Source organism: Salmo trutta, chromosome 12 (assembly GCF_901001165.1).
Source record: "Salmo trutta chromosome 12, fSalTru1.1, whole genome shotgun sequence".
Taxonomy (NCBI): Eukaryota; Metazoa; Chordata; class Actinopteri; order Salmoniformes; family Salmonidae; genus Salmo; species Salmo trutta.
In genome coordinates this window covers 20,519,108-20,663,286 of record NC_042968.1, presented here as the reverse complement: position 1 = coordinate 20,663,286, position 144,179 = coordinate 20,519,108, and the positions used below count along the sequence as shown (strand labels likewise).

The window sequence follows — 144,179 nt, the reverse complement described above, 5'->3', positions numbered from 1 at the left end:
AAACAATGTAAATATAGGACAAAACGCATCACAAGAGAGACAACACTACATAAAGAGAAATGAGACAACATAGCAAGGCAGCAACATATGACAACACAGCATGGTAGCAACACAAAACATGGTACAAACATTACTGGGCACAGACAAAAGCACAAAGGGCAAGAAGGTAGAGACAACAATACATCACACAAAGCACCCACCACTGTCATCTGATAACAACATCTTCAGTCTGAGTGTTATTTTTGGCTGTAAATTACTTTTGTTTAGTGACTGGCATCAATATACCACTGCTGTAACTCACCAAAGTAAAGATGTTGCCAGAGTGATGGATAACGTTTTCTTATGCGCGCACAGGGTGGCATACCTTTAAACACTTTGGTCCACGCTCATACGACGGATCACCACTAGTGCAAGCGCACCCGACGCCAGTGGTCGAAAGTATTTTATTTAGGATACATTGTACCCTGCACACGCAGAGAAGGGTCAGAGAGGAAGATGCGAAGCGTTAGTATGTATGGGCTAATTTTTTACATAAACGCCTTCCCACCTTTGGGACAATGACTCCCTTATTAGGGCGGAGACATTAACATCTCGTCATTGTATACAGATCTCTGACTCTGGCAACATTTATACTTTTGGGTCTACTCTACAAATCATTGATTGGAATGGACACGCACTGGACCAGAGCTATGCAATCATGTGTATAGCTAAGCTAAAGCTAGCTAGCAGGCTGTGCGAGTTCCAAATCAAAGTTTTTGTTTACTTGGCGGTCAGACATCTTTTCCATGCTAATTAAAGTAATTAATGTATAAAAATCCCCAAAACAAATTCAGACTGGACGTGCTGTTTAGCAGATGACTAGCCAGTTACAGAAATCCACATATTGTTTTGCTAGATGCTTATTTTATTATGACCAGATAACAATGCCATCTATTAAGTTCCCATCATAGCATGGACTCATTGGCATTGTCTATATAACTAGATAGAGCTAGGCCTATATTTAAGCAATAAGGCCCGAGGTGGTCTGGTATATGGCCAATATACCACAGCAAAGGGCTGTTCTTTAAGCACGCCGCAACACAGAGTGCCTGGATACAGCCCCTAGCCGTGGTGTATTGGCCATATACCACAATCCCCAGAGGTGCCTTACTGCTATTATAAACTGGTTACCAACGTAATTAGAGCAGTAAAAAATAAACGTTTTGTCATACCCGTGGTATACGGTCTGATATACCACAGCTTTCAGCCAATCAGCCTTCAGGGCTCGAACCACCCAGTTTATAATATATTATTTACACAATATATTTGTTTAGCCTCTTTCTACTGGCATTTTCTTTCTTTGATACATTTTATTGCTTATTTCTATTGAATGTTACATTTTTCCGGTATGAGGATTACTAATGAGGTTTTTCTGTATGGGTGTATGAGTTGATTGTGGTTATTTTGGCCAGTGTAGGATGTCCTGTCTAAGATGATTGAACTCACAAACCAGAGACCCTGAAGGGAGTCCTGGACCCCTGACTACTAGCCCAGCCTGCCAGCGATGTCTCCCAAAGTGCCTGGCCATGGCAGGGCGGAGGACACGGCGGTACAGGTTGCTGTTCGAGTGCGCCCCCTGCTGCCCAAGGAGCTGCTGCACAGCCACGAGAGCTGCATGACGGCTGACCCTGAGCAGCGCAGGGTCACTCTGGGTCATGACCGACACTTCCACTGTGACTTCCTGTTTGAGGAGACCAGCTGCCAGGAGGAGGTGTACGCTGTGTGTGTCCAGCCCCTCATAGAGGCCTTCTTTCAGGGCTTCAACGCCACTGTCTTTGCCTATGGGCAGACAGGCTCTGGCAAGACATACACTATCGGAGAAGCCAACCTTTGTGAGTTTATGGTTTTTTTCCCCGCTACCTGCAATGTTTGGTCATTTAATAATTTTTGTTCTATGCCTTTTGAGTTCCATCAGAGGAGATGTACTAGCCTGTAGTGTAGAGGAGCGGAGAAAGATGCACATCTTCTGGTGTGTGATATAGAAATGCTGATATGCAGAGAGTTCACACCCATCCTGGAAGCCAACTGCACTTCCTACAATTCAGCTGCCACAACCTGCGGGAACAGTCCATACCAGACAGGCTTGCCATCTGAGCTACTGGTGTGTGAGATGGCAAATCTGTGTGGGTGGGTTATGGTTATAACACAGAGCGTGTGTGTTTGTGTGTGATGAAGTATGTGTTATATTAGATCAGTTCTATGGTGCATGTGTGTGTCAGAGGTACGTGTTCCTTCAATGAAAACAGTGCAAAGCTGCAGGCAATGGTTTTATATACGTACATACTTAATTATCCTCAGAGAGGTTACTAGGCTATACCATACAGGGTATATGAACCCAGTGTCTGTGTGTAGCTTCCTTTAGGGATGAGGAGCAGGGCATCATCCCCAGGGCTGTGGCTGAGGTCTTCAAGCTGCTGGATGAGAATGACCTCAGTGACTTCTCTGTCCGAGTGTCTTACCTGGAGGTGTACAAGGAGGACTTCAGGGACCTGCTGGAGGTGGAGACAGCCAGCAAGGACATCCACATCAGAGAGGATGACAAGGGCAACATTGGTATGGATGTTTTTTGGTTTGTTTTTCCAACAAATATTTATCGCAAACAAGCATATCTTTGTGTTGTCAGGGATCTTAAAGTTCAACATGAGTGTAGGGGGTAGCCAAAGTCATGTGTGTTAGTTATTCATGTCTCTGTCTGTGCTCGTGTGTGCGCTTCCCTGCAGTGCTGTGCGGGGTGAAGGAGTGTGAGGTGGAGGGGCTGGACGAGGTGCTGAGCCTGCTGGAGTCTGGCAACACGGCCAGACACACAGGCGCCACCCAGATGAACCCCCACTCTAGCCGCTCACACACCATCTTCAGCGTGCACATGGACCAGCGCCGCGGCGGCTCCCGGGCCCATGGTAACCCCACCACAGGCACCGGGCCTCACGTCCTCTCCTCTAAGTTTCACTTTGTGGACCTAGCGGGGTCGGAGAGGATCCTCCGCACAGGGAACACAGGGGAGAGGCTGAAGGAGAGCATCCAGATCAACAGTGGCCTGCTGGCCCTGGGGAATGTCATAGGAGCCCTGGGAGACCCCAAGAGGAGAGGCACCCATATACCATACAGGGACTCCAAAATCACCAGGTATGCAGTCATCTGACATTTGGGGACTCATAAAATGGTGTGCAGGATATATTGTTTTCCTCCTTTTTTTGTTGCTAGTAATTTAAGTCTGACATTTAAATTCTGTATTCAGGATCTTGAAAGATTCTCTGGGAGGAAACGCCAAGACGCTGATGATTGCATGCATCAGCCCCTCCTCTGCGGACTTTGACGAGAGCCTGAACACACTGAACTACGCCAAGCGAGCCCGCAACATCCAGAACCGGGCCACGGTGAACTGCCGAGGAGAGCCGGACCGTGTGGAGGGGCTGGAGCAGCAGATCCGGGCGCTTCGCAGGGCCCTTGAGAACCGTCAACGCTCAGAGACCCGTATCATTGCCCGCTCGGACCCAGACAGGCGGTTGCGCCCCGGAGAGGGAGAGATCATCAGACTGCAAACCCAGAGTGCCCACTACAGGACCTGCACTGACACTGCATACAGGTGAGGTGAAACGCACACAAACTGCTTTAATTTTCTTAATAATCACTGGCAATAAGTTCAGTAGTTGACTAGAAGTAATATTATCAGTTTCATAAACAGTTTCATAAAATAGCACTTTATTGTGAGGATAGATGTGTGTGGGTGTTGTGTTTGGCTAATGAGCTCAGGAGTAGTTGTCTGAATATGTAAGTCTGTGTACCCATCCCCAGGTTGCTGTGTGAGCTGCAGGGTGAGGGGGCGCTGACTGCGGAGCAAGGCCTGAGGGTGAAGGACTGGCTGTGTTCTGTGGAGGAAGAACGCAGCGGCCTGACCACTGCCTCAGGACCTGACAGCGGCATCGAGAGCAGCTCCACCGAGGACACCGCCGCTCTGAGGAAGGGAAGGGTTGCCGTCAAGAACCAGGTCATGCACACATTAACAATCACTACATCGCTCACTACATATTCATAAAGCTCCAATTTATTCAAAGAAAAGGCTTAGCAAAATATTTTATCTTATCAACAAGAGGTTCATCCTAGGGCTGGGTAATATATTGTATTTTAAGGTATACCGGTATGGACCCACATACTGCTATGGGTTTTTACAATGCTGTTTATAGCGATATGTTGATAAAGTGCTAAGTAAGTTAACAGTTCCAAAACGTGGACTAATTCACGGTCAGTTTTTTCCTAGTTTGATTTGAGTTTAAAGCAGTCAGAATGGCGGACGTCCAATAAAACCACTTAAAATTAATTTGTTGTTGTAACTCACCAAAGTAGAGTTGTTGCCAGAGTGATGGATAATGTTTTCATATGTATGCACATGGTGGCATACTTTTAAGCACTTTGGTCCATGCTCATTTGTCCGATCTCTAGTGCATGCGCACCCAACGCTAGTGGTTGAAAGTATTTTCTTGTGGATAAATGATACCCGGCACACATAGAGAAAGAGGTGAAGAGAGAGGTTTCACTGCTCATAAAACATATTTAGAATGTTTATTTTTCAGAAACATAAAATACTGTCAAATACCGCCATACTGTAAAAAATTGGAAAAAGATGTGATATTTTGGCCATATCGCCCAGCCCTAGTTCATCCTATCCTAAAAGCATTCAAACAACCTGATGGAGTTATGGTGGTAAGGCATCAATCATCTCACCGAACAATCCAAGAAGTGTTGTTATGCTCTGTGACTCATAAAGTATCTGTCATTGAACCCCACAGGAGGCAGAGAGTGGTGGGGAGGAGTTGGGCCGTCAGAAGGAGGAGAGTGTGGCTCAGCTCCAGGGCCAAGTCCAGCAGCTGGAGAGAGAGAACACAGACTTCCTGGCTGCTCTGGAGGACGCCATGGAGCAGTACAAACAGCAGGTCAGAACTACACAGCATTTTGACTTCTTACTGGCATTTTGGTGTTCAACATGACAGCACTGTAATCATCAAAGAATAAAAGCAAATACATTTTGTCTCATTTCTTAGTCTGTCCTCACTTGCCTCCTATATTTCAGTACTAGTCTCCGTAGATAATAATTTCCGTCTTGAGAGATGATCAACATTGTTCATTGTTTCAATGTTTCAATTATTCTCTCCCCATCCCCTAGAGTGATAAGCTGCAGGAGCAGCAGGACGTGATAGTGGAGCTGCAGTGTCTGCTCTCGGGGCTAGGTGTACCGGGGCTGGGATTACACCTGACACCACGCCCCCACACCGCCCCCCAGGGCTCCACGCGCCACTCCCACAACGGACTCACCAACAGACAGGTAACTGACTGATCAGCACCTCTTAGTAGTGGAATGAAAACTGGCATGTAGTTCCACAGTCTCAACGTTAATCAGTAGTGTGCTCCACCGTGTATGTCGCTATGAGTGTGACTGTGTTGGCTGTAGGTTAGTCCAGTGGACTGTGTGGAGAGCAGCTCATTTGTTGACCAGATCCAGTGTGGTTATGGTCAATCTTCTCATGACCACGAGGACCTGGGAGAGGGAGAGGTGAAGGACTCTGAGGAGGAGGACACTTACGTCAACATGAGCCACGACAGACGGAAGTATGGAGAGAATATCACATCTTTATTTTAAACTGAGTGAGATCAGGCAGATTATAGAATGCCCAAGCATCATTGACTGTCTGGGTTATTGATGGCTACTGTATGTATCTCTTAGACACGTGAATCTGACTTGGACTAAGAGAGATATTATGGGTGGATCAGCAGTTGGAGGGAGAGGTCTCCTGTCTCAGCTGCCTGGGCTGCCTGCCTCTGAACAATTCTCCACCAGGCGAGCATGTGAGTCCCACAGCAGGACGGGGCCTAATGAAAATCTAAATGAACTAATTCAAAGTTAAGTTGACTGTGGAAGCACTAACATGTGTTTGCGTCCCCTTCTCTCTGTGCAGCCAACTCCAGTGTAGGGGAGAGCTCAGTGGGTCTGGGGTCAGAGTGGGGCCTGCTACAAGCCCAGCAGAAGATCAGAGAGCTGTCTGTCACCATCCGCATGAAGGAGGAGCTCATCAGAGAACTGGTCAAGACAGGTACATACCTAAGACCATTCCTTCCTGGCTTTCTATATGATGGCAATCACATGCCTGTTTTCTCCCTATAAACAATACGTAATGTACCATGGAGTGGTGGGACAGATGTTATTGTGTATTACTGTAGGTAAGGACGCCCAGGCTCTGAACAGGCAGTACACCCGTAAGATCTCTGCCCTGGAGGGGGAAGCTGAGCAGGCCAGGCAGGAGGTCCAGGAGGCCCAGAGACAGCTTCAGGACCTGGAGAAACAGGAGAAGGAGACCAGCGATGTCACTGACAGGACCAGGGCCCAGGAGTGTCGCAGGAAGATAGCTGCAGCACAGAGCAAAGTACAGGTCTGTCTGTCTGAGTCGGACTCCTACACTAATGCATACTGTACACTCGTAACATCAGTTAGTGTTTCTGCTCATAGTGGATGTTTGTACTCGAGGTCGGCATGGCCGATTTAATTAGGGCCAATTTTAAGTTTTCATAGCAATCGGTAATCAGCCTTTTTGGACGCTGATTATGGCCGATGACATTGTAATCCACGAGGAGACTGTGTGGCAGGCTGACCACCTGTTACGCAGCAACGAAAGGACCTTGTGGTTGCAAGGAGCCAAGGTAAGGTGCTAGCTAGCATTAAACTTATCTTATAAAAAAACAATCAATCTTCACATAATCACTAGTTAACTACACATGGTTGATGATATTACCAGGTTAACTAGCTTGCGTTGCATATAATCAAAGCGGTGCCTGTTAATTTCTCATCGAATCACAGCCTACTTCAACTTCGCCAAACGGGGGATGATTTAACAAAAGCACATTTGCTAAAAAAAAGCACAATTGTTGCACAAATGTACCTAACCATAATCATCAATGACTTCCTTAAAATCAATACACAGATGTATATTTGTTTTAACCTGCATATTAAGTTAAAATAAATGCATGTTAGTAGGCAATATTAACTAGAGAAATTGTGTCACTTCTCTTGCGTTCAGTGCAAGCAGAGTCAGGGTATATGCAGCAGTTTGGGCCGCCTGGCTTGTTGCGAACTGTGTAAAGACCATTTCTTCCTAACAAAGACCGTAATTAATTTGCCAGAATTTTACATAATTATGACATAACATTGAAGGTTGTGCAATGTAACAGCAATATTTAGACTTATGGATGCCACCCGTTAGATAAAATACGGAACGGTTCCGTATTTCACTGACAGAATAAACTTTTTGTTTTCAAAATGATAGTTTCCGGATTTGACCATATTAATGACCAAAGGCTCGTATTTCTGTGTGTTTATTATAATTAAGTCTATGATTTGATATTCCATAGAGCAGTCTGACTGACCGGTAGTAGGCAGCAGCAGGCTCGTAAGCATTCATTCAAACAGCAATTTACTGCGTTAGCCAGCAGCTCTTAGCAGTGCTTGATGCACAGCTTTGTTTATGACTTCAAGTCTATCACTTCCTGAGATTAGGCTGGCAATACTATAGTGCGTATAAGAACATCCAATAGTCAAAGGTATATGAAATACAAACGGTTTAGAAATAGTCGACGCTCCATAATTCCTATAATAACTACAACCTAAAACTTCTTACCTGGGAATATTGAAGACTCATGTTAAAAGGAACCACCAGCTTTCATATGTTCTCATGTTCTGAGCAAGGAACTTAAACATTAGCTTTTTTACATGGCACATATTCCACTTTTACTTTCTTCTCCAACACTGTGTTTTTGCATTATTTAAACCAAATTGAACATGTTTCATCATTTATTTGAGACTAAATTGATTTTATTTATGTATTATATTAAGTTAAAATAAAAGTGTTCATTGTTCATTCAGTTTTGTTGTAATTGTCTTTATTATATATATATATATATATATATATATATATATATATAAAAACGTCCAATTAATCGGTATTGGCTTTTTTTGGTCCTCCAATAATCGGTATCAATAATCGGTATCGGCGTTGAAAAATCACAATCGGTCGACCTCTAGTTTGTACTTGCCTGTGTCGGTTTATTCATATTTGTGTGTGTGGGCGTGTGTGCGCGTTAGGTCCTGAGCCAGCGTCAGAGGGACACGGCGCAGCTGGCCTCACTGTCTGCACAGAGCGAGCGGCGTGTTTCGGAGCTGGAGCGCAGCGTGCAGGGCATGAGGCAGCAGCAGGAGCAGCTGCAGAGACGTCTGCGACACGAGAGCCAACAGAAACGACGGCTGGAGACAGAGATGCAGCGACGCACGCACAGAGTCAAGGTGCAGCCCTGGAGAATGTAGAATACCTGCTAAGAAACAGAGTGGAGCAGGACAATGCTGTGGTTTTTACAGATAACTTTTGATGTGACAAATGCCATTCAGTGATCACATGACATCAACACATTACTAATTTGCATTCATAGCGTATTACAAACACTCCACTGTGGCCTAAATTCTGTGGACATAATTCCAACATGTAACTAACACCTGAATTATGCATAGCAGCTATTTCTAAGCAGCTATTTCCCCACATCAGTTTTCTCAAATGAGAGAAGGACTAAGCAGTTGGATGGCAATTATATTGTTGCTATTAGAATATGATGCCTGCCTACCTTGGTATCCCTCTGTTTTTACTGAATACTCCTTCTTTCCCTCCATCCCTCTTTCCCTCCCTTTTTCCATCCCTCCCTCCCCCCCAGGAGCTGGAGATAAAGAATGAACAGCAGCAGAAGATCCTGAGGATAAAGACGGAGGAGATTGCTGCCTTCCAGAGACAGAGACGCAGCGGCAGCAACGGCTCTGTCATATCACTGGAGGAGCAGCTGGTGGGACATGGGGCTTCTACAATGCTTATGAAGCATTTATACAGCACATATAAACAGTTGATTAAGTATTTATACACCAGTTATAGAATCTCAAAAGCATTTATACAGATGTTACATACAAGCCATGTTCATTCACCTCTATGCAGTAGTTCTACACCATTTATAAAGTAATTTACGGCCTTTTAAAGTATTTTATGTGGTTTAACTCATAGTTTCCTCTATATATGAGCCAAGGACATAAAACAACAAAACACTAGCCTGGCCAGGAGATCAGCTGGCTACATATCTATCCAAAAGGCATGTTTCAACATCCAAAGGCTTTATTTCCATTGTTAAAAGTGAAAGATGAAAAATGCCTCATATCCCCCAGCAACTAAATGCAGCTTAGTTTACCCTGTGTGTTTCCTTATATCTCACACTCATAGTACACATGTGAGTGGAGAGAGTCTCAAGTCATTAACTTATGTGCCTGGACAGGCCCAGAGCTCACACTCACACTGGACCAGCGTGATACACAGCCACCATACTGAACTCTGTGAGAAAGCCTGTTTTAGTTGGTCTCTTAGCATGATCTTTTTAACGAAGAGAGTAAGAGACCTGGCAGTCTGTGTGATGGAGATGGGTGTGATATAGATCAATACACTGAATGATGGGCAATCAACAAAAAAAACTCTCAGCTGCCTGTCAGTTATAAATTTGCAATGTTGTGAGGCACAAGTGTTTAATTATTTCTTGTCTGGGCTTCCAATGAGCAAAATGGCTCGTTTTGTTATTGAACGTTCTTCAGATGTGGGATGTGTCTGCATTTGCTGTGTGTGCCCCTTTGTGTGCAATGTGAGTTACGTCTGAAATATTGAGTTCCTTTGTACGGTACTACCGTGTTTCATTGTGGATCCAAATGAAGTGTGTCTGCATGTGTTCCCGTGCGAGCAGAAGATTGAGGAGCAGAAGCGCTGGCTGGATGAGGAGATGGAAAGTGTTCTGGAGCAGAGGAAAGGACTGGAGGACCTGGAGGGAGAGCTGACCAAGAGGGAACAGATCCTAGCCAAGAAGGAGGCCCTGCTGCAGGAGCGCAGTGGCCTGGAGACCAAGAGACTCCGCTCCAGTCAGGTACACACCCATTAAACAGGCCCCACACACTCAGTGGCCCCACAGATATAGTGGTTTGCCAAGCTAATTTCACTGTCAATTTAATGATTTACTGTACTCATTGATAAATCATTCATAAATCTAGTACGGCCGAGTAGTGTCTCCTTCAACTGTAGTATATCTCTTCTCTCCCCGTAGGCCCTCAGTGAGGACCTGGTGACGCTGTCTGGCCGTATCGAGTCTCTGGAGCGGGAGCTGAGTGACAGGAACGGCCTGCTCCGCAGCAGCAGTGCCCAGGACTCCCAGCAGATCCGCCAGGAGATCAACAACCTGCGCCAGGAGAAGGACACACTGCTCAAACAGAGAGTTGAGCTGGACGACAAACTACGGCAGGGTAGTCTGCTCTCACCAGAGGTCAGAGACCCTACAGGCTTATAGAAGCTTCTAACATCGCCCCAACACTTCTCTGTGGATTATTTCCATACGTAGTATTTGTATAGTTTCTGTAGTTTGCTGTGTTAGGCTCTGAGTGTCAATGCTGGCGGTGCCCCTGTAGTTTGCTATATTGTGTGTGTGCCTGTATTTCCTCCCTTATTTCAACCCCTGTGGCTCTCTTTGTTCTGTCCCCAGGAGGAAAGGTCTGTGTTCCAGCTGGACGAGGCCATCGAGGCTCTGGACGCGGCTATAGAGTATAAGAACGAGGCCATCACCCAGAGACAGAGGCAGCTGAGGGCCTCTGCCAGCATGCTCTCCCAGTGGGAGATGAACCTCATGGCCAAACTCAGCTACCTGTCTGCCTCAGAGACCCGTGCGCTGCTCTGCAAGTACTTTGACAAGGTCTGTCTGTGTGGCCCTCTTCCCTGCTGTTGTGGTTTTCACTGTCGTCTCAAATACATGGCCGCATAGCCAATGTGTACACAGCAAGTCTCCATTCTGATTCAAAGCCACATGGAAAGGGAGTGAGAGAGAAAGATAGGGGATGTAAGTTGTTTGTGTGTGTAGGTGGTGTCGCTGCGGGAGGAGGAGCGTAAGCTGCAGCTGGCCCTGGCAGATCTGGAGATGCGTGGTGAGGAGCAGCTGCAGCTGGTGCAGTGGCTGGAGAACGCTCTGGACCGCACGCAGCTCGACACGGACCGCAGGCTCACACAGCAGCAGAAGGAGCACGAGAGGAGTGTACAGCTACTGCTGCAGCAGTGCCGAGGTGAGCCTCATACAAATAAATACACACACCTGTAGGATTTAGGCAGAACATGTCAGAATATAACCAACATGTTTTGTTTTCAACAAAGATCTAGGCACATTTGCCTTTGTTGCTCCAACTCAAGACAACAAAATGAGACACGGGCACAACTACCCCTTTCTTTTTTAAAGATATATATTGTTGATATTTTATCTCCATTCAGTTTGCCATGTCTATACCTCCCATTCAATCCTCCCACACCCAGTGTGATAACAGGACCTGGTCCATTATCTGCAGTGCAGTGTTCCTCAGGTATTGTTGTGGTCCCCCTGATGTTTACTTCCCTACAGAGCAAATGGACGAGGGCCTGGCGGGAAGGCAGAGGCAGTACGAAGGCTGGATCCATAACCTCAGTAAAGAGCTCAACCACTACAAGGCTGCCAACCTGGAACTGAGCAACAGGTTCAGGGAGCTGTGTGGCAACGCCAGCCAACCCATGGAGCAGGGAAAGGGTAATGTATGGCTCATTTTGGATAGGGACATACTATTGTCATTTTTTTACAAAGCGCCCTAGTCAGTAGGTAAAGTACATTAATGTAACATAATGTAGGTAAGATAAGATAACAGAAGGCATCGGCATAAAAAACATAATCCAATCTCTGATTTCTGTTAAAATAATCCTCATCTGCTCAAATACTCAGACATCTGCTCTCTCAGATAAAAAAAAAGTACATATGTAAAATGCACATCTGTCAGGGAATAATAAGTATTCAACATTCAGTGTTTGTGAGTATTCTGTCCTAGTCTGTCCTGTTCAGTGCTGGGCTGTGAGGCATGTGAATATTCATTATTTTATATGTTGCATTGCAGTTCCGGTCTTTGAGGGCAGAACAGCAGGCAGTGGCAGTGTGGAGAGGCTGAGCCGAAGCCCAGACGACAGCCGTAGGGGAGGGCCAGGGGAGCCAGAGAGACCAACCAGGTCCCGGGAGGAAATAAGGGAGCTGGTCAACACCCCTCTCCCTGCCACATGGAGGCGCTCCTCCCTCCCCACCGAGGACCCCTGCGGCATGGAGGAGCTACAGCAGCGGGTGGCCGTGGAGACGCCTGTAAACCGGGTGGTTCAGACAGGCACTGGGCCTTGGAGTGGGACGACATCTCTGCCATTTGCCAAATCACGCAGAGAGTCCCGCCGATCCAGCCTCAACACCGGACCACTGATCTCAAACAATTCCATAATTGATGTGAGGAAAAATCCTGTTTAAAAGCACAAGGACCTCATGGTAGAATCAAGTTGAAATGCAAAAGGACCTTATGGCAGAATTCAGTTTAAATGCCAAAGGACTTAATGGCAGGATCCTGTTTAAAATGCAACAGAATCAAGTTCAATTCAACATGTCAAAATTGACTCTTTTTTTTTCTCCTGTTTTCGTACTGTTAAAATGATGCATTTGTTTTATAACCTGTATGTATCATTTGTATTCATCCGTTCTCATTTTTCTATATTTGTGGTTTTATAAATAAATGTTGAATGCTCTTCGTTTTCTATATCAAGCACTTTTCTTTTCCTCCATGTAATTCATCCGCTTGTACAATAATAGACATTGTCATCATAAACAGGTAATACTGTTCACTGTTGCTATATTGTCATCACTACCCATTTCTCTATGTGAAATAAAATATGTGAAATAATATATGATTCGTGCTTCTGTAATCTCTGACTGACTAATATATTGTAAAGGCGTAATATAAAAAATATTGAAAGTCGTGGTTTGGTGACAAAATAATTATAAAAATTGCTATCTTAAATGCATAAAGCTATACATTTGGACATCAATCAAATGTATTTTATGAAGCCCTTTTAACATCAGCAGTAGTCACAAAGTGCTATACAGATACCCAGCCTAAAACCCCAAACAGCAAGCAATGCAGATGTAGAAGCACGGTGGCTAGGAAAAACTCCCTAGAAGGGCGGAACCAGGCTCAGAGGGGTGGCCAGTCAGAATTAGAATACTAGAATGGGAATGAAATGTAAGTATGATGGGATAAAGATCAACCATTTTGGTTAGGGAGTTGGTCAACCATGGTACGACAGTGCTGTGATAAAATATTGTGTAAAATAATGAATTTGAAGAATGTAACTGCACTGTATGATTGTAAGTGAGCTAGCCAGACAGTTTTAGAGGAATGATTCCATAAATGTTTATATTAACTGCCAATATGACATTACATTCAAACAATGCAGTCACTCCACAGCCATACACTGACTGAAATCAGTTGATAACAAGTACTGATATCACTCACAGCTTTAAAATAAAATGAAAATGTAGACATTTATGGTCTGTTTACATATACATATTCAATCAATCAAATGTATTTATAATGCCCTTTTTACATCAGCCAATGACACAAAGTGCTGTACAGAAACCCAGCCTAAAACCCCAAACAGCAAGCAATGCAGATGAAGAAGCACATTACATGACCAAAAGTATATGGACACCTGCTCGCCGAACATCTCATTCTAAAACCATGGGCATTAGTACGGAGTTGCTCCCCCCTTTGCTGCTATAACAGCCTCCACCTCTTCTGGGAAGGCTTTCCACTAGGGGACTTGCTTACATTCAGGCACAAGAGCATTAATGAGGTTGAGCACTGATGTTGGACGATTAGGCCTGGCTTACAGTCAGCGCTACAATTCATCCCAAAGGTGTTCGATGGGGTTGAGGTCAGGGCTCTGTGCAGGCCAGTCAAGTTCTTCCACTCCAATCTCGACAAACCATTTGTGTATGGACCTTGCTTTGTACACGGGGGCATTGTCATGCTGAAACAGGAAAGGGCCTTCCCCAAACTGTTGCCACAAAGTTGGATGCACAGAATCGTCTAGAATGTCATTATATGCTGTAGCGTTAAGATTTCCTTTCACTGGAACTAAGGGGCCTAGCCCGAAAAATGAAAAACAGCCCCAGACCATTATTTCTCCTCCACTAAACTTCTCAGCTGGCACTATGCATTGGGGCAGGTAGCGTTCTCCTGGCATCCGCCAAATCCAGATTCGTCTGTCGGATTGCCAGACGGTGAAGCATGATTCATCACTCCAGAGAACGAGTCCAATGGCGACGAGCTTTACACCACTCCAACTGATGCTTGGCATTGCGCACGGTGATCTTAGGCTTGTGTGTGTCTGCTCGGCCATGGAAACCCATGTCATGAAGCTCCCGACAAACAGTTCTTGTGCTGGCGTTGCTTCCAGAGGCAGTTTGGAACTCGGCAGTGAGTTGCAACAGAGGACAGATGATTTTTACACACAATGCGCTTCAGCACTCGGCAGTCCCGTTCTGAGCTTGTATGGCCTACCACTTCGCGGCTGAGCTGTTGTTGCTCTTAGACGTTTCCACTTCACAATAACAGCACTTATAGTTGACCAGGGCAGCTCGAGCAGGGCAGAAATTTGACGAACTGACTTGTTGGAAAGGTGGCATCCTATGACGGTGCCACGTTGAAAGTCACTGAGCTCTTCAGTAAGGCCATTCTACTGCCAATGTTTGTCTATGGAGATTGCATGACTGTGTGCTCGATTATATACACCTGTCAGCAACGAGTGAGGCTGAAATATCCGAATCCACAAATTTGAAGGGGTGTCCACATACTTTTGTAGATATAGTGTATTTTAGAGACTATTTATACAGAAGATTGGTATATAAACTGTATTTCTAATTATGACTATCTTAGGTTGACAATAATTATATTATTTCTGATGTATCATATGCTTTTTATTTTCCTGCATAAGTACAATCAGGATTATGCCTCTACTGCCATTCATTCCAATTAGACTGGTTTCACCACATTCTGGAACTAGTAATTAAATCGTATCTCTATGTGGTCAGTTCTCTTATGGCTGTGACGGGTGTAGATTATAAGAAGAATACATGGCCATTAAGGCCAGCTCATTCCCATAGGGCGGCGCACAATTGGCCCAGCGTCTTCCGGGTTAGGGGAGGGTTTGGCCGAGGTTGGCCGTCATTGTAAAATAAGAATTTGTTCTTAACTCACTTACCTAGTTAAATAAAGGTTAAATAAATTCTTCCAAGACGTTCAAATGTTCATAGATGACCAGCAGGGTCAAATAATAACAACAGTGGTTATAAAGGGTGCACCTTAGAAATAAATGTTAGTCAGCTTTTCATAGTAAAGGATTCAAAGGTAGAGAGAGAGGGTTGAATCAGCAGGTCCAGGACAGGGTAGTACATCTGGTGAAAATGGTCAGGGTTCCATAGTCGCAGGCAGGTCAGCAGAACTAGATTACCAGCAAGACCGGGAGACTGTGGTATGGTTTTAGGGTGCAGGTCCTCTGGAAGAGGAGACAGAGAGATAAGAGGAGAATTTCAGGCAACATGCATATGAGCACACAGTACACCAGATAGGACAAGAGAATTTGACATCACAGTACACAAATAGGATAGACTGACCCTTTGCCCCCGCACATAGTCTGTAAATTAGGTCTGCTGCTACAGATGGCAAATATTGCACACAATGATTTATAATACCGAAGGGGCAAAAAATGTACGAGCATGCCAGGAGTCGAACCTAGAATCTTCTGATCCGTAGTCAGACGCGTTATCCATTGCGCCACAAGCCCACAACTATTCAATATTACCAAAATATCTCTTTTGAAATTCTTCAATTCCTGGTAAATTTTGGTGGTGAAACTGTACAATGTTTCGAATATGCAAAACGTATGATATGTTACAAATTCTAGCTAGGTGGCTAACGTTAGCTAGCTGGCTAACGTTAGCTAGGCTAGGGGTTAGAGTTAAGGTTATAGAGTCAAGTTCAGGAGTTAGGTTAAAGGGTTAGGTTATGGTCTGTGCCGATAACCGGACACCCCCATAACAATTCACCCCCCTCCTAATGAAATATGGGCAATGTTCTGAACGTTTAATCTCACTCAGTACAGCAGCCCAGGCCCCGATTTTGGGTTGGCAACTGTGTTATGAATAGACCGCGTGATGATAACAAAGACTGTCGAATTATGCTAACGTTAGCTACTTAGCATTACATATGCCTCTCTTGGTGATAATGCATAGTTTCCGCAGAGCCTTTTTATTTGGATGAACTGAAAAGACATCACGTGAGAATCTCGTTTTGTGATTTGGATGGATGGAGCAAAAAAAAACTAACGAGCTTGCCAGGAGTCGAACCTAGAATCTTCTGATCCGTAGTCAGACGCGTTATCCATTGCGCCACAAGCCCGCTGATGATTGAAAGTGCAGTAACAGCAATTTTTTAATTGGTAAACATCAGGTAAAGTATTTGTAGTGAAATTGTATGTGATTGGTTAGCATAAAGCTAGCGGATTGGTCAAGCCAGCGTCTACAATAGCCATACAGTGTTTACTGAGATGCAGCCTCTGCAGAAATCAGGGAATTCACAAGACCCACTGGTTGATGCTTATTTATAAAACCCTCTTAGGCTTCACTCCCCCCTATCTGAGATACCTACTGCAGCCCTCATCCTCCACGTACAACACCCGTTCTGCATGTCAAATTCTATTAAAGGTCCCCAAAGCACACACATCCCTGGGTCGCTCGTCTTTTCAGTTCGCTGCAGCTAGCAACTGGAACGAGCTGCAACAAACACTCAAACTGGACCGTTTTATCTCAATCTCTTCATTCAAAGACTCAGTCATGGACACTCTTACTGACAGTTGTGGCTGCTTTGTGTGATGTATTGTTGTCTCTACCTTCTTGCCCTTTGTGCTTTTGTCTGTGCCCAATAATGTTTGTACCATGTTTTGTGCTGCTCCCATGTTGTGTTGCTACCATGCTGTGTTGTCATGTGTTGCTGGCTTGCTATGTTGTTGTCTTAGGTCTCTCTTTATGTAGTTTTGTGTTGTCTCTCTTGTCGTGATGTGTGTTTTGTCCTATAATTTATATTTTGTTTTTAATTCCAGCCCCCATCCCCGCAGGAGGCCTTTTGCCTTTTGGTAGGCCATCATTGTAAATAAGAATTTGTTCTTAACTGACTTGCCTAGTTAATTAAATAAAGGTTAAATAAAATAAAAATAAGTCAGGGCATTCCTACTTCTTGTGCTTCATGGAGCAGAGCTGTTAGGAAGAATTTGTCAAAGTGAGTTTGTATTTCAACAGGACCTCCCGTCTCCACCTACTGTCAACCAATCATGTAAATATAGAGCAATATGGAGCCCTCCATTTGGGGAGGGTCGGTATCTGTGTTATGTAGTTAAATGTTGTGAATATCCTGCGTAAATGATAACAAAGAGCTAACGTTACTTAGCTTTACATATGCCTCTCTGGCGATAACAACGGATCTTTTCTGCAGATACTTTTTATTTGAATGCAATGAATAGACATAACATCATGTGAGAATCTCGTTTTGTGATTTGGATGGATGGTGCAAAAAGGGAGTAACCGAGCTTGCCAGGAGTCGAACCTAGAATCTTCTGATCCGTAGTCAGACGCGTTATCCATTGCGCCACAAGCCCGCTTCAGAAAATTTGCCCGCCATTGCTTGTTTATCATTGGTTAATGCCTGGTAACGTCGTGCAATGAAATCGTCTGTGATTGGTTTGTGCGTAATTTCTTCGGAGGCGGACAACTATATGATTAGGTCTCACCCTGCTGTTAATATTCGGGGTCGTCAAAGATTTTCCTAGTTGCAGTTTTTTTAGTGGTTTTTCTTATTTAATCACACGTCGAGCATTTTGTCCAGTAGACCTATTGTTGACACTGTATGTATTCATTATAACATACATATAGTTATATTCTTGTGTATTGTATTTTATTACTCTTGTGTTACTATATTATTTTCAAACTGCATTGTTGAGGGCTAGTAAGCAAACATTTCACGGTAAAGTCTAAACCAGTTGTATTCGTCGAATGTGACAAATACAATTTGATTTGCATGTATTTTTTACCCGTAAAAATAATAGAAATATAACTAAATGCCTCGTGAGCTTAACTGTCGATACTCCAATGTTGGTCAACACTGTAAATGTAAGTACATGTACACACTATAGCTTCAAAACAAGATTAAAACTATAATGTTGATATCATGGATGGTCAGTCCTCTGTCTATGAATTTGAGAGCGGTTACATTTCTCCGGCCCGATCCCTCAGCTTTTTTACCAAAACAGTGGTTATTGCAACTGTGGCCGGCAGTCATTTTAGGCCTAGGTTTCAATGGCATAAACGTAGGCTATGACTATTGGATCCAAACAGTACAACTACACATAACTCGACCATGCTATGCAACATGGTAAAGTATATTTCTACAACAGATGATCTAACTAAATTACACCAAATAACAGTTGAATAGTTAGTAAGCAGGTAATAAGTGTTTGTTACATAGAATACAACAGGTGCATAAACTAATACACAGACACTCTGGCTCCACTAAGTCTACTTACTTTGGGCAGTGAAGCACACACACTAAAGGAGTCCAGATGAAAGGAGTCAGGAGGGGGTAATAGTTTAATGGACAAGTCTAAAGGTGAAATGAACAGCCCAGAGATACAGGAGCATCCACTCTCTCAGTGCAGTTGGAGACTGACATTAGAATCAGCCTAAACTGTTCAAAACCAGGTAACTGCCTGCAGCTGATTGGCTAGATAAGTCTGGCACTCAGAATTACAGTTGCCGTGCTACATGGCAACCAATCAGAGGTCAGGTGGCCAAGGTCAGGGAGGTGAGAGAGCTCAACAGCCAGATGCATCTGCATCTGTCATCATAATCATGAGCAGTGTCAGAGGGAAAAGTCTATTGCTATGGGTTAGGGTTAGGGTTTAGGGTATGGACTTCACAAGGATTCCATATAGCACTAACCAAAAGGCTATACGGACACTGCTGACCTGCAAATTAGGTTCAAATTAGGTTATGGTTGGGGTTAAGGGTTTAGGATAGGAGGATAGGGTGAACTTTAATGTCTCAAGGGGAAAATTGTCTTAGACACTGTACATTACACACTCAACATAATACATACATTGAACATTAACCTTATCATCATACACTTCTCATATAGCCACATACATAATACTTTGAATATTCCCTTTTTCTGTCAGCAGCGTACTAACACAGTTCAGCCATACTTATTGTTGTTTAGGTATTAGATGGATATGGGAATGAAGCAGTGCTTATACCTGTTCAGCTTACATGTGGGTACCCTACAGCAGGGGTACTGAAGTACTATTTGAGAAGCTCCGGTCACACAAATGTCCTAGGTGGCAAATGTCCGGATGGATAATGTAATTTATCGGCGTAGTAACAAACCCCTACCTCGCAACCCATGCGACCACAAACTGTTCACACCCTTCTTGATGGCGAAGAGAAAATGTTGCTGTTTTAAAGCTAATTTTCTGCAAATCTATGCACTATTCAATGTCTTATGTGTGTTTTTATGATACCAGGGGTCAAAGACCGACCAAGGAAGCCTGGTTTGTATTGATCCAAATTCTTGGTCCGGATCCGGTCCGCGGTTCGGATCTGGGTATGTGTAACTGGTGTGAAATGGCTAGCTAGTTAGCGGGGTGCACCCTAATCACATTTCAATCGGTAATGTCACTCGCTCTGAGACCTTGAAGTAGTTGTTTCCCTTGCTCTGCAAGGGCCGTGACTTTTGTGGAGCGATAGGTAACGATGCTTCGAGGGTGACTGTTGTCGAAGTGTGCAGAGGGTCCCTGGTTCGAGCCCAGGTAGGGGCGAGGAGAGGGACGGAAGCAACACTGTTACATATGGATGCCCTAGTGTCTGCCTGAGGGGAACTACTGATACTCAGAGTAAAGTACATGGCAGGGATCTGAAACACCTTTCGGTGCTAGTCTGATGAAGGTCTGTTTAAATATAATCTGCAGGGAGGGATGTTGCCTCACACCCATGACCATGGCAATTTGTATCAGGCAGGCAATTTGGGATTTCAGTTGGACTGAAAAATTGCCAAACCAGACTGTGATGCCATATGTCAGGATACTCTCAATGACCACATTGTAGAACAACGTCGACTGAAGGTGGCGCCTCTCCTCGTTCGGTCGGCACTCGGAGGTCGTCGTCGCCGGCCTACTAGCTGCCACCGATCCTCTTTTCATTTTCTTTTGGTGAGGTCTGGTTTATGTGTTATTTAGTCTCTCTGTTTTGATTTGGGGATTGTGCGGGATTGTTTTTGTCTGGTTTGGTTAGGTTGGGGTTTTAGGCATTCCCTCTGCATTTTGTGTATTAAGGCTACGAGTTTTTCTGGGCTGCGCCCCTACTCGGTTTTCAGGCTCTTACTGTATTGGTATTTTTGCCCTGCCTTACATGTTGTTGGCATTTTGGACTGTTGCCTATTAAAAAACGTGTGTTCACGGACCTTGGTCTCCTGCGCCTGACTTCACCCCTCCTGCTGCTTTGAGTTCCCTGACAACAGGAGCATTATTTTCCGGTCAACTCCAAAAACCCTGAGTCTACTTAGGAAATAGAGGTGTTGTTGGACTCTGCAGCAGACTCTACTTGGACCTCCCAGCTCAGCACATTGCCCATGTGTACACCCAGGTACTTATACGAACTAACCTGTGCTATGTTGACATTGTGGACAACCACAGGCACGTGATCGTAATATCCACCCGGCACAGCCAGAAGAGGACTGGCCACCCCTCATAGCCTGGTTCCTCTCTAGGTTTCTTCCTAGGTTTTTGGCCTTTCTAGGGAGTTTTTCCTAGGGAGTTTTTCCTAGCCACCGTGCTTCTTTCACATGCATTGCTTGCTGTTTGGGGTTTTAGGCTGGGTTTCTGTACAGCACTTTGAGATATCAGCTGATGTACGAAGGGCTATATAAATACATTTGATTTGATTTGATGATCGTCGACAGATTTGGGGTCAAACACCATCTCCTCCGTTTTCTTTACATTAAAGATGAGATGGTGCTCATCACACTACTTGACAAACCTTTGAATCTCAGACCTGTACACAGTAGTATCAGCATCTTTATACATCAGACCAAGAATAGCGGTATCATTAGAAAACTTGACAACAGTTATCAGGATTACTGATAGTCCTTTCATTTGTGTACAGTGTGAATAAGATGAGTGAACTCACCTTTGGTTAAGGTAAGGGTCGGTTCTATATTTTGATTAGTCGTATTACAGGTCAAGAGTGTCCTTTAAGCCTCTTCTATGTCAGACTGGGCTGCAGAAACTTCTACGTTTTAGGGGGGCCACAGGGGGTTTTCCACAAGTGGCCTTGTCAGTGACCCAGGGTTTATACTTTTGTATAATATTGGGTAAACAAGTAGGCTTTTACTGGTGTAGTCATCTTTGAATGGCTGCAATTAATAGGCTCACCAGTCTTCCTGCTGCTCCAGAGCCTCCCGTACACAGCGCAGAGTTTGGACAAGCCTTTGGTTCTGCAGGAGCAGAACCTGGTGCTCTGTATCTACACCTTGAGGTCCCGCTGTCTCTTCATCAACATCAGCTCACACCCCAGAGCCTGCGGTCTGAACCCAGAACCACCAATAGAGAAAAATACCCAGAGCAAGGGGTTATTGAAGTCTTCATTAAAAATGTGTTTTCTGTCTCTCAGGACTTTATGCCTGGTTGTACACAGAATGTACAAAACTTTAGGAACACATTCCTAATATTGAGTTGCACCCCCTTTTGCCATCAGAAAAGCCTCAATTTGTCAGGGCATTGAAGGGTTCCATAGTGATGCTGGCCCATGTTGACTCCAATGCTTCCCACAATTGTGTCAAGTTGGCTGGATGTCCTTTGGGTGGTGGACCATTCTTGATACACATGGGAAACTGTTGAGCGTGAAAAACCCAGCAGTGTTGCAGTTCTTGACACACAAACCGGTGCGCCTGGCACCTACTACTGTACCATACCCTATTCAAAGACACTTCACCCTCTGAATGGCACACACACACAATCCATGTCTCAATTGTCTCAAGACTTAAAAATCATTCTATAACCTGTCTCTTCCCCTTCATCTACACTGATTGAAGTGGACTTTACAAGTGACATCAATAAGGGATCATAGCTTTTCCTACTAGCACTGACTTTGCTGATAAATACTTTGCTGAGGGAAAATGTACTTGATACAATTGTGATGTGTTGTTGTCTCACCTACAGTAGCTATCTTAAGATGAATGCACTAATTGTAAGTCACTCTGGATAAGAGTGTCTGATAAATTACTAAAATGTAAATGGAAAATGGATTCACCCGGTCAGTCTATTTCAAGGAAAGAGAAATGTTTCCTAATGTTTTGTACACTCAGTGTAGATTAAACTAAGCTTCATAAACTAGGTTTTTACACATTTGTGCACCTGTAAAATTCATATTGTTGTCTTGTAGGCTTACCGACTGACATGCTATCTTTTAGCATTCTCCAGACAGGCCTGAAGAGCACCTCTTCCTGGTAGCTGAGCTGTAATTACAGGTTGACAGACGAGTCACCTCCATGGCCCTCTGCTATGTCCTGAGACAGGAGTGAACAGGTGGATTCTAAGCTTTTCAGTAGATCTGAGTTTTAATAATATCCATCACACTACTTTGAAATATCTGTAAGAAAATAATTTGATATAAAAACTGATCAGTGCAGACGGCCGTCGTGCAATCTGATGTAAGACAATGGTGCTCGCCCCACATTGTTGCATGTAGCAGAGCAGTTCTCTGAGAGTCGCAGTGTGGAAAGTGTTGTAACTCAGACGAAGCGACAAAAGGACATGGATTTGTTAACCATGTCTGCTATAGGAGCCATGTTGACCTACTTATATAGTTGTTGTGTTGTGCTGTCTGTAGTTTGTCTGTCTTTGTATATTCCAATTCATTTCTAGGCTAGGCCTACAGTAGAGGGCACTATGTTGGGTCATGGTCACATGTAGGCCTACATAGACACACAGGTGACCAGTAATTAGGGATGCATAGGTAAGGAGAGCATACTATTCTTGCTCACTGTTAACCCTTTGGAACTATGATATGGCAGATGGTAATTACATCTGCCAGTATCTAATTCTTGTTATTTTAATATTTGCTGCTAATAAATGGACAAAAGACCCAACTAAAAGGTTCAGGTCTGGAAAGCAGATATGTTTTGCAAGCTCAGTTGGTAGAGCATGGTGTTTGCAACGCCAGGGTTGTGGGTTCGATTCCCACGGGGGGGCAGTACAAAAAAAAAAAAAAAAAAAAACATGAAATGAAAATGAAATGTATGTATTCACTACTGTAAGTCGCTCTGGATAAGAGCGTCTGCTAAATGACTAAAATGTAAAAATGTAAATGTAAATTTGCAATCCAGCCTGTGCTGGCTAGGCTGCATCTGCCCTTTTCCTAATTTGATGATGGTCATTAAATGTTGTATGCATATTATGGAACATACGTTTGTAGAAACCATTTGTTGATAAATTGTTTTTTCCCCCCATTTGTTTAATCGAAGTGTGTTTGTTATTCATTGTTGACTGTTAGTGTCAAATAGCCTACCATTTTAAATGTTTGACTTTATGGATTCATACACTAGATGGCGGCAAATGACTGGAACATTTTTACTCATATCCTTCCTGGAGGAAGGAGCGACTTCACCTAAATTCCAAACGGAAAAGTTTGTAGCCTTTCTTTCCCTGCCCTTGATGACGAGTCCTAGCGGAACTAAAGGACTCGAGGACTCGAGGGGGGTAAGTAAATGGTGATCGTTTCGTTTAACTTTCTAATGGGATTTCCGTCGTATTTCCATCATAAACCCACCCACTGCAGTCATTTCAGATGTGCAATGAACGGCCCATAGCCTCCTCCCAACATTATTCCATACGGAGGGTCAACTAATTAAATATGTGTTCTTTTTTACACATAATAATGGTGTATGCATTTTGTACTCTACTTATGGAAATTAAGCTTGATCGGTCATATACTGTGTCATATAGGCCTAATCAATACTGATTTTAAAGAACAACTTTGCTCTATACACTTCAAATGGGGATCTGCCCGCAGGCGGCCAGTTGCCCATCCTTTGCTTAGGCTATGTGTTTGACACCCGTCCAATATACCTTATTTCGGACATTTGGGGCGCGCGTCAACTTACTGAAAATTGCAACGAAATCAATTGTAAGATAATATTTTATTTTTGCTTTAAACTGATGAGCCATTTTTTTCCTAAAGAAATCTCTCTCACACACAACCACACAGACATGCACACACACACACACACACACACACACACACACACACACACACACACACACACACACACACACGCACATATTGCCAGGTTACCTTGTTGTTGTTAGCCCAACTTACCTAACTGACTCACACACATGCATCGAAATGGCGTGTCTCAATGATATGTCAACATGTTATTGTTTATTATAAGGAGGAGTGTAATAATGCAAACAAATTAAAACACATGAAACATGTTATTATCATTTAATAATCATTAAAAAAAACTCTATAATTCTAGATCTCTGAAACTGTGCACTGCCATTTGTTAGAACACAACTTTAGTTCTAAAGTTACATATTGAACACTTTCATTCATTTGTTAACCAACTGCAATAACAAAGCTAATTTAGGACTATACAACTCATTTTACAGTCTTGTCTGCACCAAACATGGAAAAGATTGCATTTGACTTCTTCAAACAAAACAAGGACTCTTTGTGCAGTGAATCTAATTCCTAGGTTTAGTGTGTATTATATTTGTGTATTAGAAAAAATATCTTATAGAATATTGATTGTAGTTTGTAAACTTTTTTAGAAAATGAGAATATGCATTGGGGGAGAAATATAAAATATAAACTATCTATCTGTAGGATGTTTGTGTCTCGACTATAACTTTGGTGATTTACTACCATCATTTCTGATATATTACAAAACATCTGACACAAACAATTAGCAATCCTATATTACAATGTTGAAACAAATTGAAATAGACCTAATATTTACGAAATTCTCCTTAATTGCCCAATTAAGATTATATATTGCATTTTCGATTACAAGCGTTATAGAGGTTATGACTAGAGAACATTCCATTGACTTTACAGTATGATAACACGAGGAATGAAAAAACGTTAATCGAGCGCTAGATGTCGGTATAACCCAAGTCAGTGCACCATTATTCAAGCCTGTTCATGGATTTCTTATAGGCCCTATCCTCTCTTTTCAGATGACGGTCAATCCACGGGTCAGTGACATACAATAAGATTAAAAAGTCTATACGCACTTCAGCATTATTCGATGTAATAGATTTTCGGATTGAAAAACCTACTATTTGGGATATATTTCAACAATTTGATCTGGAGATTCAGCAGGTTAATATGTGTGAATATAGGCTATGGAAAGAGATCATTTTTAGGCTGACCTGGGTAACATCACTGCATGCTTTTTATTTTGATAAACGATTTTACAATGCATTATCTGACAATGGCTCGCACAATTGGTTAACAAGATAGTAATCCGTCCGTCTATAGAGACACAAGCACTTAATCTAACCTTAAATGACCCTCTCTACATGGAGAGACCGGACTCAGTGAAAGCACCACTTTGTTATAACAAAACCCGGGGTTTAGAGGTCAAGAACTGACCCGCTCTCTTCGTGACGTGTCCTGTCACTGCCTGAGCTATCAACCCCACAAAGTCCCTCGTGACATTAGTCCATGACATGAGTCTATGATCGATTCATGAATATGATACACATCCATGCATTTTTATCCATTCGAAATTCCATATGTGTGTGAGATAAAGATTGTGTGTGTATTTCAAGTTTATTTTTCACATGTACAAGTACAGTGAAATGCTTCACTTGAAAACCCTACACAACAGTGCAGTATTCAATATAAACAAGTATAACTAATGAGAAAACTTAAAAAGAATAAAAACACGAGAAATAAGAAATAATAGAGGAAGATATATAGTGTGTGTGCGTGCGTCTGTGCGTGCGTGCGTGTGTGATCTAATTGAGTAAATAGTCAAGTAAAGACAATCTGCTTCACACAAGTATAACCATATGATTTTACCAAAAATAAAAACTAGAATGCCTTCAGTAACATGTTTTGTTGTTGTTGTTGCATTAGACAAAATGCACAGTCAAGCCTGTCCAGTTATTATACCTACTCCAAAAAGCCTTTCAAAAATAACCTACCATTGTCTGTTTATGCCTTTTTGCCGTTGTCTCGCAAATAAATGTATTTCTATTCAAAACATATTAAGATCAATTTTATTACAAGGTGCTCCATCACTGAGAGCTCGTATAATCATGCATTACCTTTGCTTGGTCCACCATCCAAAATGGTACCTAAATGGTACATAAATGGTACATAAAAAAAGTACACTTTTTACAGTATCTCTGCATATTATTTTCTCTACTTCCCTGTATGACTGGGGCCAAACGGAGAAAGGAGATCAGAGAAAAGTTCAAGAATTTCGTCTTCCAAGCCTGGGGAAAATTGTATACCCACAAAACATAGTCCAAATAGCTTTTTGAGTTAATTTAAAATTGATTTGTTGGTTGTGATATTGCAAACTTAATTGAAACTTCAATCGGTTTGATAGTTTAGAGAAATTAGATCACGACATTTTATGAACCATAAAAATCGTTTACCCTCCATAAAGTATTTGCACATTCTCTATTCTCATTGCCTATTGGATTAAAGTAGCCTACATACACTACTGGACCGGAACGTTTTGGTGTAGAATATCTGCTTTCAAACACGAAACATGGAGAGTGCCAAGCATTGAAGGTTAAAAGGGGGATTAGCGAGAAGAAAATGCTCATGCTAAAAGTGTAGACATCAGGCCTAAATAGCTCAGCTGTTAAATGAAAATATAGCAAGCTGCATTGATTACGTCTCATCACATAGCACGCACTAACCCATAGCCCACCTGGACAGTTTGCCAAAACGGTTGGAGAAAAAAAATGTCATACTAAAAAACTAGGATAATATTGCCTAATAAATATGATAAAGACATAGAAATGACATTAACAGATGTATATTTAATTTATTATGAATAGCTACACAGCATCTTTACTAAGCACATCTACCACAGAGCACATCTTAGACTGAGCACGTCAAAGCACAGAACTACAAGGCAAAATCCAGTTTCAATAGATTCCCTCTCTCTCCTTCGATGATAGGCCTATTCTAGCACCCTATTTCATCCGAATTAGCTTCATTTAAATCTGCCACACCAAAACCCGAAGGTGGATTGTGCAATACTAGGCCTAGCTCAGTATGTCGTCATCCAATAACATTCATACAGAGTTAATGGGGGGGGGGGGGACTACTGTAGTAATAACACTGTCATAATGCTTGCCTCTATAAGGTGCTTTTAAGGGCTACATTTTTAGGGTATTAAAGAGGTGTTTAGCTATTTCTGTTACCTAATTTTGCATAAAGCACACACACTCACACACACAGGTATAAACCTGCGTAAAAGTCACCAAACGTGCGTAAAACCCGTGCAATCAAATTGTAAACAGGCGGTAATATTATCTCAAGTAGCCTATAGCCTAAAAATTAATAGAAAAAGCGCTCTCTCATAAAATGGCATACGCGCAAAGCATGATTAACTCACACGTGTATGCTCACTCTTGTACCTGACACACACACACACACACACACACACACACACACACACACACACACACACACACACACACACACACACACACACACACACACACACACACACACACACACACACACACACTTTCGCTCTATGTAGCCTGTCTGTGATTGGTCACTCGGCCGTTTGCTGCTGGAGTGACGTCACTGCAGGAGAGAACTGTCAGAGGAAGAAGCATTTAGAGAAAAAACTCTATGCTCTCAGGGTAGTGAGAGCAACGGAGGCACGGAGGAGAGCCACAATGGATAAACTAACGGGCTACGGTAGGACCGCGCTTTGATTTATAATCCGTAGAGAGATACCATCTCGTTTGCCATCCACGAGAGACAAGTGAAATAACGGTTAAGGGATCTCACAACCTCGGAAATAGACCACCAATTCGACATGGATCCGTTGAGCATCGACAGCGCCTTTTAGAAACCGGCTGCCTCCGCCTGCTTCAAAGGCGGATTTGGGATGAGAAGCGTTTATCGTTTTCTGTACTGTCCTCTCTTCATAGGCACATAATCTGATTTCATTTCCTCGGTAAAAAGCTATTCTATAGGCTAGCCATATGCTTCTCATCCTATACCGGACCCCTTACTGCTGCCTTCCACGCGGGTGCGCAGCCCTCCATTGGATGGCAAAAGAACCAGGACAAATTTCCTCGCATTGAAAAGTAAGCACTCCTTATTCAATAGACGTCGATATGAGTTTATTTTAGGCTATATAGCCTACCGCTAGCTGCAGACACTCATCTTTGTTTACCATATCGCAGCCATCAATTCTGACCATCAATTATATATTTATATACAGTGTTAAAGAGTCTAAATTGATCTAGTCTACATAAAGTTGTCTAATTATGGGACGAATGAACCTGTGTCTGATCTGATCAACTGTAGCCTAGGTTTATATATTCGAAAGAGCGGATAGGTCTACATCGCCCTGTGTAGCCTCTATGACATGTATAGGCCTATTTGTGAAATAAACGCAGTCCTTTTGGTCATGTAGATACTGCTAAGGGTTTTATCTCTATGGTCTATTGGTTATATTATTTTCTACATTCATTTAGTAAGATATCGGTGTGATGAAATTGAGCAGTTTCAAATGTAGCCTATAGCCTGGTAACCTAACTGCTTTGTAGGAATATCCTCATCCATAGATTAGGATGTGTAATGTCACCCTCATACAAAGACATGTACATAAAATATGCAATTATTTAGGCTATTCTGTAACATAGCAATAAAGTTGTGTCCATTTCTGCAAATCTTTTAATTCTTGTATTATATTAATAACAAACAACATTGCGTTGTGTTAAATTATTGATGTGTTAAATCGAAATTATTTGGAAATTGCTTACAAGATCACTATTTTTGGTGACTTTTTCAATTAAAAGCTATGACGTAAGACGCACTGATAAAGGGAAACGTGGGTTCATCACAAGGTTAGTCTTTATTAAAACATGTGCAGGAGGCTCATTATAGATAGACTAGCCACAATACTAAACCCGGTAAAATAATGATGGTCTAAAGGCCTACACGCGTTCTATATGATGACATGATTTAGCTTGGTTTTTTTACACTCTCTTGTGAGAAATGAATGAATTAGTGAATGAATAGCCCAATTGTGTGTTAGTGTTGGTGTCCTCTATGATCTTTTGAAATAGATACATTTTTCCAGGAGGGGTAAGAAACTAAATGATATCCAGATATATAAATAGCCTATAGACTAAGGATTCCAATAATAATATGACAGTAATAATAATAATAATAATAATCATCATATAATTTCATTATAATGATCATAGGTGACGTATGCAGTCCTTACCATAATAGACACAGGCTATTTTTCTGGAAAAGTCACTAGGCCTATAATAACGTACCTACTGCGTGCAAATACGATGCCAGTCGATGCAATTAAATCGCCTGTGATATGTTTTTACATGAATTTACCCTCATTATTGTCATAAGATATGTAGTGGGATTGGAATGTTAAGTGGTGAAGATGGTGATGGTGTATGGGAGCAGAGCTATAGGCCTATAAATAGAACATTTCAATGTTAGCCAAGTCTATTGATCGATTTACTCTAAAGTGACTCAGGATTTAATATGGCGATGATTTAAGTTCTGCAGAATTTATGGATCTTTCACAAAAGGCGGGAAGCTGGTTGCACGTCCAGGCCAGGCTTGTAGGCCTATAGGCTAACATGCTAGTGATGTCACCATGCATGGGTCTATATCGGTGACAATAGTTAGAGATGGAGACAGATTAAAACCTTTCCCAGGGTCTTATTCATCGACCCCATGGCCTGCACATCAACTAATAATCAGAGATATTTCTATTGATGTCTATTGATGTAGGCCTATTTATTATTATTATCTTTTTGGGGGGAAGGGGGCACATTTATGGATACCAATTGGTGGTAGCAATACCATTATTAGGCTAATTATTGCATTAACAAAATGTTTATTTTCCATGTTAGGTGGAACCCATACGATACTCTGGCAGTATGTACGAGAAGGAGTCGGTTGCTATCTTTGGTTATCTAGCTGTATGAGTGTTACTCGGCCGTCATAAAGCTAGCTAACCGAAAGTAGGAATGTCCTCCAAACCTGCGACTCGGACAGGAATAAATGGTGTCTGGGAGTAAAGACACATAACATAATTGATATGCAATTACAGGCCAATACCTCAGTGCCTTTCCGGTAAGTTATAACAATTTCCCCTAATCACTTATTATAAACATCTGTTGAAACACTTCTGAATTCCTCAAAACCTGCTACAACCCGAAATTATTTTTAATACGTTTTCATATTTAATTTAGAGAAGATATTCTCAAAATATAAGTAGGATAATCTTTATAGCATGCCCTTAAATGAAAAGTCAACATTTTCTACAATCATGCTGTGAATTGAAGTGTATATTTCTCCCACTTTTGTTTAGTATGCTTGGAGCTTGAATGATCTTTATATATTTATTTATTCCATCACACTAAGCATCTGGAGTGTTTTTGCCTAAAACATCTTCTAAAACGAAAAATACTTCATAAAAAGGCTTTTTTCCAGTCAGAGGAATACATAACTTTATCCAGTCACATGAGTGAACTGTAACAATTGGTATTCAGGCCTGAATATGAATAAAGCTTTGTTGCATCAAAGTATCCATAGTTGAGCCTGTATTCCTTATAGTTCTCACTGCATAAATCAGGTTTACGTACACGCAAACACATATGGAATTATGGTTTAATGAAATGGATTAAGATGTGTAGCTCATATTGATTTCATTCTTAAAAATGTGGAAACGTTTTAATTTTCCAGAAAATGGCCGATATTAGCCTTTATGACGTATTTAGGCCTACTGTAGACCAACGCCTATGAAAAAGACGGTCCTGATTAAGATGAGCTATGTAGGCTTTACCTACCCCTTGCACTGAAATTCTGAAAAAGCGTAGGCTAATGATATATTTCAGTCGATATTAAGTCAAGCGATCCATGTCATTACATAAACGCATAATTTCAAAAATAAAAACATGTAGTTGTGTTCTCACATTGAGTTGTGTTACCTAGAAAGGAAGAACACTTAAGATATTCATGGTTTTTGTAGATTTGAAATGCGTTATACCTCCCATGTGAGTCACACAATACTTTGACGCATTGTGTGCACACCTAATCGGCCCAAATTATTCAAGTGTCTCAATTTGGACGTTCTGCCTGGCCCTTCACGGTGCTATAGCTGTCCCTCAAAAGGCAACTTCTATAGCTTCTCTTGGAGAACCAAATCCGGGGATGGATTTTCATTCAACCAACAACTCCTCTCAGAGCCTGCAGTGGCGCTCAATGGCTGGAGCGCGCTCCTGGCTAATTGGTTTGATTCAGTAAAGGAGGCTATACGCTGGATTTGTGAAACGTCCAAGCGAGCTTTTCCCACGACCGGACGGATCTCTCCATTCTAGTGTGTCACCAGACAATTTAGAATTTCCACTGGTCAACACAGTGACGTAGGGCCTACAAGTCGCTACTCTGATAATCTCGTCCTTAACCAAAACCGCATCCTCTTGACGTCTATTGTGAGCTTTACATTACCCAAGTGTAGAACTTTACATTACCCAAGTGTAGGCCTTTACATTACCCAAGTGTAGGCCTTTACATTACCCAAGTGTAGCCGATATCTACATTCCTCCTCAGGTCTTTTAATACTGAGAGTAGGCTAGTTGTTGATGATGGAAATGAACAACTACTATTAACTCACTTGATTTGAACACTTCATATTCTAATCAATCTCAATATATGTTTAAAATATCCATCTATTATTATTTATTGTACCTTCACCTTTCTTCACTAACTGTATTCTGATTGTACCTCTACTATACTCAAAACAAAAGCCTTGTGTCCACCACCTCCAGCCTGCCTATCTGAATCTCCTCATCATTAACTGTAATGCAGGCTCTGGTCTATACAAGTCCCAACAAAGAAGAATGGAGACATTATCTAATTCAACCACCATCTATCTCACCACTCTATTCTTCTCTAGGCCTAATCCATATAAACGTGTCCTTTGAATGTTGTAGAAGAACCCTTGGCATGACTATTCTATAACCCGACAATGATCAAATTAATTGTCGCTGAATGTTAGTGATGAGAATTCAAGCGTATTGTTTTAATGGATGTGTTTTTGCTTTTTTTTCACTATTGCATTGTATTGTATTTGGAAATGTCTTTGTTATTGTCAAAGGTTGATCCAGTGCCCTTGTCACTGCAGTGGCTGCCTGAGATACACACAGAAACTCTGCAGTGTGAACAGCACACGCTGTCTACTATATGGTAAGTAAGGTATACAGTACATGTGCATATTATATGGTAGAGTAACACCCAATGGCAGATAAAGAGAGGCATGATGAGAGGAGAGAATATGAGAGAGAGGTTGAAAACAGAACATGATCATGAACCAATGGGGGTGTGAATGACAGGTGCTCGGATGCAGCTCTGTGCCTCTTGGCTTCAGGTTTCTCTATGCCTCCATGGGAGCCTTGGTGGAGATGAAGATGTGTAAAAGCTCCAGTATGTTCCTGGTTTGTGCTGGTGGCAGTGTGACCCAGATCTGAGCCTGCTCCCTGTAGTCGTCAGGTTCTGACGCTGCTGCCTTCAGCTTTGTATTACAGAAAGAAGGAAAGCGCAGAGGAGTAAAGGAGGGAAAACGCTGAAACTTCAGCATATGCTTCATCCGCTTCTTTCCTCTGAATCCATTCTGTTTACAAAGAGGCTGTCTGTCTATTTCATCTCATCTGGGTTTTGTTTTCCCGACCCGGCACCCACCCACCACCCACGTTCCTCACTGATCTTCAAAAATGCATTCTCCCTGAAGATGGAGTTACTGTAGTCTCCATCTCCCACTCCCTCTCTCATTCTCTGCTTGTATAGGCTAATCATAGAATAACCTCCTTTATGGACGCTAAATTCATTTGACTTGCCACAGTACCAAGCAGATTGCTCTTCTGAGTACATCTTACAGCCTGAAACTTTATTTCCTCCTTTTATTCATGAAGGCATAGATTAGAACGCTAAAATATAAATTAGTATTACGAGTGTCTTTTACATCAATTTACTCATGAATCTTTTTGTGAAATAAATAACTAGTGATGAACAAGTGCGCTCTTTGCATCAGACCATCTGCTAAACGGGACAACGCACCACAACAAAGCATTTTTTGCTGGCAAGATGTAGGGTGGCTGGCGGGTAATGTTTTTTTCTCCCCGGCATCTAACCACTCTCTGACGAGCTGGCAACCCCTTTAATTAATTAACGATGTTGAGAGCGGCTCGTTCTCTATTGTCTCTAATACACTGACCCTCTCCCACGGTCTGAAACGACAGCCGGCTCACATACACACTAAAGCAACATTGCAGCCACTATGGGTAGCACAAAGCCAGTGCAATATATGCCACACAGCCTACTGTACACCATTGCTTGAGTCAAATAACCAGACTGTACTCTATTAAGATTACTATCAAAAGCTTCACCCAGAGTCTAGTACCTTGTAGTGGTGTGACTGTGTCGGATACAAAGGAATTACAGTTATTCTGTCCTTTTATTTCCCTAAAGACAGATTATGTGGTAGTTGCCATGGCAGTGATAAAAGGGGGTCTGTTTTGTGCTTTATTTCCTCCACAGTGACTGCCAGCCATTCACACCAGGTCTGGATTGAGCGAGGGAAAAGTGGCAAAGTCGTCACAAAAAAGGAAAAAGCAGGAGGGGAAGAAAAAGGCCAACCCCCTTGTCCCTCTTCCCTTAAATCTCCATCACCGGAAGCCTTTGGTGCCATCTGTGCCCCCGTAGAAAAGGACGGGCGAGATGCCTCCACCCTGTGCCAACGGGGACAAAGGAACTGCCAGTTAGAGCGGCCCCCCTCGCAGGCAGCCAGAGGACTCTGTGTGACTGACTGGGGCTGAGCTACGGAAGCCATCTTGATGGAGAGTCTTGCTGCTGCTCCTAAAATGGCTGTGTTGGCATGAGGTAGGGCTGGCTGCACCATTGGTTCTATCAGGCTTTTATCCATCAGTCCCCTCATCAGTAGGCTAGCCTCTGTCAGCCCTCATCTTACCCTCTCCAGTCTGAACTGGCTAACGAGTGTGGCAGGGCTTAGGAGATATTAAATAAATGAACGCTTGTAGGCTAGAGAAAAAGCAGCCCCATCCATTACTGTTTAGATGTTAACGAGGCATTGCATTAACGAACTGACAATAGCCTTGTATGAATTGTTGATTGTAATGTGCGTTCAGCACACATGGCAACAAACAAGCAGTTATCATTTGTTTTTTACAATACACCACATTAAATAGACGTATTTCCATATGAATAAATATTTATCTCTTAAATAATCCTAATTTTGAACATATATCTTTCTCTCTCTCTCACACACACACACACACACACACACACACACACACACACACACACACACACACACACACACACACACACACACACACACACACACACACAATCCTTGCACTCTCAGGTTACATAAATCTGGTCATGTGAGATGATGATGACGTCCTCGTGGCCTTCAGCCACAGAGCAGAGCTAGCGTGGCCTTCAGCCACAGAGCAGAGCTAGCTCACTCTTTCTTTAGTCGTTACACCTTCAATCTGTCTCAAACCTACAATCAACCCTCACATCTCAAACCGCTGTTTGTCTCATACAAACATCTTACATATGTGTCTCACATCTAAACCACTGCTTTCTCATACTTAGCCTACAACTTCTGTCTCACTCGCGATACGTCTATGGTGGATGCATTCATACCTCACTATAATGTGTCTAATACCTACGTACATCTTCTGTGTTTCACGACTATTGTACATCATTTGCACATTCATATGCACCCTACCAGATGTCTTCGAGCTACAATTGTTCCTGTATATACTGTCATTTCAAAGATCTGGATATTGCTTACGTTGCACATGGAATTACATAATACAAAGTGATAGGCCTTTTAATTTTCCATCATTGCACCTCATTGTTTACTTCCACTCTTAGTCACTTTGTCTACTTGATATTAAGCTAAAAACTATTCAAAAAAGAACAAATGTGCACAGGGGGTGACTCATTTAGCCCAAATTAGTTTCAGTCATTTCAGATGTTGTCTTTATGTATAACAGAGATTAACTACAGTTTATATATCCTTATTATCAGCACTTTTTTATTTATTTACATCTGTCATGAAAAATGTGCATATTCACAAAATAAGACAACAGCAACTATGATTGTGTCTGTGTGTTTATCATAGAGAGGGAAACACGATTGACAGTACAGTAGGCTAGGTCTACCAGTCATGTTGGATGGTGACTGTACGACATGTTCTGTTTATATTATCATCTGGGTTATGGTGAAGACTATAATTGCAGTATGATTTTTCATAGCTTTAAATTATCAGTCAATATAACAGGGCAAATGTATTTCTATACAATATATTTCTATACACTATAGATGTTTCTATAGTAGTTTGAGAGGACATAGGTATTGAAGTTTACCGTATAGGCACCTCACCTTGAACTGAAAATATGTCTCTTGGTCACAGAACAGGATGAAATGATTCAATGAACAGAGCAGGTCATTGCTTTCATTGCACAGACTGCTGTTGCTATGCAACTTAGAAATTACACGTTGAGACAATTAGCTGGACAATTATGTTAACAAGCTAGGAATATGAATAAGGCATGATAAATGAAAAAAGGGTAGGCTACCTAATGTAGGTTATGTGGTTGATATAACGTTAAACTGAATTTCACAAAGTCTAATATTACACAGACTGCAAGGCAATATTAAATGTATGTAATCTCACAATGTACTGAAAATATTTGATATCGAAAATAAATAATCATATTCTTCTGAACAAGAAATTATTCGCATACTCACTGAAGGTAGGACCTTGTCTGCCTATTTAGAAACCGATGTCCAACACAAACCCGATGCAAAGCACGACCTTGAGATAGGATAATTTGCAATAGAAAACCACAAATAAACGCTAATATTTATAAAAAATACTTTACATACGGCCTACTTCATCCATCACTATTAAAGACCACATATTTGTAAGGAAGAAAACACCAAAATATAGCCTGTTACTGAATCATTGGCTTTACAGAGATAACAAATAAAGGAAACAATGATGCAACTGCAGCCGTTAATGAAGAGCACCAGACAAGCTCTGTATATTAACATAATTGCATAGAAACGAGGAGAGAGCCCTCTTTAAAGGCACAGCAGCACATTAGAGGCGCGGGCTGCAGCCTTGTATGCGCGTGGGGTTTAGCTGCACGAGACACGCGACAGCAAAGTGGAAGATGTGGGATACATTTTTGCCAAATGTAAAAATATCCACTTTAACCGAATATCCCTTAAATCCTGAAGTCCCTTTACTGTAACTAATGAAATGTAAAAGCCAGTGTAGATCATCCCTTACAGTGGGGTATCTTTTTATGAAGCCTTTATGGCAGCCATACAAAACCACACCAGATACAAAGAGAGAGTGACTTATAATACATATAGCCTAATGCCTCATATATGTTAAATATAATGTCAATTGTTAAACTATGATTTCATTTAATTACAAAAAAAATAGGTCTATAGACACGTAGCACCTAATATGTTATATTATGTTTCTATGAGATTTTGATTTAGGGATAATACCCCACTAAATCATGTAGGGAAATAGCATTCATTTGGAGCAACATTAATTCATATCCCCAAAAATGTATGCTTAATTGTTTATACACAAAGAATAAGATCACAATGCTTGTTGAGTGATTATACATCTTACATGCATTGGATGAAAGATCTACAGTAGCCTAGCCTACCCATACTCGCATGTATTCATCATCATGTATAGTACATGGGATGATAAATGATTAACCACTATGTATTTTACTACAATCAAAGATTACTGTAGCTTTAACATAACAAAGAAAAAATGTGCCTTTATTATGATGAAGGAAATCCACTATGCCTTTAATACAACAAAGGACAACTGTGCCTTTAATGCCCAAGCAAGCTTTAATTAGACTAGCAGTCTCTCCACGGGGGGGAGGGGCCTCCTCATACCTGATTTGCATATTCTCAAGGCCTCCATCGCAGATGTGTCACTGCATAGAATACAGGGATGGGCAGATATAAAGAAGCTTACTGGAAGAAGCAAAGGACTAGCTCTACACACAATGTGTAAATTAAACCTACGATCAGTTGTAGGGAATCTCATAATGAATAGCATTTGATGTAAATATGATGATAAGTGTGTGTGTGTGTGTGTGTGTGTGTGTGTGTGTGTGTGTGTGTGTGTGTGTGTGTGTGTGTGTGTGTGTGTGTGTGTGTGTGCCTATGATATTGAATGTAATTTGTTAAGTCTATTCCTGTGTTCGAATACTATCACATCTGGCTTGTATCAATTCATTAATAATTTCCACTATGTGGATTAGGTGCCATAGCAACTATTCTCACAGAGCAAGGATGTGAGTCATTTTGCATTCATGTGAGAGAAAGTTCTTACAGTGATCATTTTCCACCATATATCTGTCATAGAATTCTCATATACTGAATATTCTACTTTCAACACATGAATGCATATAAAAAGACTGTTCCGTTTCAGACTGACTGTGGGACGAAAATAGACCTATTTTGATCCTGATGCTTCATGTCCCATTTACTCAGAGACAGTGGACTTGTATTTGGATGATTCTTACTACTAATTGGGGGGTGATAAAGAGAATGCTCTGTCTATAATCCTCCTGGTTGACAGGTTTAAAGGTTATGAAATCTGTAAACATGACTGATCTCTTTGTTTTCATTGGGTGGATTGATTTTATATGGCCTAGTTCCCAGTTAATGAAGAAGACTATTGCTGTTACAGTAGTCTACATGCGTATCTCTCGATTGTCTTCAACCCTGATTGTTAACGCTGGACACAGTGAATTATTTGGTGGTGATGTGGTGGGAGCCAGTGGTACAGTATGTAATCAGTGGTTTGTCAGTGAATGCAGTAGCATTGGAATCTAATTCAGCACCTAGGACAGCACCAGGTTAAGGCAGATGTTTTTACTGTAATGCCTGGTGATGTTGCATTCTGCATGCACGTGCCGAATAGATGCACGTTTTAATTAGACATTGGCTGTACGAACCAAAATACGTTGATTTGAACAACAAGCTCTCACAGTCTCACGTCAGAATTAGACGGTCATCCATGTTTCTCAAATGTCACATTTCAAAGTTATTCCAAACGTCAAATTTCAAAGTGTTTAAGGTTAAGTTTAGGCATTAGCTCCACACTTTTAAGGTTAGGGTTAAGTTTAGGCACTACTGTAACTCCAAAATCTTAAGGTTAGGCGTTAACTCCGAATTATTAAGGTAAGGTTTAAGGTTTGGGATAGATTTAAAACAAAAATCTCAAAAACATCTTTCTATCGCTGAATTAGAACATGCAACGTTAAGCCCATCCTCCATCCTGTCCACAACACCCTAGCAAAACCCAAACCTATTTGACTGTGAAAGCACTCACTGTTGCCTCTGGTGGCCGGTTTCCACATCATCTCCCGATGTCCTCAGGCATGGATGGATGTCTAATATTAACTTGTATCACGAGTGACCTGGCTGGATTTAAATGTGTTCTATAAGAGCATGGGACAATGCTATCTTTCCGCAATGTGACTAATTCCACATTGTAGGGTGCCCATAGACATGGAAGTCTGAAATGCACACTTGAACAGAAAGACACACATGCACACACACACACACACACACACACACACACACACGCACGCACGCACGCACGCACGCACGCACGCACACACACACGTACAAAACAAGCATACAGATTCCTGTTAAATGTTTCTTTTAGCCCCTGGCACTGGGGAACAGAGCAGAGAGAAACAGAGAGCTGTGATCTTTGAGCCTGGGCTGCAGGGCTGCAGGGCTGCAGGTCGGTGTAGTGCACTGTGTACTGCAGCTGTCTGTCTGTAGCTAGTCTGCCTGTTGGTAAACAGTAGATGGAGTCCACATTATCATTCTGCTCCTGGCTCCCCTCCACAATGACTGCTTTGTGAGGGGAGCTCTTGACGGAGGTCCACCACCCCTCTTTCCCACCATTGTGTGGGTGGGTGCTGCAGGAGACACAGGGGGTAATGGGGTGGGAAAGACGCTCCAGACCAGACACTGCCAGATGCCTGCATTAGCGCCATAACCATGAGAGTGCCCCATGGAAAAGCAGCCCATCTCCCCCTTCCATTTTTCTATGTATTTATGTCTGTGTGTGTTAGTAAATGTGTCTCAGTGTGTCTCAATGTGTCTCAGTGTGTCTCAGTGTGTGTGTGTGTGTGTGTGTGTGTGTGTGTGTGTGTGTGTGTGTGTGTGTGTGTGTGTGTGTGTGTGTGTGTGTGTGTGTGTGTTTGCACAAATTATCAAATTAGTTTAAAGCCCTAAATTAGCTATTTTTTAAATGATGTTGCATTGTTAAAATAATAACTTAAAGGATAATCAGAGGCATGTGTTTAAAATATAATTCATAGTTACAATGTTGGAAAACCTAAACGTATCTCAACTCACTGAGTACGCTGGGGGTTACTGCCCCTCATAAAAGCTTCAACTACCTTCTGTCTATAACAGCCAGCATATTAATGGTTGTTTATGGGAGAACAATTCTCAATAATTCACAGATGTAAAATCTTTACAGAATCTTAGGATTTAAAAAAGCATAATTTGTTAGTATGGATTAACAAATTGGCATTGAGAATGTCCTGTTACATTTGAGCTGGGTGGAAGACTGTGTTCCCGATTCCCCTTCTGCCACAGACAGGCTATTAATTAAACGGCAATCACAATATATTACCCTGTAAAAGGAGGCAGCCAGAGGGAAAATGAGAGAGAAAGGAGGGAGAGAAGTTTGTTTTTTACCAAGGGGCAGACAACAATATTTCACAGCACGGCATTCAGACAATGATAATAGGTGATAATGTATGCAGGAACAAAGGAATGAGAGGTAAACAAAAGTAATGACAGAGAATGTGAGAGGGATAGCACAGAAGAGCTCACTTAAATATCACGTTTGAAACAGTTGTAATGTGAGAGAAATTATGTTTGAGCGTTAACAGGCTTATCCATTCAGAATGTAACGTGGTGGGGAGGATGTGTGTGTGTGTGTGTGTGTGTGTGTGTGTGTGTGTGTGTGTGTGTGTGTGTGTGTGTGTGTGTGTGTGTGTGTGTGTGTGTGTGTGTGTGTGTGTGTGTGTGAGTGTGTGTGTGTGTGTGTGTGTGTGTGTGTGTGTGTGTGTATAGTATCTGTGTGTTTTTATGCACTTATTAACACTTCTGTGTGTTTATATGTGTGTGTGGACAGTCAGTGTGTGTGTGTTGGGGGAGGGACTGTACTGTCTGCCTCTGTGTGTCTGTCTGTGTTTCCATGTGGCAGAGGCTGCAGCTGGCATATTAATAGACAGGGTGAACAGGGGTCTGAGAGCTGTCTGGAACCACCTTGTATTATCCCACTAAGGAGCTCAATCTGAATCAAATGCAAGATACCGATCATACTTGGGTTATGACTATAAAATGAGTTCTTTCTTTCCAGAGTGTTACCGTAGCTCTATTCTCCCATTTCTCATGAGGTCAAGTGGGCTGTTAGAGGATGGGTTAACAATAAGAATAGAATGATGGCTGTGAAAGCTTCTGTAACACTTCCACTGAACACCGAAAGCTGTGGTTCCCACATCCCACATTGTACTGTGACTGACTGTAGCTGAAGCCTTGTGGATTTTATCAAGACCCCCCTGCTAAACACAACCAATGAATCTAGACAGTTTTTTTCACCATGATTCAGGCAGAATTAGCAACTGACTGGTGGGTTCAGACCCATGTAGACAAACATATTTAAGTAATCTTCCATCACATTCAATGTTAGAACCTGTCCATAAAAGGGACTAAATCACACACACTGCTCTGAGCTTTGTCTAAAGATTGTATGTTTTACACTCCCTCTCCTCTCCCCTGTGAGGATACCTCAGCTGCGATCTCGTCTTAATCTGGGGATAAATGCGATTATCCCACCAAGGGTTGTTCTCAGCTTTGTAACGGCAACAGGGGACCTTTCACATCTCTTTTCTTCCCACGGCCCAGTGGCCATAAACAGCCTGGACCCCAGACATGGGCCTGCCTCAGCTTACAGGCATTAGTATGGAGACAGCGGCCATAACAGCCCTAGCTAAAGGCTATGGTGTATTCACCAAATGCGGGCAACCAATTGGTCAACCAAACAAGTTTTAATGACCACTTCATCCTAAATGTTAGCAAGGCATTTTGTATCCATTTATTGTGGGATCATTTAGAAAAAGGTTAAGGAAATGTATCACTAGATAGTCTGCACCTCCATTGTACTGCTTGTATCTCTCTATCTGCCCATCACTCACACGGCCTGTGAACATTTCAGGCTGTCTGTCAAGTTCAAGTTCACAGCGGTGGGAATGTCTAGACTCTGATTCACATTCAGTACTTCTTCATCTACTTTTGTCAACCCCCCCTCCCATCCTCTCCCCTGATGGTCGTGTCCAAGGCAGACTGGAGGAGCCCAGTGTTCCGTGGTGTTTCCGTGGCGTTGCTATGACAGAGGGGCTGCAGCGTTGTTATGGTAGCAGGCCTGGCGGGCCCAGCTATGTGCTGGTGAAAGGGACAGCCTGTCAGAAAGTGTGTGAGTAGTCCCTTAGGTCCCCCTTACAGCTGGGCAAAGGCACCCTGTCCCCCCACTCTGGTCCCCTCTTGTCCCCCTCCTGTCCCCTAGCACACAGCCCAGAGCCTGGGAACACAGCAACACAGAGAACATTTTATATTCATCAGTCTCCCCTCTCTCCCTCCCTCCATCACTCACTCCTTACCTCCCTGTCTCTTTCACTCTCCCTCCATCTTTCTCCCATCCCATCTTTCTCTCCTATGCATCCCTCCCTCCCTCTCTGGGACAGTAGAAGCAGGACCCTGTCATCTGTCTGCCTCTGCCTACCCTACTAACTGGGAGCTCATCCAGTCAGGTTGGGGCTTTCAAATACAAATGGACTGGAATGGTGCTAAAGACTTTGAGTGAGAACACTGGGGGCTATGTGTGTTTGGACATTTTAAATGAACCTGAGTGTGTGTGTGTGTGTTTTGTTGAGGTCTCATTCAGGACTGAGGACGAGTATTGAGCATAAAAGGCTGATGATTTGCATAAGCTGCATGCTGTCTGAGGGTTTGGCGGGGGGAGAGCCGCAGAGAAAAAAATATATGAGAGAACATAAAAAAGAAAGAGGGAGAGATCCTGCATTGTGGAGGAAGAGAAAAAGAGGGGGCTTGAATAAGGGAGAGGGTGGAAAATTGACAGAGAAAGGGTCTGGCCAAGTCCCCCGGTGGGATTAAATTGTCCAGAAACCTCTCTATATATAATTTGGTGAAATTGGTAATGGTGCGGGTAGACTGCCCCTGTGTATATTCAAAACTTGATGAGAGGCTGCTAGATTTGTCTTAGTTGTTAAGTTGATGACAGTTAAGGATGACGCAATAAACACAGTTATCAGAAAACTTCAATATCCGACATGAATTCACAATGATTCTTTGTATTGGTAAAATCTGTCCTTTTCTGTTTCTGTCCACTCTGGAATTGCTTTGCACATACTGTAACACAATTGTCCTTATTTCATAACATTTCTATTGGCGTACTCCAAGTACCGAAACTGGTGGTAATGTGTTTTGAATAATCCAATGTAGAAATAGATGGAAGACTGTACATCCACATTTATTTTTTAACCAATCAGTCACTGACTGACACATTCCCTGCTCCCAAACTAGATTCCATCAAGCATCAAGGCCAAGATCATTGTCATCCCTCCATCTTACTGTGACCTAAAACAATACTGGTCACTGTTTACAGTTAGCCAATGCGCTGTGTTCTGGGTTCCTGTGTTAAGCAATGTGACATGGGTGACTTACATGTTGTTTTTGATCTCTGTGCCTCCAGGTCCTGCTGGTGTTGACAACCTCCAGAGGAAGCCTCTTCCACCAGCCCTGAGCCCTGGGCCCTGAGCCCTTGGCCCTGAGTCCTGGGCCCTGAGTCCTGGGCCCTGAGCCCTGGCAGTCGGTCTAGAAGCACCAATGGGAATAGCATATCAGATCCCAGGATGTCACGCAAGGCCTTCCTCATTGGCATCCTCTCCAGTCAAACACTGAGAAATGAGGGCACTGAAGAATCCCCCCTAAAGTTAACAGACAATGTTTGGAGATATTTACTGTAAGGACAATGTTTGGAGTTATTTGAAGACATTGTTTGCAGGAGTTGCACACGGATTATCTGCAGATATATTGCACTTGGGTAATCAATGTTCCCCGGCTGAGAGTGTATAGTTTCAACATCATTTTTAACATTACAGCAAAATGTAAAACAATGTGTGTATGATGTTAAATCAAAAGGGATGTGATCAACTTGTGTTCATTCCTTAATTTAAGGACGTGTGTGTGTGTGTGTGTGTGTGTGTGTGTGTGTGTGTGTGTGTGTGTGTGTGTGTGTGTGTGTGTGTGTGTGTGTGTGTGTGTGTGTGTGTGTGTGTGTGTGTGTGTGTGTGGTTTGGTCCCTATTGTACTCTGTAGAGTACTCTGGAGTGTACTGGGCTTCAGAGAAGCACTACAGTGCCCTAATGTGTGGGCTGTTTACAAGAGAAGCTCTCTGGATGTCTATCCTCTGTCATGTGCAATTAGTTACTTTATGAATAGAACTGACTACTCTATGCAAATAAATGTGAATGACTCACCCTCTGGCTATATTGCAAATGTTGTTTAATGTTTGACTGTCACAGTGAAAAGAAAGACATTGTTTGGTGAAGATTCTATCCATTTACTGTATATCCATCAAATGCTGCATTTTTCCTATTACAAATATTATCTGCATGTGTTCATAGTGATCAGGGAATGTTCAACATGAAATGTGTTGGATACATTATTGAAGCAGTCAGATTAATAGCCGTCTCATTGCCTGATTATTACTATTATCCTTATTCAGAGAGATAGACAGTTTTGAACATACCTGCAGTAAAGAAAGGGACACATACTTGTACACTAACATCATGCAAAGCATGTTTTTGTAATTGAGTTCTGACTTGTCATGACTTCTGTGCTGTTTGAATTGAATGTGTATACAGAATAAATAATTCAACAGATGTCTAAAAGATTCAAGTGTTTTTTATTGGAAATACAGAAATGATTGATATTGAAGTTTATAACCAATCACATCGGATCTTTTCACATCAGATCTTTTTCAGAGATTATCTGATTGGTCAAAAGACTAATAGGTGAAAAACAGATCAGAATTGGGCTGCCTGTCTAAACGCAGTCTAGAGACATAGACTGAGAACGACAGTATGTTGCTGTTAAAGACAGTATGTGTATCAGCACCTTGGAAAGCACACAACAATAGAAAGCTGATGGTAGATTGGTCTGGATCTTCTATTTACCAGATGAGTGTGAATATTATGCAACCAATCACCTTATTTTGAAATGTAAATACAGGCCTACAACCGTTTGGACACAAACAGATCATCCTCATGAAGTCTTCTGAAGTAGCCTAAAATAAATGAAGAGTAGCCTACCAAGTAGCTTTCTAAGCTCTCAGGTTTGTTGGTCTTTGATCGGTAACTGCTTCATATACATTTTTTGCATATGCATTATGAGTGACAGATGACACGTAATTGTTGAGAAACATTGAACATATCCTAAAATGATTCTGCAGAAACCTAATAAGGCACGCGCTGAGAGAAATGAAGTCATGCTAATGGATTGGACGAAATCTAAAGTGCAAAGGCATAATAACATGCAAAGAAAATAGACGTGAATCAAAAAAGAGAAACAGTGAGTTTAGAAGTTGAGAGAGCCGATTGAGACACAGTGCTGCAGAAGTAGCGATACAGACATGCCCCTGCAGAAGTTTCTCTCCTTGAGCTAACTCCCTCTCCCTCAGAAGGCGTTGTTGTTTTGAACATTTAATTGCTCTTTAAATTCGATAGAGTATCGCCAATCACTCGCCATTTGACTTCAGACTGGATAGCACAGACTCGTCGACTCAAAACCAGCAACTCGTCTTTCCCCTCAAAGATGCTTCATCGTGGATTCACCGCAGAAAAAAAGAATCCGAAAATCAAATACATTTTACCCGAATTAATAGGCTAGGCCTACATCTGAATTTTAGATTTTAAAAACATCACGAATTATTGTTTTCATAATGCCTGTGATTAAGGTAAGCAGATAATTATTTAATTTTGTGTACTGCTTAACCAGTCTGTAAAGCAGATAATGTATCTGACAACTACTTTACGGCTATGTCTTCTCTGCATTATTAGTCGGGTCCACGTTGGGAATCATTTGCATAGGTCACTGACATTTGGAAATAGATTGACCAGAAACACACTCCAATCGAACGTTTAGTTGATGCCTAAATACCTCAAGGGATTTCGGATTGAAAATAGGTCCAATACGGTTATCAAAAGTTCGATTTTCTTTCCGACCGTTCCAACTGAAGTCGTTTTAGTTTGCCCATAGATAGGCTGGCAACTAAGCTTGATGTCATAGGCCACCTATCTCTGACACCTTTTTAAGGAAATATTCAAATCTAGCCTATACAAATTAACGGTATAAGAATAGAATGTCGATACATCTTTATTAATCGTTTATTAGCTTAGATTTCTAGAGTGCCTACAGTAGAACATCTCAAAAGAATACGTACTTGTAACATTTTGCCTCCATGTATTAGTGCTTCAGATACCCTATACGTGAACACTATACTAGCTTTACATTCTAGTCAGCTGAGTTAACTTCTTTAATTGCAGATACAATAGCACAATAAAAAGCTTATGTATTGCTTTACATACGGTCAAACAAAGGTTATGGTTCAAATAGAATATTGTTTATTGCACGTTCTTTTGCCGGTAAATCTGTATTACTTTCTGCCAAAATGCAAACATTTTGCTATCCCAAATAGCCACAGCATTCAGAAGACACTTTGAATGTAATTTGGTGAAATTTAAACACAATGACAGAAATGATCATAAAAGTGCACTTTATTGTGTTTTAGTATCAGGAGGGGATCAAGCAGTAAGCTGAGTGTGAGTCTATATTGCTGACAATCCCATCTCCAAGTCGCCAGCCAGAGAGGGTTATGACCTATCCTTTTAAAGGGACAGCTTGACCGGCAAAGACCAATAAAGTGACAACGTGCTTATCAACATGTCCTGTTCACAACACACCTGGGGTGTTTTAAGACATTGTAATTCCCTAAACTTGGAATAGATAATAGGCAAGTAAGAAAACAAAGAACTGTTTTAAAAGGTTTATAAATACTTTTATATTTATGAAGTGTTTACGTAGTTTAGACAATTAACTAGTTTGCAGATAGTTTATCAAATTAACATTGTTATTCCTTGTACTTCTCTATTTCTTCCCATACAATTTATCCAGTGAATCTATAACTACCCATCTATTATAAATCAATTTAACCTTTCATAATATGTCTTTTTATGTAAAGACTTTTATCCTAAATTCTACATTTCCTTCTATGATACCGGACAGTTCATGGGGCACTAATGGGCAATGCTATGTTGAAATGCAGGTACTTAAAAAAATGGTTGCACTTCATATTCAGGAATGATGTCAAATGTAGCTTTCATCAATGCAATATAACAATACAGTGCATAGAAAATAGGAGTTTGACGATGGGATGATGGGATGATGGGGTTTGGATGCTTGGAATGTGATTCAGAGAGGGACCTGTTAGAATCCTAGATGTCAGTGCTATTAAATGTCTCCCCAGGGCCCTCTAGAGCAGGCAGGGGTCAGAGGGCATGACCGCAGTTTAAGTGGCTTGTCCGTCTATTCCCCAATGGCCAATGGAATGAACTCCATTGACAGGAGCTGACATGAATTTCTTTCACAGTGACACTGAAAGTGTGATCGTTTGATTACAGACACTGAAATATGCTTATAACCATATCCCCTATTAGGTAATAAAGGATTACATATACGTTTTTTTATTACAGTATATTCAAAACCATACTCAGTAACCTTGACCTTGCAGTTTTTCAATGCACAATAGACTTAGAATTCCTATAATATACACCATTTTCCTTGCATTTTAAGGGTTTTTAACTATCAAAAGAAACCATTTATCCCTGACTAAAAGTACAATTCATTTCACAGGACTTTAGATATCCCATCTCTGACAGAATCATCACTACTCTTGCTTGGGGTGAAACGTGTATGATTATGTAAATCCATTCTGTATGTGTACAGTGTAAACTGAAGCCACTCCCATGATGCTCCCAGCCCAGCCTAAACTAGACTAGTTGTGCGAATGTGAAAAATGCTTGTGAAACAGCCCAGGCTCCCAGACGAGCCGACTAGACTCTGTCTCAGCCACAGGAACTTGACTGCAGGTGTTCTGTCACATGGCACTCCACGATCATTTGTATTCATTAATTTATTCTTCTCAGATTTTCTGCTTGTCATAAGGAGATAGATAGGGCCTATTGTAGCGGGAGGCATTGAGGGTCCTCATACTTACCATCACTGAGAAATGAATCTTCAGGGTTTCCGTAGGAGAACAAAACAACCTTTTATGTTCCGTGTAACGATATGTAAATAAACAAAATACTCTTCATCATCATTTCATCTATTTACATTGCTACACTCTAAGAGGCGTTCTTGGATGGAGGAACAACTAAACCGTCCTGGGGAGTAGGGAGGTGACTAAACTAGGCAAAAATGTATTATCCTTAAAATGCTTTATGGGACTGTAAAATAGACACATTTTCTGTGGCTATCATTATGAGATGTGGAGGGAAAAACATCTAGCCAACTTCAGAATGGACTGTAAGCAGTCATTGTCAACAGAACACAGCATCTCACTGTATGCAGCCATAAACTCAATTCAACCAAAAGCCTCCTGTACAAGACTAGCACTCAGAAACGCCTGAGCCCCCGTGCACTGATATCAAAACACAATCGTGTACCTCTCTAACTGTAAGTGGGAAAAGAGGAGAGCAGAGAAAACGGCCAGTCTTTCAGAGACATCATTATGGCCGTCTCCTGAATGGAGAGCAGGCAGAGCGCAATTAGCTATAGACCAGCTCCCCCTGCAACGGAGGGCCGTGGATTATTGCCCAATCATTTATATCTTCCAAGCTAGTGAGCATTAGGGCCTGTATTCTGTGTTAGCATAAGAATAGAAACAGGTCCTGTGAACTTCACCGACCTATTGACCCTGCTCCCCAGACATGAATAGCACCACTTTCAGGCTCCCCAGCCTCTCAAACAGGCTTGAACCATGCCTAAAGTCCTAATCATGGTAATTTAATATATCTTAAGCCCCTGGCTGCTTTAGTGGAGCTCCTCTATAGTTTGTTTTAGGCATTCACTCCTTCTCACCTCATCATTACCGCTCCTTATTTGGCAAATTTAAGGGGCTGCTATGACACTACAAGTCCCTTTTCATCACCTAAATAAGCTGTGCTTCCATATAATTAGAACGGTATCTGAACTATTCAGTCTTTTCAGATCAAGACAACAAAAAGAGGAAACCTCACTGAGGCAAGATACTGTACTCTGGCATGAAGAACCATGCCAGAGAATGACCTTGTCTTGGATATAAATCTACACTATTTACATATGTTGCAAATGATGGCCCACCGTAACCACTGGCACACACACACACACTCATGCCTATCTCTCTCCGAAAGTACACACACGTACACACACACACACCTCATTGAGTTGTGCACTGAGGATACATGATAATACGATGTGAGAGGAAGAGGAAGAGGAGGAAGGGCAGGGTCATTTAATGCTGGAGATAGGCCTAATAGACAGTAGATGAAGAGGCATTTCAATCTTTCTCAATGATGATCCTCCTCGTTGTCAGTATTATTGGTTACTAAACCTGCTGAACAGTCCCAAACTCTACAAATGTAATTGAATAACTGAGAGATTGTATAACTAGACTTTTACACATAGGATTGTTTTATATCAGTGTTCATGTTAATGCAAATGAAAAGATGACAAAATGCCTGTAAATCTCAAGCATAATGAACAACTGGGGAGTGACTGAGCAATACACGTCTCTCCCTCTCTCCCGCCCTCCCTCCTTCCTCCGTTTGTGTGTGTGTGTGTGTGTGTGTGTGTGTGTGTGTGTGTGTGTGTGTGTGTGTGTGTGTGTGTGTGTGTGTGTGTGTGCGTGTGTGTGCGCGCGCGTGCGGGAGTGAGAGAGAGACATTTTTGACAATTTCATCTATATTTTTATTCACTCTTTGAAAACAGTATTACAATCCCATTCAGTAGGAACAATATCTCTGTCTCAACATGAAAGTACAAACAGCATCTTTATGACAGAAGTAACGACGCAAGCATCCTAAACCCACATGAGCATTTCAGTGGAGAGGAGCAAAAGCGACCTCCTCAGGAGAGAGGATGCATTTCTACAGTCTGCAGCAGTTTCGCATCTCAGCAATGACTTTTGATGCATGTAGCTCTGTGTAGTATAGAGCTGAAAGGAGAGCGCCTTGTTTGAAGTTGCTGAAGGACTGGCCCTATTTGAACTTTGGCAATGACCTTTGGCAAAGTAGCACATGATGCACGTGTAGCCTATAAAATACGTTTAAAAGATGACCTTTTCATTTTCTATTAAATCTTATTCTCGAGAAATATCTCAAAAAATCATTATTGATAGGGTGCTCGTGTGTATTATAGCCAATAGTGTCAGCCAGTCATATATCAGTCACGAATATGAAGTGCTCATGTGAAGCATAGCAAAAATGTGCCCCATATCAGAATGTCTTAAAACAATAAACTAAATCAGCCTAAATAGAGTTGGACATGTGTTCATACTTCATTGGGAATTGAGTTCAACTTTGGCCACATCCTGTAGGTTAATGTTATGACAGAGTATGTGTCGCTGAGATGGAATAGGCCTACATTAGATATGAAACATGATTTCATCCGGATATGACACTGCCCCTGTTTCCGCCCAACATCAATTCGTCTTTAAATAGCTTTATTAAAATACAAGTTATTTTATGTAATTTCATTTTATAAATGCTCTCACTGCCGCTGCTACAGCGTTAACTACATAGTGTTAAACATAATTAAACATAATTACTCCTTCACCACTGCCAGCTATACTGTTAATGCACCCTGGGCAGGCGGGAAGGTGTGACGTTTGGCAAGTGTCCAGGTTTAAAAGCCTTCTCTTTGTCAAGAGGGATAGACACATGGCCATTATGCTCCCAACTAGCATTTTGATCAGAACAACAGCATAAAGTCATTTATAAAATAGCTGCCATTAACACCTCCACAAAGTATTTTATTCTGTTGTTTTATGACGCATGCTCGTCCTTTCAGTTTTCCATTGTTATTACTAGTATAGGCCACTGTTTCTGTTCTCAAGATGCTGAGAAAAATACAACTGCATTTCTATCAGCAATAACATCTCACTTGTCTAACTAGATCATTTGCTACATATTGTACTTGCATGATATATGTGTGATAAGCTATATAAAATAACGTTCAGTATAACTTTGAACAGAGAGAGAGAGAGAGAGCGAGAGAGAGACCTGCTATGCAGAGCAAATCTAGTTGGGCGCTGTCCAGGGTTCAAGGTGCTGAACACAAGGTGCTGAACAATGTGACTACACGCATGTATGAGCATGTCGTGGCGTGTCGTGGCTAAGTAATTACCACTGTTTTCTAACAACCACCATTTCTCTAACTATAGACCTAGTTACAGCGAAAGCAGAAACATATTTAACTCCTTAAAGCACGATGTTGGCCCGATTAGACTCAAGACATGAAACACTTTTCAACAAAAACGGAAAAGTTAAAAGACCAAGGAGAGCGACCCATATATTGCACGCGAGAAACAACGACGAATTCGATCACTCCATAGATGATACATAGCTTGTAAGTGTTTTCTGAATGTGCCCTTCGTCGTGGCGGTAGTAACATGCAATCGGCCTCATACATGGTGCCAAGCAGTCCTACTCTGACAAACGAGCGCAGAGTGGCACTAATGTACAGTGTAGACCTAAAGTAGAAGAGCAGTACTAGTGCTCTCTAATTTCATGATGTTTGAATGATGTTTGAATTCTTCGTGGGCACAGCCCTGTTAACAATAGATGTTATCGTGTTGTAAAATATGTGCTTCTCATCAATGTAGTTAAATAGATTTGTTGAGTCCAAGTATGGGATGATTAAACTCCCATACCCTTAACGTATTCCCAGGTGCTCCAGGTGCTTCCTACTGAAGGCTACATTCGATAAGATATCTAATGTATTTGGAACTTTTTTGTTGGGCAAAATAACCAGCACATTAATGCACACTGCTGTATTAGGTCTATAGCTTTATGCATGCATTAGAAAACCTTGGTATGCTCGATAATAAATAGTCTACAGATCAGGTGAAAATATATCCGCGTATAGAGGCCACATATTGTAGGCTTAATGAATAGTGTTTAGAAAACAGAGCAAATCGGTAGGCTAAGCAGGGCATGCTGAGTGGACTAACTCACAGAGCCCGTGGCGGACAGAGAAATACTCTAATCTCCAAATTAAATTAACTCAACTGTGTCAATATGATAAACTCAACTGTTTCCATTACAATGCTATGAAGACCAACGATATCTGATAAAGAGCTTTAAAGTTTGAGCTATTATAGAAAATCATGATTTAAACGGCGTCGAAATTGTGTCTCTATTCTTGGCTCGTTTTAATTAGGCTCCGGTCCAGAGAGGGCTGCTTATTGTTTCAGCATTGACACATTTCGATACGTTTCAGAGCTTCATAGTTGGTGTTTCTAGTTGTGGGATCAGAAATGTCATGGTATAAACTCTATCTTATTGATCATTTTATGCATGTGTTATTGTAGCAGTTGTAGTTGCAGAACTTCTTAAAACACTAAAATAAAGTTACTAATTTGAAATACCTTTTGAATACGTTTCCAATATAATGTGCTGCCCATACTTCAGGGGTGTGGTTGCCAGCTACAGTAGTCTGTAGCCTACCTGATCTGGTCCATGGAAAAATGAAGCCATTATTTTAACTGTGTGATGCATTTGATTTGCGACTACGATGCTTATAGCTTTTCAATGGTATAGTTTTAAGTCCTCTTGTACAAAGTCCTCGGCAAACGAACGGGCAATAAAACATTTTGATCAAGCACATTTCTTGCAAATTATGCTGCGGATAAAAGTGACTTCAACTGTTCATGTCAGCCCCTTGGAAACAAAAGGGATTGACATAGCATCATAGCAGGAAATATGGTTTTATAGGTCAATCATTATGTATTTCTCTGTTATATCTCAGTTACAGTTTTGATCTCATCAGAACGTAATTTATAATATTTTATAGGCCAATTTTCTATTTGAGATTTATAGGGATAGTTCTTCAAAAATATTTAAAATTATATTTTAGACGAGTGTAAATGATATTAACTTTCCTCTTCATAGTTGTAAAATTATTTTTAATCGTCTAATTGTCATCCAGGCGTGCCTCTTAGGAGAGACAGGGTTATAAACCACACTATCATAATATCATAATTACTGTAACAATTGTTTCTCTATTTTTCAAAATGTTCTATGAATGGATTTTTTTCTAGGCATATTTGCATGCCACTGTAGCCTAATAGGCTATATTACAACTTATATGGTGTTTGTAAGCATTTATAAATGTGTGCTGATTGCCTTTGTATTAATAGTAGCCTATACGTTTTAAAGGCTATATTGTACTTATGGTAAATCATATTTGACTTCTCCTCGTGATTTTTTATTGTAAGCATCCTTTCAGATGTTTTCAATAAATAGTCTATTGAGATTATTTTCATAATGTGTTTGTATTAAATATACCTAGTTCAACTAAATCTCCACTATTATTTCGATCTATTAAGTGGCATATATCCATTTCTAGAAAACGTGTGGTCCTTATAAATGCAACATTTTATGTATTTTATTTATATAATCTTTTTTAAGACACTGAAATACATCCAAATAAATGTAGCTTTTCTTCTATACCATTTTCTAAAACAACAGGGACTATGTTTTAGGCTATTTTATCATGACTGTCCTAAGTGGAATTACTGTATTACATCCCATAAGGGAAAAGGAGCTGCTAAGAGTGCGGCATCTAGTGGCATCCTGTAATCAATGCTCATTAGTAAGTAGGCCCGGAAGCGGATGGAAATTCCGTTTGAACTTCAGTTGAGGTTTTGTCCTGCGTTTTGATTTCTCCATGAAAGTGTATTTAGATGATCGACTTATGTGTATTATGTCATCTGAACGCGAGACTCTGCTCTAGAATGGACATTGAACACATCACATTCATTAAGCCCAATAAATGATCAAAAATAACACAGAGGCCTATATTTAATCATGGCCACTCATTGTAGGGTTAGTTAACAGTGGGGTCCATTCATGGCAGTGGTGCAGTGTGTATATTTGTAGGGGGGAGTTTGAATATATAGAAAGTAGGAAGTCACACAGTAGAGTTATTGTCCTAGCTGTCTCCTAGTCAGAGAGAGAGAGAGAGAGTCTAAGCGCTCTCTTTCAGAGCCTGGTGCTCCGAGTGGCACAGCCTCAGAATGTTAATGGAGACAGAACAGACCATGGGGGATGTAGCCAAGACCAACACCACCATTACTGTCGGCCCTACTAGAGACCTGGATCTGTGCACTGGTTCTGGTTCTATCCCCCTTTTGTTTATTGTGAAAAGCAGAAAAGAAAGAGGGAGAAATGTGCTAAGCTCTTCCGTTTGGGTGAGTGATTGATACAGTTCCTGTGTAGTGGGAAGGACTCAATAATGTTGCCCACTCACTGCCATCTTGGTGACTGGCCAGTTAAGCCTATGTGTGGGTTATGTCCAAGTGAAGTGATGCGTTTTTTTTATTCATCACATCTCAGTCAAACATACATGATTCCACATGTCAACCACAACTCAAACAAGACATTGCCATTTCTCCTGAGAAAACAAATATTCTGTATGTTACCTATTTATGTCATGTCTTTCACTCTATTGTAATGGCATTGTTATGTTGAAATCTCTCTGGAGCTCCAATGTGGTATCAATTTTCTGTAAACTCTTGACCTTTTCAAATGATTGCAACAATATACAAACATATTCATTATAGCAGCTTGTAATGCCTCAGCATCAACTTGTGCAAAGTGCCATTCCAAATCCATTTCATGTCTGCTGCTCAAAACAACTTACAAATATTGTGATCATTTCCAAATGAACATGAATTCAATTATGTATGTACAATCTATATGTGCCTGCACACTGTTAACTATATGGGCCATTAAACACTAGAGCACATTACCAACCTGATTTTTCCAGGCCTACCCCCCACATACTCACCCGTGCCTACAGAAAGTCAATGTAAGTGTAATGTATGTGTAATGTAAGTGTAATGTAAGTGTAATATAGATGACTATATAAGGTATTGTGTTTCACACAGAGAACAGAGGCTGCATGGTAAACCCAGTGGGTGAAGATCAGATGCCCCTATCGCCGCCAGGCTTCACTGTGCCAGTCTATGCCACGTTGGCACCATCTGCTGGTAATGCGGGCCTCTGTCTCAGCCTTGCACTGTGGAACTAAGCATGTCAACTGTACTGTAACTATACCTCTTGTATGGAGAACTATCACATATCCAGTCTATTCTAGATATAAAAAAAGGCTCCTTAACAACCCCACACACACCTCATTATTGTTATTTTTTAAATTTTATTCAGTAAATACTTTCTTAACTCTATTTTCTTAAAACTGCATTGTTGGTGAAGGGCTTGTAAGTAAGCATTTCACGGTAAGTATTTGTATTTGGCGCATGTGACAAATAAAATTTGATTTGATTTGATATTAAATCTATTCATATATCTCAATTGGACTATGAGGTAGCAACATGCTATGTTTCCCTTTGAACTGTACAACACCACCATGTCATTATTGTAAATAATAATTTTACTGTCAGTGACCTACAGTACCTTGCTAAATGAAGGATGAATAAATACCACACACTATCCATATTTTCCCAACAAATTCTGTTCCTCATTTGTTTTAACCAAATCAAATCTCTCACAGTGAAATCACTAGTGTGCTAGAGAAAAGTTGCTTTGCTGACAAAACACATTTTTGAATGGTACTATATATATATATATATATATATATATATATATATATAGTACCATTCAAACATTTGGACACACCTACTCATTCAAGGGTTTTTCTTTATTTTTACTATTTTCTACATTGCAGAATAATAGTGAAGACACCAAAACTATGAAATAACACATATGGAATCATGTAGTAACCAAAAAAGTGTTAAACAAATAAAAATACATGTTTCTTCTTCTAAGTAGCCACCCTTTGCCTTGATGACAGCTTTTGCACACTCTTGGCATTCTCTCAACCAGCTTCATGAGGTAGTCACCTGGAATGCATTTCAATTAACAGGTGTGCCTTGTTAAATTTCCTTTCCTTCTTAAAGCGTTTGAGCCAATCAGTTTTCACAAGGTAGGGGTGGTATACAGAAAATAGCCCTATTTGGTGAAAGACCAAGTCAATATTATGGCAAGAACAGCTCAAATAAGCAAAGAGAAATGACAGTCGATCATTACTTTAAGACATGAAGGTCTATCAATCTAGAACATTTCAAGAACTGAAAGTTTCTTTAAGTGCAGTCGCAAAAACCATCAAGCGCTATGATGAAACTGGCTCTCATGAGGACCGCCACAGGAAAGGAATAAGAGGATAAGGTCATTAGAGTTACCAGCCTCAGAAATTGCAACCCAAATAAATGCTTCACAGCTCAAGTAACAGACACATTTCAGCATCAACTGATCAGAGATGTCTGTGTGATTCAGGCTTTCATGGTCGAATTGCTGCAAAAAAACACTACTAAAGGATACCAATAAGAAGAAGAGACTTGCTTGGGCCAAGAAAGATGAGCAATAGATATTTGACCAGCGGAAATCTTTCCTTTGGTCTGATGAGTCCAAATTAGAAAGGTTTGGTGCCAACCGCTATGTCTTATTGAGACGCAGGATAGGTGAACGGATGATCTCTGCATGTGTAGTTCCCACTGTGAAGCATGGAGGAGGTGTGATGGTGTGGGGGTGCTTTGCTAGTGACACTGTCAGTGATTTATTTAGAATTCAAGCCACACTTAACCAGCATGGCTACCACAGCATTCTGCAACGATAAGCCATCCCATCTGGTTTGCGCTTAGTGGGACTATCATTTGTTTTTCAACAGGACAATGACCTAACACACCTCCAGGCTGTGTAAGGGTAGTTTGACCAAGGAGAGTGGTGGAGTGCTGCATCAGATGACCTGGCCTCCACAATCACCCAATCTCAACACAATTGAGATGGTTTGGGATGAGTTGGACTGCAGAGTGACGGAAAAGCAGCCAACACGTGCTCAGCATATGTGGGAACTCCTTCAAGTTGGAATAGCATTCCAGGTAAAGCTGGTTGAGAGAATGCCAAGAGTATGCAAATCTGTCATCATGGCAAATGGTGGCTACTTTGAAGATTCTAAAACATAAACTATATTTTGATTCGTTTAACACTTTTTTGGTTACTACAGTACATGACTCCATATGTGGTATTTCATAGTTTTGATGTCTTCACTATTATTCTACAATGTAGAAAATAGTAAAAATAAAGAAAAACCCTGAAATAAGTAGGTGTGTCCAAACTTTTGACTGGTACAGTATATAACTGTAATCGCAAGAGGTTTAACATTAGTTGAAACAGTGCCTTGAGATTTATTTTCACACTATGAGAAGTAAGATCTTGGTCCATATCTACAAAGCGTCTCAGAGTATAAGTGCTGATCTAGGATCTGTCCATATAATATTATTCATTTTGATCTAAAAAGCAAAACCGACTCCAGATCAGCACTCCTACTCTGAGATGCTTTGTGGATACGGGCCCTGGTGTAGGAAAGAGAATTCAACTCAGCATTCTGATCTCCATGAAATGTTCTGATTAATTGGCAAACCTCGATTTTGTAAGTGGTAAAATTTTCCACAAATTGGATGCTTTTCCATTGACTCAGTCCCATGCCAATACATTACGTATGTACTGTATCTTGAACTTAAAAGTGATATTAAAGTGATATTAATGTTCGATTTTTTGGTGTGTTGATTATTACACATACTTTAATGCAAGTCGGCATGCACATACACATGCTAATTTATGCTCCTTATCTTTGGTGCACACACACACACACAAACACACACACACACACACACACACACACACACACACGTACACACAAGCAGACACGCACAAACACACATACGTGCACATACACACACACACACACACAAAAGCATATAAAACCCAATTAAAATATCCGGATTCCCATCCAAAGGATCCAAAAGTAGCATGCCTGGCTGCCATGATGAGTTTAACAACAAGGGGTCTGTGAAGATGTTTCCTGTGGCCCCAACACTAGCAATCAGAGGAAAGGGCCTTCATTTGTCCATCTCTTCCCCTCAATGCAGCTTATTGTTTCAGCTCATTGGGATGCCTTGATGAGCTTGGAGGATGAGAGGCAGATGAGCAGCATTCTCCCAGAAACAGAGATGGGCCTGGTCCTGGAAACAAGGAGCCACTCAGGGTCTAGGACCTCTGTCCACCTCAGCCCAGCAGAGCAGGGTAAACCCAGAGAAGAGAGCTTTGTGCTGGACAACAAAGCACAAACATTCCCCTCATTTCTCGCCTCATTCTTCCCCAATCAGAGCTCCTAATTAACACTGAAAGTCTTTAGAGAGAGTGGAGATCAAATGGTAGCAATTATCTGTGCGGACTTTGATGAGGTGGACTCCCATGCGTTCATGTGGCTGCAAATTTGATCAACAATAATCTGGTTCCCCTGCTCATGGCACAAAGAGGGAGGGCAGCCTGTTTTAGTCTGGCCTCCTCGGCTAAACAACACAATGTGATTAAAAGAACTCGCAAAGGTTTGGGTTACGTGACGTCGCACACATTCTAGACACTGCCGCATTTAAGCCACCAGAGATGTCCAATATAGGTTAGGTTTTTTCTGAAGGAAGGGAAACAGGACATATACTCCATCCATTTTCACAAAGCATTTCTCTCCTACTTTGTATACTGTATATATGGTAATGAGTAGAGATCATAGCACAGAGAAAGAGGCTAATGGCAAGGCAGCTGTGTTATTACTGTATGTTCAGACCGTGTTCATACACCTGCCAATATACACATTATGCGTACAAGCACACACACAAATACAGTGTCTCTGTCACACACACACACACACACTCACACGCACAAACACACACACACACGGCCGTTCATAAAAAAATAAGATCACTCCCTCTCTTTCGAGACATTGGAGGGAAAACTCTGAGTTACATCAGGAGTACACACAGTCTCCCACAGTCACGGGGCACAGTGTCTCTCAGTGGTCAGGCAGGGCAGTGTGTGAAGATCAGGTTTTGTGAGGCTCTGACATGATGTGACAGGCCAGCTCTCACTCACAGAACTCTATATTTTGGTCCATTTTTCTGCCTTGCTTGTTAACAATGGTTCAGTGGAGATTTCTTTATTTGAGCAGACAATGGTCTATTTTTTCTCATCCCCCCCCCCCCCACACACACACACACACACACACACAGGCAGTGGGATGCACACTCGCTTGCTGTCACACTCATTTTGATGGTAATTAATGACATCACCTCGGAGTGCGAGGGTTGGACAGTGGGAAGATGGGGAGGGGGGTGGGATGCGTTTGTTTGCCGAGCGGACCGTGGGAACAGGGGGCTCTCCAGGGTGGCGAGTCAGGGGCTCCAACAATACACACGCTGTCGCCTTTCACCCAAACACACAGCCGTCCCCAGAGAATACACCCCTCCCTCCCTGTCCCATGCTCTCACTCCCTCCCTCCCTCTCTGTGAGTCTGTCCTTCCTTCCCTCTCTATCTCTTCCTTCACTGCACTTGTCCTGTGCTGTATGAGTCGGCTGCCCCCTGTCTGCCTGTCTGTGCATCAGCAGCCTCCTCTCACCACAGCCACACAGTACAGTGTGACGCATCAAAATGCATCAAAGTAGTAAGGGTAAAGTGTGCCCAGCATTGGCTTCATGTTATAAAAGTCATGTGATGGACCTGACTCCCAATGGGCAAGATTTACTATAGGTTTTCTCCTGAAGTTTGTTTCTATTATTTTCTACTTTGAAAACATATACAGTACAAGTCAAAAGTTTGGACACACTAACTCATTCAAGGGTTTTTCTTTATTTTGTCTATTTTCTACATTGTAGAATAATAGTGAAGACATCAAAACGATGAAAAAACACATATGGAATCATGTAGTAACCAAAAAAGTGTTAAACAAATATTATATTTGAGATCTTTTTGCCTTGATGACAGCACACTCTTGGAATTCTCTCAGCCAGCTTCATGAGGTAGTTACATGGAATAAATTTCAATTAACAGGTGTGCCTTCATAAAAGTTTATTTGTGGAATTTCTTTCCTTCTTAATGCATTTCAGCCAATCAATTGTGCTGTGATAAGGTAGGATTGGTATACAGAACATAGCCCTATTTGGTAAAAGACCAAGTCCATATGATGGCAAGAACAGATCAAATAAACAAAGAGAAATGACGGTCCATCATTTCTTTAAGACATGAAGGTCAGTCAATACGGAACATTTCTCAAACTTTTAAAGTTTCTTCAAGTGCAGGCGCATAAACCATCAAGCGCTATAATGAAACTGGCTCTCATGAGGACTGCCACAGGAAAGGAAGACCCAGAGTTACCTCTGCTGCAGAGGATAAGTTCATTAGAGTTACCAGCCTCAGAAATTGCAGCCCAAATAAATGCTTCACAGAGTTCAAGTAACAGATACATCTCAACATCAACTGTTTAGAGGAGACTGTGTGAATCAGGCCTTCATGGTCGAATTGTTGCAAGGAAACCACTACTAAAGGACACCAGTAAGATGAAGAGGCTTGATTGGGCCAAGAAACATGAGCAGTGGACTTTAGACTGGTGTAAATCTTTCCTTTGGTCTGATGAGATTTTTGGTTCCAACCACCGTGTCTTTGTGAGACGCAGAGGAGGTGAACGGATGATCTCCGCATGTGTGGTTTCCACCGTGAAGGCTGGAGGAGGAGGTGTGATGTGTGGGGGATGGCTACCACAGCATTCTGCAGCGATACGCCATCCCATCTGTATTGCACTTAGTGGGGCTATCATTTGTTTTTCAACAGGACAATGACCCAACACACCTCCAGGCTGTGTCAGGGTTATTTGACCAAGAAGGAGAGTGATGGAGTGCTGCATCAGATGACCTGGCCTCCACAATCAACCAACCTCAATCCAATTCAGATGGTTTGGGATGAGTTGGACAGCAGAGTGAAGGAAAAGCAGCCAACAAGTGCTCAGCATATGTTGGAACTCTTTCAAGACATGTTGAAAAAGCATTCCAGGTGTAGCTGGTTGAGAGAATGCCAAGAGTGTGCAAAGCTGTCATCAAGGCAAAGGGTGGCTACTTTGAAGAATCTCAAATATAAAATAGATTTTTATTTGTTTAACACTTTTTTGGTTACTACATGATTCGATATGTGTTAGTTAATAGTTTTGATGTCTTCACTATTATTACATTTACATTACATTTAAGTCATTTAGCAGACGCTCTTATCCAGAGCGACTTACAAATTGGTGCATTCACCTTATGATATCCAGTGGAACAACCACTTTACAATAGTGCATCTAAATCTTTTAAGGGGGGGGGGGGGGGTAGAAGGATTACTTTATCCTATCCCAGGTATTCCTTAAAGAGGTGGGGTTTCAGGTGTCTCCGGAAGGTGGTGATTGACTATTATTCTACAATGTAAAATGTAAAAAATAGTAAAAATAAGGAAAAACCCTGAATGAGTAGGTGTGTCCAAACCTTTGACTGGTACTGTAAGTACAACAGGAATGTAAAATATTAATACAATTTCAGTTGGTTTACAGCATTTCCATCACCAGTCTGACAGAATGCATGGTGACACCTTCGAAGAAGCTCTGTCATTCACCTAAGATCAAAACAACACTGCAAGAGGCCATAGCGGAAGGGCTTAGTTAAGGACAATTCACACAGAAGGTCCTAAACCAATCAGAATTGGACAATAAAACAACAACTCAGGATTTCCCAAAACAAGAGGAAAAAAGCTCATGTGACATAACTTGGAGGTGTTGATTTGTACATTTCCCCATGTTTAACACCAAGACCAACAGCCAAACAGGAGCTATGTTTACGTTCCATTTGTGTCTTTTCTCATGTGATGTGATGTGCTGTGCTCTGTAGCTGGGGCTGGGGCTTAGGCTGGGGCAATGCCTGGGGTGGTCTCACCCAGACAGGGCTAGAGAGAGGGGTAGTCAGCCCCTCAGTTGAAGCCCTGTGACAGCAAGGTCAGTCCCCTGCTTTCTCCCTTGTCTCTCTCACTGCAGAGCCAGACACAGACACATCTACAGCCTCCCACAGCCCTCAATCTGCATACATCTGCATGTGGGCATAAATATGCATGTGTGGCAAATGGGGCCACTTGGGGCCACTTCTGGGCTGCCAAACCCTACAGGGACACAATGGGCAGCCACTCGGCCTCTCTGTTTCATCTCCCCACCAGTCACCATGGGACAGTCTGATCACACATAGACATGTCACTCTCAGCTCCTTGATTTACTTGCATGGGAATGTCTGTGTGAAGGCATACCAGCGCTGTATTGGACAAAGTGTGTTCTGAGAACCAGTATAATAGTTTTGGAAATAGGATTGGAAATAGCACTGACTGCAATCAGTTAACTTCAATTTAGATTTATCACACATCCTTCATAGAAAACCAAACACACTTGCAAAAAGATGACTCAAATTCAACTGCAGTAACAAAACATAGTTTAGTAGTGGCTGAGTCCAGAGCCTGAATGGATGACCATCGGGGCCAGCGACAATTACTGTGTCCCTCCACTGGCTGTGGAGGAATGTGTGCAGTGCTTTCACTGCCGTGAGGAGTCAGACCTGCCTTCAATCAGACCGACTCATTCACAAGACTGTGTGAGTGTGTGTGTGATTATGTGTGTGTGTGTGCGCTTGTGCCACCCAGCAGGCTCAGGGTCCATCAGAGGGACAAGGCCAACGTGAGGCAGGCAGGGACGTGTCAATCACGGCTTCCGTTGGACAGAGATGTCTCGCCAGGCAGAACAATACCGCCAGACTGGGCCGCGTGCACTCTCCAGCTCTCTGCCTTGCCTAGCAACCAGCCTCAAGTGAGAGAGAGGCGCCATCCCTAGCAACAGGAGCTGAGCAATGAAAAGGCTTTGCACCTTAGCAACGGGGCCCTGCAGTAGAGAGAGGGAATTCTCTGTGACCGACTGAAAACGCCTCTTTATTTATCCAGTGTGAAGTTCATCTGATGGTTCAGAGAGCAGACCCCTCCCTCTCTCTGTCACTTGCCACACAGAGAATGGAGAGAGGTAGAAACTTGGAAAGGAAGAAAAGAAAGGGGCAGATACTTGGAGGATAAGATCATGACTAATGGTTGTTCTTCGCGGTGGAGGTCTGACAGAGACTCTAAAACAACTGCAGTGAGCGGCAGGCCACTGGTACAGAAGGATGATGACGGGCTGGGGTGTTGGAGCACAGGCTCTCCTTTGCATATGAAGGAAAAGAGCGGGAATGTAGAACGAGGAAGGAACAGGAATAAGGGAAAAGTTACTCGAGAGCCACTTGCTCGAATGCTAAAGGCACAGATTTGTGCTACCGGAGAGAGATTCATTTGAGAGCTCGCCGATGTGACTGGCGTTTAGGCAAATAAACCAAAAAGTCAATCCCTTCTCAAAGGTGTAGATGGTGGAACAGAAGGTCCGTGGAGAGGTGTAGATGGTGGAACAGAAGGGCAGTGGAGAACTGTAGATGGTGGAACAGAAGGCCTGTGGAGAGGTGTAGATGGTGGAACAGAAGGCCTGTGGAGAGGTGTAGATGGTGGAACAGAAGGTCCGTGGAGAGGTGTAGATGGTGGAACAGAAGGCCTGTGGAGAGGTGTAGATGGTGGAACAGAAGGCCTGTGGAGAGGTGTAGATGGTGGAACAGAAGGTCCGTGGAGAGGTGTAGATGGTGGAACAGAAGGTCCGTGGAGAGGTGTAAATGGTGGAACAGAAGGTCCGTGGAGAGGTGTAGATGGTGGAACAGAAGGTCCGTGGAGAGGTGTAGATGGTGGAACAGAAGGTCCGTGGAGAGGTGTAGATGGTGGAACAGAAGGCCTGTGGAGAGGTGTAGATGGTGGAACAGAAGGCCTGTGGAGAGGTGTAGATGGTGGAACAGAAGGCCTGTGGAGAGGTGTAGATGGTGGAACAGAAGGCCTGTGGAGAGGTGTAGATGGTGGAACAGAAGGTCCGTGGAGAGGTGTAGATGGTGGAACAGAAGGTCCGTGGAGAGGTGTAGATGGTGGAACAGAAGGGCTGTGTAGAGGAGTAGATGGTGGAACAGAAGGGCAGTGGAGAAGTGTAGATGGTGGAACAGAAGGGCTGTGGAGAGGTGTAGATGGTGGAACAGAAGGGCTGTGGAGAGGTGTAGATGGTGGAACAGAAGGCCTGTGGAGAGGTGTAGATGGTGGAACAGAAGGGCTGTGGAGAGGTGTAGATGGTGGAACAGAAGGGCCGTGGAGAGGTATAGATGGTGGAACAGAAGGGCCGTGGAGAGGTATAGATGGTGGAACAGAAGGGCTGTGGAGAGGTGTAGATGGAACAGAAGGGCCGTGGAGAGGTGTAGATGGTGGAACAGAAGGGCTGTGGAGAGGTGTAGATGGAACAGAAGGGCTGTGGAGAGGTGTAGATGGTGGAACAGAAGGGCTGTGGAGAGGTGTAGATGGAACAGAAGGGCTGTGGAGAGGTGTAGATGGTGGAACAGAAGGGCTGTGGAGAGGTGTAGATGGTGGAACAGAAGGGCTGTGGAGAGGTGTAGATGGTGGAACAGAAGGCCTGTGGAGAGTTGTAGATGGTGGAACAGAAGGCCTGTGGAGAGTTGTAGATGGTGGAACAGAAGGGCTGTGGAGAGGTGTAGATGGAACAGAAGGGCCGTGGAGCGGTGTAGATGGTGGAACAGAAGGGCTGTGGAGAACTGTAGATGGTGGAACAGAAGGGCTGTGGAGAGGTGTAGATGGTGGAACAGAAGGGCTGTGGAGAGGTGTAGATGGAACAGAAGGGCTGTGGAGAGGTGTAGATGGAACAGAAGGGCTGTGGAGAGGTGTAGATGGAACAGAAGGGCTGTGGAGAGGTGTAGATGGAACAGAAGGGCTGTGGAGAGGTGTAGATGGAACAGAAGGGCTGTGGAGAGGTGTAGATGGAACAGAAGGGCTGTGGAGAGGTGTAGATGGTGGAACAGAAGGGCTGTGGAGAGGTGTAGATGGAACAGAAGGGCTGTGGAGAGGTGTAGATGGTGGAACAGAAGGGCTGTGGAGAGGTGTAGATGGAACAACAGAAGGGCTGTGGAGAGGTGTAGATGGAACAGAAGGGCTGTGGAGAGGTGTAGATGGAACAGAAGGGCTGTGGAGAGGTGTAGATGGTGGAACAGAAGGGCTGTGGAGAGGTGTAGATGGAACAGAAGGGCTGTGGAGAGGTGTAGATGGTGGAACAGAAGGGCAGTGGAGAACTGTAGATGGAACAGAAGGGCTGTGGAGAGGTGTAGATGGAACAGAAGGGCTGTGGAGAGGTGTAGATGGAACAGAAGGGCTGTGGAGAGGTGTAGATGGTGGAACAGAAGGGCTGTGGAGAGGTGTAGATGGAACAGAAGGGCTGTGGAGAGGTGTAGATGGTGGAACAGAAGGGCTGTGGAGAGGTGTAGATGGAACAGAAGGGCTGTGGAGAGGTGTAGATGGAACAGAAGGGCTGTGGAGAGGTGTAGATGGAACAGAAGGGCTGTGGAGAGGTGTAGATGGAACAGAAGGGCTGTGGAGAGGTGTAGATGGAACAGAAGGGCTGTGGAGAGGTGTAGATGGAACAGAAGGGCTGTGGAGAGGTGTAGATGGTGGAACAGAAGGGCTGTGGAGAGGTGTAGATGGAACAGAAGGGCTGTGGAGAGGTGTAGATGGAACAGAAGGGCTGTGGAGAGGTGTAGATGGAACAGAAGGGCTGTGGAGAGGTGTAGATGGTGGAACAGAAGGGCTGTGGAGAGGTGTAGATGGAACAGAAGGGCTGTGGAGAGGTGTAGATGGTGGAACAGAAGGGCTGTGGAGAGGTGTAGATGGAACAGAAGGGCTGTGGAGAGGTGTAGATGGTGGAACAGAAGGCTGTGGAGAGGTGTAGATGGAACAGAAGGGCTGTGGAGAGGTGTAGATGGAACAGAAGGGCTGTGGAGAGGTGTAGATGGTGGAACAGAAGGGCTGTGGAGAGTTGTAGATGGTGGAACAGAAGGCCTGTGGAGAGTTGTAGATGGTGGAACAGAAGGGCCGTGGAGAGGTGTAGATGGTGGAACAGAAGGGCTGTGGAGAGGTGTAGATGGTGGAACAGAAGGGCTGTGGAGAGGTGTAGATGGTGGAACAGAAGGGCTGTGGAGAGGTGTAGATGGTGGAACAGAAGGGCTGTGGAGAGGTGTAGATGGTGGAACAGAAGGGCTGTGGAGAGGTGTAGTTGTCCTATGTACTTCCTTTGTGCTTCCTTTTTTATGATGTTGGGTTAAATTCAGGTGCCTGTTGTATTTCCCTCTTTCTTTCTCTCTCTTTCTCTTTTCCTTCACTCTGTCAGGTAGCCATCCTTTTTTCCCGGGTCAGCGAAGGAGGATCCTGTTCTCCTGTCTGTTAACAGGGGGATTGATTAAAGGTCCAATGTAGCCGTTTTAAACTCAATATCAAATCATTTATGGGTAGCAATTAAGTACTTTACTGTGATTGTTTTCAATTAAAATTGTCAAAAAGAAACAAAAATAGCTTCTTGGCAAAGAGCAATTTCTCAAGCAAGAATTTTGCTAGGACTGTCTGGGAGAGGTTTGAGTGAGGGGCTTAATTGGATGAGCCTAATGGGAGGGATATTTAACCTGAAAACTTGCTGTTATTGGCAGAGAGGTTTGAAACTCTCTTTGTTTTTGGTCTATTAACTTATACCGCCTGGTGATGTTGCCTGGCAGGCCAAAACTCCATCCCACCAAAACAGGTTGAAATGTCATGTGGTCTTTTCAAACAGCGCTTACACTAAAAGGGCATTATAATAATTTTTGCAATTTCAAAGTATAATTCCAACCTCATAGTGTGTAAATATATACTGCTCAAAAAAATAAAGGGAACACTAAAATAACACATCCCAGATCTGAATGAATGAAATAATCTTATTAAATACTTTTTTCTTTACATAGTTGAATGTGCTGACAACAAAAATCACACAAAAATAATCAATGGAAATCCAATTTATCAACCCATGGAGGTCTGGATTTGGAGTCACACTCAAAATTAAAGTGCAAAACCACACTACAGGCTGATCCAACTTTGATGTAATGTCCTTAAAACAAGTCAAAATGAGGCTCAGTAGTGTGTGTGGCCTCCACGTGCCTGTATGACCTCCCTACAATGCCTGGGCATGCTCCTGATGAGGTGGCGGATGGTCTCCTGAGGGATCTCCTCCCAGACCTGGACTAAAGTATCCGCCAACTCCTGGACAGTCTGTGGTGCAACGTGGCGTTGGTGGATGGAGCGAGACATTGTCACGTCCTGGCCAGTATATAAGGTTAATTGTTTTGTAGTTTGGTCAGGGCGTGACAGAGGGTATTTGTTTTATGTGGTTCAGGGTGGTGTGTTTGGTTAAAGGGTGTTGGATTTAGTATTTCTGGGGTTTTGGTTTATAGTCTATGTTTATGTATTTCTATGTCTAGTCTGGTGAGTGTGTTTCTATGTTGTGTTGATTGGGGTTGGGACAATCAGTTGAAGGCAGGTGTTGTCTATCTGCCTTTGATTGAGAGTCCCATATATTAGGGTGTGTTTGTGGTTGTTATTTGTGGGTGATTGTGCTGTGTTGAGCCTAGGCTTTGCCAGACTGTTTGTTGTTGTTGTTGTTGTTGTTGTTGTTGTTGTTGTTGTTGTTGTTGTTGTTGTTGTTGTTGTTGTTGTTGTTGTTGTTGTTGTCGTCGTCGTCGTCGTCGTCGTCGTCGTTCGTTCTCGTGTTTTTGTTCTTTTTGTACGTTCATTTTTTGAAGAAATAAATTAACAAGATGAGCATACACATACCTGCTGCGTATTGGTCCTCATTTTCAGACGACGATTTCGCATTATCGTCGGAAGACGAAGACAACCGTGACAGACATGATGTCCCAGATGTGCTCAATTGGATTCAGGTCTGGGGAACGGGCGGGCCAGTCCAGAGCATCAATGCCTTCCTCTTGCAGGAACTGCTGACACACTCCAGCCACATGAGGTCTAGCATTGTCTTGCATTAGGAGGAACCCAGGGCCAACCGCACCAGCATATGGTCTCACAAGGGGTCTGAGGATCTCATCTCGGTACCTAATGGCAGTCAGGCTACCTCTGGCAAGCACATGGAGGGCTGTGCGGCCCCCCAAAGAAATGCCACCCCACACCATGACTGACCCACCGCCAAACCGGTCATGCTGGAGGATGTTGCAGGCAGCAGAACGTTCTCCACAGCGTCTCCAGACTCTGTCACTTCTGTCACATGTGCTCAGTGTGAACCTGCTTTCATCTGTAAAGAGCACAGGGCGCCAGTGGGGAATTTGCCAATCTTGGTGTTCTCTGGCAAATGCCAAACGTCCTGCACGGTGTTGGGCTGTAAGCACAACCCCCACCTGTGGACGTCGGGCCCTCATACCACCCTCATGGAGTCTGTTTCTGACCGTTTGAGCAGACACATGCACATTTGTGGCCTGCTGGAGGTCATTTTGCAGGGCTCTGGCAGTGCTCCTCCTGCTCCTCCTTGCACAAAGGCGGAGGTAGCGGTCCTGCTGCTGGGTTGTTGCCCTCCTACGGCCTCCTCCACGTCTCCTGATGTACTGGCTTGTCTCCTGGTAGCGCCTCCATGCTCTGGACACTACGCTGACAGACACAGCAAACCTTCTTGCCACAGCTCGCATTGATGTGCCATCCTGGATGAGCTGCACTACCTGAGCCACTTGTGTGGGTTGTAGACTCCATCTCATGCTACCACTAGAGTGAAAGCACCGCCATCATTCAAAAGTGACCAAAACATCAGCCAGGAAGGATAGGAACTGAGAAGTGGTCTGTGGTCCCCACCTGCAGAACCACTCCTTTATTGGGGGCGTCTTGCTAATTGCCTATAATTTCCACCTGTTGTCTATTCCATTTGCACAACAGCATGTGAAATGTATTGTCAATCAGTGTTGCTTCCTAAGTGGACAGTTTGATTTCACAGAAGTGTGATTGACTTGGAGTTACATTGTGTTGTTTAAGTGTTCCCTTTAATTTTTTGAGCAGTGTATATAAAACACAGGAAAATCACATATTTGACTGCACTGGGCCTTTATAGAAGGCTGTCAATCAGTTTATTCTGATCCATTAGACCCTCTCAGGGCTGGGGCAGGTCAGTGGGCCTGTATTAAGGGCCTAAACCCTGTCATTATCAGTAACTCTATTCTTCCAGCAGCACCCAAGAAGACCGCTCTGGGCGTGGGGATGAGCACCCAGGCTGCTCTAACAACTGCTTTAAGGAAGTTTTATTTTCATCTCTGTTTTAGAATACCATCTTGCAATCACTATCACATCTTAACTTATTCTCAGGACCAGAAATATAATAGCTTTATTTTACAGTCAATGGTCTGCCACTGATAAAGTATCAGTATACTGTCTAACAATATTTAAAAGAAAATTGTCTGTCTGTTTTACCCTTTGACTTAATGTCCTCTAGCTATTTCTCCACCTCCAATTCCAGAAAATGATTAGCAACTAAGAAAACGAAATAAACAAAGGAATGTCTGTAATGTTCTACTTGCATTTTGAATGAACCTTTAATTCCTGAATGGCCACATATCTAGTTTATGCTCCGAGGGCATTGGTGTGCAACAAAACAACTGAGTGACAGTAAGAAAATACAGCCTAGCGGGGTGAGTCATCCTACCGATGTGAGAACATACCAACTAACGAGTGAACCCAGCTACAAAACTTGGTTTACACTGTCTAGACCAGGGGTGTTCCTGGAGAGACAGGTACTGCAGGATTCTGTTCCAACTAGGCACCACACCAGACCAACTGAGCTAATTGATCAGTTCAGTGATTGACTAAATTCAACACACCTGGTCTTCCAGGTTGGTTAAATCAAAAACAGGACCAGGGTTGCCTACCCCTGGTCGAGACTTACAGTCCTGACTTGTAGTTAATTATCCAGCAGCATCGACAAGGGAGGGATTTCAGATACCAGAGATGCTGCCAGCAATAATCACAACATATTATATGCATTTCAACTTACTGTTGGGTTCATGATGAGCACCACAATGAGCATTGTAGCAGCTACACAGAACTTCCACTCACATTATACCCTTTCCATCTCTTATTCGCTCCCTGATTCTACCTGCCAATCAAACCAAGCTATTGATTTATAAAAGGCTAATGATCACCTCTTGATTAGACGGCACTATGAGACGTTTCCCCACCAGCCTACTCCCACTCTAATTGGTGGCCTGATGCAGGTGGAGCAACTAATTGGATCCTTTTAATCCAGCCCCGCTCGCCACCCCTTTCACACCATCACTGATCCTGCTGCTTTTGTGTCCTAATCAAAGCCCAGTCCATCTATGAATTGATGTTTCTCTGGTTCTCCCTCCTCAGTGACTCCTCTACAGAGTCATCCCCTCCCAAGAACATCCCCTTTGACCCCAACAGATGGACTAATGTCAGATGGCAAAACAAATGTTTTACAAAGAACAGTGTTCTATCTGTGAGGAGGTGACGATTGGTGATGGAAACGTGGAGGTATTGTAGGGCACTTCTCCATCGACATAAGCATCCACCTCTGTCAAAAAAAAACATGGTCTCTAGAATCTACCTCTCTCACAGAGTGGGAAAGAACCAGTCTTCGACTACAACAGCCTCAGGTAGCAGTATCCTTTTCTCAGTGACCTGAAAGAACTTGATAGATAAAATCAACACCCATCCAGTTATGTCACCTGACATGAATGAATGTGGATCAGGAAAGAAAAGTGATATATGACTATATTACCTGACACTCCCTCTCCCTCTGCAAGGCACTCCCTCACCAGGTTCTCCTTCTCATCTTTCTCTGTCTCAGAGGTAATTACAGCCCTGAAAGCAATTGATGCCAAAAAATCCCCTGGCCTTGATGATCTAGACCCCCACCTACTACAATTAGCTGCAGACATAAGTGCTCCTCTTTTAACATACATCTTTAGTCTCACCCTAGAATGTAATGAAATCCGCAAGTTGTGGAAATCAGCATTTGTCCCACCTCTTTAGAAAGGAGGTGATCCCACTCTACTGAATAAGTATCAGCTCATATCTAAATTGTCTGTTCTGGCAAATGTATTGGAATCCCTAGTCATTAAGCAGTTTAAGGCCTACCTCGGGGAAAACACTGTTTTCAGTGATATGCAATCAGGTTTCAGGTCTAGCCACAGCACTGTCACAGCAACTTTGAAGGTTCTGAATGATGTTCACTGTGCCCTGGATAAGAAGCTGCATTGTGTATCTGCATTCATAGACTTGTCAAAGGCATTTGACACTGTGGACCATACTGTCTTGGTGCAGAGCTTAACGTGTATTGGGATTACTCATGCTCTGGAGTAATTTGTGAATTACCTGTCAAATAGAACCCAGTGTGTTAAGGCAGATGGTTGTAAGTCGGACACCGTAGAGCTGTGCTCAAGTATGCCTCAAGGATCAATTTTAGGTCCCCTGTTGTTTATTATCTAGATCAACAACATTTGGAGACATATTGAGACAGCTGATGTACATTTTTATGCAGATGACACTGTTCTCTATTCAAATGGCAGCCGTTTGACTTTGGCTTTTGAAAAAGCTCAAACAGCTTTTAACACCATTCAAATCAAATCAAATCAAATAGTATTTGCCACATACACATGGTTAGCAGATGTTAATGCGAGTGTAGTGAAATGCTTGCGCTTCTAGTTCCGACCATGCAGTATTATCTAACAAGTAATCTAACCTAACAATTTCACAACAACTACCTTATACACACAAGTGTAAAGGAATGAATAAGAATATGTACATAAAAATATATGAATGAGCGATGGCCGAACAGCATAGGCAAGATGCAGTAGATGGTATAGAGTACAGTATATACATATTGTCACGCCCTGACCGTAGAGATCCTTATTATTCTCTATGATTGGTTAGGTCAGGGTGTGACTCGGGTGGGGATATCTGTTTTGTGTTTCTTTGTTTTTGGGCCAAGTGTGGTTCCCAATCAGAGGCAGCTGTCTATCGTTGTCTCTGATTGGGAATCATACTTAGGCAGCCTGTTTTCCACCTGTGTTTGTGGGAGGTTGTTTTCTGTTTAGCATTCTGAGCCTAACAGAACTGTGCGCTTTTGTTTTTTCGGCGTTTGTAATTTTGTTTGAGTTTGTCTTGAAATAAATTATCATGAACACTTACCACGCTGCGCTTTGGTCCACTTCTCCTTCTTACGACGAGCGTTACACATATAGGATGAGTAATGTAGGGTATGTAAACATTATATAAAGTGGCATTGTTTAAAGTGGCTAGTGATACATTTATTACATCAATTTTTTCATTATTAAAGTGGCTAGAGATGAGTCAGTATGTTGGCAGCAGCCACTCAATGTTAGTGATGGCTGTTTAACAGTCTGATGGCCTTGAGATAGAAGCTGTTTTTCAGTCTCTCGGTCCCCGCATTGATGCACCTGTACTGACCTCGCCTTCTGGATGGTAGTGGGGTGAACAGGCAGTGGCTCGGGTGGTTGTTGTCCTTGATCTTTTTGGCCTTCCTGTGGTGTAGGTGTCCTGGAGGGCAGGTAGTTTGCCCCCGGTGATGCGTTGTGCAGACCTCACTACCCTCTGGAGAGCCTTACGGTTGTGGGCGGAGCAGTTACCATACCAGGCAGTGATACAGCCCGACAGGATGCTCTCGATTGTGCATCTGTAAAAGTTTGTGAGTGTTTTTGGTGACAAGCTGATATTTATTAAAGTCCAAGGGGCAGGCAAGAGAATGGTCATGGACAGGCAAAAGATCATAAACAAGGTCAGAGTCCAGGAGGTACAGAGTGGCAGGCAGGCTCGAGGTCAGGGCAGGCAGTATGGTCAGGCAGGTGGGTTCAGAGTCATGGCAGGCAAGTGTCAAAACTGTGAGGACTAGCAATAGAGAGATAAAAGGCAGGAGCACGGAGAAACACGCTGGTTGACTTGACAAAACAAGACAAACTGGCAACAGACCAACAGAGAACACCGGAATAAGTACCCAGGGACTAATGGGGAAAACGGGTGACACTTGGAGGTGGGTGGAGACAATCACAAAGACAGGTGAAACAGATCAGGGCGTGACAACTATGGTATGAATACTATAGTATTCACTGAGTGTTTTTGCAGACTTTATTGAAATATTTGCTGTAGTGTTGCGGACATGACTGTAGTATATTGTACTATTCACAGTTTACTATAGTATAAATACTGTAGCAAAAAAAACTGTAATATACTATAGTAATTACTGTAGTGTTTTGCGGACTGTAGTATTTACTATATATTTTTTATCTTTGTGATAGAAGTGGGGGCTTTGTCCTTGAGTAAATCTGTGGGACAAAATTCTCAAAGAGCAAATTTTCCATGACCTGTAGTGTTGGTTGGTTGGTTGGTCAGAGGTCTGAGGTCTGAGCAGATAATTCAGCGCTTCTGCTCTTTTCTTTAATCAAAACCTCTTAAGGATCCGCTCCTTTTTTTCAATTTTCGCCTAAAATGACATACCCAAATCTAACTGCCTGTAGCTCAGGACCTGAAGCAAGGATATGCATAATCTTGATACCATTTGAAAGGAAACACTTTGAAGCTTGTGGAAATGTGATATTAATGTAGGAGAATATAACACATTAGATCTGGTAAAAGTTAATACAAAGATAATTTTTTTGTGCCGTCATCTTTGAAACAAAAGAGAAAGGCCATAATGAATTATTTTAGCCTAGGCGCAATTTAAACTTTAGCCACTAGATGGCAGCAGAGTATGTGAAAACTTTTAGACTGATCCAACGAACTATTGCATATCTATTCAAAATGATGTATCAAGACTGCCCAATGTGCCTAATTGGTTAATTCACACATTTTTCATGTTCATAACTGTGCACTCTCCTCAAACAATGGCATGGTATTCTTTCACTGTAATAGGTACTGTAAATTGGAAGTGCAGTTAGATGAACAAGAATTTAAGCTTTCTGCCCATGTCAGATAAATCTATGTCCTGGGATTTTTTGGTTTGTTTCTTACAACCTCATGCTAATCACATTAGCCTACTTTAGCTCAACCGTCCCGAGGTCAGGACATCAATCCTGTAGAGGATAACCTCTAAGGAACACAATATATGGTCAATACTTGGCATGTAGTTTTCTCACTTATGGGTGGCACAAATTGGGATATGGGGAGGGGAATGGGCAGGGTATATGCAAATAATAAATACTGCAGTATATAAACTCAGCAAAAAAATAAAAGTCCCTTTTTCAGGACCCTGTCTTTCAAAGATAATTCGTAAAAATCCAAATAACTTCACAGATCTTCATTGTAAAGGGTTTTAACACTGTTTCCCATGCTTGTTCAATGAACGGGGCGGCAGGGTAGCCTAGTGGTTAGAGCGTCAGACTAGTTGCAAGTTCAAATCCCCGAGCTAACAAGGTACAAATCTGTCATTCTGCCCCTGAACAGGCAGTTGACCCACTGTTCCTAGGCTAGTCAATAAATATCTTGGTCACAATTTGTTTTGCGCAATATTAATGTTTATGCAAGGAGTTGTTTGATACTCTTAAGGTCATTCCTTTAGATAATTAATGAAAACTTAGTACAAATGAGATTGAATCCTCGAGCTGACAAGGTAAAAATCTGTCATTCTGCTGCTGAACATGGCAGTTAACCCACTGTTCCTAGGCCGTCATTGAAAATAAGAATTTGTTCTTAACTGACTTGCCTAGTTAAATAAAGGTAAAAAACCCATAAACAATTCATGAACATGCACCTGTGGAATGGTCATTAAGACACTAACAGCTTACAGACAGTAGGCAATTAAGGTCACAGTTATGAAAACTTAGGACACTAAAGAGGCCTTTCTACTGACCCTGAAAAACACCAAAAGAAAGATGCACATAGTCCCTGCTCATCTGTGTGAGCGTGCCTTAGGCATGCTGCAAGGAGGCATGAGGACTGCAGATGTGGCTAGGACAATACATTGCAATGTCCGTACTGTGAGACGCGCCTAAGACAGAGCTACAGGGAGACAAAACAGACAGCTGATCGTCCTCGCAGTGGCAGACCACGTGAAACAACACCTGCACAAGTTCGGTACATCCGAACATCACACCTGCGGGACAGATACAGGATGGCAACAACAACTGCCCGAGTTACACCACAATCCCTCCATCAGTGCTCAGACTGTCCGCAATAGGGAGAGAGAGGCTGGACTGAGGGCTTGTAGGCCTGTTGTAAGGCAGGTCCTCACCAGACATCACCGCAACAACGTCGCCTATGGGCACAAACCCACCGTCACTGGACCAGACAGCACTGGCAAAAAGTGCTCTTCACTGACGAGTCACGGTTTTGTCTCACCAGGGGTGATGGTCGGATTCGCGTTTATCGTCAAAGGAATAAGCGTTACACCAAGGCCTGTACTCTGGAGCGGGATCGATTTGGAGGTGGAGGGTCCGTCATGGTCTGGGGTGGTGTGTCACAGCATCATCAGACTGAGCTTGTTGTCATTGCAGGCAATCTCAACACTGTGTGTTACAGGGAAGACATCCTCCTCCCTCATGTGGTAGCCTTCCTGCAGGCTTATCCTGACATGACCCTCCAGCATGACAATGCCACCAGCCGTACTGCTCGTTTTGTGCGTGATTTCCTGCAAGACAGGAATGTCAGTGTTCTGCCATGGCCAGCGAAGAGCCCGGATCTCAATCCCATTGAGCACGTCTGGGCCCTGTTGGATCAGAGGGTGAGAGCTAGGGCCATTCCTCCCAGAAATGTCCGGGAATTTGCAGGTGCCTTGGTGGAAGAGTGGGGTAATATCTCCCAGTAAGAACTGGCAAATCTGGTGCAGTCCACGAGGAGGAGATGCGCTGCAGTACTTAATGCAGCTGGTGGCCACACCAGATACTGGGTGTTACTTTTGATTGACCCCCCCCCCCCCCCCCCTTTGTTCAGGGATACATTATTCAATTTCTGTTAGTCACATGTCTGTGGAACTTGTTCAGTTTATGTCTCAGTTGTTGAATCTTGTTATGTTCATACAAATATTTACACATGTTAAGATTGCTGAAAGTAAACACATTTGACAGTGAGAGGACGTTTATTTTTTTGCTGAGTTTACTATAGTAATTACTGTTGTGTTTTTGCAGACATTACTGTATAATTTAATGTAGTGTTTTTGTGGTCTGTTGTATAATGCAGTATTTACTATTATACTATGTATTCTATAGTATACTCCAACATTCTATAGTAAGTATACACATGATGTTACGCTCGTCGTTGTAAGAATGGTCGGACCAAGGTGCAGCGTGGTAGGCGTACATCTTACTTTATTAAATGAACACCGGAAAAAAAATACAAACGAAACGTAACGTTTAGTAGGGCTAAACAGCACAGTACCAAAACAAGATCTGCCTAAGCTGCCTAAGTATGATCCCCAATCAGAGACAACAATAGACAGCTGCCTCTGATTGGGAACCATACCTGGCAAACAAAGAAATAGAAAACATAGATTGCCCACCCTAGTCACACCCTAACCTAACCAATTAGAGAATTAAAAGGATCTCTAAGGTCAGGGCGTGACAGTACCCCCCCGCAAAGGTACGGACTCCGGCCGCAAACCTGAACCTATAGGGGAGGGTCCGGGTGGGCATCTACCCTCGGTGGTGGCTCCGGTGCGGGACGCAGACCCCGCTCCGCTCGTGGCTCCGCCAACTTCAGTGGTGCCTCTGGTGCGGGGATCGTCGCCGGAAGCTCCGGACCGTGAATCATCGCTGGAGGAATCGAACCGTGGATCATCGCTGGGGACTCCGGACCGTAGATCGCTGCAGAAGGCTCCAGACTGGGAACCGTCGCTGGAGGCTCCAGACTGCCGACCGTTGCTGGATGCTCCGGACTGCCGACTGTCGCTGGATGCTCCGGACTGCCGACCGTCGGTGGAGGCTCCGGACAGCAGACCGTCACTGGAGGCTCCGGGCCACGGATCGTCACTGGAGGCTCCGGGCCATGGATCGTCACAGGAGGCTCCAGACCATGGATCGTCACTGGAGGCTCCGGGCCATGGATCGTCACTGGAGGCTCCGGGCCATGGATCGTCACTGGAGGCTCCGGGCCATGGATCGTCACAGGAGGCTCCGGGCCATGGATCGTCACAGGAGGCTCCAGACCATGGATCGTCACTGGAGGCTACGGGCCATGGATCATCAATGGAGGCTACGGGCCATGGATCATCACTGGAGGCTTCGGGCCATGGATCGTCACTGGAGGCTCCGGGCCATGGATCGTCACTGGAGACTCCGGGCCATGGATCATCACTGGAGGCTCCGGGCCATGGATCATCACTAGAGGCCTGGAGCGTAGAGCTGGCACAACGCGTCCTGGACAAAGGACCACCTTTGTCCAGGAGTGCGAGGTGCGAGGTGCTGGCACAGGACGCACTGGGCTGTGAAGGCGCACCGGAGATACAGCGCGTAGAGCCGGTGCAGGATGTACTGGACCGAGGAGGCGCACTGGAGACCAGGCGCGCTGAGCTGGCACCACCCGTCCTGGACAGATGCCCACTTTCGCACGGCAAGTGAGGGGAGCTGGAACAGAACGCACCGGGCTGTGGATGCGCACTGGAGACACATATCACGGGAGTTGGCTCTGGTTCAAACCCTGGCTCTGCCAACCACCCCGTGTGCAAAAAATATTTTTGGGGTGGACTGCCTCTCGGGCTTCCCTCGTGGTTGCGAACCCCGGTGTTGTCGTTGTTCCTCCCTCGCTGCGTCCGTCTGCTCCCATGGAAGGCGATCCTTTCCGGCATGGATCTCCTCCCACGTCCAGGATCCCTTACCGTCCAAGATATCCTCCCATTTCCAGGATGTCTGCTCCTCCTGGCCACGCTGCTTGGTCCGTTTGTGGTGGGATCTTCTGTTACGCTCGTTGTTTGAGAATGGTCGGACCAAGGTGCAGCGTGGTAGGCGTACATCTTACTTTATTAAATGAACACCGGAAAAAATCTAACGAAACGTAACGTTTAGTAGGGCTAAACAGCACAGTACCAAAACAAGATCTGCCTAAGCTGCCTAAGTATGATCCCCAATCAGAGACAACGATAGACAGCTGCCTCTGATTGGGAACCATACCCGGCCAACAAAGAAATAGAAAACATAGATTGCCCACCCTTGTCACACCCTGACCTAACCAAATAGAGAATTAAAAGGATCTCTAAGTTCAGGGAGTGACACATGATTGAGGTATACTACATTGCGTAGTATAGTATTCTACAGATTACTACAGTTTACTACAGAATTCTATAGTAAGTACTGTAGTATTCTATAGTAAACTGTATTCTTTCATGTGGTGCCCTTCGTTTGTCACCAATGATGTGATCTCTATTGTGTTGTGGGGTGGACATCACTAGCAACACTCAGGTTCAAACACTGGTACATTCTTATTTAGAAGGCCATTTTAGGAAAAGTTCTATTTTATCTATCCTCTCTCCTAGCTTGAAAGGAAAAGAAGCTCAAATCATGTTGTTTTATGCTAACAGTCCTGAAAATTAGAACCGAGCATGGAAAAAGTCCTTTAAATTACTCCCCTGGTCTTGGAATTCTCTCCAAGCCAACCTAAAGCTCCAGGATCTGGTAGCAGTTGTTTCTAATTGTCACCTGATGTCATTAGTTTGCGTTTCATTATGTAAGGAAGCATGTTGTTTTACTTAACAAACACCACACACACATCCACTGTTTGTTTGCTGGTGTATTTGTGCAGTTGCCAGTGTCTTCTGTCTGTGTTGTCCATTTTGTCCTACTTCATTTTTTTATCCCCTGTCCCCACAGGAGGCCTTTGCCTCTTGCCAGGCCATCATTGTAAACAAGAATTTGTTCTTAATTGACTTACCTGGTTAAATAAAGGTTAAATAAAAAAAATATGGCAATAGGCGTAGTTCTGTGTGTGAAAATGAGAATGAGATGAGAAGTTTCCTTTATGTAATATTCCATCCCTGATGCTTCTCACTTTCCCGAATGTTTCAAGAGGGTGTCCTTCCCAACCAGAAACCTCTTTCACATTCATTCCTTCCACATCACATCCATTCAAGCACCTAAGCACAAAAGACCATCCACAGCCTCAGTGTTCAAATGAAATGGTGCGACTAGTTGAAGTTCTTTCTTCATTAATGCTCCACCTGGGACCTGGAGGGAAGCAGAGAGGAGCCTATTGTCTGTCATTAGTGAGCTGTGGTGTTGTGTGATGGCTGACTGACAGGGACAGACCTCTCAGGAAGCCTGATGATGATGAGTCCTGTTAAGAGCAGAGGAGCCCCTGATAGTTCATTGAGTGGTGGGTTGGTGAGACCAGTGTGAGTCTGAGAATAGAGATCTATCAGCCCAGATGGACCCTGCAGCCTGCTCCAATCAGCTCACAAAGTGATATAATTACCAGGGCGGGAGGGGAGAGGGCCGCCACCTTTTGAGTTCTCCCGGTCCCCCCTTTCCCACCCACCCATTCTACCACACTCCAAGCTTACTGATTGTGCCACTCCTCCCAGCCCAGCCGTTATCCCCCCTCCAACAACAGGCCAATTTGTCCCCGCGGCCCAGTACCCCACGCCCACCCGCTGCGTTATTTAGCCCCTCTCCTGCACTTCAATGGCAGGTATTGATTAGAGCGCGACCACCCCCTTCACGTTCCACGAAAATCTGGCCCCCCTCTTCCTAGCAACCTTTAATCTGATTACAGGCTTTCTGCAGCCTTTCACATGGGGCTGGCCCCAGGGGGGACAATGGTGGGTAGAGTGGTTTCACACACACTCCCAGGGTCATGTGATCCAGGAGAGGAGCTCCCTCCACTCTCCTCCAGCACCCCGGGTCCTTTCAGGGGGCACTATAGGAGGGTCTGCCCACCTGCTTGTCCGCCTGCACTCTTCAAACACAGGATTAACAGGGACATCTCTGTTACAGTCCCACTGCCTCCTCCTCCTCCTGCCTTCTGCATCCCGCCTCCATCCCCCTCTGTCGGCCCCTCAAACTCCCACAGCCTTGTTTGATTAGCCAGAAGAAGATATTTGAAGCCATTTCCCTCTCACTTTCTCCCCCTCATTCTCATTCTTTACCTCTTCTGTCTAGCGTTCTCTCTCACTCAGTTTGAAGCTCCAATCCCTTCTCCCTCCTCCCTCTTCCCTCCTCCCGCCTCCTCATGGGAAAGCTATGTGAATCAGGGAAATCGCTGCTCCACCCTCCCTGCTCTCCCCTGCTGTCCATCTAATTTATCCCATGTAATCCCCTAAACCTGGGCTGGAGTTGCTGCACACTGCCTTAGTGTCAGGGTTCCCCTGGTTAACTTTCCTCCCATCAGGATTAGAAGTGAGGAATTCCTCATAGAGCCACTTCAGGAATCAGGGGCCAAACCTAGGGACATGCGCTCACTGAACTTACTCCAGAGTAGATTCATTATGAGGAAACTGTCCAATTCTTTCCAAATGCAGATATATACAGTATATTTTGCCACTCATTCCTGTAGAAGACCATTTCTATTGTGAATAAAGTGTCCCTTGTAAAATATTCAGAAAACTATTGTGTTCAAACTGATACTTCTCTTAACTAACCTCATAATTAAGCTTAAATATATAAATCATAATTTATTGTGACCTCTTCACTCATGAAACCAGCTGGTTTGTCAGGCAGGCACAAAGCTAGGGTCCACACTGAGTGTTTAGAGTTCATTAAACGCCATGGTGATGGATCAGGAAATAACCCTATTGACTGGTCTGTCCAGCGACCGGGATCTCTGTTAGGCCTCATTACCATGAGAATACTGGGATTGGAAAGGTTGGCCTTGAGGGTGACCAGTCTGGTACGACCAAAATGGACAGGCAACAGACCTCTATCAGGCCAGCTCACCCCCTCTCCTTAACCCACCACGCCCTCACATATGCTCAGCGAGCAATAACATGGTTTGCTTTTTGTCTGTGTTTATGGTCATACTAATAACCCCCCTCTTTGACCTGATGCAGATACTCTTGAAGTAGAAATGGGTATGGGAGAGTGAAAGTAAGAGTTATTCAGGGGTACTTGGTACAATGATGGTGATAATCAAGTCTGTCAGACCTGTAATGAACATACCATAGAGAGTCTCAGACAGAAGACACAGGACATATTCCACATCAGTGGCGTATTTAACCTTTATTTTGACAGGGAGTCAATGCTGAGACCAAGGTCTCTTTTCCAGATGTGCCCTGTTTAGCACAACAATACACATCAAAATACAATATACACATTAAACTACACATCCATATACACATTAAAATATACAACAATACATTAAAATAATACCTGTTCACAGAAAACACAGGGTGAGAGATGAGGGGAGGGACTTGGCTGAGAGTAACAGATGGTGGGGCCAACACCAGGCCCCTGACAGTTAGTCTTCACTTCAGAGTGTGACAGAGATTGATCTAACCTTTAACCTCTAACATGTTGCCCTATAAGGCTAAACAAGTGTCTCTGGGTATGTGGGCCCCTGGATTGATCTCTCTAAGCCCTCCAACTCCCAACTTTGACCGGAGGAAGTGGCCAGGCTAGGTCACAATGACATCGGGTTGTGCTTCGTGAGACAGGACAGAGAACCCTGCTACATACCTCTGATTGGCTGTGGCTCAAGGCACAAGAGCAGGTTCTTTTTTTTACTAGCTCAGATTTGAACACATGGTGAGGTCAAAGGTGCTGGTCTAAGATCTCACTTACTGTAGACAGGATAGAGGACCCTACATACATTGCAAAAGCTTTATGATAACTATGGGAGCAATAGCATCACACAATAAAGGTCCAAAGCTGTTTCCTGGTAGGTATGCTCTGTCACACCAGCCTTCGCTTTGGCTTCCCCTCCTGTCCAGCTCTGGCGATCGGCGTTGCCAGTCTTCTAGCTGCTGCTGAACCCGCTGATGGCAAACGCCCTTCACTCATCAACCTGTCTCGTCATCATCAACTTGTCTCGTCATCATTACACACACCTGGGTCCAATGCCCACTCTGTCACTGTATATATACTCCCTCTGTTATTTGTCTTTGTTGGTCATTGTAAATGTTGCTTGTTTTCCTGAGAGGAATCTCTCCTACTATTTCCTGAGTACTTTATTATTATTTTGCATTTTGGGTTTCGTCCCGCTTTTATTTATATGTATGTGTGTATAAATAAACTCAGCAAAAAAAGAAACGTCCTCTCACTGTCAACTGCGTTTATGTGTAAATATTTGTATGAACATGACAAGATTCAACAACTGAGACATAAACTGAACAAGTTCCACAGACATGTGACTAACAGAAATGGAATAATGTGTCCCTGAAAAAAGGGGGGTCAAAATCAAAAGTAACAATCAGTATCTGGTGTGGCCACCAGCTGCATAAAGTACTGCAGTGCATCTCCTCCTCAAAAACATCAGGGACAGACTGATATTCTGCAAAAGGTACAGGGATTGGACTTCTGAGGACTGGGGTAAAGTCATTTTCTCTGATGAATCCCCTTTCCAACTGTTTGGGAAAAAAGCTTGTCCAGAGAAGACAAGGTGAGCGCTACCATCAGTCCTGTGTCATGCCAACAGTAAAGCATCCTGAGACCATTCATGTGTGGGGTTGCTTCTCAGCGAAGGGAGTGGGCTCACTCACAATTTTGCCTAAGAACACAGCCATGAATAAAGAATGGTACCAACACATCCTCCGAGAGCAACTTCTCCCAACCATCCAGGAACAGTTTGGTGATGAACAATGCCTTTTCCAGCATGATGGAGCACCTTGCCATAAGGCAAAAGTGATAACTAAGTGGCTCGGGGAACAAAACATCGATATTTTGGGTCCAGGGCCAGGAAACTCCCCAGACCTTAATCCCATTGAGAACTTGTGGTTAACCCCCAAGAGGCGGGTGGACAAACAGAAACCCACAAATTATGACAAACTCTAAACATTGATTATGCAAGAATGGGCTGCCATCAGTCAGGATGTGGCCCAGAAGTTAATTGACAGCAAGCCAGGGCGGATTGCAGAGGTCTTGAAAAAGAAGGGTCAACACTGCAAATATAGACTCTTCGCATCAACTTCATGTAATTGTCAATAAAAGCCTTTGACACTTTTGAAATGCTTGTAATTATACTTCAGTATTCCATTGTAACATATGACAAAAATATCTAAAGACACTGAAGCAGCAAACTTTGTGGAAATTAATATTTGTGTCATTCTCAAAACTTTTGGACACGACTGTACACTGTATTTCTGATCAATTCAGTGTTATTTTAATGGACAAAAAAAATTGCTTTTCTTTCAAAAACAAGGAAATTTCCAAGTGACCTCAAACATTTGAACGGCAGTATATATATATATATATCTGTGCTTTAATAAACTCAGTAGTTCTAAACCTGAGACTGCCTCCTGCCTACCCCTCTCTACACTTGTGACATGCTCAGAGTAATTGGACTAGAAAATAGTGATTCACAGCACTTCTATGAGGAAAACACTTGAGCACAACGCACTTTTCAAACACACCTTTAAGTTATCACTGAAGCACTAGCCTAACCAATAATATAGTGATAGCCCAAGAAAAACATCCCAAAAATGACCAATTCCTGTTAAACAAGTTGGAGCACTCAAAAAACAGGCAGAGATAGGCCTACCTGAACTCTAACCAAGAATGTACTCAATACAATTAAATAGTAAAACTTTTGGGTTAGTGGCTTTAGACTAAAAAACTGTTTTATCAAGGTTAAAATACAGCTGCTGTATTAAGCCTGTAGAAGATACATGAAAATGCCAGTTAGTCACATTTAAACTTGCAAATATACAGACATTAGATCAATTTCAGAGGCAACTTACATAAAACTCCTTTCAAACTCTCCTTAGCTGTAGTCTGTCCCAAAGCATCGTGTTACACCTAGTCAATATTTACAGGATTCATAATATCAATTTCAATGATATTACTGATTTGAAGTAGACTTACCATGACTTTCAAACAATCAAACAAGTCATCATCATCAAACAGACATGGTCACATGGTGTCGGCCCCATAGCAGTAGTCTCTCCAAAAGGGGGACACTTTTCACGGCCCTTCCATAGAAAGTGATTTTTGTAGCAGGTTTGTTTTTGCTAACTCTGACCCCAATCCTTTTTCTTAACCTTAGTCTCCTAACGTGCTACGCAAATTTTCCTAACCTGCTGCGAAAAAGTAACAGTGAAAAGCGTTTCCCCTCTCCAAAATTGCTGACTGCAGTTGCCTTTTAAAAGGATAGCAGGTCATTGATTTTAGCCCTTCATTACCTCGCCATAGTGGTGGACATTCAAAAGGTCCCAGCTGTTACAGTACATGTTGATCATGCTGGTCTGTATGTACATCTTACGTACAGTATCTTCTCCTTCACACTGAGCATGACATCAGATATACACATCCTTTCATCCATCTTACATGACTGTGGAGCTATCAAGGAGAAGAGGCAAACACAGTATATCTAACATCACATTTTATTTGTTAAGTTACATGAGTAGCAACATTTAAATAAACATGATTTTGAGTATAGAATAAGATTTACATAAAACATCTAAACTTCTGTCACTCAGACAACAGTACAGTAAAAACATAACAGGTGGAAGACAGAGAGCATCTCAGAAGGCAGGGGATACATTCAATCAATAGAGATGAAAATGTGTTTGCATAAACGTAGCTTTAAAAGCTGTTTAAATGCATTATGTTACCAAAAACGTTCAAGTAAAGTTTAAATGTACTTCTACAACTCATCACTGACTCTTTGTTTGGGATAACGATTTAAAGTATTTAACCAAAGAAAATGATTAAATTGGGGACTCAAAGGGTACTCCTGCATTGTGAAAATAGAGCAAAACCATTTTGGGGTTTTTCAGAGAACAATAGACAAAATATTCACTTTTAACTAAAAGTAAACTACCGTCCTCTTCACATATACACCGGCTGTATTAAAATAAAAAATTCTCTGAAAAGAAAATGTACAACATACGAGGCCACAGAATGAGGATTGGCCAAAGTGATTTCATAAAAGATAATTTCCTCAACCTCATTCAATTCAGTGGTTGTGATCAAAGATTTCACAGTGTGTGATTGTTTTATATATATATATAAAACACAGTATACCAATGCTCAGGAAAAGCTCTATTGGCCATTTTGTGTAGTAGGTTATAGTTGGACATAATGTGGATTAAGTGCAGATCTTTGAGGTCCTTTTAATAGATTCGTATTTGACCAGAATTCAGGACAGAGTGTTCCGTGCCAGTGCATAACCATCTAGGAAGTGTATGTGATCTAATGGTGTGGGTGGTGGGGGGAGGCACCTACAGTATCTAATGGCTTCAAATGTATGTAATGACCTTAACATAAGACGCAAGAAAGCATGTTTTAAATGTGCCTTGTATTGGTGTCTTCATTTAGGGGGAGTGCGGTTGTCTGTTGGATTTCCGTGGTAATTCCGTGGTCCGTCAGCACGTGCTTGGGTAGTGGTGTCCTCACACCTCTGTATTTAGCTTTCACAGTGTTCCACAGAGAAGTTGGACTCAGATCTATTAGGATAAGAGCAAAACATCACAGACTTAGAAAGAAAAACACACATTTTTCCCTACACTGCTCTCTCTTGTGGAATGATTAGTCATTACAATAAACAGAGAACATAATGGTTTGAGAAAAGATTGGATTATCTATAAACAAGTACTGTATTTAAAACTAATCCTTGATTATAACTTCAACAAATCACTAACGATTTTTGTGATATGGTCAAACAGAGCATGCTGAATGGACTTACAGGTCTTGATGCTTGTGGATCATGTGGTTGTTGTACTCCAGAATGGGAGGGATGCTCTCCTGATGCTCCTCCTCTTCATCAGGGAGCTGTGAAGAATCATAGGTGATTTAGGTTTTATTGTCCTACTTGTGTGAAATGTCTTCAGTGTGGTCAGTGTAATGCAATAGTTGTATTGACTACTATAGTTGATCTTTTTTTTCTCCATTTAGTCATAAAAATTCTGATGTAGATCTCAAAGGTGGTCTGTAGGTCGTCACGTGACACTAAATCAAAGACAATGGCACCACCCAGTGGTTGTATTGTGAACAGCAGGGGATGAGTGGCTGGTTCCCTTACCTCCCAGTACACCTCATCATCGAAGCAGTTCTCATCAGCAGGATCACCCCAAATGGGTAACTTCAGGATGGAACCTGTGAACAGAGGAGATAGCGTTTAACTTCAGTCCCTTTCCTTCAAGTACGTCACCCCCTACACCGCCCATGTCACCTCTAGGTCACCCTTTATATGCCCATGGCTCCTCCCTATCTCTGATGCTAGGCTGTCGCGGCCAAACTCACCGACTATAGCTCCGCCTACAACCCCGAAGACGATGGACACACACATGCCAGCGGCCTGGTATCCACCCTGAGTTAACACGGTTCTGTCCTTAAAGTCTCCAGTGAAGTCAAACGTGTTGATCAACCTGGACAGAAAAGAACAATGTACAGAATCAGATTGTGTCCCATATTTAGGCTTTATGTTGAGTCTTCTAATGACTCTGTATATTTCCAACTAACTGTCAGACTACAGCCTAAACTGTAACTGACATAAATTGTTTGGTGTAAAATAATATTAATCGTTTAAGATATGTCCTGTGACATACAGTAACTGTGTTATATGATTGGTTGATGAGAGGTTGTGGGGGAATATGTGTTCTGATTGTCTGGTAACAAGGATACATGTTCAGGTTCATGTGGTTTGGCTGTGTAGCCTTAGGCCCTCGGGTCTCCTGGCTCACCCCTGCTTTCCGTAGACTGACTCGCTGGCAGCTGCAGCAGTGATGGCTCCAACTATCCCGCCAATCACCCCAGGCATGGCGTGCAGGTTGTGTATTCCACACGTGTCCTGAATCTTCAGTGTCTTCTCCAAGAAGGGCTGGGAGGAGACAGGGAAAGGTTTAACAACACACCCAAATAGTGTACTACCGTTTATGGCAAAGGAATCTGCCCAATACAGATTCGGCAGCCATTTAGAGTGCTATACCTTTTTTTGTGTGGCTCAACATCATTCACAAGAAGTAAATAAGAGTTGTAAGAGTTGTCATGACTTTCTTTGGACAGAACCTACTAAGCCTACAAAACAAGACATTGTAGCTTCAAGCTGTGAGAGGCCAGGGGTGAGACTCACAGAAATGAAGATGTAGCCCATGGTAGAGATGATGCCGCAGAAGAAGCCCACGATCAGAGCGCCGTAGGGAGAGATCATAAACTCAGCCGCTGTCCCCAAGGCAACACCCCCAGCCAGGGTGGAATTCTGGATATGCACCTGTTAAGCAAGAGAGAGCACCAGTCATGACACGCAAACTTGTCAGTCAACAAGATGAGCGCAGAGGAGGATTATGCAGACTGAGAGGTCATCAGTTAGTGTCACAAATACACAGTTACAGAGAATGTCACACATTCAAACACATACACATAGCGATGGTTCCTTACCATGTCGAGCTTGCCAGTCTTCTGAGAGAGGCTGGAGATGGCCACTGTGGTGAGGACAGTGGAGGCCAGGCCCAGGTATGTGTTGATGACTGCCCTGTGCTGACCGTCTCCATGGTCAGTAATGGCCGAGTTGAAACTGGGCCAGAACATCCACAGGAACAGTGTGCCTGAGGAGAGAGAAGGGACAACACAGTTAAAACACACCGATCATCACACACACACTTCAGAACAGGAACAGTTCCATGACAGAAAACTTCTACAAACTAAAGATAGGTCACCATCACCAGAGGGTTTGAAACCCACACAGAGCAAATCAGAAGCAATCGTATGTTTATGCAATGGACAACTATCCCACCGATCATGGCGAAGGTATCGGAGTGGTACACAGAGCCCTGCATACGCTTGCTCTGGTGTAAATTAGGTCGGTAAAGGACCCAAGAGATGGCCAGACCATAATAACCTCCAAAGGTGTGAATAACCATGGAGCCACCGGCATCCCTAGCCTGTGGAGACAGAAACAGTCATTTGTTACCAGGTGTACCAAACCATGTGATTACGTGGCTGCAGGCCATTGAGGTTAGATAAATAAGTTACTATATCAGGGTTATAGGGTGAATTAAATGAATCCAGCCATGGCTAATGCAGGGTGTTTAATTTAATAGTTGTACGCCCAGAGAGTGCTTGATGGGACTCACATGAAGTAAGTTCAGAATGATGTACTCTTCCACAGCGAACAGAGTGACACCAAACAGGGTCATAACCAACAGCTGGACCGGGCTGACTTTACCCAGCACTGCCCCGTAGGCTATGAGACAGCCCGCCACACAGAAGTCAGCATTGATCAGACTGCAGATAGAAGACACAGGTGGGTGGGGTGGAGACAGATTATTACTGGAGAGTCGTGTGAGAGAGTCAGTCATGTATACAGTAGTAAAACCTGAATGACTAGATCAGTAAGTAATCCTCCTTCAGGTCTTTCTCTCAGCTATAGTCTGCCCTACAAGATGAATACCACGGGAGATAAGTCTCAAACATAATGATATTTGTGATGAAGTCAACCTAAATGGTTACAACCTCCCCACCTCTTGTTATTGAGATTCTTAGAACAAGAACCCATCCATCAGTTGAACCCAGGGAGGGGCAACTTTGATGGGGGTGACCCCCCCCCCCCATGACAGCGAAGAGAAAACATTTACATTTTAAAGTAAATTTCCTGCAATACAGCACATTTTGGCATGGGACATAGAGAAAATGTTGCAGTTCTTAAGCAAGTTTGCAGCAATTCTACACATTTTGCCATGGGGTGGAGGCAAATATTTGCATCGATGGGCCCCACACCGGTCGGTAATACGATCATGCTAGATAGCTGGCCGCTAGACTGACTCACCAATCTAAAATATGTAGCTGACATGGGCTAATCGAGTGACTGCTGATGCACAACCACATTTTGAAATTGCACTAGTTTATTCTATTATTCTAACTCTCAATAGTAAGTTGAGACCCCGACTGAGTCCCCCCCAGTTTAAAAAATAATAATAATATGATGGCCATGGGCCGCCAGTTGCCCGTACCTGGTTTAACCCATCACTGCTTAACCCATGGTGACAGCTTCTATGGTACAGTCTATTGCTCCTATAACCATTCTGCCATTGTCTCAGTATGAGTAGCAACTCACTGATTAAGCCTCCTCCCCTCTCCTATGCGTGTGCATACCTCATCAGTTCTCACTCTAATTACTGAACAAATTGCAGCCTCATAGATGCACATCAGTGCGGTTGCATACCTTTCAATACCGATGAAGATCTTTCCTGTCTGGGGGTCTAGAGAGTGGAACCAGCCTTGCATGAGCAGAGCCCACTGCAGGCCGAAGGAGGCAATGAGGAAGTTGAAGCCGACCGCACCGAAGCTGTACCTCTTCAAGAAAGTCATGAGGAACCCGAAACCCACAAAGATCATCACATGGACATCCTGGAAGCCTGGAGAGAGGAGGGTTAGAAGAAGAATGAGTGAGATAGAGAAAGAGAGAGATGGATAAAGAGAAAGGGGGAGAGCGACATAATTATTCAAAGTGTGAAATAAATCCTAATAGTTAATGCAACATGTTATTGCATCCAATGCAAGGAGCTCTCAGTAGTTGCATAGTTTTTGATAAAAATCAGTCCTGATGTTCTGTACCATTTGGTCGAAGTTTTAAAGCTGTTAACTCGACATGTTCAACTGGATATGTCATCATCAGATTAGCACGTTTAGGATACACACCCTATCAGTTTACATGCCAGAGCTACAGGTAGGATATTATCCCTGACAAATCAAAACACATCATATTACAAGAGGAAACAGATGCCACATAACATCACGAGCAAACTTAACTTGTCACTCATTCAGCCTGGCTATAAGAAAATATGCATTATCACAAGCTGGTATAAACCAAGCTAGAATCAGACAAATTGGAAATAAGCACTGACCAACATGTGGTAAAGAGGATACGTAGTTTTAACCCAAGTTAGAGAGGCAAATTTGGACTGCTACTGCATTAGTCCATTATTAATGAATAGATGCTTTCAAAATAACTGAGACTGAGATCGTTGTCCAGGGGATTTCCCGGGGGAAATTGTCAAACATCGTAGAGATCAAAGGTTGTCATCTGATCAAACAGCAAGCATACTTTTTATTAATAACCTGACTCTTTATCATTTCAATGAAGATGAAACCATGAATCATATATTTACTGTATATTGTCAACCTAAAGGATGCACCAGGCAGTCCAGTGATTAGGAATCTACTTACTGGGGTATCTGAAGTAGAAGTCATTCTCTATGTCGCTGGTGATGTTGTTATGGGCCTTGGTCTCTACCCAGTGTGTGTTCGACTCCTCATCGTAGCGGATGAAGACTCCGAAGAGGATGATCATGGCGATCTGCCAGACGAAGCAGACTACTGGCAGTGTAAGACGGATGTTGGTGTTCTTTTGCCGACAGAAACAGTCTTTGCATCCCTGGCTGCAATTCCCCATGGTGGTGGCTGAGTAAGTACTGAGACAGTGATGCTCTTTAACCTGCTCTGAGTGTGGCTGTGACCCTGAAACTACAGGCTGTATCAGCACAGGTATATATGGGACAAAACAGAGGTGTGTCCTCAGTGTGAGCCAGCTGTTGCCCTACCCAGCGCCAAACCCTCCCTCCCCCCTCCTGCCCTCTGGCACCTTGATAGACGACATCTGGCACGAGGCAGCAGAGAGTCCCGTGCATTTGATTGTTTGTCCCAAACAACATGTTTCATTGGAGGGGTTAGAGGAAAACCCGAAAAAAAGAAATTTGGTTGCCATTTTTTGTTTTTAGAGGAGATCTCCTTTGTTGTTACTGGGCAACGAACAACCTGGTCTCAGAGAAAGAAATATAATACTATACATCCTCCAAGATGTATGATAAGTTAAGTCATCCAATTTGTATGCTATTGTACTGTACAACCGGGTAAGACATATGATGGTACACAGTACCAGTCAAAAGTTTGGACACAGATACTCATTCCAGGGTTTTTCTTTATTTTTACTATTTTCTGCATTGTAGTATAATAGCGAAGACATCAAAACTATGAAATGACACATATGGAACATATGTAAATTCTAGTAGCCAAAAAAGTGTTAAACAAATCAAAATATATTTTATATTTGAGATTCTTCAAAGTAGCCATCCTCTGCCTTGATGACAGCTCTGCACACTCCCCTGGAATGCATTTTAATTAACAGGTGTGCCTTGTTAAAATGTAATTTGTGGAATTTCTTTCCATCTTAATGCGTTTGAGCCAATCAGTTGTGTTGTGACAAGGTAGGGGTGGTATACAGAAGATAGCCCTATTTGGTAACAGACCAAGTCCATATTATGGTGTTAGGTTCTAAATGAACCAAGTAAAACTCAATGACTATTAGAAAAGCTTAAACAAAGTTTATTTACCCGTTGGGTCATACAGCTGCATAAGACAAAAACATATTTCCACCAGTGGTAGTATATATACCCCAATTTGGGAGGAGTCTCCTTCCCTCTAAATATTACATATTTATTACTAGGCAGGACGTTAAGTGATGTGGGCAATAAACTGTACCTTCTCCCTTAATGTGACCTAACCTGACCTCGACCCCCTTCCTCACTAATCCACAGCTGTCCACCATTATCAGTGACCGCAATCATGTGATTGACTCTACTCTACTCAGCACCTCCCAAAGCCCCCTGGCTCCTCCTGATCCAACCATATACAGCTGAAGTCAGAAGTTTACATACACCTTAGCCAAATACATTTAAACTCAGTTTTTCACAATTCCTGACATTTAATCCTAGTGAACATTCCCTGTCTTAGGTCAGTTAGAATCACCACTTTATTTTAAGAATGTGAAATGTCAGAATAATAGTAGAGAGAGAGATGATTTATTTCAGCTTTTATTTCTTTCATCACATTCCCAGTGGGTCAGAAGTTTACATACACTCAATTAGTATTTGGTAGCATTGCCTTTAAATTGTTTAACTTGGGTCAAACGTTTCAGGTAGCCTTCCACAAGCTTCCCACAATAAGTTGGGTGAATTTTGGCCCATTCCTCCTGACAGAACTGGTGTAACTGAGTCAGGTTTGAAGGCCTCCTTGCTCACACACGCTTTTTCAGTTCTGCCCACACATTTTCTATAGGATTGAGGTCAAGGCTTTGTGATGGCCACTCCAATACCTTGACTTTGTTGACCTTAAGCCATTTTGCCACAACTTTGGAAGTATGCTTGATGTCATTGTTTATTTGGAAGACCATTTGCGACCAAGTTTTAACTTCCTGACTGATGTCTTGAGATGTTGCTTCAATATGTCCACATAATTTACTTTCCTCATGATGCCATCTATTTTGTGACGTGCACCAGTCCCTCCTTCAGTGTTTAAGATGACAGACGGACAGTGCTTTAAATATCTAATGGTGCAGTCATTGTTCATCTCTTGCCAGGTCATGTTACTTAGCATTTCTTTCAAGGGGCTTGAGGGATTGTTAACATAAGATAATTGGGCTTTGTGACTGTGTTTACTCATGTTTGGTCAATCACTCCGTGGTGTATGTCTGTCTGTCACCCAACTTGTCTTCACGGTTGGGATGGTGTTCTTCGGCTTGCAAGCATCCCCCTTTTTCCTCCAAACATAACGATGGTCATTATAGCCAAACAGTTCTATGTTTGTTTCATCAGACCAGAGGACATATCTCCAAAAAGTACGATCTTTGTCCCCATGTGCAGTTGCAAACCGTAGTCTGGCTTTTTTATGGCTGTTTTGGAGCAGTGGCTTCTTCCTTGCTGAGTGGCCTTTCAGGTTATGTTGACATAGGACTCGTTTAACTGTGGATATAGATACTTTTGTACCTGTTTCCTCCAGCATTTTCACAAGGTCCTTTGCTGTTGTTCTGGGATTGATTTGCACTTTTCGCACCAAAGTACGTTCATCTCTAGGATACAGAACGCATCTCCTTCCTGAGTGGTATGACGGCTGCGTGGTCTCATGGTGTTTATACTTGCGTACTATTGTTTGTACAGATGAACGTGGTACCTTCAGGCGTTTGGAAATTGCTCCCAAGGATGAACCAGACTTGTGGAAGCCTGGAATTCTTTTCTGAGGTCTTGACTGATTTCTTTTGATTTTCCCATGATGTCAAGCAAAGAGGCAATGAGTTTGAAGGTAGGCCTTGAAATACATCCACAGGTACACCTCCAATTGACTCAAATGTTGTCAATTAGCCTATCAGAAGCTTCTAAAGCCATAACATAATTTTCTGGAATTTTCCAAGCTGTTTAAAGGCACAGTCAACCTAGTGTATATAAACTTCTGACCCACTGGAATTGTGATACAGTGAATTATAAGTGAAATAATCTGTCTGTAAACAATTGTTGGAAAAATGACTTGTGTCATGCACAAAGTAGATGTCCTAACCGACTTGCCAAAACTTTAGTTTGTTAACAAGAAATGTGTGGAGTGGTTGAAAAACGAGTTTTAATGACTCCAACCTAAGTGTATGTAAACTTCCGACTTCGACTGTACATTCGTCCTACAGATACCCATTAACGTCTGGGGTATAAATTTACCAGCCTCAGAAATTGAGTTCAAGTAACAGACACATCTCAACATCAACTGTTCAGAGGAGACTGCGTGAATCAGGCCTTCATGGTCGAATTGCTGCAAAGAAACCACTACTAAAGGATATCAATAAGAAGAAGAGACTTGCTTGGACTAAGAAACACGAGCAATGGACATTCAACCAGTGGAAATCTGTCCTTTGGTCTGATGAGTCCAAAGTTCCAACCGCCATGTCTTTGTGAGATGCAGAGTAGGTGAACGGAGGATCTCCGCATGTGTGGTTCCCATGGCGAAGCATGGAGGAGGAGGAGGTGTGATGGTGTGGGGGTGCTTTGCTGGTGACACTGTCTGTGATTTATTTAGAATTCAAGGCGCTCTTAACAAGCATGGCTACCACAGCATTCTGCAGCGATACACCATCCCATCAGTTTTGTGCTCAGTGGAACTATTGTTTGTTTTTCAACAGGATAATGACCCAACACGCCTCCAGGCTGTGTAAGGGCTATTTGACCAAGAAAGAGAGTGATGGAGTACTGCATCAGATGACCTGGCCCCCACAATCACCCGTCATCAACCAAATTGAGATGGTTTGGGATGAGTTGGACCGCAGAGTGAAGGAAAAGCAGCCAACAAGTGCTCAGCATATGTGGGAACTCCTTCAAGACTGTTGGAAAAGCATTCCAGGTGGAGATGGTCAAGAGAATGCCAAGAGTGTGCAAAGCTGTCAGCAAGGCAAAGGGTGGCTACTTTGAAGAATCTCAAATATAAAATAGATTTTTATTTGTTTAACACTTTTTGCTTACTACATGATTCCATATGTGTTATTTCATAGTTTTGATGTCTCCACTACTATTCTATAATTTAGAAAATAGTACAAATAAAGAAAAACCCTGAAATGAGTAGGTGTGTCCAAACTTTTGACTGGTACTGTACTTCCTATAATTCATATGATATTGTATGACCACTATTATATAACAGTATTCATTACAAACAACATTCTGCATTAGAGAAGGTCAGGGAAACTACAAATACTGTAGGTCATGGTTGACATTTTTTGTAGTCAAAAGACAGATATATACAACATTTAAAGCTGCAATATGTAACTTTTTGGGCAACCCGACCAAATTCTCATAGAAATGTGAGTTATAGATCTGTAAATCGCATTGAAAGCAAGTCTAAGAAGTGATAGATCTGTTCCATGTGCACTATTTATATGCTTCCCGTGCATAAGTTTCGTTTTTGCATCTTTTACTTTCGGTTTCGTACACCAGCTTCAAACAGCTGAAAATACAATATTTTTGGTGATGAAAAATATATTTTACAGCAGTTTAGATGGTACATGAGAGTTATTTAAGATATTCTTCAAAGAGGTAGGGTTTCAGAGGTTTTCGGAAGAGGGGCAGGGAACGCTGTCCTAACTTTAGGGGGAAGCTTGTTCCACCATTGGGGTGTCAGGACAGAGAAGAACTTTGACTGGGCTGCGGGAGCTGCCCTCCCTTAGAGGTGGGAGGGCTAACAGACCAGGGGTGGCTGAATGAAGTGCTTGGGTTGGGACGTAGGGTTTGAGCATAGCCTGAAGGTAAGGAGGGGCAGTTCCCCTTGCTGCTCCGTAAGCAAGCACCAGGGTCTTGATGATGATACGAGCTTCGACTGGAAGCCAGTGGACTGTGCGGAGGAGCAGGGTGACATGGGAGAACTTAGGAAGGTTGAACACCAGACATAAACCACACATTTGGTATGTTATCCCACAGTACTGTGTTGTATCCCCTTCTACCTGCAGTGTTTATTTAAGAAAGCAGCTGATGGATCAGCAACCTCAGCTTTGGCTGCTTTGAGTGACCATGAACTGTATTTGCATCTTGGGGGGATATTGCCCTATCCGCTGTCTGTAATGAACGAATGAACATGTATTTAAATATTTATGTTTGGACAAACAAATGATCATTTTTGTTTAACATGTGTGTACCTATTTAACAATGTCTGTCTTCCTTAATCTATTTGAGCAGACATAATTCATGTAGCCTAATAATGTTGAGATGAGTACCAAGGCTATGCAAATTGCAGTACCAAATCTTCTACCCATAGCTTGCAACTTAGTTGGTGCATTATTGATAGAATTTAAGGTCAGTGCAATAGAAAATATAATCATTTACAGCCTACCTAGAGGCTTGTTTGTCCTGGTGATGGTGATGTTTGGGTTGATAGTGTGCTACTTGGTGCCCTGACTAGTGTTGATGGTGATGTGTGGATTGATCTTAAATAAACACTGCAGGCAACAGGGGCATTTCTGGCATACAACACAGGCCTGCAGGATAACATACCAAATGTTTTGTTTATGTCTGTATCAATTTAAATAGACACACATAGAGTAATATCTGTCCAGTCATCTGCCCAAAGTGGTAATGAGGTGTATCTGAGGCTATAAGGGCATCCGGTAACTCCATGTGCCACACTGACTTCCTTGAACAGCAGGCCTGTATCAGTCTGGATTATATGTACATAGTCAGAGCACTAAGAGGAAACTGGCAGTATAATGTGGGGTAACATAATCTTACTACTAAATATGTATTTTGAACAAAGTATATTGAATGAAATGGCTTTTCAATGAAATGGAATCTGGAATCTGAAAGTTTTGTTCAGGGTAGGGAGAGAAGAGAGGAGTGTGAGAATTAGAAATTCAAGTAATCTAATCCTGAAACAAATGTTTAGTAAACAAAATGACTCTCACCTGGACCTTGACATGGATCAATGTTGTTTCGTTTACCTTGGAGACCCCTGATGTGGTTTTCAGTAGAGCCCAAACTTTAGCTATGATTTTGATTTAAAATGTGCCTTGATTGAGCCCCTACCAAACTCTACTTTCATTGATCAGTCATTGAAAAATGAAAAATCATAGAAAATTCATTTCAACATCTTCTAAAGTCACCAGTAGCTAACCACATAGGCCAACTACTGAATATATGATGAAACACAGTATTATTGAACCCTTAGTGAACTCTGTATCAATAAGGACCTGTGCACCTGTACTAGAAGAGAAGATCCTCCTAATTGCATGTGTTTTCTAGGTATGCAGGCGACGCGTGCACATGGGGCCTGATAAGAACACGCGTGACGGACACGGACGGACGGACGGACACACACACACACACACACACACACACACACACACACACACACACGATGTTGGCTGCTGTCTTAGTTGGTGTCTCGCTGATGACTCTTATCTTAACTATGATCAAGGCCCTGGAGCGTTTCTTTTGCTATTCTAACATCTACTGTAGTTTTTGACAGTTGATAATCAGAGGGAATTTATGGACAAACTCATGGTATTTGTACTGTACAAGATCTTAGTGACATAAGCATAAAAAAACTGCTGGGTAAACATTAAATGATGTTGTACTGTAATCAACATGGAATGCAATGATAAGAATGCTATAATGATTGTCAATTGTACTGTAGTAGCAACAATAAGAGCGGTATACATTTATTATTTTGCTTATTGCATTTCAGATTTGAGGTGTCTCTTTACAATGGTATCTTCAGTGTTCAACTATGGTAGCCTGGTCCCATCTCTGTTTGTGCTCTTGCCAATGCCAACTTCACTGCTGTCATTATCAAGCCAACATTGGCATTGGCATGATAGCACAACCCGACTGGCACTGAGGCTTCGGGATATAACTTCAACAAGATATGTTGGATGAGTAGGCCTAAGTTGTCTGTAAACAAAATAAATGAATTGTACGAGGACAAAAGTGCCTTGCATATCTAATAGGTTGTCTAATAAGGAGTTTTCTGATGGTTCGGAGTAATACAACAACCTTATTCAAAAAGAAATGTATGCCTGGGTCTCACCTCCTCGTTGTTATGAGCCTGAACAGCCTTCAAAGAATGCACCATTAGAGACAGACTAAACCAGGGCAATGCCTTTCAGACAGTTCAGGTTTTTTCAGTGATTGTTTTAATGAAAGGTTTGAGTGAATGTCAGACATAGCCTCCAGTAGCTCCAGAAGACCAACCATTCAGTTGGGCCAAGGTGAGTTATACAAACGTTTCACAAACAAAACTAATCAGTGAAAGAATGTGACCGAGGGATATTATGGAGGCACTCAGATCGTTATCTTCAAAGCTACATTCCTACTATTACATGGTGTGGTGTCCTCAACTGTCATTGTCGCAGCGCTGATACATTCCACCAGTGATGTAGCATAAGATCTCATGAAGAACTGCCAATCAATAGGCAGGTGAGCCACAGAACAGCGCACCACAGATACTTCAGGCAATTTCGGAGTTTTTCTTTGTTAGCCCTCTCTGCCCAAGGGAGGCTCGGAGTGAAGCCTCCCTTGGCTTACATCACAGAGAATACATCCTTCGCCAGGTGATTCATAACTGGATGTCACTAATAACCCATACAGCTCGGAGTTTACCAAGAGTTATCAGAGTATCTCTCACATTTCCAGTTTGCTCCTTTGTTCGTGCACCTTGGTTGATGCTTAGAGACATACAGTATGCATACAGTATGCATTCATGAGATAGGTGATAGCGTAGAGGAATGAGAGACAGGCAGCCATCTCTGGGTGATACCGACCCACGCTCACTCGTAGTAGGGCCTGACACTCTTGATAGCCTGCTGACAGAGAGCACTGATCTACAACAGAGATACACTTCATCATACCACACTGACGTGAAACCCTTTACAATGGCTAGTCATGTGATAACTCACTTTTAAGATGTCACAGACTGACGCAAAACCCCTGGCGGAGTCATAAGGTTTCCTGCATCGTGATATGTGGACCAAAAAAAACTTGGGTAACGCTGAGGGATGGGGAGATAGGCTTCTGAGAAGTTTGGAGTTTATTGGAGTTATGACACATAGAAGAAGCACGCTTTTATGAATTGGAATGTTTCCGCAGCAGCGTTTTGGGTTATTTTGTTGACCCCTACCCTGGTCATCCTGTGACATTCAGGCCCTGAAGACATTGTGGTTCAAAGCTCAGCCAGTAGGGTAGTAAAGTGGACAGGCTCATAGAGCGGAGAAGCCAACCAAAACTAGCTATAAATCAGGCCCTGAGTCAATTAAATGTTAAGGTACCTTTACAACTAATGTTTAAAAATTGACTATTCCCAACACTTTGCTGTACTAGCTGCTTTTGAAATTGCTGTACTAGGTTTGAAAAATCTTTATTCGCAATGAAATGTAATCTGCACTAGATGTACTAGCTCCGTAACTGCAACTGTACAAACTGCACTAGCTTTGAAATTGTATCTGCTCAAAGAACATGCAGTGGTATTAAGCAGGGTAACCCAAACTCGGTCCTGGGGACCCCCCTAGGTGCACGTTTGAATTTTTGTCCTAGCACTACACAGCTGATTGAAATAGTCAAAGCTTGATGACGAGTTGGCTGTTTGAATCAGCTTTGTAGTGCTTGGGTAAAACTCACAACGTGTGCCCAAGGGGGGCCCAGGACCGAGTTTGGAAAACCCTGGTCTAAAGTACTTAAGTAAAAAGACTTTAAAGTACTACTTAAGTTGTTTTTTGGGGTATCTGCACTTTACTATTTATATTTTTGACAACTTTTACTTCACTACATTCCTAAAGAGAATAATGTACCTTTTACTGCATATATTTTCCCTGACACCCAAAAGTACTTGAATGCTTAGCAGTACAGGAAAATGGTCCGATTCACACACTTATCAAGACAACATTTCTGGTCATCCCTACTGCATATGATCTGGCTGACTCACTGAACACAAATGCTTTGTTTGTAAATTATGTCTGGGTGTTGGAGTGTGCCCCTGGCTATCTGTAAATTTAAAAAACAAGAAAATGGTGCCGTCTGGTTTTCTTAATGTAAGGAATTTGAAATTATTTATAGTTTTACTTTTGATACTTAAGTATATTTTAGCAATTACATTTACTTTTGATACTTAAGTATATTTTAAACCAAATACCTTCAGACTTTTACTCAAGTAGTATTTTAATGGGTGATTTTCACTTTTACTTTTTTCTATTCTCTTAATTGTCTATTAAGGTATCTTTACTTTTACTCAAGTCTGACAATTGTGTACTTTTTCCACCACTGTGATCATGCCAGGAATAGTTGATTCATGTTGCTTAACCCGCCCTGTGAATGGAAAGAGGGAGGAAAGCATTTCTGTATTATTGAAGTAAGATTAAACATTTCTCCTGACCCATGTAAAGCTGGGATAAATGAGCTTATGTACAAAATCTTCAATGTCATAAATGTAAAAAAAATTGGCCACGTGTCAAGCGTTTGCAAACGGAATATCATTGTTGAAGAGTCTGAGGATGCAAGGTATTCCAGTTGTGATGGGAATCAGGTTCCAGAGTTCCCTGACTGCCTTGTTAGGGTGAAGGAGGTCAAAGTAGGAAGGATCAGGGCTGTTGAGAAGGTCTCCTATGCAGAGGCAGTGAAAATTGTCAAATCAGCGAGTTGAGATGATGAAGCTATCTATGGCAGTGAATGTCCAACAGCCTGTGGATGTCAATCAGTTGAGAGATCCTGAAAGATGAATCGTTGAAGAAGGTTGATTTTGTTGCTTTTATTGCGCAGGTGATTCATTGTACAGGACAAACTAACAAAGAAATCTGGAAATCACTATGAAAGTGGCTAAAAGGTTCTTGGATCTCCAGGATTTCAAGGCTGAAAACATTGCAGGGAATACTGTCGGAAGATGCTTCCCCCTCTCAGGCCCCCAGAGCCTGTAGCGATCTGAGTACATTTATGAAGTGGAGTACATATACTTTTGTTTAGCTAGTTTTTTGATAATACAACCTAGTTAGTTCATAGCTCATACAAGTTTATTGTGTATTGTCTAGATACTGCTGGTTATGTAAAGTTATCATTTGATAATGCTAGCGAGGCAGGTTAGCTAGCTATAGGCTAGTTAGCGTTAGCTAGTTATCTAGCTAGCTAACGTTGGCCTACAAGTCGGGTTTGAAAGTTAGTTCGTAGCTCATACAAGTGTGTTCTGTATTGTCTAGGGCAAAACTAAATAATGGATGCAGCTATGGTGGTAGCTAACACGTCTCAGTAATACAGTGAACTAGGACTGGAGCAACAAACCATAGCGGCATTACCGGCCTGAATCTAATACAATCTGGTGCTACAGTCATTCTGTACAAAAGTTCACTTCTTGGTCTTAATTTAAGGTTAGGGTTATGCATAAAGTTAGCAGTGTGGTTAGGGTTAGGATTAAAATCACATTCTAAGAAGTGTAATTGTAGAAATAGGCGGTGTTTATAATTTTGTGCCTGTGGTAACTAGTGACGACCTAGAATTAGCTTGACTCGAGTTACTGCCCTGGTGACACAGACGGCTTCATCAACAATGGATAATGTGTGTTATGTGAAAATGTGTCTAAAAAAAATACTCGGTTTGATAAACTAGTTGATTAATTACCCAGCCAATTACCCAGCAGATACAAGGAGAAGCCATTTTGGTTGTGAAGTGCAAAAAAAGCTTTGTCCTTTCTTTATAACAAAATGCAATTTACCACTTGTGTATCTATTGAACAACCCTGTCACGGGCCCTCCCAGTCAACAACACCTCATGTTTATGAGGATTGCCTGCTGCAGAGATGTCCAGTTTGAAGCCGAACATGCAACATAGAGAAGACCAGCAGGGGGACCCTCAGCATCATGTAGACGTGCCCTAGCTGTGAGCATTCCTATAAATGGAACAGGAATGACACTTGAAACAGGTTGGTGACATTTGACCTGGTCAAAGTTCAAAACTCTTGCCTGCTCAAAAATGTTTGTTGATGGGGAGACCATAATTAGGTAGATTTAGTTTGACCTGTTCAAACTTTAACATAGTATACACTCAGTGGCCAGTATACCTTGTTCACAGAAATGGATTGCTCCTACAGACAGTGAGTCACGGGGCAGTGGCTTGCTATATAAAGCAGGCCGACAGGGATCGAGGCATTCAGTTACTGTTCGATTGAATGTTACAATGGGCAAAACGAGTGGCCTAAGCGACTTCGAGCATGGCATGATAGTCAGTGCTAGGAGCGCCAGATCCAGTATCTCAGAAACGGCCTCCCTCCTGGGCTTTTCACACACAACAGTGTCTAGGGTTTACTGAGAATGGTGTGACAAACAAAAAACATCCAGTCAGTGGCAGTCCTGTGGGTGGCCGAAGGAGATTGGCAATTAAGGTCAAAGGAGAATGGCAAGAATCGTGCAATCTAACAGGCGGCCCACAAATGGACAAATAATGGCGCAGTACAACAGTGGTGTGCAGAACGGCATGTTGGAACACACAGCTCGTTGATCCTTGTCACGGATGGGCTATTGCAGCAGATGACCACACAGGGTTCCACTCCTTGCTGCTGGTGAGTCTCTGATCCACCTCTACGCAGACAACACCATTCTGTATACTTCTGGCCCTTCTTTGGACACTGTGTTAACAACCCTCCAGACAAGCTTCAATGCCATACAACTCTCCTTCCGTGGCCTCCAACTGCTCTTAAATACAAGTAAAACTAAATGCATGCTCTTCAACCGATCGCTGCCTGCACCTGCTCGCCCGTCCAGCATCACTACTCTGGACGGTTCTGACTTATGTGGACAACTACAAATACCTAGGTGTCTGGTTAGACTGTAAACTCTCCTTCCAGACTCACATCAAACATCTCCAATCCAAAGTTAAATCTAGAATTGGCTTCCTATTTCACAACAAAGCATCCTTCACTCATGCTGCCAAACATACCCTCGTAAAACTGACCATCCTACCGATCCTCGACTTTGGCGATGTCATTTACAAAATAGCCTCCAATACCCTACTCAATAAATTGGATGCAGTCTATCACAGTGCCATCCGTTTTGTCAACAAAGCCCCATATATTACCCACCACTGCGACCTGTACGCTCTCGTTGGCTGGCCCTCGCTTCATATTCGTCGCCAAACCCACTGGCTCCAGGTCATCTACAAGACCCTGCTAGGTAAAGTCCCCCCTTATCTCAGCTCGCTGGTCATCATAGCAGCACCCACCTGTAGCACGCGCTCCAGCAGGTATATCTCTCTGGTCACACCCAAAACAATTCCTCTTTTGGCCGCCTCTCCTTTCAGTTCTCTGCTGCCAATGACTGGAACGAATTACAAAAATCTCTGAAACTGGAAACACTTATCTCCCTCACTAGCTTCAAGCACCAGCTGTCAGAGCAGCTCACAGATCACTGCACCTCTACATAGCCCATCTATAATTTAGCCCAAACAACTACCACTTCCCCTACTGTATTTATTTATTTATTTTGCTCCTTTGCACCCCATTATTTCTATTTTGCACTTTCTTCCACTGCAAATTTACCATTCCAGTGTTTTACTTGCTATATTGTATGTACTTCGCCACCATGGCCTTTTTTTGCCTTTACCTCCCTTATCTCACCTCATTTGCTTACATTGTATATAGACTTATTTTTCTACTGTATTATTGACTGTATTTTTTACATTTTTTTACATTTTAGTCATTTAGCAGACGCTCTTATCCAGAGCGACTTACAGTAGTGAATGCATACATTTCATTTTTGTTTTTTCCGTACTGGTCCCCCGTGGGAATCGAACCCACAACCCTGGCATTGCAAACACCATGCTCTACCAACTGAGCCACACCCTCCCCCCTGTATGTTTGTTTTACTCCATGTGTAACTCTGTTGTTGTTGTTGTAGTATGTATCAAAGTGCTTTGCTTTATCTTGGCCAGGTCGCAATTGTAAATGAGAACTTGTTCTCAACTTGCCTACCTGGTTAAATAAAGGTGAAATAAATAAATCTTCTAAAAACAAGAAGAAGCGGCTCCAGTGGGCATGCGATCACCAACATTGGACAATTGAAGAGTGAAAAACATCACCTGGAACATGACAGCGTGTTCAGTTTACTTGAGTGTCCTGCCCCAGACCTCAACCCAATCCAGTATCTTTGTCCAATCTGCAGAAACTGTGTGATGCCATAGCGTTAGTTTGGACTAACATCCCTGTGGAACGTTTCCGTCACCTTATAGAATGCCCCGAAGAATTCAGGCTGTTCTGGAGGCAATGGGGGGTCCGACACAGTACTACATAGATGGGTGTACCTAATAAACTGGTCAGTGAGTGTATGTTTGTCAGATATCAAGAGGCTCTATGGAGCCAGCACTTGGAGACTTGCAAGATGATGTGATAGTCCTGACCGACAGACAGGCTTGATACTGACGTCGCTGAATGGACAGAGACCTGGCACTCAGCATTAACATTTTACTAGACAACTTTTACTTGTATTATCTTTTTGTATTATCTAATTGAATGGTATCAGTCATTATGGGGAGGGAGAACCCGTATGTATTCTGCATCAGGATCAGGGAATTCCTGTTGTATACGGGACACCACACAGGAAGTTATGACCGCTCTGACATGTTTGCCAAGGTAGCCCTATTACCACCAGACAAAATCCCTGAGAATGGCAATGAAAGGTGTACATTGTTATATTAGCAGAACACTGCTTCTATGGTATTATGTAAAGTGTTGTTTATTGTACATGGACCTGTTACTACATTTGAAAGTTATCAAAACACTTAATTTAGAATATCACCATATATTCAGCAATTGCATTCATCTCATATTACTCTGTAGGCTACTGACCTATTCAACGCTTCATCCGGCATCTCATCATACATACATCTGCCTGTAGTTATTGAACTCAACCTGCAGGCAGTTTGTTTGTTGTGATTGAGTGGGGTAAACAGCTGCAGGCAAGGTTTTGACAGATGGGTGTGGCAAGGACACACCCAAGAAACACTCACATCAAAACCCCACCCCCAAGCCAACTCACGTGGCTTCTGTCATGGCCTCCAGCATTTCTTGAGGAACAAGAAAACAAAAACGAGGCCAATTCAGCGGGTGCAGTTCGCCTTTAACTACAACAATGAATATAATTAAACACGAAGCTAATTTCAGTTAAAGATGTTGCAACAGCAGCTTCCTATTTAATGTGTATAAAAGTAGGGCCAAATACACTCTTTGTTTTAAGTGAGATATGAGAAATTGTTGTGTGGTGATTCCTGGAACAGAGTGCATTTGGACCTACATTCAAAATCAGTCCCATTCCTTATCTCACTCATATCAAATAGTGAATGTGGCCCTACTTTTGTACACATAAATACTGTATGTAGCTGCAGTTGCAACATATTTGACTCAAAGTAACTTTGTGTTTCTGCATATTCTTTTTTCATGTGTTGATTCCTGGAACAGAGTGAATTTTCTCCTACTTCTCAAACCAGTCTCATTCCTTAGATCTCACTTAGAACAACTGCAGCTACATACAGTATTTATGTGTACAAAAGTAGGGCCACATTCACTATTTGATATGAGATAAGGAATGGGACTGATTTTGAATGTTTAGTAGTTAGATATGTTTAGTAGTTAGATATTAACTACAAATATGAATATGCATAAACACAAAGTTAGTTTGAGTCAAATATGTTGCAACTGCAGCAATCCATTTCATGTCTACAAAATTCGGGCCAAATTGAGACCGGTATTCAATCCAATCACGAGTTATAGGCATTGCTGCTTTTAAAGGCAACGTTCCAAATTCACACTGTTACAGGAATCGAGGTAAAATCCTGGAACAGAGTGAATTTGGTCCTACTTTTCAAACCAGCCCATTCCTTACATCTCACTTAGAACAAAGGGTGAATTCTGCCCTACTTTTGTACACATTAAATGGGTAGTTGCAACATCTTTGACTCAAACTAACTCAAAGTTTGTGTTTATGCGCATACATTTTTGTAGTTAGTAATGACTGCCTGTGACTACCTGCTATTGATCACATATGTGTGTAAGGTAAAATGGGTGTTATAACTGAAAAGAGAAAAAGGCCATTGTCATACTTTATTTTCATCCACTTGAGTCAATAAGATAAATATCAGATGGGTTCTCTTTGTTTGTTGTTCTCTATAGAGACCGAACACACTCATCATGAGACAATCAGCTGATGCACAAAGTGATTGAACATGCTTAACTGGAGAGGTGCTTTTCACATCAGGCTAGTTGCACAATCACAGAGAATGTGACATCTTTATCACCTGGCTGGCTGCCTGTCATGCTATTTGCTGATGATGGGGGATGAGTGAATTGCTGCCACTCCTCCAGGACTGTGTAGGTATTGCTCCTGTTAGATCAGCAGAGGATGAATGGCTATTAAGCACTGCCATATTACACGTCTGCATTCTTCTACAACAGACAGGATCCAAATCACTTGGGCTACTCTCCTGTACGTTTATCTGTCTTTTCCCTGGATCAGTCGGTAGATGGGCTGACCACTGCTTACCAAGATTATAAACCTCTATTTTTTTTGTGTGTTATCTTCATGTTTTTGATCTTATACACATGTACAATAAAAATACAATCAAATTGCCAATGTTAGACACAATATCCACAGATTTGGTTACTGATATAGTACATTCTCACTCTTGCTTAGACAGGTAGAATAATGCGACATATTTGGCTAACAATGACGTTCCCCAATAATTGGCCTCATTCTAAGTAATGAATAGTAGCAGTGTTTGTGTAATTCCACAGAAGGGGTTAGCATGTCCTCAGAAGTCTCTCTGGTGTCACTCCTGTATAATAGGTGGTTTAATAGGTGGTTGCTCATGAGAAAGTGGCTCACAAGTCACTTAACTTGATTGTCATGCTATTTTCTGCCCTTTCGGAATCAAGAGCTTTAGTGATGAGTCACGAGTGTCACCGTTGTCTTTTAGCTCCTTTTTAGACCTCTGTTTTGCTAGTCTGGTCTCAGATGTTTATGTGCTTTAGCCAACCCTTCTGACTATCGTTGTGTGTCAAGTTGGCTAATGCACAAACAGATCTAGGAACAGGCTACTGTTTCCCCTTTTGTCATTTAGAATTGTTGTGAAAGGTCTTAATGATATAAGGTCTTGACATGAAAGATTTGAATAAAAACATATTGATGCCTGTAGACAAAGGCCAGTCTAAGAATCTGGTATTAAATGAGGGGCACAATGCACTAGAAATAAAGTTCCAGAAACTGAGAATGTGACAGTGCCAGTATCAATGTTTAGACAAGGTCCCATGTGGAGGGTGTGTCACATACAATACTGTACAGTAGTTATGTACATGTGAACTGTCTCATCACTAGCCTTACTGTAAGTGGATCAGTCTTTGACACACATCGCTGTTCTCTAGTGGCCACCTGTTAAAAAGGAGTAGAAAACACAGGCATCATCAGAAGATATGAATTCATTTAAATACACTGAACAAAAACAGAAACGCAATATGCAACAATTTCAAAGATTGTACTGAATTACAGTGAGTTACAGATCATATAAAATCAGTCAATTTAAATAAATAAATTAGGCCCTAATCTATGGATTTCACCTGACTGGGAATACAGATATCCATCTGTTGGTCACAGATACCTTACAAAAAAGGTAGGGGATGTGGATCCGAAAGCCAGTCAGCATCTGGTGTGAACATCATTTGCCTCATGCAGCGCGACATCTCCTTCGTATAGTGTTGGTCAGGCTGTCGATTGTGGCCTGTGGAATGTTGTCCCACTCTTCTTCAATGGCTGTGCGAAGTTGCTTGATTTTGGCGGGAACTTGGAACATGCTGTCGAACACGTCGCTCCAGAGCAACCCAAACGTGCTCAATGGGTGACATATCTGGTGAGTATGCAGGCCAGGGAAGAACTGGGACATTTTCATCTTCCAGGAATTGTGTACAGATCCTTGCGACATGGGGCCGTGCATTATAATGCTGAAACATGAGGTGATGGATGAATGGCATGACAATGGGCCTCAGGGTCTTGTCACGGTATCTCTGTGAATTCAAATTGCCATCGATAAAATGCAATTGTGCTCATTGTCCATAGCTTATGCATGCCCATACCATAACCTCACTGCCACAATGGGGCAGTGTTCAGAATGTTGACATCAGCAAATCGCTCGCCCACATGACACCATACACGCGGTCTGCTGACTGCCCGGTACAGTTGAAACTGGGATTCATCCGTGAAGAGCACACTTCTCCAGGGTGCCAGTAGCTATCGAAGCTGAGCATTTGCCCACTGAAGTCAGTTAACAACGTCAAGCTGCAGTAGGTCAAGACCCTGGTGAGGATGACGAGCATGCAGATGAGCTTCCCTGAGATAGAATTTCTGCACAAACTGTCAGAAACGTAGGTTGTGCAAACCCACAGTTTCATCAGCTGTCTGGATGGCTGGTCTCATACGATCCCGCAAGTGAAGAAGCCAGATTTGGAGGTCCCGGGCTGGCGCGGTTACACATGGTCTGCAGTCGTGAAGGCCAGTTGGATCTCCTGCCTAATTCTCTAAAATGACGTTGAAGACAGCTTATGGTAGAGAAATGGCAACAGCTCTGGTGGACATTCATGCAGTCAGCATGCCAATTGAGCACTCCCTCAAAACTTGAGACATCTGTGGCATTGTGTTGTGTGACAGAACTGCACATTTTAGTAACCTTTTATTGTTCCCAGCACAAGGTGCACCTGTGTAATGATCATGCTGTTTATTCAGCTTCTTGATATGCCACACCTGTCAGGTGATTTAATTATCTTGGCAAAGGAGAAAGGCTCATTAATAGGGATGTAATCAAATTTCTGCACAACATTTGAGAGAAATACATTTTTTGCATATGGACAAATTCCAGGATCTTTTATTTCAGCTCATGAAAAATGAGACCAACACTTTACATGTTGCGTTCACATTTTTGTTCAGTGTATATTAAAAAAGACAAGACAACAGAGAAAAAGATCCCATCAACTATTTCAAGCTGATATAATAGGAACATTCAATTTGTACATTTACAGTAGTGTAATACAGTAAACAATAGCAACATTCAACAGATATAGAATATTCTATTTGTAGAATATGGTACTAATGTTTACAATACACACATGTCCTGTGTACTTATACTACCTGTGGGCTCACAGCCTTGTGGATTATCACTACTTAAATATGGTCAATTCAAGATCACATAGCATCTGGTTCTCTATAATCAATGTATATTAAATAAAGGCAACATCTACTCCATATGAAAAGGTAAAAGATAATCAAACAAGTCACTTGAGTAAGGACACTTTGTGGTACAAAGCACTGAGTTCGGTCCTGAGTTTGCTGAAGGACGGCCGGTTCCTGGTGTCGTACTGCCAGCAGCGACACATAATGGCATACACATCTGGAGGACAGGAGTTTGGGGCTAGCATCCGGTATCCTAGGTGGCGGGACAGGAGAACATGATTGGACATCCGTTTGGCTTCACCTGGGGTCAATCTAGAGGGGTGTAATGTTTTGGACTCCTGTATAGAGCTGACCTAACTCCATACTCTACCCAGAGTCATGTCTGTTCTATACACTTCTATAATGTTGCATCTCCACTATTAAACAAGCTACACAGACTGAGTTAACCTTGTATCCTTATTGACCTTTTATTTTTGCACTGTCTATGCACATTCACAGAGTCTTACACACTCACTCCAACTGCTCACTCACACATAATATGCACATACATTTTTACTGACTCGACACACACACACACTCACATACAAGCAGCTGCTACTCTGTTTATTTTATACTGATGCCTTGTCACCTTACCCCTATACATATCTACCTCCATCACTCCAGTATCCCTGCACATTGTAAACATGGTATTGGAATTGACCCTGTATATAATATTTTTACGTACTTATTGTGTTCCTCATATTTCTCGTGTTTTTTTGTCTAGTATTACATTGTTATTGATTATTGCATTGTTGAGATTTGAGTTTGCAAGAAAGGCATTTCACTGCACTTGTTCATGTGACATTAAAACTTGAAACTCCTACAGAGCAAATTCTGACTCATGTGTTAGAAATCTCAATGACTCGCTGTACCTTTCTCCACCTCATCCCGTGTCTGCTGGTTGGTCATGCTGGTGTAGGGGGTGACTCCCCTGGAGAATATCTCCCATAGGAGAACTCCAAAACTCCACACGTCACTCTCCGTGGTGTACCTCCCTGGAACACAGGCAGGGGGCAGCATTGAGACAGCTATTACATTTGATGGTGATCCTGTAGAGATGCATTACCTATTCAACTGTACTACAGCACACTATTCCACAATCACAGCCTGAGAAAAGTAGTGATAGTTTTGAAAATGAAGCTTCCTCTAAGCCCCAAAAGGTATGTTCTGACTTTTATTCTGACAGAACTCTGTTTCGCCAGCACTCCAACCCCAGAGAGCACCGTTCAGCGTGTGTCTGTTATAGATGACATTTCAGAGAAATACAAAAGCAGTACACTGATCAGAGTACGGAATGATGTCTGGGTTGACAGGTTGTTGCCATGTTTAGTGAGTTCTCTAGCCTTGGGATATGCAGATAGAGATTTATGAATAAAGAGAAGAGGGGAGAGAGGGATGGTTGTGAGTGTTGTGGCCGCGGGGCAGAGCCAGGTACCATAGTTGAGGGCTTCGGGGGCTGTCCATTTGACAGGGATCTGTTTGAGGCCCCCCGCGGCAGAGTAGACCCCGTCCTGCTGCTCGCGAGACATCCCAAAGTCACTGATCTTCACCCTGCTCTGTTCTCCCACCAGACAGTTACGGGCTGCCAGGTCCCTGCAGAGAGAAAGAGAGGAAAAGAGAGATAGAGACAGACAGACAGATAGACAGAGCGAGAGAGAGCCAGAGAGAGAGCCAGAGAGAGAGAGCCAGAGAGAGAGAGCCAGAGAGAGAGAGCCAGAGAGAGAGAGCCAGAGAGAGAGAGAGAGCCAGAGAGAGAGAGAGAGCCAGAGAGAGAGAGAGCCAGAGAGAGAGAGAGCCAGAGCGAGAGAGACCAGAGCGAGAGAGAGAGCCAGAGCGAGAGAGAGAGCCAGAGCGAGAGAGAGAGCCAGAGAGAGAGAGAGAGCCAGAGAGAGAGAGAGAGAGAGCCAGAGAGAGAGAGAGACAGAGAGAGAGAGAGAGCCAGAGAGAGAGAGAGAGCCAGAGAGAGAGAGAGAGCCAGAGAGAGAGAGAGAGCCAGAGCCAGAGAGAGCCAGAGACAGAGAGAGAGAGCCAGAGACAGAGAGAGAGAGCCAGAGACAGAGAGAGAGAGCCAGAGAGAGAGCCAGAGAGAGAGCCAGAGAGAGAGAGAGAGAGAGAGAGAGCCAGAGAGAGAGAGAGAGAGAGAGAGAGCCAGAGAGAGAGAGAGAGAGAGAGAGAGAGCCAGAGAGAGAGAGAGAGAGAGAGAGAGCCAGAGAGAGAGAGAGAGAGACAGAGAGACAGCGAGAGAGACAGAGAGAGAGAGAGAGCCAGAGAGAGAGAGAGAGCCAGAGAGAGAGAGAGAGCCAGAGAGAGAGAGAGAGAGAGCCAGAGAGAGAGAGAGAGAGAGAGCCAGAGAGAGAGAGAGAGAGCCAGAGAGAGAGAGCCAGTGAAGGAAGCAAATGACAGCCGATAAATAAGTGAGAGAAAATCAGCCACTCTTGTCATCTGTGGGCTCCCTGATGCAGGGTATAGTAGTAAGCGGAGGCAGTTTGACATGCAGTGTTAGGAGGAGTGTTAGAGGGTAACGGGGGCTGGAGCATCCAGCCTGGATGTGTTCCTGCTGGGTTAATTATCCAGCACTCCTCTGATGAGCCAGGAGCCAGGGCTCTGAGCCCTCTGTCCTCTGCTACCTCCTCAGAGACACAGCAGCTTAACACTCCTAGGGTCATTCCTACACTACAGGCTCCAGTAGCCCCTACACACTGTGTTAACTTCACTGTCCCAAAAACCTCAATCTGTTTCATCATCTAGAATAAATTGTGCAATCAAAGGAAATGTAATCTTGTCATATTGTATGGCAGCCTTCATACAGCTCCATATCTGAGAAGACTAGATCCATCTCCCTCTCACCGGTGGATGCATTTCTTGCTCTCCAGATACTCCATGCCAGATGCCACATTCTCTGCCATTTTCACCAGCATACTTGACTTCAGGTTGTGACCTTCACAGCGCAGGAAGGACAGGAAGTCTCCCCCTGGCAGAACACACACACTTTATTAGTCGATTGTAATGATAGAATGTACTGTAGCTGTGGTTAGAGTGTAAAGGCCCCTGGCAGATTGGCTCACCTTGTACCAGCTCCATAATGATATAGATGGGTTGTTTCTGTGTGCAGACACCAATCAGCTTCACTATGTTAGGATGGTCATACTGCTTCAGGATCCTGCACAGCAGAGAGAAAGAGAGAGAGCAAGGTCAAATGTGAATGAGAGAGAGACTGAGAAAGAGAACGAGAGAGGAAGAGGGAGAGAAAGAAACAGACTGACCTGGCCTCCATAAGGAACCTGTTCTTGTGTTCTGGGGCCAGGTTCTCTCTGCAGGCTTTCACAGCTACAGGGGTGTTATCAGAAAGCAGACGGCCACTGTACACCTCCCCAAAGTTACCCTGGACAACAGACACACATCAGGTTTCATTCTGGATCTTGGCTAAAACAGAAACAGAATGCCAACCTGACAATTAGAGCCTCTCATAACTCCAAACAGACATTCCACGGGTGGTGAGCTCACCCGGCCAATGCTCTGCCCCAGGATGACATCATCGTGTTCCAGAACCCACTTGTCCTGGAGGGAGAGAGACAGAGAGGAACCAATCAGAGATACCAGTGCTGCTGTTCCTTCTGAATGGGTAGACTGACTTTGCAGCCTGGTAGAAGCATTTCGGACCAACTTCTAAAACTGCATTGTGTAAAATAGTGTATGTGTACAGTATGTGTGTGTGTAGAATGGAGACCTTGTAGTGTGTGCAAAACACTGGAGCCCTTTTGATGGGCAGCATGGTGGTAGTACAGTATGCATGCAGCTCTAGACTCTAGAGAACATGTGAGTGTGGTATGTATAGCACTCTGGAGGAGGGTGGAGAGAAAGTATGAGTATGTGGATCTTGGGAGCTCATTAAAATCCGATGGATCCTAACGCTGAGACACAGAGTGGTGAGCAGAGCAGGTGTGTTCCGAGCCCATTCACTCCCAACATGCTCAGGAGAGGTGTAATAGAAGCTTGCGCGCATGCAGGCACACACAGTGTTTTGCACACACTACAAAGTTGCTATTCCACACACACACACAAAACATAGGCCTACATACATACATACATACATACATACATACATACATACATACATACATACATACATACATACATACATACATACATACATACATACATACATACATGCATACATACATGCATACAAGAGCACCCCCTGACTCACACATCTCCCTCCTCCCACAGACAAAGTTAAACCCACAGGTCCACCCAACACCAACACACAGGACCGGAGAAAGGGGGACTTTGCTAGGCCCCAGACTTAATTGATGGCCACATCGTTATTCTCAACCTGTTGGAAGCATTAACCAACAGCCACATGTCCCACAGCACAGAATGAGAAGGGCAGCTGAGGGTTTTTACTGTGGACAGATTTAAAACACCATCTGAGATAAAATTGTATGTAACAAATAAAGGAGTCCATTATGTAATTACAGAACTACTAGAGAAAGATAAGTAAACATGTGGGAGTGTAATGTAATCCTTATTTAGGTAAGTGAAACTAATAACGTTAATATCTAAGAAATACTTAGACAAATAAAGCATTGGGGAACCTTGAATTAAACACAAAACAAAACAAGGGACTTTTCAACAAAGGTAAAACAGGATCTACAACAGATTACAGTTGACCTGTGTGTGTGTGTGTGTGTGTGTGTGTGTGTGTGTGTGTGTGTGTGTTTGTGTGGCAGGTGCGTTACCTTTAGGACAGGTCTCTTCAGGACGATGTCGGACCTCTTGGTGACGTGTTGGTGTGACGAGACCAGGTGTTTCATCAGCATGGGAACGGTGTGGAATCCCTCTCCATCCAGGCGGTACATATTCTAAACACACACACTTTATAACTATACAAACTGTACAGACATGATCATACTGTAAATACACGCACACACACACGCACACACACACACTCACGTCTGTGCTCTGGATAAGGAAGTGCCTGCAAGAGCCAGCCCAGTGGACAGAGAGGACATACTCCTGTTTGCCCTGACTCTGTCTGACCAGGAAGTCTCCATCACTCCTCAGCAGCTCCTGGACTTCCAGCCTGGGAATGACTCCGTGGTACCAGTTCTGCTGCTCCAGGGGGCGCTCTACCTCTGGGACTGGGGACAGGGCAGGGGGCACCTGGAGGGGGTTCACACAGTAAGGTCAATGAGGGGCCAGGTAAGGAGAGACCTGGGCATGCAGCGCCCACTGTGAGACTCATTCATAAACCAAAGATTGATTTCAATGGGAGATTAGTGCGGTTTGAGATGCATGAGTCTCACATGTGTATCTCTAGATGAGATTCAGCACAGGGGAACAAATACTACTAAAGTACATCAGAGTCAGAGTTTACCCACCAACTTTGTTACCACTACATCACAGAAGAATACATAGACAGAGTAACAATACACTGCTAAGGAGACTAGATACAAGGAAGATACAGCTACCAACAACATTGATCAGGAGACACAAAATACACTGCTCAAAAACAATACAATGTATCTCTGAAGACCACACACATGGATACCTAGTCATTTTTTTTACTACAGACAACATGGCGCCAATTCAAAAAGATACTACTGTTCAGATGACAAGATAACGCATACTACAACATTGTAAACAAACAACTCTAGAGATAAGATAGATAAAGAGGAAAGCCAGATGAGAAACAAGGCGTTTTACTACTGGAGTCCTACTCTGAACAGTTAGGCTTAGAGAGAAAACACGGCCAATCGCTGTTTGACAAGGGAACTGTTTGTCTGACTTGAGTTGTTTGAATAGACAGAGACATATAAATCAAAGGCAGCAGGTGGGTGAAAACAGAACAGGTCCATCTGTGACAGGGGTGATCGCAATTGACGCCTCATTGACAATGAATGACCATAGTTGACCGTGTATGAACATAACATATTGTGTATGCTGCATCAGCGGTATGACCATAACTGTGTACTATGTATGACCATAGCTGACTATTTCTGAACACTGTATGTTACATCACTGACCGTGTATTTGGGTTTGAACAGGCCGCTGAGGTGGCTTATGACGCCGTCCACACTGAGGTTTCTGAGGCCGTCCCTCTCCTGAAACAACACAGAGCACAACCATCCTCAACCTCTCTTTTAGGAATGCTCATCATCACCAGGAATGCTCATCATCACTGTGTTAATAATAACAACAACATGCAACAGCACTCAAACACAACGTAATCCACAGAGGAGAGAATTTCACAAAACATTACAAAAATGATGAGTAGAGAATATCAAAGAAGAAAATACTTGTTTGCTTTAGGACGGATCTGGATAAAACAGCACTATGAAAATGAGTGAAGGAATGCACTTGAGTCAACACCATGACAGACAGCAAAGTATGCAAAGCACCAAGATCCTCAATCATGCCTCTGTTACAATAGAGATGGCTGTGTCTGAACGAGACAGGAGGAGAGGTAGTCCTCAGTACAGAACAGACTGGTTGAGTCAGTCTGTAGTTCAGATGCCTTCTAGTTGAACTGGAAGGTTACATAAGGGTAATTCCATGGCAGCAGAATGACGCTGAGATTTTTTACTTTAAAAGTATGCCAAACAAAAACCATTGACTGCAAAGTTAAACAAGTCATACAACTCTATGCACAAGCAGTACTATTAAACATTTCCACAGAATTTTACAAAAACACATTTACTGGAAGAACAGTGCAGATGTAAAGTTTGTTAACAGAATGACGGTAAAATCCACTTCAGTTTTTTTATGTGACCACGTTTTCCAAAAACTCTTAATATCTACTAAATACTACAAAAACTCTTAAATACTCTACTAAATACTACAAAAACTCTTAATATCTACTAAATACTACAAAAACTCTTAATATCTACTAAATACTACAAAAACTCTTAAATACTCTACTAAATACTACAAAAACTCTTAATATCTACTAAATACTACAAAAACTCTTAATATCTACTAAATACTACAAAAACTCTTAATATCTACTAAATACTACAAAAACTCTTAAATACTCTACTAAATATCTACTAAGATGTTTGCAGAAAGATTGGGGTGTCAGCTATAACATGATACCTTGAGTTTGAAAAAAATCTATATTTTGGATATTGAACTACAGTAAGTGAAGTGGATTCCCACCCGGTAACAGAGTGATGGTAACATAATGACATCATGGGTGCCTGAACTGTACTATACAGAAATGCATAATCATGAATGGCATTCTCTTCATGGTGATGTATCCTGAATAGGTACACAAAAGGTAGAAACATTTTATATCCTCCTTTGCATGTTTGGGTATTATTCTACATACTGGCTATTATTCTAATGAGCGCCGCCCCAAAACAAGACGACATTTGGTTGGTCCGGACCGCACCAAATCTGTACCAATCATAGACGTCTATGTTTCACAAGTTTGTACATCACAGTTTAGCAGAGTAGAGTTCAGTACAGTGCAGTATAGCACTATACAGTAAATTATACTGTACTCTACTCTAGTGTGCTCTACTGTACTGTACTCTACTATACTGTAAAGTACAGAACTGACCTATACTCTACTTTTCTTTACTGTACTGTGCTGTACTCAATCAAATCAATTTGTATTTGTCACGTGTAGACTACTGTGAAACTCTATCTCAGGAGCTCTTCCCAACGATGCACAGTTAGAAATAAGAAAATAAGAAAAATACAAATAGTAACACAAGAATGAAGCTGTATAAAGGGAGTACCACTACCATGTCACTGAGCAGGGGTACAAGGTATTTGAGGTAGATGTGTACATAAAGGCAGGGTAAAGTGACTAGGCATCAGAATAGATAACAATAAGAGTAAAATAAAGAACAGAGTAGCAGCATATGATGATTGTGAAATTGTGTGTATGGCGTCGGTGTGTATGTGTGTGTGTGTGTGTATGTAGTGTATGTGAATGGGTTTGTGTGAGCCTGTCAGTGTAATGTTTATGGGTGAGTCTATACATAGTGTGTATATAATATTGTGAGTGTGCATAAAGTCAGTGCAAGATAGAGTCAATGCAGATAGTCCAGGTAACCATTTAGCAGTATTATGGCTATTTAGCCATCTTTAGCAGCCTTTGCTTATTCCTAATATTTAGGATGGAAAATGGTTGAACATGTTATACATACCTTTATAACAATAGACTCAGCTTTCATTTCACACCAAATTTGATGTGCTCCAATGAACTTCACATTTTAGTGCTCGTGTGGCATTTTTACATGGTGGCATTTTACAAATACCCATAACACCAGGGTTACAACACAACCTGTGTGGGAACATTGATGCAATTCACTTTAGTCATCTGGTACTACTCTGTGTGTGTGTATAGAGGGGACGACAAACCAATTAACCTTTTGTTTAATTTCTTTCGTTATCAAACAATGGGATTTCAAAAGCTTTTACATATCGCCCAGTGATTTTCATCAGCCCACAGTACATTCATGTTTTAGTGATGATGTATTTGTAGAACTTATAATGCAACAAACTACCAAGCTAACAAACTAAAGTACACAACAATCACATCTGATACAGTGCCATGGGAAAGTATTCACCCCCCTTGGCATTTTTCCTATTTTGTTGCCTTACAACCTGGAATTAAAATAGATTATTGGGGGGTTTGTATCATTTGATTTACACAACATGCCACTTTGAAGATGCAACATCTTTTTTTATTGTGAAACAAACAAGAAATAAGACAAAAAAAACAGAAAACTTGAGGGTGCATAACTATTCACGCCCCCAAAGTCAATACTTTGTAGAGCCACCTTTTGCAGCAATTACAGCTGCAAGTCTCTTGGGATGTCTCTATAAGCTTGGCACATCTATCCACTGGGATTTTTGCCCATTCTTCAAGGCAAAACTGCTCCAGCTCCTTCAAGTTGGATGGGTTCCTGCTGGTGTACAGCAATCTTTAAGTCATACCACAGATTCTCAATTGGATTGAGGTCTGGGATTTGACTAGGCCATTCCAAGACATTTCAATGTTTTCCCTTAAACCACTTGAGTGTTGCTTTAGCAGTATGCTTAGGGTCATTGTCCTGCTGGAAGGTGAACCTCCGTCCCAGTCTCAAATCTCTGGAAGACTGAAACAGGTTTCCCTCAAGAATTTCCCTGTATTTAGCGACATCCATCATTCAATTCTGACCAGTTTCCCAGTCCCTGCCGATGAAAAACATCCCCACAGCATGATGCTGCCACCACCATACTTCACTGTGGGGATGCTGTTCTCGGGGTGATGAGAGGTGTTGGGTTTGTGCCAGACATAGTGTTTTCCTTGATGGCCAAAAAGCTCAATTTTAGTCTCATCTGACCAGAGTACCTTCTCCAATTTGTTTGAGGAGTCTCCCACATGCTTTTTGGCAAACACCAAACATTTTTGCTTATTTTTTCTTTAAGCAATGGCTTTTTTCTGGACACTCTTCCGTAAAGCCCAGCTCTGTGGAGTGTACGGCTTAAAGTGGTCCCATGGACAGATACTCCAATCTCCACTGTGGAGCTTTGCAGCTCCTTCAGGGTTATCTTTGGTCTCTTTGTTGCCTCTCTGATTAATGCCCTCCTTGCCTGGTCTGTGAGATTTGGTGAGCGGCCCTCTCTTGGCAGGTTTGATGTGGTGCCATGTTTTTTATAATGGATTTAATGGTGCTCCGTGGGATGTTAAAAGTTTCTGATATTTTTTTTATAACCCAACCCTGATCTGTACTTCTCCACAACTTTGTCTCTGACCCGTTTGGAGAGCACCTTGATCTTCATGGTGCCCCTTGCTTAGTGGTGTTGCAGACTCTGGGGCCTTTCAGAACAGGTGTATATATACACTGATATCATGTGACAGATCAGGTGACACACACAGGTGGACTTTATTTAACTAATTATGTGACTTCTGAAGGTAATTGGTTGCACCAGATCTTATTTAGGGGCTTCATAGCACAGGGGGTGAATACATACATACGCACCACTTTTGTTTTTTATTTCTTTGAATTTTTAGAAACAAGTTATTTTTTTCATTTCACTTCACCAATTTGGATTATTTTCTGCATGTCCATTACATGAAATCCAAATAAAAATCTATTTAAATTACAGGTTGTAATGCAAGAAAATAGGAAAAACGCCAAGGGGGTGAATACTTTGGAAGGCACTGTAATGAATGAGTAGAACCTGAACTCTGAACACACAATGGAGAACTAGAAACGAACAAGAGCCAATAACAACATGTTTTACAACATCTTACACAATGAGTGCAATCACAGGTCAGGTTCCCATACGAGACAAGACAATGAAACAGATGCAAGGGACAGAGATCATCTCAACCACAGGAAGCATGGTATCTCTTTCAGATGAGTGGCAGGGATCAGATATGCAGAGGGTGTGTGTGCGTGTGTTTGAGAGAGAGAGAGAGAGAGCGAGAGCGAGAGCGAGAGCGAGAGCGAGAGAGAGAGAGAGAGAGAGAGAGAGAGAGAGAGAGAGAGAGAGAGAGAGAGAGAGAGAGAGAGGAGACCTACACTAGAGGTGATGGAGGAGAGGGAGATACGGTCCTCTTCCAGCCCCAGGGCAGGTGGGGGTTCACTGGATCCCAGCCATTCCAGCTTCCCCTTCAGCAGCAACCTCTGGGCCTCCAGCCTGGTTCTAGCTCCCAGGGACAGCATCACCTGCTGTCGGCTCTCCTCCAGCGCATGCCTCTTACTGAACTGGTAAACCCTGCAGAGAGAGAAGCAGCCTGTCAGCTCATCAATTAAAGCATTGTGATGATACTGTGGAACAATGCATTTCCATTACAACATATAGCAACAATTCTACAAAATTCACAAATTATTTTTCAATGAGGTATGGATCAATCAACTTCACAAGTGAAGAAACTGCGGTAATTTAAAAAAGATCTGAAACCCAAATAAGAGCATAATTTGATGCAGGTATATGATCGAGAAACACATGATGCAATGCGGTCCATAGTGATGTTTAGCAACTGTCGCCTCACTGTCAATATATTTACAGCATAACTGACATGCCCGATGGTTTTACACAAGAATGCTGGTTAACTGGCCCATCTCCTACACCTTAGCCATATCACTTTCCGCAGGGCAGTCACCAACAGTATAGTTTAAATGAGATATTCTATATGGGAGAAGTAGGATTAAAGATGCAGTAAGTCATGTCAGAAGGTAGCAGATGTATTACTTGACAACAGCATCAAATTCCAATAAAACTACATCACGTTTTGAAGTTCACTTTCCTTGCTTTGTCTAACAACACTATCATGAATCTAGTGAAGAGGTTTTCTGGGTCAGAGTGCAGTATTTATTTAGTTCAAAGCACAAATGTTTGTTAGCACGTTTCTCACACTGGCTTTAGCTATGGCGGGAGCAGACCAGCCCAGGCAAGTGCCTTGTAGGGAGATGTCTTCATAGTGTGACAAATTCCCATGATTTGTGAATCTGTTTGAACCGAACAGCTAGCGCGACAGCTAAAATGGCTTAATAAAAATATATATTTTAGCTAATAGGGAGTATCTAACAAAATTAATACATGATGGCATTCACTAATCATAAACATTTTACATATAATAGAAATGTGTGTATATTTGTGGACAAAATTCTTCCTTACTTAGCTTTCAAATATTACACTGCTACATTAACTAACATCACCACTTAGGTAAAACAGTTATTTACTAATCCAGGAAGCATTCAGTCTGTATCTGTTGATTTCCAAAGTGTTTCATCAAACCCATGACTCCTTAAGGAGAGGCATGTTTCCCTCGGCACCAGTGAACATTAGGCTAGTGTCAGTCAACACAGCTGCTCCATCTGTGCACTAAGAGCTTATTAGTAACTTCTAATACAGTGAGGGAAAAAAGTATTTGATCCCCTGCTGGTTTTGTACGTCTGCCCACTGACAAAGAAATGATCAGTCTATCATTTTAATGGTAGGTTTATTTGAACAGTGAGAGACAGAATAACAACAAAAAAATCCAGAAAACGCATGTCAAAAATGTTATAAAATGATTTGCATTTTAATGAGGGAAATAAGTATTTGACCCTCTGCAAAACATGACTTAGAACTTGGTGGCAAAACCCTTGTTGGCAATCACAGAGGTCAGACGTTTCTTGTAGTTGGCCACCAGGTTTGCACACATCTCAGGAGGGATTTTGTCCCACTCCTCTTTGCAGATCTTCTCCAAGTCATTAAGGTTTTGAGGCTGACGTTTGGCAACTCAAACCTTCAGCTCCCTCCACAGATTTTCTATAGGATTAAGTTCTGGAGACTGGCTAGGCCACTCCAGGACCTTAATGTGCTTCTTCTTGAGCCACTCCTTTGTTGCCTTGACCGTGTGTTTTGGGTCATTGTCATGCTGCAATACCCATCCATGACCCATTTTCAATGCCATGGCTGAGGGAAGGAGGTTCTCACCCAAGATTTGACGGTACATGGCCCCGTCCATCGTCCCTTTGATGCAGTGAAGTTGTCCTGTCCCCTTAGCAGAAAAAACCCCCAAAGCATAATGTTTCCACCTCCATGTTTGACAGTGGGGATGGTGTTCTTGGGGTCATAGGCAGCATTCCTCCTCCTCCAAACATGGCGAGTTGAGTTGATGCCAAAAAGCTCCATTTTGGTCTCATCTGACCACAGCACTTTCACCCAGTTGTCCTCTGAATCATTCAGATGTTCATTGGCAAACTTCAGACGGGCATGTATATGTGCTTTCTTGAGCAGGGGGACCTTGAGGGCGCTGCAGGATTTCAGTCCTTCACGGCATAGTGTGTTACCAATTGTTTTCTTGGTGACTATAGTCCCAGCTGCCTTGAGATCATTGACAAGATCCTCCCGTGTAGTTCTGGGCTGATTCCTCACCGTTCTCATGATCAGTGCAACTCCACGAGATGAGATCTTGCCCCAGGCCGAGGGAGATTGACAGTTATTTTGTGTTTCTTCCATTTGCGAATAATCGCACCAACTGTTGTCACCTTCTCACCAAGCTGCTTGGCGATGGTCTTGTAGTCCATTCCAGCCTTGTGTAGGTCTACAATCTTGTCCCTGACATCCTTGGAGAGCTCTGTGGTCTTGGCCATGGTGGAGAGTCTGGAATTTGATTGATTGATTGCTTCTGTGGACAGGTGTCTTTTATACAGGTACAAGCTGAGATTAAGAGCACTCCCTTTAAGAGTGTGCTCCTAATCTCAGCTCGTTGCCTGTTTAAAAGACACCTGGGAGCCAGAAATCTTTCTGATTGAAAGGGGGTCAAATATTTATTTCCCTCATTAAAATGCAAATCATTTTAGAACATTTTTTACATGCGTTTTTCTGGATTTTGTTGTTATTCTGTCTCTCACTGTTCAAATAAACCTACCATTAAAATTATAAACTGATAATTTCTTTGTCAGTGGGCAAACATACAAAATCAGCAGGAGATCAAATACTTTTTTCCCCCTCACTGTAACAGCGGACAGGCATCTAAACCAAGACAAATGAGAGGAGAACTTGAAAAGTCTCCTCATATCACCATGTTATATATAAGGCATAGTGAGTCTGTCCCCAGAGAGCAGCCAGCTTAGCCAGCCACAGCAGAGAGGAGAGCAGCCTAAACTACTCTGATAGCAGACTGCCTGCAGATGAACACCACCGTTGAGAGATCAACACACTGCAAAAATATGATGCAGATCAATGCCAAAATTCTTTACTCTTTTTTTCCCAGTCAGTGGTTTGGTGCAGCCAGAGCCAACTTTATCCTGGTTCAGACCATAGAAATAGAATTCTATTCTGTTTACCCAGGATAAATTATCATATTATTATGTATAACAGCTGTAAGTACTATCTAATTACACTACATCTGCCTAAGTGCTTACCAAGCACGCTTGCCCATGTAAAGTTGGACCTTCCTGTACATGTGGATATCACCTCACCTCTGACCCCGTTTGATGCCCTCTTCCTCTGCCTCCAGCTCCAACTCCAGCTGGTTGACTGAGGCCTGTTGGGAAACCACATTACCAGCAAGAGACAGCAGTTCCTCTTCCACTGCAGTCAACCTGGTAGAGGGGGAGAGACATGGGGAGAGAAAGGGGACGAAGGGGTGAAATGTGTTGTTGGTGTTAAGATTGTGTGTGTGTGTGTGTCATATATATATACACAGTACCAGTCAAAAGTTTAAACCCACCTACTTATAACAGTTTTCTTTTTTTTTAAACTATTTTCTACATTGTAGAATAATAGTGAAGACATCAAAACTATGAAATAACACATATGGAATCATGAAGCAATCAAAAAAAAGAGTTAAACAAATCAAAATATATTTTATATTTGAAATTCTTCAAAGTAGCCACCCATTGCCTAGATGACAGCTTTGCACACTCTTGCCATTCTCTCAACCAGCTTCACAAGGTAATCACCTGGAATGCATTTCAATTAACAGGTGTGGCATTTCTTTCCATAATGCGTTTGAGCCAAATCAGTTGTGTTGTGACAAAGTAGGGGTGGTATACAGAAGATAGCCCTATTTGGTATGGCAAGAACAGCTCAAATAAGCAAAGACATTACTTTAATCGGGAAAATTTCAAGAACTTTGAAAGTTTCTTCAAGTGCAGTCGTAAAAACCATCAAGCGCTATGATTAAACTGGCTCTCATGAGGACCGCCACAGGAAAGGAAGACCCAGAGTTACCTCTGATACAGAGAATAGTTCATTAGAGTTACCAGCCTCAGAAATTGCAGCCCAAATAAGTGCTTCACAGAGTTCAGTAACAGACATCTCAACATCAACTGTTCAGAGGAGACTGCATGAATCAGACGAATTGCTGGTCGAATTACTGCAAAGAAACCACTACTAAAGGACACCAATAAGAAGAAGAGACTTGCTTGGGCCAAGAAACACGAGCAATGGACATTAGACCGGTGGAAATCTGTCCTTTGGTCTGATGAGTCCAAATTTGAGATGCAGAGTAAATGAACGGATGATCTCTGCATGTGTAGTTCCCACCGTGAAGCATGGAGGAGGAAGTGTGATGGTCCTTTGCTGGTGACACTGTCAGTAATTTATTTAGAATTCAAGGCACACTTAACCAGCATGGCTACCACAGTTTCTGCAGAGATACGCCATCCCATCTGGTTTGTGTTTAGTGGGACTACCATTTGTTTTTCAACAGGACAATAACCTAACACACCTCCAGGCTGTGTAAGGGCTATTTGACCAAGAAGGAGAATGATGAGTGTTGCATCAGATGACCTGACCTCCACAATCACCCGACCTCAACCCAATTGAAAAAGCATTCCAGGTGAAGCTGATTGACAGAACGCCAAGAATCTGCAAAGCTGTAATCAAGGCAAAGGGTGGCTACTTTGAAGAAGCTAAAATATTTGTTCATTTACTTAACACTTTTTTGGTTACTACATAATTCCATATGTGCAATTTCATAGCTTTGATGTCTTCATTATTATTATACAATGTAGAAAATAGTAAAAAATAAAGAAAAACCCTTGAATGAGTAGGTGTTCTAAAACTTTTGACCGGTAGAGTGTGTGTGTGTGTATCTATATATACTGCTCAAAAAAATAAAGGGAACACTTAAACAACACATCCTAGATCTGAATGAAAGAAATAATCTTATTAAATACTTTTTTCTTTACATAGTTGAATGTGCTGACAACAAAATCACACAAAAATAATCAATGGAAATCCAATTTATCAACCCATGGAGGTCTGGATTTGGAGTCACACTCAAAATTAAAGTGGAAAACCACACTACAGGCTGATCCAACTTTGATGTAATGTCCTTAAAACAAGTCAAAATGAGGCTCAGTAGTGTGTGTGGCCTCCACGTGCCTGTATGACCTCACTACAACGCCTGGGCATGCTCCTGATGAGGTGGCGGATGGTCTCCTGAGGGATCTCCTCCCAGACCTAGACTAAAGCATCCGCCAACTCCTGGACAGTCTGTGGTGCAACGTGGCGTTGGTGGATGGAGCGAGACATGATGTCCCAGATGTGCTCAATTGGATTCAGGTCTGGGGAACGGGCGAGCCAGTCCATAGCATCAATGCCTTCCTCTTGCAGGAACTGCTGACACACTCCAGCCACATGAGGTCTAGCATTGTCTTGCATTAGGAGGAACCCAGGGCCAACCGCACTAGCATATGGTCTCACAAGGGGTCTGAGGATCTCATCTCGGTACCTAATGGCAGTCAGGCTACCTCTGGCGAGCACATGGAGGGCTGTGCGGCCCCCAAAGAAATGCCAAACCGGTCATGCTGGAGGATGTTGCAGGCAGCAGAACGTTCTCCACGGCGTCTCCAGACTCTGTCACGTCTGTCACATGTGCTCAGTGTGAACCTGCTTTCATCTGTGAAGAGCACAGGGCGCCAGTGGCGAATTTGCCAATCTTGGTGTTCTCTGGCAAAGGCCAAACGTCCTGCACGGTGTTGGGCTGTAAGCACAACCCCTACCTGTGGACGTCGGGCCCTCATACCACCCTCATGGAGTCTGTTTCTGACCGTTTGAGCAGACACATGCACATTTTTGGCCTGCTGGAGGTCATTTTGCAGGGCTCTGGCAGTGCTTCTCCTGCTCCAACTTGCACAAAGGCGGAGGAAGCGGTCCTGCTGCTGGGTTGTTGCCCTCCTACGGCCTCCTCCACGTCTCCTGATGTACTGGCCTGTCTCCTGGTAGCGCCTCCATGCTCTGGACACTACGCTGACAGACACAGCAAACCTTCTTGCCACAGCTCGCATTGATGTGCCATCCTGGATGAGCTGCACTACCTGAGCCACTTGTGTGGGTTGTAGACTCCGTCTCATGCTACCACTAGAGTGAAAGCACCGCCAGCATCCAAAAGTGACCAAAACATCAGCCAGGAAGCATAGGAACTGAGAAGTGGTCTGTGGTCCCCACCTGCAGAACCACTCCTTTATTGGCGGTGTCTTGCTAATTGCCTGTAATTTCCACCTATTGTCTATACCATTTGCACAACAGCATGTGAAATGTATTGTCAATCAGCGTTGCTTCCTAAGTGGACAGTTTGATTTCACAGAAGTGTGATTGACGGAGTTATATTGTGTTGTTTAAGTGTTCCCTTTATTTTTTTGAGCAGTATATATATATATATATATATATATATATATATATATATATATTTGTTACATTACAGACTTTTTCAAAAATGGATTAAAAAAAAGTATCCTCATCAATCTAAACAATACCCCATAATGACAAAGCAAAAACTGGTTTTTAGAAATGTTTGTTAATTTATAAAAATAATGTAAACAGAAATATCACATTCACATAAGTATTCAGACCCTTAAAACCTCTTGCGACAACAATCCCATAACCGGGACCGAGTTTAGTGAAAAATCAGAGTGCCATATTCAAAACCACAAATCTTATAATTTATTTTTCTCAAACATAGGACTCTTTTACACCATTTTATAGATACACTTCTCCTGAATATGATTTCAAAAAGGCTTTACAGCGAAAGCAAAAACATTAGATTATGTTGGGAGAGTACATCGACACAAATAACCACACAGCCATTTCCAAGCAACTACATGCATCACAAATACCCAAAACACAGCTAAATGCAGCACTAACCTTTGACGATCTTCATCAGATGACACTCCTAGGACATCATGATACACAATACATGCATTTTTTTGTTCGATAAAATTCATATTTATATTTAAAAACAGCATTTTACATTGGCGCATTCAGAAAATATTTTCTCTCAAATACTGAGGGTGAATCAGCGCCACAATTTACAAAAATACTTGTCATAAACGTTGATAAAATATTAAACTGTCATTCAAAGAATTATAGATGAACATCTTTATGCTAATGCTGTGAAAGATTTCAAAAAAGCTTCACGAGGAAAGCACTCTTTGCAATAATCTGAGTACTGAGCTCAGAAAAATACACTAGGCAATACAGATAGCCGCCATTTTGGAGTCATCTAAAATCATAAATTGCATTAGAAATATTCCCTTACCTTTGATGATCTTCATCAGAAGGCACTTCCAGGGATCCCAGGTCCACAATAAATGTTGTTTTGTTCGATAAACTCCATAATTTATTTCCAAATAACTCCTTGTTGTTCGCGCGTTCAGATCAGCTACTCCAAATGTAGGAAGTGCGCGGACAATGTCACAACGAAAAGTTTAAAAAAAGTTATATTTACGCTCGTTCAAACATGTCAAACGTTGTAAAACATCAATCTTTAGGGCCTTTAGAACGTGAAGTTTCAGTAATATTTCAACCGGACGGTTCCTGTGTCTTGAAAAACGTTTTGGAACAGAGCTACCTCTCTCGTGAATGCGCACCAATGAAGTGATGTCCTTCCCTGGGTGACCAACTTCCCAGCCTTCTCATTCGGTCTCTGTTCATCGTAGACGCCTCAAACAACTTTCTAAAGACTGTTGACATCTAGTGGAAGCCTTGTGACAATTATTACTATGTGTGTTCAATAGGAAATTACTCGAAGAGAGCCCATGCATCCATATTTCCACTTCCTGGTAGGATTTCTCTCAGGTTTTTGCTTGCTATAGGAGTTCTGTTATACTCACAGACATCATTCAAACAGTTTTATAAACTTCAGAGTGTTTTCTATCCACATCTACTAATAATATGCCTATCCTAGCTTCCGAGTTTGAGTAGGAGGCAGTTTAATATGGGCACATATTTTTCCCGAAATTGTCAATACTGCCCCCTATCCCTAAAGAGCTGTAATCAGTACTCTGTTGAAGCACCTTTGGCAGCGATGACAGCCTTGAGTCTTCCTTGGTATGATGCTACAAGCTTGGCACACCTGTATTTAGGAAGTTTTTCCCATTCTTCTCAGCAGACCCTTTCAAGCTCTGTCAGGCTGGACAGGGAGAATAGGTCTCTCCAGAGATGTTCGATCGGGTTCAAGTCCGGGCTCTGGCTGGGCCACTCAAAGACATTCAGACTTGTCCCAAAGCTACTGCTGCGTTGTCTTGGCTGTGTGCTTAAGGTAGTTGTCATGTTGGAAGGTGAACCTTCGACTCAGTCAGAGGTCCTGAGCAGTCTGGAACAGGTTTTCATCAAGGATCTCTCAGTACTTTGCTCCGTTTATCTTTCCCTCAATCCTAACTAGTCTCCCAGTCCCTGCTGCTGAAAAACATCCCCACAGCTCGATGCTGCCACCATCATGCTTCAGGCCAAAGAGTTCAATCCTGGTTTCATCAGGCCAGACAATCTTGTTTCTCATGATCTTAGAGTCTTTAGGTGCCTTTTGGCAAACTCCAAGCGGGCTGTTTTACTGAGGAGTGACTTCCGTCTGGCCATTCTACCATAAAGGCTTGATTGGTGGAGCGCTGCAGAGATGGTTCTCCTTCTGGAGGGTTCTCCAATCTCCACAGAGGAACTGCGGAGCTCTGTCAGAGTGACCATCGGGTTCTTGGTCACCTCCTTGATCAAGGCCCTTATTCCCTGATTGCTCAGTTTGGCTGATTGGCCAGCTCTCGGTCGAGTCTTGGTGGTTCCAAACTTCTTCCATTTAAGAATGATGGAGGCCACTGTTCTTGGGGACCTTCAAAGCTGCAGAAATGTTTTGGTACCCTTCCCCAGATGTGTGCCTCGACACGATCCTGTCTCGGAGCTCTATGGACAATTTCTTCGACCTCATGGCTTGGTTTTTCTCTGACACGCACTGTCAACTGTGGGATCTTATACTGTATAGACAGGTGTGTGCCTTTCCAAATAATGTCCAATTAACTGAATTTACCACAGGTGGAATCCAATCAAGTTGTAGAAACATCTCAAGCATGATCAATGGAAACAGGATGCACCGGATCTCAATTTAGAGTCTCATAGCAAAGGTTCTGAATACTTATGTAAATAAGGTATTTCTGTTTTTATAAATGTGCAAAAAATGATAAAAACCTGTTTTCACTGTGTCATTATGGGGTATTGTATGTAGATTGATGAGGGAAAAAAATAATGAATACATTTTAGAATAAGGCTGTATCTTAACAAAATGGGGAAAAGGTCAAGGGGTCTGAATACTTTTTGATTGCGCTGTGTCTGTGTGTGCGTATAAACTAACCTGTGTTGGATCCCCTCCACTGTAAGCTCATTTAGTTCCAGCTCTCCAGTCTTTAGTCGATCTGTGTTCTCCAGAAGACCAGAGTCAAACTCCACACACACCGGAACCTCCCCTACAGACCTGAACACACATGGTGAAACTTTTCAGCCTCTTGACTGCATTAAGATCAGAATATTTACATTTTAGTCATTTAGCAGATTCTCTTATCCAGAGCAACTTGCAGCTGAATACCTGTTCTGCTGGATGAAGCTCTCGTACTCTCTGTGTGGCTCTATGGCCTTCAGAGCAGTAGACATCTCCTCGTGGACAGATACTACCTCCTGTTGGAGCATACTGGACATGTCATAGTACTCCTGCAGGATCTCCTTCCTGGGTTACAGGGAAAAAGTTTAATGTCAGGTAGAGAGGTCAGGGCAGTATAATTCAACCCTGGTCTGGGGACCCACTGGGTGTGCAGGCTTTTTTCTAGCTCAGCACTAACGCACCTGCTTCATCTAATCAAAGGCTTGAAGATCCGTTATTAAATAGGTACAGTGCCTTCAGAAAGTATTCAGACCCCTCGACTTTTTCCACATTTGTTAGGTTATAGCCTTATTCTAAAATTGATTACATCGTTTTTTCCCCTCATCAATCTACACACAATACACACAACACAATGACAAAGCAACAACTGTTTAGAAATTTTTTCCTAATTCATCAACAACAAAAAACTGAAATATCACATTTACATAAGTATTCAGACCCTTTACTCAGTACTTTGTTGAAGCACCTTTGGCAGCGGTTACAGGCTCAATCTTCTTGGGTATGACGCTACAAGCTTGGCACACCTGTATTTGGGGAGTTTCTCCCATTCTTCTCAGCAGATCCTCTCAAGCTCAGTCAGGCTGGATGGGGAGTGTTGCTGCACAGCCATTTTCAGGTCTCTCCAGAGATGCTCGATTGGGTTCAAGGCCGGGCCACTAAAGGACATTCAGAGACTTGTCCCAAAGCCACTCCTGCGTTGTCTTGGCTGTGTGCTTAGGGTCGTTGTCCTGTTGGAAGGTGAACATTCACCCCAGTTTGAGATCCTGAGCTCTCTAGAGCACGTTTTCATCAAGGATCTCTCTGTACTTTGATCCGTTCATCTTTTCCTCAATCCTGACTAGTTTCCCAGTCCCTGCTGCTGAAAAACATCCCCACAGCATGATGCTGCCACCACGCTTCACCGAAGGGATGGTGCCAGGTTTCCTCCAGACGTGACACTTGGCATTCAGACCAAAGAGTTCAATCTTGGCAAATTCCAAACGGGCTGTCATGTGCCTTTTGCTGAGGAGTGGCTTCTGTCTGGCCACTCTACCATAAAGGCCTAATTGATGGAGTGCTGCAGAGATGGTTGTCCTTCTGGAAGGTTCTCCAATCTCAACAGAGGAACTCTAGAGCTCTGTCAGAGTGACCATCGGGTTCTTGGTCACATTCCCGTTCAAGGCCCTTCTCCCCCGATTGCTCAGTTTGGACAGCTCTAGGAAGAGTCTTGGCGGTTCCGAACTTCTTCTAATTAAGAAATATGGAGGCCACTGTGTTCTTGGGGACCTTCAATGCTGCATAAATGTTTTGGTAGCCTTCCCCAGATCTGTGCCAACACAATCCTGTCTCAGAGCTCTACGGACAATTCCTTCGACATCATGGCTTGGTTTTTGCTCTGACATGCACTGTCAACTGTGGGACCTTATATAGACAGGTGTGTGCCTTTCCAAATCATGTCCAATCAATTGAATTTACCACAGGTGGACTCCAATCAAGTTGTAGAAACATCTCAAGGAAGATCAATGGAAACAGGATGCCCCTGAGCTCAATTTCGAGTCTCATAGCAAAGGGTCTGAATATTTATCTAAATAACGTTCAGTTTTTATTGTGCAAAAATGTATAAAAAACTGTTTTCGCTTTGTCATTATGGGGTATTGTGTGTAGATTGCTGAGGAAATTGTTTTATTTAATCAATTTTAGAATAAGGCTGTAACGTAATAAAATGTAGAAAAAGTTAAGGGGTCTGAATACTTTCCGAAGGCACTGTATGTATAGTACTCGGCTGAAACAAAAGCCTGCACACCCTGTGGGTCTCCAGGGCCAGTATTGACTACATTACGTGGGTTTGGACAACAGCCAAAAACAATTATATCAAACTTCCCATGAGAGTGCTTGAATTGTTATCAAAAGGGAAGGATATTAGGTGAGATACAAAACCATGCAGTGTAACAACGGGATGACCATAGTCACAGTACTTTCCTTCCACGCTGGACACACACGCAATATGATCTCATCACTGACTGGGAATTCACTGACAGAGTTGTGCTTTCCCCTCACACACACACACACTTACAGTACGAGTACCATCTCCTGCTGTAGGCTCTGTAGTGCCATGAGCAGGGCAGGTTGGGCCTGGCTGTAGTGGTGCTGATGGTACACCTGGGCTGCTCTGACTGACAGCACATACTCATTATGAAGCTCATGGAGCCTCAGAGTAGCCTTCACATAGCGCTCCCTCGCACGCTCACGCTCTTTATCTAAACAAACATAAGACACTATATATATATATATCAGTAGAACACACACAAATGTAGGTTAGAATGGAAAAACAAAACACATGACAAATAGTCACTACTAATATGATCAACTGTGTTAATTTGGTGAATCATTAGGACACCAGTTGTCTAAACAGAACTATCAGGAGAAAGGGGCGGAAATCCCGGGGGGGACACGACCCCCCCCCTCCTGGGAAAAATACGATTTGTCCCCCCCCCCAATATATTACTGAAACATAACTATGTAACTTAAATAATACGCAATGAAAGCAATTGTGCTGATTATAGACACTTAATAGCGCGTTTTTAAGTTTCAAAAGATTGTGACCCCCCCACCCTTTGCCTCACAATGGTTTGATCCACTGCCAGTTCCTTAGTTGGCAAGATAACAGAGGGGTCGTGTCTACTGTCTGAAAGGCACTCAATGCACATAACTGACGTGAGGTTCATCCAGTCAATCGCGCACACACACTAGCTGAATATGCAGAGCTAGCGCGCAAATATTAACTATTAAGCTAGCTAGTACCTATTCCATTTATGTGGCGTCGTCAAAGATGGAATCTTTGCTATCGTCAATTTATTCCAAGATCAGCATGCAGATGATGTAAGTTAGTGCTTCAAAGTCCCTGTGATAAGGTTAGCGATAAACTGAAGTCCAAACTGAACAGAACTACACTCTCTTCTACCATTGTCTTAAATATATTTAATGGTCTCGTTGCAAAAGCTAAATTGTCGCAAGGGAACTTTTATTTATTTATTTTATTTCACCTTTCTTTAACCCGGGTAGCAAAGATTATAGCGAACACCACTGAAACGGAATTGGTGCTCGCTAGCTTTGCAAATTCAGCTATTGTTGGAAGCCAGCCAATATGAAACAAACTATTAAAATTACAAAAGGTTGCAGCATATGTTGTGTAAATGGTGAACTCATACAGCTGTCAACTCTTGTCATTTTAATCCGTTTCACATTTGCTAGCTACCTTTTAGATCGAAGCCCAAATAGAATGATAAAAGATAAGATGATAGAAGCCCATCTCCTACTGTAAATAACCTACACACTGTGTGTGTGTGTAGCCAGCCAGCCAGCCAGGTAGAAAAATGGCAGAAAAATAAAAGACGGACATCAGAGTATTTTTCAATACACCAAAACGCATAGTAAGAACCCTAGTAGCCTAATATCTCAAAGACTAGTTGATAAAATGTTCATAAGAAAGAAATGAAATTCTAATGGAAATGTTACAATGATGTCATTAGGCAGAGCAGGCAACAGATGGCACACAGACAGCAGAGTTGGGGACAGATATGCAGGGACAGACTGGCAGAGACAGGGAGTCTCAGGTAAGTTTGTTGAGTCTTTGTTTGGCAACATTATGAAAGGTTCTCAATTTTTTGGACTTGTAAAAAAGGAACATAATTGGAAAATGCCATGGATACCCCCACTCTCAACTTAAACTGGTGACTGAACTGAGATTTGTTTAAGGCAATGGTATTGCTGTTGTGATTAGTTGTGTAGTTTTGGGTACCGGTAGGAGTACGGCAAACACCTTATTTCTTTGGTTCCTCAATATACATTTACCATATTACAATGTAGGCTATGTGTTACAGCACTACTTTTTGTGTCCCCCTCAGGAATTGCTCTTGAGAAAATTTCATGTAATTGTCCCCTCCAAAGTTGATATCAGATTTTCGCCCCTGTAAGGAGGTAAAGATCATCTGTTGTCCAGAATGTAATCCTTTCAGCCAGTCAAAGTGAGAGTATCTCTGTGCTGTTTGGAGAAATGAGACGGAGCCAGACAGAGTGAGCTTCCCCACCTTTACTGGCCTCCTGGTACTTCCTCTTTGCCTGCGCTGCATCCCTCACCAGCTGTCTGTAGCTGGCCTTCAGCCTCTCCAGCTCTGTCTGGGTCACCTGACAAATGGAAAGGGTATATTAGTGTTACCTCATCCAAACAAGGTGCATAAATTGAAGAACAAATGGGATGAGTAGAGAGATATTCAGCCACTCTCTGAGGACAATGAGAGTCCTCAAATACATTTCTACTCGTCCTGTGATCTAACCACAGAGCACCGTCCTCAGAGAGGGAAAGGAGGGGAGACGGAGTGGAGATGATACTGTACAAACAAGTGATACGGGTGTGGTTTGTTAAAAGCGGGAGTGCCTTCACAATGCAAGGTTTTGTTTGACCCCAGCTTTGCCACCTCTGAGACAACACAGACAGACAAGAGAGAGGAGAAAGACCAGACAGGAAAGACCGGGACGCAGACCCTACAGGCCTGAGTCCCAACACCTCTCAACTCAGAGGTAGAAGCACGCAGGAAGTCGGTGACGTCAGAGAGGCCCTGGTAACAGAAACTGGTTTGACTGCATTTTTTTACCCTTAACATTTCCATTAGCCACCATCTAAGTCACCAACATTTTCTGAGTCAAGATCACTTTCTGAGTCTAAATGCAAGTTGAGCATGCATGGTAAAAATACTGTTTAAACATGACTTTAAAAAGATAAGCCTACGTAACATTAACCAATTAAAAACAGTTCTGTAGCAATGATGTTTGTGCAGTAGGCTTGGATGGCCCAATACATTGTCACTGTTTATTGGCTATGCTTGAATGTTCTTCTCAGACAATTTTGAAATTATATTTAAAAAATGTAGGTATATAATCACACTGGTAATAGATCATTTGTTGTAGTACTTGTAGGGCAGTGAGCTGAGTGAACATAATATTATTATATATTTTTTACTGGACTGATGGCCTGCATCTGATGGTCAGTCTGAGGAGAGGGAGGGAGCAGCAGTTCCTCCACTTAGAAAAGAGGACAGTCTTCTAGCTGATGGCAAAATTCAAGTCACACTGCATTATTTCTGCCTCATGTACCAATTCATGTTGTTCTTCCTATGACCAGAGAAAGAGAAATATTCCTTGATATTAAAAAAGACACAAGCCGCTAATAATAACAACAATGCAAGCTTATCGAAAATTTGCTACACTCATTCATTGCAGCTGCAGTGCTGGTTGTAGCATGAGTGGAAGTAGGGAGAAAGTGTATTTTATGGCTTATAAAAGTGTTGAACAAAGTGTTGACAGTGCTAAATAACAACTTAAACAAGAACTTACTCATGAAAACAGCAGCTCTTTGCTGTACTCATTGAGTCTTCAAAGTCATTATTTTAAAAGTTTTACATTTCACGGTATCAACTTTTCTGTGAAGACACCGGTGCACTTGATTTGCTCTCTAGGCCCGCCGGGTATGCGGAGTTCTACCTTCAGACATGAAATGGTTGAAAATGGGAACACTTTGCCTTCCCGGGACTGGGTCTGCTAAATGAAGTGCACCTACTGCCAACAGCACGAAACAAATCTTTAAAAAATAGGAACAAGGCTTTATCGTAGTTTTATTTACAGAAATGTTTGGTGATCGACGAGGAATGCCTTGAGATCGACCGGTTGGTGACCACTGACCTAAGGTTAATTATAACAATTTTTTATTTTTTAGGGGGTAGATCAGCTTTAATATTGCAGATAGATTGTGGCTTCCATCAATGTAACTGTCTGCATCATTTCCAATTTCTTCCTAAATACCTGCCTTTCTAGGGAGTTTTTCCTAGCCACCGTGCTTCTACATCTGCATTGCTTTCCATTTAGGATTTTTGGCTGGGTTTCTATATAGCACTTTGTGACATCGGCTGATGTAAAAAGGGTTTTATAAATACATTTGATTGATTGATTGATTGATTTACGGACAGAGTATATTTTACAATAGTTATCTTGTTTGTTTTTAATCCCATCCTTCAACTCCACTCAACCCCTCCCATCTATCTCTGAACACCATCCAGTTGATTTCTATTTGCCATATATTTTTCAACTGTGCTGTGATGTTTCACAAAAGGTTAATTATACCTTGCACTACCAAAGTGCAGAGGATGTCTGCATTAGGCCTGTGACTTGTTTGTAGTGCACTGTACAAGGTACTAAGGCAAAACCTGACCCAGGAAATGTACAAACTGCAACCCATAAACCAGGAATTCATTAAAGATGAACACATAATTTGCTCGCCGTAATATGGTAACGATAGAAACCACGGAAAGGGCAAAAGCTATTGTCATATTAAAGTCCCCGATGGCTTTTGTTCATCAAAATGCATTTGCTATGCAAGAGCAATTCTCAATTAGACAACAATGGCCAAACTCAGTTACAGCCCATTGGCTTTCATTTCAACTGAGTGCTGTCTGTTAATGAAGTTACAATAACTGTGCAGCTCTGCATCTCAAAGAGGAGCGCCTACTGCATATCCACACTGGTGAAAAGGGAATGCATTAAATTCACACATTTGTGATTAATTTAACTATTTCAAGCCCAAAGTTTAAAACAGCTTTCTTTGCAACCTATGCCATGCTCTTCGTATTAAGCACATCATATTACAGAGATTAGTACAAGGTGACCGTCTGTTTTGACTGTTTCAGGTGATAACAGTATTCCTACATAAGGTCTTATAGTAATAGTAATATAGTAATATTAATAGTCTTACAGTAATAGCCCTTTGTGCTACAGGATCTTTGATCATTGTTATTTGTACATTTCCTGTTTGACAAGATCAGTGGCAAAAGGCTCTACATAGAGATGTATACTGTCTCTAAAATAGAGTGGTAACCAAAGAAACCATCAGAACTCACAACAAACAAACCAAATACAGTATGAGCTACAGTGGCTTGGGAAAGTATTCACCCCCTTGGCATTTTTCCTATTTTGTTGCCTCACAACCTGGAATTAGAATAGATTTTTGGGGGGTTTGTATCATTTCATTTACACAACATACCACTTTGAAGATGCAAAATATGTTTTATTGTGAAACAAACAAGAAATAACACAAAAAAACATAACTTGGTGTACAGTAATCTTTAAGTCATACCACAGATTCTCAATTGGATTGAGGTCTGGGATTTGACTAGGCCATTCCAAGACATTTAAATGTTTTCCCTTAAATCACTTGAGTGTTGCTTTAGCAGTATGCTTAGGGTCATTGTCCTGCTGGAAGGTGAACCTCCATCCCAGTCTCAAATCTCTGGAAGACTGAAGCAGGTTTCCCTCAAGAATTTCCCTGTATTTAGCACCATCCATCATTCCTTCAATTCTGACCAGTTCCCCAGTCCCTGCCGATGAAAAACATCCCCACAGCATGATGCTGCCACCACCATAATTCACTGTGGGGATGGTGTTCTCGGGGTGATGAGAGGTGTTGGGTTTGTGCCAGACATAGCGTTTTCCTTGATGGCCAAAAAGCTCAATTTTAGTCTCATCTGACCAGAGTACCTTCTTCCATATGTTTGCAGAGTCTCCCACATGCCTTTTGGCAAACACCAAACCTGTTTGCTTACTTTTTTCTTTAAGCAATGGATTTTTTCTGGCCACTCTTCCGTAAAGCCCAGCTCTGTGGATTGTACGGCTTAAAGTGGTACTATGGACAGATACTACAATCTCCGCTGTGGAGCTTTGCAGCTCCTTCAGGGTTATCTTTGGTCTCTTTCTTGCCTCTCTGATTAATGCGCTCCTTGCCTGGTCCGTGAGTTTTGGTGGGTGGCCCTCTCTTGGCAGGTTTGTTATGGTGCCATATTCTTTCCATTTTTTATTCATGGATTTAATGGTGCTCCGTGGGATGTTCAAAGTTTCAGATATTTTTATAACCCAACCCTGATCTGTACTTCTCCACAACTGTGTCCCTGACCTGTTTGGAGAGATCCTTGGTCTTCATGGTGCCGCTTGCTTGGTGGTGCCCCTTGTTTAGTGGTGGTGCAGACTCTGAGGCCTTTAAGAACAAGTGTATATATACTGAGATCATGTGACACTTAAATAAAGTCCACCTGTGTACAATCTAACTAATTATGTGACTTCTGAAGGTAATTAGTTGCACCAGCTCTTATTTAGAGGATTCATAGCAAAGGGGGTGAATACATATGCACACACCACTTTTCAGTTTTTATTTTTTATAATTTTTTTCATTTCACTTCCCCAATTTGGACTATTTTGTGTATGTCCATTACCTGAAATCCCCCCCAAAATCTATTTAAATTTCAGGTTGTAATGCAACACAATAGGAAAAACGCCAAGGGTGATGAATACTTTTGCAAGGCACTGTACAAACAAGACTCAGAAATAGCACCACTCTCAGTAAATTTGTGTGATTTTTTTCAACACTGTAGGCTACTGCATATTTCTCAAGCATATAGCTGAAAGCCAGCATGTGAAAGTGGAAGCTACTTCCCATTTTGAAAGCAAACTGACAAGGTGTTTGGTGGAGGACTACAAAGTGCCTGGTAATATTTATCAGGGCAAATTGAGTTTTACAGAGTGATATGTTCATCTGTTTGTGTGTGTGTGTGTGTGTGTGCAGTCGTGTGTGTGTGTGTGTGTGTGTACAGTCGTGTGTGTGTGTGTGTGTGTGTGTGTGTGTGTGTGTGTGTGTGTGTGTGTGTGTGTGTGTGTGTGTGTGTGTGTGTGTGTGTGTGTCGGACCCTGCTGAGCTCCTGGCTGAGCTGGCTCCACTGCTCTGCGTATGTCTTCCTGAGCTGCTGCTTGTCTCTGATCAGCAGGGTCAGTTTGCTGAGAGGCCCAACCTGCAGGTCCTCAGACTGCCGCCGCATCACACGACTCAAACTCTCCGTCTGAGCCACCAGTACACCCCACGACTGAAAGAGGAAGGAGGCCAGAAAGAGAGAGAGAGAGAGACAGAATTAATTAAGAGAATACTCTGCGTATCACTATCTACTGATCAAACGTAATGCTAATTCATCAATACTGTTGAAATGTCAAGTCCACTTTGCAGCTGGGGGTGGATGTGGTCGAATGTCGAAACCAGTGAGTTTGCTAAAACCAGTGATATAGTGTAGGGGTCATTCCATTTGATTTCAATCACTGAATGAAAGTTCCCATTCATATTTGCTCACGGTAGAAGTAAGTGGTCAGAAAGGGACTTTTTGGACCGGAATGCCAAAATATTTAGGAGATGTGCTCAAAGTTGACCCATTTTGCCTACCCCACCCTACCATGAGGCATACTGTACATGTCTTAATCACTGGAAAAGATAAACGGTTGAGTTTGACATAATTTAAAAATGTAAACAGGGTTGTCAAACAAAAAATAATGTCCTTTTTTATCCTTTAACATCAATTACCTACAAACAAGGAAATTACGCTGTTTTTTTATTTTGGTTTATGTTGTAGCTTAGACCCTATTTTACATAATCTGAGATGTTTATATTGTGCCCGTCACCGGTTGAGACGCAGTATACTTTTGAATACAGGGTGGGTGTCATTTCAATTATAGAAATAGAATTCATAGAACGGACATATCCCAGACCACTGCAATTTAGATGGTACATCATTGAAATATACTGCTCAAAAAAATAAAGGGAACACTTAAACAACACAATGTAACTCCAAGTCAATCACACTTCTGTGAAATCAAACTGTCCACTTAGGAAGCAACACTGATTGACAATAAATGTCACATGCTGTTGTGCAAATGGAATAGACAACAGGTGGAAATTATAGGCAATTAGCAAGACACCCCCAATAAAGGAGTGGTTCTGCAGGTGGGGACCACAGACCACTTCTCAGTTCCTATGCTTCCTGGCTGATGTTTTGGTCACTTTTGAATGCTGGCGGTGCTTTCACTCTAGTGGTAGCATGAGACGGAGTCTACAACCCACACAAGTGGCTCAGGTAGTGCAGCTCATCCAGGATGGCACATCAATGCGAGCTGTGGCAAGAAGGTTTGCTGTGTCTGTCAGCGTAGTATCCAGAGCATGGAGGCGCTACCAGGAGACAGGACAGTACATCAGGAGACGTGGAGGAGGCCGTAGGAGGGCAACAACCCAGCAGCAGGACCGCTACCTCCGCCTTTGTGCAAGGAGGAGCAGGAGGAGCACTGCCAGAGCCCTGCAAAATGACCTCCAGCATGCCACAAATGTGCATGTGTCTGCTCAAACGGTCAGAAACAGACTCCATGAGGGTGGTATGAGGGCCCGACGTCCACAGGTGGGGGTTGTGCTTACAGCCCAACACCGTGCAGGACGTTTGGCATTTGCCAGAGAACACCAAGATTGGCAAATTTGCCACTGGCGCCCTGTGCTCTTCACAGATGAAAGCAGGTTCACACTGAGCACATGTGACAGACGTGACAGAGTCTGGAGACGCCGTGGAGAACGTTCTGCTGCTGCAACATCCTCCAGCAAGACTGGTTTGGCGGTGGGTCAGTCATGGTGTGGGGTGGTATTTCTTTGGGGGGCCGCACAGCCCTCCATGTGCTCGCCAGAGGTAGCCTGACTGCCATTAGGTACCGAGATGAGATCCTCAGACCCCTTGTGAGACCATATGCTGGTGCGGTTGGCCCTGGGTTCCTCCTAATGCAAGACAATGCTAGACCTCATGTTCCTGCAAGAGGAAGGCATTGATGCTATGGACTGGTTCACCCGTTCCCCAGACCTGAATCCAATTGAGCACATCTGGGACATCATGTCTCGCTCCATCCACCAACGCCACGTTGCACCACAGACTGTCCAGGAGTTGGCGGATGCTTTAGTCCAGGTCTGGGAGGAGATCCCTCAGGAGACCATCCGCCACCTCATCAGGAGCTGCCCAGGCGTTGTAGGGAGGTCATACAGGCACGTGGAGGCCACACACACTACTGAGCCTCATTTTGACTTGTTTTAAGGACATTACATCAAAGTTGGATCAGCCTGTAGTGTGGTTTTCCACTTTAATTTTGAGTGTGACTCCAAATCCAGACCTCCATGGATTGATAAATTGGATTTCCATTGATTATTTTTGTGTGATTTTGTTGTCAGCACATTCAACTATGTAAAGAAAAAAGTATTTAATAAGATTATTTCATTCATTCAGATCTAGGATGTGTTATTTTAGTGTTCCCTTTATTTTTTTGAGCAGTGTATAATACTTCCTATTACAACCACAAAGATGGCCACTGATCCACCCACCGTGGAATGTCAACTTAAATAGGAATGGCTATTCTATTGTCTATATTCAATAGGTTTCCTATGGAAGATTGACCGTATAATTTAAAAACAACTGTCACTATCAAACCCAACCGTTTATATTTTCCAGTGATTAAGACATGGATGTCTCATGTTGGGGTGGGGTATGCAAAATGGGTCAACACTGAGCACTTCTATCTTCTAAATATTTTGGCATTCAGGTCCAAAAAGTTACTTTCTGACCACTTCTATGATGGGCAAATATGTATAAAAAGTTTCAATCAAAACAAAAGAGGTGTGGTCAACAACAAAAAAATGTCAATCAAATGGAAGGACCCGTAAAGAACCTGGTTGAGCTGGCTGATGTAGTCCAGTCCTCCCCCAGGCTGGGGCCCCTCCAGTTTCTCAACCATGGCAGCCATCTGGTGCAGCTGAACAGAGAACTCCCGGTCGCTCTTGGACCGCTGGCTCATCCACTTCTTCATCACTTCCATCAGACGTAGTTCTGAGTCTTGCAGCCGCATCAGGGCCGCGTTGGCCTGGGGACACCACAGGTCCTCCCCAAACCCCATCAGATCTGCACCCAGAGAAGTGGGAACCCAGTCAAACTGTAGACAGTAGACATTGGAGTGGATGTGAGAGAATGAACCACACACGTGACCTGGCTAATAAGGTGCAGGAAGATGAAAAGAAAAACTGAATGAGAATGCATGGGATTTATCCTCTCAGTCTAGACTCTGGGTGTACTTTCTTTACCGGACTGTAGAGTCAGGTGAATTAGTTAAACTTAGTGAGGCTAAGGTGTTTAAATAATAATTCCAAGACTACACAACTGATTATTTAAACAAGTTGTATTTGTGTAAGTAAGCAAACGTGGCATGTGGAGGGTTTCACTTCTGGGTGATTTATTTCAAAGGGAGAAAACAGTTAGGCACACTTCCTCCTGAAATACAGAAGTGCTGAGAAGTGTGACATGGCTCTAAACTGTTTTTTCGTTTTAGTATAATTTTACTAACTGAGTTATTATACTATTACAGAGAAGAACGGTAAAATAAGTTGGACTTGAGGCTTAACATAATGCAGCCTACTGTGGAACTCTGGCATCATCCATAACCACTCTCCTTTGCCAAGATAATCCATCCACCTGATGGCCAAGGACAAAAAAGGTCACTCTAAAATGTGCTGTTTTGTCACACAGCCCAATGCCACTGATCTCTTGAATTGAGGGAGCGTGCAATTGGAATGCTGACTGCAGGAATATCCAGCAGAGCTGTAACCAGAGAACTGAATGTTCATTTATCTACCATAAGCCACAATGTCATTTTAGAGAACTTGACAGTAAGTCCAACTGGCCTCACAATCGCAGACCACGTGTATGGCGTCGTGTGGGTGAGCGGTTTGCTGATGTCAACGTTATGAACAGAGTGCCCCATGGTAGCGGTGGGGTTATGGTATGGGCAGGCATAAGCTATGAACAACAAACACAAATGCATTTTATTGATGGAAAATTTGAATGCTCAGAGATATGGTGACGAGATCCTGAGGCCCATTGCCTTATGATTCATCCGCTGCCATCACCTCATGTTTCAGCATGATTTTTATTTATTTATTTATTTCACCTTTGATAACGATGATATACGATGATATACGATGATAACGTATGTCACCATGTCACAAGGATCTGTACACAATTACTGGAAGCTGAAAATGTCCCAGCTCTTCCATGGCCTGCATACTCACCAGACATGTCACCAAATAGAGCATGTTTGGCATGCTCTGGAGAAACGTGTATGACAGCATGTTCCAGTTCAAGCCAATATCCAGCAACTTCGCAAAGCTATTGAAGAGGAGTGGGACAACATTCCACAGGCCACAATCAACAGCCTGATCAACTCTATTTGAAGGAGATGTATCCAACTGCATGAGGCAAATTATGGTCACACCAGATAAATATATTAGGCCCTAATCTATGGATTTCACATGACTGGGAGTACAGATATGCATCTCTTGGTCACAGATACCTTAAAAAAGAAGGGGGGTCTTTTTTTAAAGGTATCTGTGACCAAGAGATGCATATCTGTACTCCCAGTCATGTGAAATCCATGATTAGGGCCTAATTTATTTATTTCAATTTACTGATTACCTTATATTAACTGTAACTCAGTAAAATCTTTGAAATTGTTGCACGTTGAATTCATACATTTGTTCTGCGTACATACAGCAGGGATGAGTAATATGTTGACGAAACCTACAACTGAACATGTAAACCCGCCCTGCTGATGAATTTACCTTGATCTAAATTCGATCACACGAAATCCTTTATCTAACTACATAGGGAGATGTGCATGTGTAGCTTGCTATTGATAATGATACAAATTGTATCATTATCAATAGCCCATGTAGGCTATCATTAAAATAGTTCAATAAAGTATACTGTAGTGTACTGTAGTGTACTATGAGTTTACGTTGTCAGAAAAAATATTCTCACCTCAGGTTATTGCAAGCAGTCCACTCCTACGTTTCAAGGATTTATAGCATATTTAAGGCTATGACGATTCTTATCGAGGAGACATTAATTGTGCCGACAGAAACTGTTACAGTGAGTTAGTACTGATATCACTGGTCTGGCTCCGCGACCATACTCGCATCAGAAACATAAAAGCAGGAAGCTAGCGCTGTCACACCACAGCGGGACTGACTGGGGAGGTGAGTGACTGCGTCCTCTTCGGGACGGAAGGCTTGGTACAGCGCAGTTCAATAACATAACATCTCATTAACTGGGTGGATAAACGAAGACAATAATTGAGGTAAGCAGGTGGCTAAATTGGAACGCATCATTAGCTTGAGCAGCGGTTGGCCTGGAGTACTTGCCTTAGTGACACTCGTGATCCAAAATTATACTTTCTGAAAATGCTGTAGAACACCTGCAACACAGACAGAACACCAGCCTACAGCACAATGAAATGTATTAGTATGAAATGTACATGCATAAGAATGCACCATAAATATAAATGAAAGGACTTGTTAATGACATGAATAGGGCACCACAGTATGAGTCATAATAACCATAAAACCTAGCGGGCAAACAGGGAAATTGTTCTAATTGTTGTCCTCCATTCATTTTCCCGAAGGGAGTTTCATGTAGGTTTACCCTGGCGTGACGTTTTGATAAGTGTAAATCTCTCTAGGAAAATATGACTTCTTTGTTGTATTTCAGGTGAAGGGACATTGCTGACAGGCCAGGGCCCATATTCACAAAGAGTACTGATTTTATGAGTACAAAGAGTACTGAGTTTACATTGACAAGGGGGAGGTCCAAGATCATTATCCCTACTGTGAAATGCTTTGGGAATATGGGCCCTGGAAGAAAGCTGTTGCCCAATACCTTGTACCACAGGACCCTAGAGCAGGGGTAGGCAACCCTGTTCCTGAAGTGCCGTACACCAGATTTGCGTTCAGTTCACTTGAACGTTTGCGACGTTGTGGACGGTTTGTACTGAACACGTTATCCCAAAACATTTTTAAACAGACTGAGATACGTTTGTGCCATTCAGTGGGTGTGGCTTGAAGCAATGAGTGACCTAATTAAATGGCAGCGGTGCGTTTTGAACCCACAACCCAACCCCTCCCTGTTTTTCAACTGGTCGTTCAGTAGAGCTCCATTCCGTTTAACGTTCTATTAGGTTTTTATGTGCTGAACACAGCCCTGAACGCTTTTTCAGTTCTGCCCACAAATTTTCTATAGGTTTGAGGTCAGGGCTTTGTGATGGCCACTCCAATACCTTGACTTTGTTGACCTGAAGCCATTCTGCCACAACTTTGGAAGTATGCTTGGGGTCATTGTCCATTTGGAAGACCCATTTGCAACCAAGATTTAACTTCCTGACTGATGTCTTGAGGTGTTGCTTCAATATATGCACATAAGTTTCCTTCCTCGTGAAGCCATCTATTTTGTGAAGTGAACCAGTCCCTCCTGCAGCAAAGCACCCCCACAACATGATGCTGCCACCCCCGTGCTTCACGGTTGGGATGGTGTTCTTCGGCTTGCAAGCCTCCCCCTTTTTCCTCCAAACATAATGGTCAAACAGTTCTATTTTTGTTTCATCAGACCAGAGGACATTTCTCCAAAAAGTACGATCTTTGTCCCCATGTGCAGTTGCAAACCGTAGTCGGGCTTTATTATGGCGGTTTTGGAGCAGTGGCTTCTTCCTTGCTGAACGGCCTTTCAGGTTATGTCGATATAGGACTCGT

General features: G+C 42.7%; 3 protein-coding genes, 3 long non-coding RNA genes and 3 other non-coding genes across 15 annotated transcripts in view; 2 read left to right on the top strand and 7 right to left on the bottom strand.

Annotated features, from left to right (window-relative positions):
- LOC115203149 (uncharacterized) overlaps positions 1–391 on the bottom strand; it is a 1,313-nt gene extending 922 nt beyond the window's left edge. Inside the window, exon 1 of the long non-coding RNA XR_003880121.1 lies at positions 302–391. This is a non-coding gene — a long non-coding RNA (uncharacterized LOC115203149). The remainder of the gene's footprint in view (positions 1–301) is intronic.
- The window catches only part of LOC115203148 (kinesin-like protein kif7), a 13,473-nt gene extending 606 nt beyond the window's left edge, over positions 1–12,867 (top strand). The window contains exons 2-20 of one of the 3 annotated variants that reach the window (XM_029767558.1): positions 1,457–1,871; positions 2,392–2,592; positions 2,760–3,162; positions 3,275–3,622; positions 3,832–4,024; positions 4,824–4,967; positions 5,198–5,356; positions 5,483–5,640; positions 5,756–5,877; positions 5,988–6,122; positions 6,250–6,458; positions 8,165–8,362; positions 8,782–8,907; positions 9,841–10,017; positions 10,195–10,410; positions 10,627–10,833; positions 10,999–11,197; positions 11,527–11,688; positions 12,047–12,867. In XM_029767558.1, the coding sequence (XP_029623418.1) occupies positions 1,544–1,871; positions 2,392–2,592; positions 2,760–3,162; positions 3,275–3,622; positions 3,832–4,024; positions 4,824–4,967; positions 5,198–5,356; positions 5,483–5,640; positions 5,756–5,877; positions 5,988–6,122; positions 6,250–6,458; positions 8,165–8,362; positions 8,782–8,907; positions 9,841–10,017; positions 10,195–10,410; positions 10,627–10,833; positions 10,999–11,197; positions 11,527–11,688; positions 12,047–12,438 (4,077 nt within the window). In that variant the 5' untranslated portion in view covers positions 1,457–1,543 and the 3' untranslated portion in view covers positions 12,439–12,867. Of the gene's footprint in view, positions 1–1,451; positions 1,872–2,391; positions 2,593–2,759; positions 3,163–3,274; positions 3,623–3,831; positions 4,025–4,823; positions 4,968–5,197; positions 5,357–5,482; positions 5,641–5,755; positions 5,878–5,987; positions 6,123–6,249; positions 6,459–8,164; positions 8,363–8,781; positions 8,908–9,840; positions 10,018–10,194; positions 10,411–10,626; positions 10,834–10,998; positions 11,198–11,526; positions 11,689–12,046 lie in introns of all 3 variants that reach the window. The other 2 variants (XM_029767559.1, XM_029767560.1) reach the window with 2 other exon arrangements.
- Positions 12,868–15,736: 2,869 nt separating this feature from the next.
- trnar-acg (transfer RNA arginine (anticodon ACG)) lies at positions 15,737–15,809 on the bottom strand. Its single transcript has one exon. It is a non-coding gene; the product is annotated as a tRNA-Arg (tRNA).
- Positions 15,810–16,350: 541 nt separating this feature from the next.
- On the bottom strand, positions 16,351–16,423 carry trnar-acg (transfer RNA arginine (anticodon ACG)). The gene has a single exon. It is a non-coding gene; the product is annotated as a tRNA-Arg (tRNA).
- A 1,179-nt stretch (positions 16,424–17,602) lies between these two features.
- Positions 17,603–17,675, bottom strand: trnar-acg (transfer RNA arginine (anticodon ACG)). Its single transcript has one exon. It is a non-coding gene; the product is annotated as a tRNA-Arg (tRNA).
- A 10,203-nt stretch (positions 17,676–27,878) lies between these two features.
- On the top strand, positions 27,879–44,451 carry LOC115203147 (uncharacterized). 2 transcript variants are annotated; one of them, XR_003880120.1, is made up of 5 exons: positions 27,957–28,424; positions 30,228–30,450; positions 32,477–32,565; positions 33,913–34,254; positions 43,262–44,451. It is a non-coding gene; the product is annotated as an uncharacterized LOC115203147 (long non-coding RNA). The 2 variants fall into 2 exon arrangements; XR_003880119.1 differs by having other exon boundaries at positions 27,879–28,424; positions 30,228–32,565.
- A 39,729-nt stretch (positions 44,452–84,180) lies between these two features.
- LOC115203146 (ammonium transporter Rh type C) lies at positions 84,181–90,279 on the bottom strand. Its single transcript, XM_029767556.1, has 11 exons — positions 89,979–90,279; positions 88,975–89,167; positions 87,887–88,037; positions 87,547–87,694; positions 87,192–87,358; positions 86,887–87,024; positions 86,498–86,634; positions 86,058–86,182; positions 85,837–85,910; positions 85,501–85,586; positions 84,181–85,261 (listed from the first exon to the last, which is right to left on the bottom strand). The coding sequence occupies exons 1-11, from the start codon at positions 90,202–90,204 to the stop codon at positions 85,222–85,224; spliced, it is 1,485 nt and encodes a 494-aa protein (XP_029623416.1). The 5' UTR covers positions 90,205–90,279; the 3' UTR covers positions 84,181–85,221.
- Positions 90,280–104,508: 14,229 nt separating this feature from the next.
- Positions 104,509–107,012, bottom strand: LOC115203145 (uncharacterized). The gene is made up of 2 exons (XR_003880118.1): positions 106,447–107,012; positions 104,509–105,450 (listed from the first exon to the last, which is right to left on the bottom strand). It is a non-coding gene; the product is annotated as an uncharacterized LOC115203145 (long non-coding RNA).
- A 1,005-nt stretch (positions 107,013–108,017) lies between these two features.
- LOC115203144 (tyrosine-protein kinase Fes/Fps-like) lies at positions 108,018–143,687 on the bottom strand. 4 transcript variants are annotated; one of them, XM_029767554.1, is made up of 19 exons: positions 142,417–143,687; positions 140,276–140,536; positions 137,449–137,622; positions 132,754–132,850; positions 130,740–130,923; positions 128,615–128,752; positions 128,384–128,503; positions 122,241–122,363; positions 118,848–119,043; positions 114,348–114,425; positions 113,275–113,484; positions 113,061–113,183; positions 111,826–111,879; positions 111,585–111,703; positions 111,387–111,481; positions 111,169–111,292; positions 109,757–109,914; positions 109,194–109,316; positions 108,018–108,535 (listed from the first exon to the last, which is right to left on the bottom strand). In XM_029767554.1, the coding sequence occupies exons 2-19, from the start codon at positions 140,498–140,500 to the stop codon at positions 108,384–108,386; spliced, it is 2,493 nt and encodes an 830-aa protein (XP_029623414.1). In that variant the 5' UTR covers positions 140,501–140,536; positions 142,417–143,687; the 3' UTR covers positions 108,018–108,383. The 4 variants fall into 4 exon arrangements, with proteins under 4 accessions (XP_029623414.1, XP_029623415.1, XP_029623412.1 ...); XM_029767555.1 differs by having other exon boundaries at positions 140,276–140,505; XM_029767552.1 differs by lacking the exon at positions 142,417–143,687 and adding an exon at positions 141,669–141,774.
- Positions 143,688–144,179: the final 492 nt, after the last annotated feature.

Bases quoted from the DNA above. Each gene is read 5' to 3' on its own strand.
- LOC115203146 (XM_029767556.1), bottom strand. From the start codon at position 90,204: ATGGGGAATTGCAGCCAGGGATGCAAAGACTGTTTCTGTCGGCAAAAG. The intron at 85,911-86,057 runs GTGAGTTTGGCC...CTCTGTTCACAG, and splicing joins TGTAGGCGGAGCTATAGTCG to GTTCCATCCTGAAGTTACCC. The intron at 85,262-85,500 runs GTAAGTCCATTC...TTATCCTAATAG, and splicing joins ATCCACAAGCATCAAGACCT to ATCTGAGTCCAACTTCTCTG.
- LOC115203144 (XM_029767552.1), bottom strand. From the start codon at position 141,728: ATGCTGTCATACACGTTTCTCCAGAGCATGCCAAACATGCTCTATTTG. The intron at 132,851-137,448 runs GTCCGACACACA...TCCATTTGTCAG, and splicing joins TCAGCCAGGAGCTCAGCAGG to GTGACCCAGACAGAGCTGGA. The intron at 111,880-113,060 runs GTAACGCACCTG...CTCTCCCTCCAG, and splicing joins TGAAGAGACCTGTCCTAAAG to GACAAGTGGGTTCTGGAACA.